The sequence below is a fragment of the Platalea leucorodia genome (genome assembly GCF_965183815.1).
Source record: "Platalea leucorodia genome assembly, chromosome: Z".
NCBI classification, from domain to species: domain Eukaryota; kingdom Metazoa; phylum Chordata; class Aves; order Pelecaniformes; family Threskiornithidae; genus Platalea; species Platalea leucorodia.
The window spans coordinates 49,197,237-49,325,651 of NC_138858.1; the positions used below are offsets into that span (position 1 = coordinate 49,197,237).

Here is a 128,415-nt window from a genome sequence, read left to right on the forward strand (position 1 = left end):
ACAGCAGTGCTCTGACACTCTGAGCTAGTTTCTGCATGTCCCCTGCTCTGTGCTACGAGGGCACCGGGACGTTGCATCTTTCCCCAGCAGAGACCCCAATGCCATGGATGCTGTGCGTGAAGCTCAGACCTGCAGTGAAACCTGCATGTGGCCGTTCCACTGACACAGTATGATGTGTTTGCATTTATTCATCAAAAATATTGACACTCAAGGCAAGATGCTGCTGGAAATAGCTTTGGTTAAAGGTAGGGGCTACCTTTAGCTAAGTCATTTACCAATTTAGAGTCCCACTGTTTCAGCGAAAGGTTTTATTAACAGAACAAACCTGCAGCCATTACTGAAGACAAAAAACAGTTCCCATCCAAGCACTAGAGGCAAATATGTCAACTGCAGTACAGTTACAAGCTCCTATGTATGTATCATAATGTATATTGATGTCTATGTGCAAAACACCTAGCAGAAAAGCTGTGATAATGAAAGCAAAGAGACAGATGGATGTAAGGATGGATGCAAGCCTGAGGCCACCAGAGTTAGGTGAGCTGTTCCCTGGCTCCTCTCGTGCAGCAGGGTACTCACACTTACACAGAAATGTTATGGGAAGTATTGCTATTGGCTTGGATGCACATGGATTTTCATGTCTGACTTACTTCACTGTCACCCAGTTACAAGTTCAGTAAAGCAATGAAGCCAAAGAACTGCATTTTGAAAATAAGCATAAGCAGTGTCGCAAACTAAAACCTCAGAAAACATATCCAGAAAGGATGTGGTAAACATCTGTCAGTCTGCATCCTTTTAAAAAAATACCCAGGGGAAGTACATTTCGTTACTGACTATGCATATTTACCGCAGGCTTAACCATTTCATTGAATAATTGAGTATCCTTCATATTCTGAACCAGATGAATGGTTTGAGAGAGTTGTTAGAGAGATTAGGCTGCTTGTAAATAACCCTGGCATCCATCCATTCTGTCCTCCTCCCTAGAAAAAAAGTCCATCAATGAAGGAAGATCACTCCAGAGGGACCAGTTACAGAGCAGTGGTTTATGTAGCCACAGTTGTTCACGAGATGTTGAATCACTCAAGGAAAAAACTAGTTGCTAACGACTGAGAGATATCTCCTGTATTTATTTCATAAGATTTTGGAACAACCTAGCAGTCTTTTCTCACTTCCAACGTGACTCACACTGCATGTAAAAAGAGGAAAGGTCATTAAAATCAGTAATTAAGCATTATTGCATGAATGCTATTAAGCATACCTACAAGAAAGGATTAAAGTTGTTTGGGTTTCTATTTAACTTAATATTAGCTGAAAACTTCCTGTCTATGCAAAGCATTATCGTTTGACAACTACAACAATCCTATAATATACTTTACCCGAAATGATGTGTGTATATGCTCTCCAGCTTCACACCATTTTAACGTAATTTGTCTTTGAAAATTGAATAAGGCCATATACCAAGGGGACAGAGGTACAGACCCCTGGATGTTTGCAAATCTCAAGAGGGTAGTTGTGTTCCTCCACCCCTATTTGGTCTGCAACCAGCCTATTTGTAAAAATCTTCTGCTCTGCTGTCAGATGAAGTGGTCATTAGTGAGGGGTAAGAGAGGAAGCCATTGCCTAGCACCTAAATTATACTTTGCATTTTGTATAATTCAGTTTAAGGGTTTTCGATACCTTGGGGAAACACATTTTGCATTTTTTAGACCAAAGGAAAAAAGAAGTGGCTTTATAACTCACCTAATTTTTTGGACAGCTAACTGAGGTATCTAAGACAGATGTATCATTACCTGAGATTGTCACACTATGGTTGGTAGAGAGAGAAGACTTATGGGGAGGCTTGTTGACGAGCTTTTGGGACATGTGTGTGTGCATGCACATGCATGTGTGTCTGTGTCCCTCTAACTAAATGGCTGGCCTCCCAAACCAGCCACCTCAGCTGAGTGCCTACAGTGGTGGGGGACAAATTCAGTAGTGAGATATCAGTGGCTTTCCTGCTACAACACGGCTAAGAATCACATGTAGAGAAGTATTGGCTTTATATTTATATAGTTGGTAGCTGCTAAGAGTCTGCAGAAGGATGCAACCATGGTTTACAGCTCTGTATTTATTTCTCTACAAGACTAAAAAGTTAGGATCTCTTTTTATACAAAATGAACCTTCACAGCTCTGATGTATGTTTGCAAATGGCATGAGGTCAATGAGTCTTGAGAGGAGGATTTGCCCAAATGACGGTAGGCATATTGTAAGTAGCCAAAGCCTTTACTTCAGTTTTGCTCTTAGCAGACTGGAGCATGATGAAAGATGAGCGTTGTTTCTCCAGTAAGGCATTCTGGACAAACCTGTTTGGCATTTCTGTGCAGTCATGGCCAGAAGTACAAGATTTCATTCTTTCCAAAATCAGCAGTCAAAATCTGATCATTAGGATGCATTAGTCTGTGTTATTCCCCATAAGCATGTAAAGAAACTAACACAAGATTGCTCGAGAAGAATTGGAAGCGGCTGGATGCTGTACCCAGCCAGTTAGCCACAACATTGCAGGTAGAATTAGGAGCTAGACTAGATATAGTAGAAAGCTTCTAAAACTTTTTGCTTTTGCCGGATACTGCTAGCATGAGCTAGATAACTCTGCTCCATCAGGGGATATATTACTTCCATGTCAAGTGATAGTGGGCAGTTGTTATGCAACAAGACAACTGCTATTTTATTACCTATCCATTATAGTTTCATAAAACACAACCTTCTTGTACTTTCTACATAATAAGTAGGAGGATAATAGATATTGCATGCTACTCATTTCATTCTTGTGTCTTTTGGGTTTTTTTGCGAGAGCAGTATGTCTTAAACCTTTCAAAGTCTCAAAAGCAGCATCACCATGTAGGAGCAAGTGGTTTATTTATACTGCATAACAGAAATGGTTAAGCTCAGATGGACCTGAAACTGGAAGCAATGTAACCACATCAGTGCTGCTGCTCAATGAGCCTGATTAGCTTAGCAAAACAGATGCAGTTTTCCAGAACAAGGCAGTATCCATCCAATGTAGATATTCCAACTTAGACTGATCTTAGAGCCAGTATTTGCATCACTCTCGTATTTAAGTTTGTCCTAAAGCCCAGAGTCATCTCACCTAGCTTCAAGCATCTAACCGAGACATATTTGTTAGGAGCATATTTGCCGAAGCATCACTATGTACTGGATGAAGACAGACAGACATCTTCCATTATCATTTTGATATTTGGTGAATTCTGACACAACTCCTGTTTTACTTAAGTGCTTTGAAATCCTGTCCTTTCCTTCAAGCTTCCCAGGTTTTGAACCTAGACTTAAAATTAAAAGATGGTTATAATTTCTTCCATCTGCCATATTACTCTCCATTTATTTACCAATTTATAATATATTATGTACATTAATACAAGATAGCATGTGAAAGCTTTGGAGCATCTATGTATTCTACATGGTTTGGCACAGAAATTCAAAGGCAGTGCATCAAAACCAGAAAGTGTACTACATATGCATTTACTCCATGGTACTTCCCAGGACCCAGCTTCTATTTGAAACATTTTGTTTGACCATTTTCATTTCAGGAGCAACAAACAAAATACCAGTTGCAGACAGTTTCACATTTCTGAATCCCAAAGGCCAGTGGAAAAAACAGTCACACACAGGAGAGAGGAACAGTGTGTTGGACAGAGATCATACTGAATATTTTATGCTGAAGTAATTTATGTAATTCATTTGGAAAGTGACTCCAGTGCTTGGTGTTTGCATGCTGTGTGAGGGGTGATAGGAGAAGAGGCAGCAGCAGGGTTAATTTCACAGGGCATTGCTGCCATGGGCTGCCTTGACTCTGACCCCAACTCCAGCCCATGGCCATCTCTTCAGGCTGACAGGATTCAAAAGTCCACCCGGCACGTCATCAAAACATAGATCTGAATCTTGAAAAGAGAAAATAAAGGAAAAAAAGAAAATTTGGGAATAAAGGCTGCCGATGGGGACTTCTGTGCAGGATTGGTTAGTTGAAGCTCGGCGCCATGCTAACAGATTTGTGTGGCCCTTGGCCAGCATAGCACGAATATATGATGCAGGCGTCCTGGCAGTGGAGTCTGGACACATTAGATGAGATAGGAGGGATCTGGGAACTGCATGGCCTCATGCTACTGCAAATGTGTCCCAGAGCTAACAGTGCCCAGACACCACATCTCCACCGCGCTTCCAGGGCTGAGAGGCTGCAGTCACATGTGTAGCTGCTTTAGATCACATTAATTGCAACTTTTCCCAGTGGAAATCCCAAAAAAGAAGGAAGGAAGTCTCCTGGGGGCTTCACTTATGTGTGAGCCAGGTCAGCTTACAAAAATACGAAAGGATATTCTTCTTGCCAGGACGCCATGGAAGGAGCCATTGGGGTTTCCTGTTAAATATTTGCTTGCTAGCCATGAAGCACACTCCAGACAGTATTTATGTAACATCAGGGATTTGTATGCCTTTTCCCTACTTCTTCTGCAATCCTCTGTCACTTGAAGACATTTTGAGAGTTACTCCAACCTGCCTGTGTCCAGAGCTAGCTCTAGCACAATGGGTGAGCCTGTAACATCTGTGGTTCATTCCGAAATCAAATTCCTTAAATATTTATTTCAGGCGCATTCCCAGGAAGCAAGAGACTCAGATGTAATTGCATTCTGCCTGAAATTTATTATCAGTTGGCACTTCATATTGTCTTTTTAATGCCTGAGTCCAGAGCTCATTCAAATCATAGTCCGCACACTCATTGTAAAAGCAAGATTTATTTCTCAGAAAAATAACAAAGGTATTTCACAATATGAAAACTTGTATGTCAGAGAAACTTTAGCAAACCTGTTGTACCTTCCCCTTGCAGCCCCATGGCTGCTGATTGTTACCTCTTTCTATGCTTTAAGGTGTTTAAAAATGACAATCAAACAACTCCTGATAACGAAAAATGAATATTTATTCTTCTTCAGACAAGACTTTTTCCTGTGCCAAGGATCACAGTGATGAGCAAAGCGGTATCGTTGCATGCCCATACAGGCCTCCCCACTGTCTTTGGTGTGTGCTAGCTGTACGCAGAAGTAAAGAGAGATTAGTACAAAGAAGAGACCTTGAAAGCAAGCCTTAACACAGATTTGCTTGGCTGATTGCTTTTTGCTTATCACACCCTTTACGCAGGGTTATGCTGTCAGATTTGATACCTGTTGGACTGTATCTGAAGACGCCTCTGGCCCTCCCTGTGTAAGGAGGCACAGAGGGCTGGGCTGGCAGCCCCTTTGGGGCCAGCCCTGGGTATCTCCTCCCAGGGTGGCCAGGTAAGGTGCCTTGGCTGTGCCACTGCTAGGTTATTCCACCCCAAAAACCTCAGGGCTACCCTTTAGCACTTCCCCTCCACAATCCCAGTGGGATGCAATTGACCCAAAAAGCGAAAATCTTCCCTCTCCTGTGGCAGCGTGCAGTGCTTCCTGCACAGGCACTGTGCCAGGCCAGCAATTGTGCTACGCTTAATCCTAGTTATTTTTACAGCACTTCTTGTAATTGTCAAAGACGCATTAGATGTTTACCCTTGATTGTGGTGGTTTGATGTTTTTTGTTCAAAAGCTGTGCTATGAGAGCTAAGGTAAGTCAATTTTTTGCATCACATCGTAATGAAAACTGTCATACCACCTCAGCCAACTTGCATGCTAATACATTGGACGTTTTTTAAAATAAAACTTAAAAGGTTCAGTGGAACTGCCTGTGCTTTTATTTTAGACACAATAGGGACCTAATGGTCATATAGGAAATCACAAAGAGAGAATAAAATATTCCACAAATAGAAAAACCTTGGCACCCTTCAACTGTTCAACACAATTTACAAAATACTTTGAGTGAATAAAACATCAGTTTGTAAAATATCCTCAGCTAACTTTGCCCTCAGATTAACAATTAAACAGGAACCACCCCCGATTGCCTGTAGACAAGCCGTAATTTAAACAAACTTTAGAGTTAAGGCTTATTTACACTTTATTGCCTGGTCAGTTTGAGGTATTCTGCATAAAAATGTGTTGATATACAACTTTTTTGTTTTTTATTTCACATCAGCTAGTGTTTTAATGCTGTTATTAAACCACTTCAGAATAAGATTTATGTGGACGCAAGTGGTAAAATGGTGTGGATACCTGCCTGGTCCTACCACAGGGATGTCTGCTTCATCCCTTTCCTAGCTCTCTGGTTTATCCCACCTGCCTTCCTTCCACTGTCCCTTCCAGTCTCCTCTCCAAACACCCGCTTGCTGCTTGAGTGCCAGCAGGCACCAAGACCTGCTCTGTCCCTTGTATGCCAAAATGTCGGTGAGTTTGGGTACCCAAAGTGATGCCACAGTGGCAGCTTCGGTTTGGCCACCTTTTGCCTTTCTGGGCCCAGGCACCATGCGCCTCTGAGGGGGGCCTGCAAGGCTGTCGTGTTGGCCCTCCTTCTCAAAATACTCTTTTTAAGCCATTCCCCTCCTCATTCCTCAAAATGGCAGTGGTGTCAGAAATTGTAGGAAGTTGGTCTCCTCTTTCTACCTCCAAATACAACCAATTGTAACTCACAGTGAAGGCTGCTACCATGCCAATCTCACCTTCTCCTCTCTGATTAACCTGCCACAAACCAAGATGGGAAGTCCTAAAAAGGAAAGGATTTGAAGGAAAGTGAAATCTAGAAAAGAGAAAGTGTCAAGATTATATTCCTAGCTGACCATTGCTGAGACTTTGGCTTTGAGACAGTGCTGGATACCATATACAGACATGAAGAAACACAACTTGCACCCAAAGTGTCCCAGAAACCGACAGCAGACTCATCTGCTCAGCCTGTCTATGCAGCACAGGATTCACTTTCACTTCTGCAGCTTTCTGCTGTACAAAACCATGACACATTTGCCTGCTATGCCACATTTCCAACAAAATTTTCCCTGTCATTTGGCTACATTCTTCATGGCACTATTTTCCAAGCAAAGCATTTCTTCTCCTTTATTATTAATAACATTTAGTTTGATGTAATCGTCATTGTCTACTTCAAAATCTTTGAAGCTATCTTTACATCCGTAGCTTTGCATCCTGAGCAATTCATTGTCTCCCACTTTGAACAGCATAAACTGTGAACATGCTTTACATAAATAACCCACATGCAATATACTGAAATTCCTCCCCTCCCCCCCCGAAAAGTTATGTTCTTACACAGGACATGATATTTGCAGTAATCATCACCAAAGCCTGTCAGAGAAGCATATACCTTGTTCCCAGCTGTCGTTTTTATAGGAGGAAGGGCACAGAGCATCGATGACTTGGTTTGCAGGAGCTGTTACAGCATTTTCCAGGGCAGTTCAATGTGACTGATGGAATGGCTCAGCAGCCAGCCCACCTCTTCCTGCAATGCAGTTTCCCCTGCTTTTGAAAAAAGTTTTGCAAACTATAGCAAGCAGCACTTATAGTATGCAGATATTTCTGAACAGCACAGAACCCTAGCAAGAACATCTGTCCATCTTCGAAAAGCGCATTTCTTTGTGCAGCTACTCAGGTGTGAATTACCAGCTCCTTTCTTCCACCCATGTGTACAGCAAAAAGATTCATAAGCTGCAGAAATAAAATATGTCTGCTGCCCCAGAATGAATGGAAGAATCTCAATGCCATAGGTGTTTCTGAGCAGAAATCTTCCACTTGCAATCACAAAAAGCAGTTCAGACCTTTTAGAGTTCCTGGTACCATAGACCTTTCAGGATGTCCTACATAAACATTGGGACATCTTCCACAGCAATCGAATGGACTTTAAAATAGGGAGGGGTAGTAACCTTTTCTGTACATAAATAGATGTTTCTCAGCAAAGAATAGCCATATGCTTTTTATCAATAGTCCCAGTATTACTCAGTAATTCTCACCATGAAAAATCTGTTAAGGCCCCGGGGCGAAAAGCTAGTCCTATTATACAGGACAACAGCAATGGATACATCTAGCCCCACAGAACCACAGTATTGACTACTCACACCAAACCAGTTAGCAACTAATTAATTATAACCAGAGATGGTAAATCTCCAGATGATGATTACACTTTCCTTCACACCAAGCAGGGCTCCTGTGAAGGTGTTCACTGGGGCAGTGCTGGGAGCAGCTCTGCACATCACTAATAAAGTGGCCTTTGACATCCAGAAATCAGCCTGCTCCTGCTCACTGTGCCTTCGGCTTCACTTCACTTCGGCTTCATCCTGCCCCAGATACCATTTATTTTCAGCCAAGCACAGAAGCATTTCTTCCGAAAGTGCAGCCACTCCAGGAAAGACCTGAGAGAATTCTCCCTCTGGTTTCAAGCTCCTCTTCCATGTCACTCACATCACACTGGTCCTGAAGGATCCTGAAAGGATCCATTTGTTTTTCCACTGCTTTCTTAATGAAAGCCATGAAGGACTAACGAATGACTGTGATGAAGAAGATACTCATTCCACAGACAGTGGAAAAGATGAGCAACACAAAACTCAAGGAAGAGCAGAACACAAGCGTTAACAGTGTATGTTATAGAAAAGGGGAAAAAAACGCAACACCCTTCAAGAGACCTTTCCTACAAACAAATCTTTCTGGCTTTGTCTCTAAGAGAGAGAGAACATGCTCATGAAAACTCCTGTTGCTTTGCCACTCACGCACTCACACATATCTCCCTCCTGCAATTCTGCCACAGTTCATCCATTAAAGCAGCCACTCTTACCCGAGTCATCCACCCCCTGTATATTTATAGCACTTCTGTTATTATTTCACTCTTTTTGTGGGTGATCTCTTGAGATATGCTTCCCCCTGCATCCTGTGATTATTCATGAGAGCTATAAATACACAGCTGAGTGGGTCAGCACATCCCTTCCCCCTCTCTGAAACAGATCTAATCTATCCAGATACTCTGGTCCTCATTTTCAGAGTGGGGACCTCTTCACTGCTACAAAAAGACACTTGCAGAGGATATTGCTGAGACTACGGTATCTGATGAAATAAAATTAGTGAGGTGCATTTCTCCAGCTCTCCTGGGAAACAAGGAGAGGAGGAACAGAGGCTTGTACAAGAAGTATGGTCAAATACTTTATCTTTGCTGCCTCACATGACCCACAGCACAGCATCCATGGATCCAAAGCTTCTCAACATCATTATCTCTAACCAGTGGCCACATGGTTATACCTGGAATCATGCCACATTCAACAGCAACTTCTAAGACACTCTGTCATTTCTTCTTCTGTGCTAGGGAATCATGCCTGATTCTCCACTCTTGTAACAGGAAGAATTCATATCAAACAAACTATTTTAAGCCACACTATTTTAAGCTGGCCATACATTAGAGGATGTTAACTGATAGGACAAGAAACAAGGTTCAACAGAAAACTCACCAAACAAGCCTGTAAAAATATCAACCACCGTCAGCACGACCATTAGTTAGTGCAGGACAGCAAATGTGGATGACAGGAATCGTCCAAAATAAAATCATGAGGCTCTTCAGAGCTTACAGTGGTAGGTAGCTGCCTCATCTCATACACTTCCGGTATCTGTTATTATAGTCCACCTTCTTATCATAGGCACATCTCTTGAGGACTGCAGGAATATGATGAACTTCTTCTGAGAGCAAGAGGCACAAGGTCCATCCGGTTCAACTCCAAAACAAGCAGTATAGTTTTTCTTTTCTTCTCTTTAAATGGCTGGGGAAAAAAAAATCATGTCAATCCTTTCAGATGAACAAATTTATGCAGAGATCCAGCTGAAGCTCTGTCTGGAACTTTAAAAAAAAAAAATATAAAATTGAACACATAAAAAAACTTCTGCTTATGGTGATCTTAAGAAACTGCTCTTAAGTGACACACAAACTACTTTTTAGTGCCACGACACTTGGTGCTTTCAGACTCTTCTGAAGAGAATCCACTGACTAACCACAGGAAATGGAAACCAAGAGAAGAATGCAAAAGGTATGAGATGCACACACAGAAATTCAACAATGCGGCTATTTTCACTGAGACTACAAAACCAACACTTGTAAAAATATGGCCACAAAGCAGATTTTGAAATTGCCAAACAGCAGTCAAAATAACACAGATTTTTGTTTCCAAACCTCACCTATAAACTGTTGCATGCATACATTATGGATGAGATTTCTTAGGAGGAAATACTCTTTCAACAGTATTTCTCCTTGCCCAGAGCCCTTGGAAATCTTCTATGTGTTAAAGAAAGGTGTTACAAAGAGCAATAGACCTTTATTTCAGTCTTTCCCATATCTTGTCCTGCCCTTCAAAACTCACGATTCACAGGATACGCAGGGTGATGCCACTGACAAGATTTCATTTTTTTATGTGTAGGTAGGCTTCAAAGAGTTAGGTGCTGAAGCCAAAGAATGTGGACCCCAGCAGAGGAAAACGTCTGTCAGTTTCAGTATCTTCAGGCTGAAGTTTTGACCAGCTGTAAATCAGTTCAGAGTAGGAATGCATGGCCCATCATTTCTGGACCATAATCAAATTAATAGTTGAGAATAAGAACACTTCATTTTCTGTTTCTAGAAAGTGAGTGAGGAAATTAAGTGAAAATTGCACATTGATTCAAATGTGCAAAACTGACAGGATTCATTTCTTAAACAAATATCCAAAGTTTGCAAATAAAAAGGAATGCTGTAAATTATTTTTCACCACAGCCAATATCATGTGTTATTCCTTTGTCTTCCAGAACAAGGACAACTGTGTCTGCAGGCAGCACAAGACAATGACCTACAAGAAAAGGCATGGCCATAAACCAGCATTTACAGAGAAAGGGTGACTGGTATAGACACAGCTATATCTGTATACAAGGGTTAGCCACATGGCTATTGTCCCCACATACAGTTGCCGTTAGAATTAATAGTGGCGAGGTGCTTTAACTGAGAATAGAATACAATTACTGATTCTACTGCTCTTTCTCTTTGTGTCTAGTACAGGTAGTCTGTGCCTTTGTAGCCCGAAAGACTATGTCGCTGTTTGACAAAACATCACAACGCAGATCTCCTGATCTGCTATTAGCAGCACAACATTTTTGATATGTACTCAACCTCAATGCCATCTACATGTGCTGACATCCATTCCTAGACATACTGGTCTTCTACTACTACCTTGTGCTGGTCCAGGTCCCACAGTTCTTGGGAGTACTATAACATCAAACCCCTCCATATTTTTGTAATGACAGCTTATCCATTAGCCATTGAAAATAAATACTAACATATAAAGATACACAGAAAAGTGATATAGTAGTAAAAAAACTAATGCAGTAACTGATTTTTGTCAATGAAACAGAACAATGACAGATGCCTGTAAAAATATGTCTGGGCTTCCTAAAAAATAAATACCACAAACATCAACCAGCTCTCAGAATAAGATATAAACAGCTTATTACATCTTTATCACATCATGTAAAATGTTCTCCTACATATAACTTAGGTGATTTTCTTTAGGAGACTTTCCTTTTGAGGAAATGCCAGCATCAGCAAGATTCACCAGCCTTTACACAACTTCAGGGAAAGTTGAAAGAGCATCGAAGATAAATACAGAGAAATACGACAGATTTTAAACTTAATCTCATGCGGAGCTATGGATTCTGCTTTCTGGACTTCCCTGATGGCTAACCTGAGCTCCTGATCCTTTCAGCTGCTTGGGCCTGAGGTCTAAATGTGAGAGACACCCTCAGCGAGGGGTCCTCTGCCTTGGGGCTCATTCTCTTCCCTATGCCAGCATGGTGGGTGGAGAGCGTGTCTAAACTCAGCAAGATCTGAAATTGTGTGCAGCAGAAATTCATGGATGCTGAGACATGTATGTGTATCTTTTACAGTAATGCATTACAGCAACTTACAGTGTAATAACAATGATGGTCCTGATGCCAGTGAGGCTGTTTACCTCCCCTTTTCACAACCCTCCCCAGTGCATGCACAGTTATCCAGTAAAGACTGGAAGGATGCCACCGGTAACGATTCTGTGCCCACACGCTCTACATGACCATCAGCAGAGATGTAAATGAAGGATTTGCTGTTCCAGAACCACAGAGCTCTGTATTTAAGCTAAATAAGGCTTTGATTATGCCTTTTATTCCCAGGCTTGCCAATGGGTGGGGCATAAATAACACTATTCCAAAAGTATCCCAGAAAATAATGTGCCCTGGAGACATACATTCCTACTTTCCTCTGGGGGTGGGAGAAATTATTATGAGTAATAATTCTCCTCAGGTGATATGTGTCCACCACTTCACACATCAGCTGACCCATGAGCTACATCTAGTTCTTCATCCATTTACCTTCAGTGCTGCCAGAGACCCCGGAGACAGGGTTTGATTAGACACCACCACAATTAAGCAAGTTGTTACTGCTCCAGCAGACAGCTGGGAGCTTATGAGCTATAGCGCTAAAACTGACAAGATGTTAACTTTTGATGCTTTAAACTAATGCTTTAAATATTGCTGTCCCAGTGATTCTTAGAAGACTTTTAAAAGGGAAACAATGAACAGCTAAGAGAAATGAAAGGAGTAGGCAGAAGATGTGGACAGTTTGAATATTGGCAAGAGAAGATCCATGTTAGAGGTTTCAAGCCTAAGAGAAGGAAGTAGAGTTATAGGAATATGTAGGAATATAAGAAAAATTAATATAGGAAATTGAATAGGAAAAGAAGATTCAGTAGCTGGAGAACCTGAGTTACTGAGCAAGGTAAGGTACATGAAAAGCTGAAGTGTAAGAGAGAATAGAAAGGAGAAGCTGTGGATAGAGAGGAGCCTTAAGAAACAGGAATAATACAAGGGCCATTAATATCAATGGGGATCTTTCTGTTGGCTAAAAAAAGGCCAATATTTCACTCTACTTGCATTAATTGGTAGGTGATATATGAAAGAAAATGAGATGGCCAACAGACCTAACCACAGGTTAGCGACAAAGATCTCTGCTAACAGAGCACAGCCAGTGAATTTACTGAGGTTCTCCTGGCAAAAAGGATGGAAAACTCTTATGGCATATGCCGACTGCTAGTGTGGGTCAACTGATACAGCAGCAACAGAAAAGAGCTTCACAAACAAAACAAAACAAAAACTTAAGTGTATATGTAGTAAGGACATGACCCTGAGTTATGACCCCGAGAATGTGACAGACAGGACAGAAAAGGTGGTAGGATGTCACTAAGAATATGCATTGTTTAACAGAGCTAGTCTCCTAGGAGTGTCCCATGCCAGAGCAGCAGTAAGGCTGCCAATATCTGATTGAGCCAGTGTGGGTGTTGCCACGCAGCACTGCTTCACACCACACAGACAGACCTAAGAGGAACAGTGAAAAACACGTTCAAAACAACTTACCACTGCTTTATGTGCAGGTATGGCATCATGTGGATATGTGTGAAGGCGTTGGGCAGCCTCGCTCACCTTCAGGTCTTCCACCAGCAGTCCCACTCCATCCAGTGACGCTATCTGGGACAAGTGATCTTCAGTCTGGCCTGCAGGCTGTATTGTAAGCTGGGAACGATTTACACAGACCCTTACTGTGACACTTCAACCGTCATGTTCCATGAAATAGCAACAAACATGCCATCCATTAGCTCCTAAGAAGCTCTTAAAGCCTGATTCACAAAAGGGGCACATAGTGCTTCTGGGGCACTTCTTTCAGTGAGTAATAACAGTTCTTAAGAATGCTATGTGGTATGGGAGGAATTTATCTCCTGTATAAAGGGAAACAGATGTCGAAGGGAGCAGGACATGAGATCATTAAGGGGCTGCTGTGAAGGGTCAAGGGTTCTTTTCTGAACAGTGCTTGTTTTATACTTTTCTAAATAATAATATTGAGTCATTATTATAAAGTCAATACATATGCCTGATTTTTAACATTTCTGAGCACTCTCAACCCCTATTAGCCCTGGTAAGAGTCAGAATTTCTTAACGGCTTTGAAAACCAGGTCTCTTATCTCTTTTAAAATATGTTATTTCTTCTCCTCCCCTCTTTCACTTCTCTTTTCCTTCCTTATAATCATTCTCAGCACATAAATTACTCATGGCGGAGACAGCTAGCATTTCAGTGCCTAGACTGGCCTTACAGCCAGCCTGTTTAGATGTAAGCCTAGGTACAGATTTTAGCCAGCCTGCTACTAATACAAATAGTGGCCTCTGTTTGAAGTGCTTTCCCCCTACAGCCATGTCCCATGGCCACTGTGGAACAGGGACACCGGCTTATGAGGGAACATGTTTCCTAGGACGTCCTGATCTTCCCAAGCAGGTCTTAGGAGGGGTGCAGGTAGCCTTAATCCAGGCTGCCCACAGTTTCAGGTATGCTACAATGCTCTGCAGACATGGAGAACCTTAACAGCCTCTTTCTTTCTAACCCACTGTTACCTGGACAGCTTAGGTTGAGCCAAGGTGTCTGTTTATTTGTGCTGTTAACGGAATAGGTGTTAGGTTTCCACAGCTGAGTTCCAGATGTCCTGCTACAAATTTCCTTCTTAGCTCCTGACATGCCTTGTCAGCAGTGACTTGTCCCAGCTGGTGGTAGCTGAGATGTAACTGGCCATACAGTCCGTGCACACTGCTGGTGCGCCTCAAAACACAACTTGGATTGCATTTTCAAGAATAAACTTTGAGAGAATTTGGAGACAATTAGAGGGAACTGAATTAGCAGGAAGGTCACTTGTTAACCAAATAAACCTGATGTGGGACACAACCACGTTGTTTTAAAGCATGGCATACCACAGAGCTCTGACTCACGACCCCTCATGGGCTCAGCAGAGGTGCTTCAATGTCAGGGACCTGGGGGCACTAATCATTGCAGAGGCTCATCTCCAGCCTCATCTCCTGCTGTCCCCTGGCCATCCCCAGGGTGGCCATGACCCCACGACCAGCCCCTGCTCTGCCCCCAGCTCAGACCCATGGGCAAGGGCCTGGCTGCATGGGGTGACCCCCAGCAGGGCAGCCCCTCTCCAGGCTCCCAGACATTGAAGACATTCAAGCTTGACCATACCTGCTTGAACAGCTCTTGCAGCCCCTTGCAAAGGAGACAGCAGGGTTGATGCTAAACCCACCCTAACTCACAGCACTCTGCAGCCCAGGGTACAACATGGTCACTGATGGTTTAAAGCAAGAGAGCAAGCTGTAGACTGCCTTTATGGAGGAGGTAACCACTTCCAGAAAAATGGTTGATAAGACAACTGTGAGAAGCAATAGCTTCAGCAGGGCTAGAAAGTTGGTGACCCCATGTTATGACAGTTAATACTGCACATCAAGCATCACAGTGAAATGAGGTCCATTCTTCCAGCATTGCAAAAATATTATTAACAGCGTATCAGTATGAACTCAGGGGAAAACTTTAGCTTCTTGCTTTGTGCTTCTTTGCTGTCCCAAAAGAGGTCCATTTTCAGCAAGACATCCCAAGAACCCAACCATGCCAAATTCATCTTTTTCTTTTTTTTTTTTTTGCTTGCCCCAGGCCTTGAAGAGTCCTAATCTAAACAGTTGCATCCTTCCCTGATGCAAAGCAGTGATGCTTCAGTGAATAAAGCCTGCCACGGTACATGATGGCAGATGGCAGCTAGGGAACTAGCTCTGTGTTTTGCTTCAACGGAAAGAAACTTTCATGAACTGTGCTTCAAATGCACTGAATCACAGGGGGATCCAATTGCCTCTGAAATTAAAACTGCCCCATTTACTCTGAAGACTTTTTACCACTACTATCAGGGTCTTGGTGGACACTTTGTTAGCATTTTTTGAAAGCTTTCAATCTGAAAACCAGAGATTCAAGTTTGCTGCTTTGGCTCAGTTCTTGACCAGATCTCAGATGGAAAGAACTTCTTTTCCACTGGCTAAAATTCTTGCAAAAATAATAAGAAAAAAACATCTCCTGGTGCTTCAGAATGGCACTTTGTTACTCTGCTGTTCTGAATACTGAAGTTATTCAAAGAGTTTGAATGCATTAATTCTGTAGTCTGTGGATGTGCCATTTTCATTTGCAAATGTGGCTGCTACTTGAACCAAGACCCTTGCCCGGCAATGAAACTATCCACATATGCATCTCCATCTTCATTGGAAAACATCTGTTTAGCCTCTGCTTTCTCACATTCCCTATTAATTAAAATCTGTTTTTTTACTGTACAATCCATTAAAAAAACTCAAATATATTTTAATTTTTAATCATACAGTAGTCCTTGGCTAGTTTAGAAGGAGCTCAATCAGATCACCTACAGTTTTATTTATTTTTCTCTTCCAACAAAATCCCTACTTTTTGCTACCTTTGCTGAGAGTTGAGTTTTTCCATTCTTTCAGCCATCTGTATTGGCTTCCACAGAAAAAAATATGTCCCTCTGTAACCATACACACATACTAAAAGACCAACAAAATGAGGCAGTCGGCTCCCATCACGTAACGCTGCATTAGGGAGGCGAGCACTCCTTCAGGGATGGTGTACATGGTGCTATGCACCATGTGGTGGGCACCATGCCTCAGCTGTGCTCTGCCCACCTTTTGGAGGGGGCAGAGATGTACGTGGCTGGGCCAGGGGACTGGGGAGCAGGAGCTCTGCAGGAGCTGTGGGTGACGGGTGATGCTGCAGCGGTGGCATTCATGCAAGCTGCCCAGGTCACACCAGGGGTACCCCCACAGTGCCCTGAGGCTCAGGGCACAGGAGAGGACCACAGCTACTGCGGAAGGGTGGGAGCAATGTGCAGAAAAGTAAGGAGGGACAAGCCTTCAGACAGTGATGTAGGCACACAGTCTTCTGTCTGGAGTGTTGAGCCGCAGGATGCAGATGGGGAAACCCAAGGAGCTGTTTCACTGAACTCATTTCCCCTTCTCCTTTCTCTGCATTTCACTTTTTACATCATGTCTGGCTGGAAGCGCTGTGATAACAACTGTCTTTCTTTTAACATGTGCAATCTGCACAGTGCTGTATGTTGAGCTGAGTCTGTCTTAACGTAATGCTAACAATAAATATCTGGCCGTGCTCTGAGCATCTGCCCCGTTATCCTTAGAGGAAGGTGTCACTTGCAGAAGCAGACAGAGTTCAGCTTAGCTAAGCACACAATCTCAGTATTTAATATACAACATGCAGCTGAAATACGTCCTACAGGCATATATTGTATTTCTACATGATAGGTACAAGACTGTAACTCTCAAAAATGCCATTACAGTTATAGAAAACAAGATGAAGAAAAAAGGACATCCAAAGCTACAGCCCTCATACAAGCTTGTATTCAGCTTGTAAAAAGTCAAATTCTTTCCATTTTCATCATCCCAAATAATGATCTGAGGGAGCAGAAAGCAGATGTGAGTGTAAGAGGTATACGTGTTTGGTCCAAAATGGTGTATTAAAGCAATGTCAGTATTTTAAGGTGCTTTGAATATGACTACTATTTTCCAAAGATCCCCAATTTAAATATATTAATTCAAATACATTATGAGATGCTATGATTCAAACAACTGATAAAATGTTAGAAATGTTGAGGTAACAGGATTTGCAAGATCTTGGCCTCAATCATTCATGTGCTGGATTTATAGTTAGTGTGTCAACTTTCCTGCTGCTAAAGAAAGGAGAATGTATATCTTTAAAACAAATAGAAAAAGTCAAAAGAATTCAGCAAATACATAGGCATGACATACAAGTGCATGAACATGTGAAAAACGTCATAATTTTTGAAGTTTCCGAAATCTCCTCTGCTTATACTTCACAGTGATTAACAGATGACTTCTTTGGTGTAGTAATCAAATTTATTTTGATCACTGCAGATTATGGTTCAACAGCTATCCAAAGAAATGTTTTCTTTTTTTGTTGTTGTTTTATTTTATATTAAATCAAAATATTAATTGAATTTATTTCTTGTCTTTTAATAATTTCTAAATTTAAAAATATTGCATTCAATATTGGCTTAAAACTGAGTTAGAGACACAGAAATAAGCACAGAAATGGTGTTACAAACAAAAATATTTTGCAGCACTTCATCACCTAGACATAACAATGCATAATACATCTTGTTAATATAAAAAAAGATAGCTCAGCAGCAGTAGAAAAGTAGAGAGCTAAAATATGTCATAATATAAGATAAATATCATACTGTTTTGAATTGTAATTTTAAAATTGCCCTGCTGCTGTTTTGTTTACATACCAAGACAGCCAAAAATAAATGACTGATTTTCCAAATGATGGAGCATTCCTTCAGGAACTCAAAGAAAGTAAATCAATGACAGACCTGTAAAGCATTGGATGAATGTCAGTATGAGGAAATTATAACTAAGGCATTAATAAAACATTGCATGAATGACTTTTTAATCTTGCTAGACAGAAATTACCAAAATTTTATCATGCCCTAAACAGTTAACAGAAAAAGGAGATTCTTCAAGTACTTAATTGTAACTACTACATGAGAAGGATAATATTAATCTTGAAATATGATCTGTTTTGTCTGTACGGAAACCACAATATCTTTCATCTGAGGATAACTTCAGCTTTTATCGCATATTTATACATTTTATCTATCTGTAAATAGAAATAACTTTAACCACTTTTTTAACTTCGAAGCATGTGCTGAAAACCCATTTATATCAATGGCATCCATCTCTCATGGCATTCATTGGATCAAATGGCACATATGGAAGTAAAAACACTTTTTTTTAATCAGTTATACTCTGTGTAACACACAAGACAGAAAATCAAAGTCATGGGCTGTTGCAGTGTGCTGTGAGGCCCAGGACCATTCGGACAACTTCACCAGGTCATTTTCCGAGTCCATTGCTTTAGCTGAGCCACCTCTCTCTGAGTCACTCTGCTGACTCTTCCTCTGCCATACCCAGCGTAAATCCCCTACAGAAACCTCTCCTTTTTTTCAATACCTCCAGAAGTGGGCAATAGTCATGCTGTTACCTGTGCCACGGCTTGTCCTCTTAGCCAAGACCATGCCTTCTTGCAACACAGGAGAAAAGACCCCGGACAGGATTCAGCCCATGCTAACTTTGGAGCTGGAAGCATTCAGGGCACCTACTGCCCCTGCTGGGGTCCCCCAGCCTTTGCGACGTGCCCTGCCTTCTCAACAGCCATTGACGGGCCTTTACGCCATGTGGTTTGTTTAACCACTTTTTCCTTTTCTCTCCTCCAGCAACATGTTCCACAATCCAGCAGTGCACTGACAGAAATTTCTTTCCCTTTGTTTTAAACTATTTTGTCTTGGTTCATTGTGTTTTTTGCCTTTCCTCAGACCATTGATTAGACCTAGCCAACTTGCGTTTTCCCTGCAGGGTCAGCTTTTATAGCTATTCCATTGCCTTTTGTGCCTTTTTGTGTTTTATTGCATTCACGAGGAAATGAAGCAACCAGAGGCACTCATGGTACTCAAGGTGCAGTGCTCACAGAAGAGCTTAACCATGTTTTCCATTTTGTTCTTCATTCCTTTCTTAATCATTCCTCGCATTCAGTTTCCCTTTGACAGTTAATGAATATGGGATGTTTTTGAAGAACTATCCACAAAGACCACTCTTCTGAGAGATAACGCTCTGCGTATATTTGTGCGTGTACCATTACAATTGTTTTTTACGTGTTTCACTTAGCAGCATGGAAATGAAGACACCATTTTATCCGCAGGTCACTCAGGACCTTCAGGTCTCAGCAGCTTCTTATCCTCAGTTTTAGTTTCACTGTCAAGTACCCCCAATAACATCAGCAACTGCTGCTCTCCCATTATTCATCCTGTTTGCCCACTCACTGGTGAATTTCCAGGGCATAACAGACTCCTTATCCCCAGGAAATTCATCTGTTAACCTCCTGTTGCTATAACAATTGATCATTGTTTCCGTCCTTTACTTTCTATCTCTTGATTATTAATCTTTTTACCCCACAAAAATATAATTTCTTTTAAGAGTACTACAACAAGGTTGAGAGCTTTGTGGAAAGCTGAGGCCGGTATGCATGTCTCACAGGCTGTTGCATGATGTTCAGAAATGAACCGGCGGGTTGTATCAGCTGTTGGTGAACAGGCTGAGCTGCCCGAAGGTTATTGCCAACAGCTGCTTTGGTCTGAGATGCCACCCCAGGCAAATCCCTGGCAGCCTCTGTGCAGGAACTCTCTACCACACTTTGCTCCTGGGTGGCTTCTCCAGCTTGCACTGCCGTGCCCTGCCACCTGCTTCCTCCCATGGCATCAGTAGCCACTGCAACCACAGAGGCGGAGGGGCAGCTGCAAGAAGCCGCTGCCCACTGACGAGCCAGACACCCCTCTGCCACAGCCATGTCTGAGGTCTGTTTCCCAAGATGGAGAGGAGAACTGGGGCATGAGATCCCCACGGTCACTGGTGGGACTGCATTGCTCAAGGTGCTTTGCAGCAGCAGCAGCAGCAGGGCTTTCAGACACCACCATGTCAGACACCACTATTAAAGGTCTCAGTCAGAGATAACATCTGGTCTGTACCATGAATACACCACTTCCTGCGCGTACTCCTCTGCAGAGGAAAGTAATTTTCTTGTACTATAGTGAGGCCTTGCTGTGGGCTGCTCCTACCGACTGGTGGCAAGCGCAGCTGAGGAAGGCAAATCAAATCCATCACAGGCAGCAGGACACAGTTTGCCACCTCCTGGCACCATTGCCAAAAAATCTTTCTAGTTGCAGTATCTTGTCCCCTCGCCTACTGATAGTCTGATCAGAATGACTATTTCTTCTGGCTTCCATCTCCAAGTACCCAAAAGGTAGTAAAGAAAAAACAAGGATATAGGGAAAAGAACAAGGAATAATAGCAGACCACAGAGCAAGACCAGACACTGCTTACTAAAACATCTGCTCTGCAAGAACTGGGCCTTGACAACAAGTGGCAAGCAGCTGCCAGGAGGACTACAGAGCTTCCTGGAGTGGTTTGCAGGGAAACGGCTGGACAAGGCTTTCCTGTGCAATGGGAGAGCACCGATTCACAGAGCCGAGCTCCCCTTTGCCAAAAAGCGATGTGTGCTTTTATGTGGTGTGGAAGTTTTCCACTCCACTTCCACAGAAGAGAGCAGCTTTCACACAGCACATGTGATGGGAAGACAAGGAGATAAGGCCGGGACCACCACATGTTGCAGTATAACCCTATCCATAGCTAAGCAGGGCCATATCCATTGGGTCCATCAGCTTCAACGTGATTTTACCAGCATTTTGCCCTGCGTAGTCCTCATTTCCTATCACAGTCCTAAACCAGAAGACTTTTATTACTCATCTTGAGCAGATGAAAAGCAATCACAGACACACTGTTCTGCTACATCAGCTTGAATTTCTGTCTATAAAAAGCCTAGTTCTGCTTTGTTTCAGGACTTTTCTTCCCTACCAAGTATCAGTGCAGGCAACCTGACAGCCGAGCCCATGGCATGAGTCCCAGTCTGACGATGCTTAGCTCCAGACAGGAGGCTCCCAAGAAAAACACTGATTGCAGCGAGACAACTAGGCAACCCTACACGCCTGCCTGCACTTAGCAAGGCTGTTGTAGTGTTCCTCCTTGCCAGCTCATTATATCCGTTTCTGACAGAAAGCTTTGCTGTACCCACAGGCATCTTACAAGTACGTTTAAGTTAGACAGTTGTAGGATCCAGGTTTCAACTCCTTTTCCAAAGTGCTGCTCCCATCACTGGGGCAATCTGCGCGCCTGTCGCTATCCTTGAGTTGCTATTACTCAGTCAATAACTCTGTCAAGAGGTACCTTACTAAGAACACGTTGTAATTGGCAGGTCAGGGTCAAACCGGCCATATTTTTGCTTGGAGTTTCTGAACGCTTCACCCTGTGTCATCCTTCTAAAGCTCTCTGAAGATCACGTTATTAGACACGGAAAAAGAGAGGGGCAGATGCAGGAGAGGTAAACCTCACTCAAGCATGCTAATAGCTCCAGCTGAGTAAGGACTACCCAGAATTTCCTCCCTCCCCCTCGCATTTTTATGGACCTTACAAATACTCGGCGGCGGGCTCCGCCGCCTCACATTTCACCCCTGGCTTCCCGCAGCGCCTGGTGCTTCACCCGCGGCCGTGCCCCGACGGCGGCAGCCGGCCCCGCAGGGGTGCCCCCTCGGCCACGGGGCACGCGTGGGTGGCGAGGGGCGAAGGGGCGGGGGTGAAGCGGGGCGGGCCGGGGGCAGGCAAGCACCGCCGGAGCGGGAAGCCAAGCCTGACCGGGGACGACGGCGGCGTGGGAGCGGCGTGCCGGAGGCAGGAGCCGGGGGCCGGACGCGGGGCGGGGGTGGGGGCAGAGAAAAGCCCGGAGGGGCGGGCGAGCGGGCGGGGGTCCCCGGGCGGGGCGGCTCCGGCGGCCAGCGCGGAGCCGCGGGGAGCGGCGGCGGGGCAGGGCCGGGGCGATCCCAGCCCCGCCCGGCCTGGCCCGGCCCGACCCGGCCCAGCGCAGCCGCGGGGGCCGAGCGGCGCCGTGCAGCCGGCGCGGTCGGATGCGGCGGCCGCAGAGCGCCGGGGGGACGCGGCGGGGACGCAGCAGGTACTTCGCCGCTCCTCCGGGACAGCCCTGCCCGCACCCTGCCTGCCCCCTCGCCCCGCTGCCTGGGCGGCGGGCCGCGCCCTGCCGCTGCCCGCCCGCCCCGCAGCCCGCCCGTCGGGGCCGTCGGCGCGGCCGCGCTGCCGCCCTTCGGCGGGCGATGGGCGAGGTGTCCCCGGCCCGCCGGGCTGGGAGAGCGGAGCCGCTCCGCCGGCCTTGCCGGTTGTGGTGGGAGCGAGAAAGCCGCCGTGCAGGCGGTTCCTGCAGGGTGTCACGTAAAGGCGCGGCGGCAGGCAGGCAGGGAGCGGCGGCGGGCTGGGTTGAGCCCCAGACTGTGAGTAGAGCCCCAGACTGTGAGTAGAGCCCCAGACTGTGAGTAGAGCCGTGTTTCCCGTGTGGGACGGTCACGCCGCGGACACGTCGGGGGTATTCTTGGGTAGCTTAGGCAGAATGTTTGTCGCCCCAAAGAGTTCAGGTCGCTGCAGTATCGCAAATTTGCGAATGGAAAATACTGGAGTTTGGAGTGGGGGGAATAGGTCGGGAGCCCTGGGAGCCGGTGAGGGGGAAGAAGTACATGTTCCTTCCTTCGACGTCCAAGAATTAAACCAGCCGGGAGCCCCTGTGTGAGATAGGCGTGTGTGCTACTCGGAATTACAAAATACAAACTGATGTCTGAAATCCAGAAGCCAAGAAAAATAACCATTTACTAAAGGCTTTTCTGAGGCTGTAAGCTGCCAGCACGTTCACTTCAAAAAAAAAAATCTTTTTAAAGTTTATTTGAGTTGTCCAAGACATTGTTCTGCAGCAGATGTTTGTTGTCCAAACTTCATTTGCAACTAGCACAGCTTAATTTCAGAGTGGAAATGTGTATTGAAATGTGCTGCTGTTCTCAAACCCCTTTTCTGTTCTTAAACTTAACACTACCAGGGTGCGCCTGATAAATTTCATGTGTTTCCCTTTCATCTAGAAAGGCTTTAAAAATAAATAGAATATACAAAAGTTTGGCTTCAGAGACGCATTCTTAGCTTTCCCTTTGCCTTTCTTAAAATTGTCATTGGTGGCCAAAGCATGTGGCTGAGTGTGGAAGAGAAGGGAGAACTGCAGGTATGTGGTGGTTGTGAAGGGGGATCTGGTCTCTTTGGTCAAGTCTGTTTGTGGATATTTGGAATGCAGGAAAATAAGATTCCCGCTGAATTACAGTGAGTGTACTGAACGCATAACATTGTATGTTCTTGTGTAGGCAAAAGTAGGTAGCGGAAAGTTAAGTCCTATTTTCGCTCTTATTCTCACTTGTTGCTTTGACTTCAGGATATCATGAAAATTGAGAGCAGTTTGGCTCTCTGTTTTGAAAACAGAAATTTCTTATTCTTCCAGCTGTAAAGTACTCAGTGAGTCATGAGATGGTAAAAGCCCTCAGCTCCCCTTGGGACTCTTACCGGAATGCCCGCTGGGAGCAGAGAGTGGAGATGTACTAGGGATGGTTGCTGAAGGGCTTCGGCATCCCCATTATCACCAGTTCCCTGTTGCCTCCTGGCACTGGGAATCACACGTTCCCAGAGGAGAATTGCAGGCTGACTCCAGCTGCCTTACCCAGGGCGTTATTTGTGGGGAGCTGGTGAGAGGTACAGCCCTGAGTGTCTGCCTGTGCCACTGTGTGGTGGGGCTGGAGAGGGCAGTGGAGGTGTGCCTTGCCGTGGGGCAGATGGAGGGGTCGTGGCCTACCACACAGCATTGCCCTTGTCATGGCACCGTGACCACAGAGACCCTGGTAGACCCTAGGGACGTGAGCCACGGTGGAGAGCCCCTGCTCCAGCCTGGAAGGGTGCTCGACCCTACTAGGATCCTTGACCTCTGCAGGAGAGCACACTAACCGCTGTGGAAACCCCACAGCATGGTGGCGGGCAGGGAGATTTCCCAGGAGGGGCAAATGATGGTGCTCGCTGCTGACCCCAACTGCTCTCTCTGTCCTTGGAGCAAGGAGGACAAAGGTCAGCCAAATAGCTGAAGGAGGCATCTGAATTGCGCTCTGCATGACTGTGGACATAGTACCACTGCCTTTATTTGAGTAATTTAGCAAACAGTGTTTTGGCCATCAAACGGGTGAGGAAGTATAGCCAGATTGCCCCTGCACTGCCGATAGGTTTACCTTTCTAGTGGTACCTGGTGGTGCAGCAGTAGGGATCCTCCAGTTTGCTTTAGAAGGAGTAAAACTGATTTCCAGCTGTATCAAGAGCTCAGGGTATTGAGGTACCTAACCAAGGCAATGCTTAACACACAACATGCCACAGACAGGCTCTTCAGGTCCTTTTTTTAATATTTCGAGCTGACATCTGTACTTCGCAACTAGTGGCTAGCCCTCTGTATGTGACTGGGACAAAGATGTTTTGAGGAGTGAGTTGTAGAGCTGTCAGGAAGCAGTGACACAGATATCCTGGACCTGGCTGCTGCTGTCTTGTTATTATAATATACAACCAACTTTAATTTTTCTAACTGTTAAAAAATAAATGCGCTTTCTGAGTTACTGGCTACAAAGCAGGAGAAAAACAAAAAAGTAGTATAGCTGAAAGATATTACCGGGAAATGTTGCTGCCAGAAAAGAATAAATTTTAATTTATTACATTATTATTTGTATTAACTTCCAAGTGGCTTGTGAGTGAAATTCATTTCCTGAGAGTCCTGGCAAATAATAATGTTACAGCCTCCACCGCCTTGCCTCTAGCCTGTCAGAGGCAAAGATTTACTTTTGTGATACTAAGTTTGCTGTAACAATTTTAAGAGAAGAAGTAATTACGAACAATGGGAGAGACAGTGTACGATTTCTGCTGATTGAGTGTATCGTCCATACCTTCAGCCAGGGGAACTGGTATAGCACCATTGCCTTTAGTAGAGTCATGACAGTTTACAGCTGCTGAGTTGTGGCTGATAAAGTCCTAAGTCTGGCATGTAATTTTCTTCACAGAAAGAAATATATTTGTCCTTTGATAGACCAGTATGGTAACTCTGTTTGGAAAAGACTGACAGAAACATTTATTTTGTTGCATGTGGTGCTCTTAAATGATATGAATAAGATCCTCTCAGGCAGCCACCAGCCAGTCTGGTGACTATTGCTAGTTGAGCTATCATTAACAAATACTTTTCTAGTCAAATGTAATTGTTGATTTTACAGTGGAAAGCACTTGCAATTCATATGAAGACAGTGGCGTTTTGTTCCAAGCCAATACAATGAAAGACTGTGATAGTTTCTATGATAACAGTGTGCAGATTGTAACTGAATTACAATTAGATTGAACCTTAGCTGAGGTGAAGTTGTTCTGTTGAAGAGCTTCACTGTTACCGTGCTTCAGGAAAGAGGTCAGCAACTTGAGAGCCCAGTTCTGCTCCTGGGAAATGAATGAGATGGTTGCTGTCATCTTCAGAGTAAAAAAGACCAAGGACACCAAGCAACAACTGTGTTTCTTGGATAAGATGTCTCTCCCAGCGGGTCTCTTCACCAAAGTAGTTAGGACCTAAGAACTAGAATGGGGAAATAATAACAGGCTAAATAGTAAATTATTTTCTCAGAAAATAGTTTTAAAACTTCCTGAATGTACTAAAGAATTCAAGTCAATTCACTGTAGGCTTTTGTCAGATTACTTCTTTTGTGAAGGACGGAACCCACGAAAAGGGAGGGTGTGGGTTGTCCTTTAAATCCCTTTACATTCATCTGGGATGTGGTTTGCTCCTCCCCGCTTCCAGAAGGCACTTGAAAATGCGTCTCCCATTTTTTAAGTGCCCAAAGCAAGAGTGCTGGAAGAGCACTGGCTGACGTGTTTTTGTGATCTTAAGAAACCTCTCTATAGAATCACAGAATGGTTTGGGTTGGAAGGGACCTTAAAGATAATCTAGTTCCAGCCCCCCTGCCATGGGCAGGGCCACCTTCCGCTAGACCAGGTTGCTCAAAGCCCCATCCAACCTGGCCTTGAACATTTCCAGGGAGGGGGCATCCACAACTTCTCTGGGCAACCTGTGCCAGTGCCTCACCACCTTCACCGTAAAGAATTTCTTCCATATATCTAATCTAAATCTACCCTCTTTCAGTTTAAAACCATTACCCCTAGTCCTATCACTACACTCCCTGATAAAGAGTCCCTCCCCATCTTTCCTGTAGGCACCCTTTAAGTACTGGAAGGCTGCTATTTTCCAATGAAAGTACAGGCACTTCTATATTAAACCTAAGCCTGTTGACAGTAAGCCTACTCTTATTATCCAGAGTAAATCAGATATTGCTTGGGATGTACAGGATGCAGGTTGAAAACTGTTGGTGTGCTGGTCTCTAGCAGAGGTTGAGATCTCAAAGTCTTCCCTTGATACCCATCCTTTGAAAGTGTCTTTCATGTGTTTGGGAAATGCTCATGACCCTTGAGTAAATAAATGGTAAGGCCAGGAGCTCTAGCTCATAACAAGTTCCCTAAACTAAGCTATTTCATTTTGGGCTAATGGAAAGCGTCCTCCCATCCAGCACAACTTTTTACTTTCTTACCTTTCCCAGGAAAAAATTAAATCTTTACAAATTTGGTTCAGATGGAACCAGTTCTCCCCTCATCCCCATCCTGGTTTGGTTACCAATCTGAAAAATTGGCTGTCTGTTCATCTTCAATACATACGTTTGGGGCCTGAACACTGATTCTCATTGGAGTCTGCAGCAACTAAACCATAACATTTCTGGTAAAACAGTAAGTGCTTCTGACATCTTTTGATATTTTTACACAGTTGTGCAGATCTCTTCCAATATTTATGTATGGCAATGGAAAAAAGACAGCCAGGAGGATCTGCTGTGAAAATTCAACCTATCAAAGTCTGTGGGAAAATGTTTCAGTTAATCTAAGTCATAACTTAAAGAAAAACAGATGTAAATTGAGAAGGACAATTAAACTTCATGTAACTATTTTTCATTTAAAAAGACCCAACAACATTAAATATGTCTTGTGTACAAATGCAAAGGAAAAAAAAGTGAACCATAAAGAAGAGCCATCCTTACAAAGATGTGACTTGCTGTATTTATTTTGAAAAGGGTAGCAGAAGTCCAACTAATTTGAATGGGAAGTAGGATTGCTTTTATACTGACTGTCTTTCAGAGCATGTCCTTAATTGTAAATAGCATCATTTTGTACCGTTAAGGGTGGGAAGTTATTTTAGGCATTGGCAGCATGCACACTGGCATCAAGACTTGACACCAACTTTTTCAGGCTCTTTGCTACCTTAGGTCTGCATGGGGAACAGCGGCAAGCTTAGAAAGCAGTGAGTTTGCCCTGCTGATGCTCAGGCAGTGGTGGTTGGGTGGTGTTTTGGTAGTGCCACGTACACTTAGGTCTATCTGAGAAAGAATGAACCAGTTGCTGTGCACACTGGGGCTTGCTGGGACCACTCGCTAATCCTTCTAACTACTCCTCTGCATTTTTTTCAGCATGAAAATTTTGTAGGGGGAAACACCTATGAGCAGTGTGAGCCCTTGTATTTCCCCAGCAGAGCTGCATCTGTGCAGAGCACGACCGACGGCTTACCCACAGCTACCTTGATAAGCGTGCAGCAATGCTAGACCTTGGTGCCCCATTGTAGTCAGCGTCCCTCTTGGCTCCTGGGTGTATGTTGCAGCTTGAGCACCCGCACGGGCCATGGGTGACAGGGAAAGACAGGGAGATTTATGTTGCATTTGTTGTTTTTATTTTCAGAGCCTGGTTTGCGAGCCACTCTCCCGAATTAATATGCGAGGCTTGCTGAAGCTGGGGATACCCACCGGTTGCCCAGAGGAGTGCTTGGAGGAACGTGGCTTGATCTCCCTCTTGTGGAAAATTATTGGAACTCAGTTCTCGTGATACTAAAGAAGAAAAGTCCATCATTAGCAAACAAGTGATGGCAGCAGTTACCGTGCCACCTGATGCTCTTGTCGGCCCTCAAGGAAATGAAGAGATGGACTCTCTGATCGTACTGCATTATAATTACACAGGAAAGCTTATTTTAAGGGAAAAGGCAACTGATAACATAGACCTGTCCACTATTGCATTTCTGATCCTATGTAGTTTCATAGTCCTGGAAAACTTGATGGTGTTGATTGCCATATGGAAAAACAACAAATTTCACAACCGCATGTACTTTTTTATTGGCAATCTAGCTCTCTGTGATCTTTTAGCTGGGATTGTTTACAAAGTAAACATACTTATGTCTGGAAAGAAAACTCTGAGCTTGTCCTCCACAATCTGGTTCATTAGGGAAGGCAGTATGTTTGTTGCCCTGGGAGCCTCCACTTTCAGCTTACTAGCAATAGCTATTGAGCGGCATTTGACCATGATTAAAATGAGGCCTTACGATGCGAATAAAAAATACAGGGTGTTCCTTCTCATTGGTACATGCTGGCTTATTTCAATTTCCTTGGGTGCCTTACCCATCCTCGGCTGGAACTGTATAAACAACTTACCAGATTGCTCAACAATTTTGCCTCTGTACTCCAAGAAGTATGTTGTGTTCTGCATTAGTATCTTCATAGCCATTTTGGTTGCCATTGTCATCCTTTATGCCCGTATCTACATCCTGGTAAAGTCCAGCAGTCGTAATGTCACTAACCACAATAACTCGGAGCGGTCCATGGCACTCCTTAGGACTGTTGTGATCGTTGTTAGTGTCTTCATTGCCTGCTGGTCTCCACTGTTCATCCTGTTCCTCATTGATGTGGCCTGCAGAGTCAAGGAGTGGTCTATCTTGTACAAAGCTGACTGGTTTATTGCTCTGGCAGTCATCAATTCTGCAATGAACCCCATCATCTATACTCTGGCCAGTAAGGAAATGCGTCGGGCTTTCTTTCGCCTTGTTTGTGGCTGCCTGGTGAAATCCAAGGTGGCCAGATCTTTGCCTATTCAGCCCACGCCAGACCACAGTCGAAGTAAATCCAGCAGCAGCAATACCCAGAAGCCAAAGGAAGATTTCCCACCAATGAATGTTCCATCGTGTATCGCTGAGAAAAATGAATCTTCATTTCACAATGGAAACTTCTGTAAGTAAAGGACTCCTTGAGACAAGTACCTTTCTGTGGCTTTTAGATTTAAAGTACAAGTGTACTTTAAGCATTCATGCACTTAAGTCACAGGGGAAAACACTAACCACTTATTTAACTTTGAGGACTTATTTATCAACAATCATTTGCTTTGGGTGTTCATTCAGTAACACACCTGATTCAGAAAAGAACGTTTCATGCTACCCAACAGCCAGGACAGAGTCCATGCACATCTAATGGCATTGTGCACCACAATGGCATTGCATGATGAGGCTGCATTTGGCACTGCCTGATCTTGCAAGACATCAAGAAAACCTGTTAGAAACTTCAGCATTCACTAAACACTGCTGATGATTGGAAAATGAGCCCGATTATTGCTGACTGGGAGAAAAGCTCGTTACGTATGTTGGTGATTATCGTTCTCTATATGTATCTTGCTGTTATGTTAATGGCCTTATATGTATGTGGTATAAATAGCTGTATATTTGTACAATTCCTTATTAAAAAGTCATTGTTTGGTAAAAGTTTACAATATGCTAAACATTGTATGGCAGTATACAGTGTAAGGTGACAAATTATACAAATAGATAGATGTGTTTCAATGGGGATATTTGAAAATATATGAAGTAGTATCTTTTAACTGACAGGAACTTTACCATGTCATATCAATGCAGTATTTTTTTTTTTCCACTGTTATTCAGACTTTTCATGTTTAGTGAATGACAACATGATAGTTGTCACTGTGACATTTCACAACTTATTTTAAACAAGCAGTAGTAAATAACCATTGAGAGAGGCTATATATGTTCACTATTTAAAGTAGCTAAAATGTGACCCAACAATACACATATATCAAGTGTATGTACTGTTTCAATGCATATATTTTTACTTACTATTTGCAATGTATTTAAAAATGTATGTCAAACCTATGTAAACCTGTGTACATTGTGAATGCACTACCTAAACTGAGATTCTTCAGTTCTGAAACAGAGACATATCATTTCAGAAAGCAATGAACCACAAGCGGGTCCCTGTGGAGTTCCTTCTTTTCTCTCCAGGCACTACTACAGCATGGGATTGTGTTAGAAATTCTCCCTGGGAAGAAGTCCAGCCAGTGGGACAAGATCCCATTTTCTGGCAATGGGACCCTACGCTCCTACCGTCTCTGGGCACTTTTGCAGATACAAGAGGGAAGATGTGGTACAACAGAATCATGCTGAAGGGTCTATCTCCATTTATGCCTGACCCTGCCGTGGATCTGGAATGAAAGCCTGTTGAGTTTGGAAGACCTTCCAACTTTCCTGGAGCCCCAGACGTACTCTTTTGAGAGGCTGTTCCAGAGAAACCTGTATGAAAACAACTTTATGGTTCATCACTGCCTTACCAGCCTCAGTACAGGATGGTGTTCAGCATCAGAGGGATTCCCTGAAACCTACAGCAGTTAAGACTTTATAAACATTTGGTTTCAAGTCCCCATGGAAGTGGCCTGTGGTACTTCCATCAATAGTACTTTATGGCTGGAGGCTTCAGTGGAGGTTGATGGGAAATTCTGAGATTAGTTCCCGTTGTCTTTCAGTAAGAATGTAAGCATCTAACTTTATTGGGCTCTTTCAAAGATCTGTGTTTAATGTCTCAAACCACACCTTGCCTTATGCACAATCAGAAGTAGTTGAGGCTTTTTCAATACACGGCCTGAAAGAGCTCATCCTTAGCTTACTCTGGTCTTAACCATTTAAAGCAGCAGCATTAGACACTTCCCAAGTATGTACAGTGTATAAGTTGTGTAATATGTGTAGCAAAAGCCTTTAAAAGGTAGAGGTTTGCATTGTGATTATGTTTTGCAAGTTAACAGTCTGCTTGTAAATGTTTTATGCTGTTAGACAAGTGTAAGAACAAAGAAAAACTGTGTTTGAATGAAATAACTGTGAAAGAGAGTAGTAAATATGAAATAATTTTTACCAAAAATGTGGAAAAGCAGTGCACTTAGAGAAGAAGAAAAAGCTAAACTAAGCTAAGCATGATATAACTGTATGAACAGCAAATACAGGCTGGGTCATCAGCTCTGTGGCTTTGTGAGAAATAGAACTGGTGACATTGCATTGCCATGGCTTGCTTAGGTTTTTAGATCTTACAGTGCTATTTGGCTGTATTATCAGTGTGGAAGTTCTCCCCTGAAGGTGTGTCTTTGAAAACTGCCAGCTAAAATATTTGTGTACTTCTAAATGTTAGTTCATGAGGTGGTGGCACATGGCAGCATTCCTTGCTATTGTAGAGCAGAAAGGCCTTTGCAACACAGTGGTTTCAGAAGACATTGTGGCTGACCTCACACCAACTCTCATGTCAAGGACGTTACATGATTCCTGCTATTTAGGTGAAAAAAATGAGTATTTTTAATAGCCAAAGTCCAAAAAGATGCACATAAAAGTGAGTTTTAACATCTGGATTTTAGCCTTAGCTGTTGTCAGAGTTGAGGCAAGGTACAAGTAATGCAAGCAACTCCACTGTTGGAGGCCATGTGATTGCGTGTCAGTACAAAAACTTTTCACTCTACTTTTATTTCCTTCTCTTATTTTGGAGCTGTGGGGATATTTTGTTTGTTCACTACCCTGCTGTACTTGAAGCAGGCTCCTAAGATTCATGGGTTCACATGTAACACTGGTAATATAATTTACAAAGTACTTATGACTGAAGAGAAAAAAACTGTGGTGGATACAGTCTTCAGTGGGTACATCCCACTGGGATGTATTAGATAAAGCATAGATTCTGGAAGATTTCAGAGCAAGATTTTAAAGTAGGACAAGTCAAGGGCTTACCAGCAGTGGACCATAAACAACCAGGAAGATGTCCTATCCTTGAAGCTGGAAAAAGATGGAGAATAGCTTCTTTCACCCTAAACTATTAGAAAATTCCTTAAAATACAGAATCCCAGCTTTCTGTCATCTAGGCTGATTTGAATAAACAAGAAACTGAATCAGGTCTCCCTTTCCCAATTGGTTTTACATGGAGCAAAAGCTACAAAGGAGAGTAACATTTCGTGCATATTATTTCATGAATTGGAATATTTATTTTGGTTCTGGATTACAAAAGAAATGCAAATCAAACCACCTAAGGAGAAAAAAAAGCTTTCACAAGATGCTTTCCAAGAGTCTTTTATTGCCAACAGTCTTACAGAGTATTTTCAACTCATTAGGTACCACAAACATTTTGAAAACTTCTAATTAAATCTCAGACCTTTGAACCGAAGTTGTTGTGTGGCAGTCATTTTTGAAAGAATTGTAAAAAAGGTTTTGGCCTTCTGTGGAAAACATGCATTTAAACTCTGGGTGTCGTGCCTGCAAGCAGTACCTGTGGGAACGCTCTGCAGCCGAAGGCAGTAGGCTCTGCCTCTGCCGCTCCCAGAGTTGGAGGGAGGCTTTTCCCCTGCTTTCCTGGGAGCAGACTCGGTCCCTTGGCTCCCCTGCTCAGAGGGCTGTCTGCTCCGGCGGCACCATGGGCGGCTGCTGCCCTGGAAGGGCGCATTTTACAAGGAGCGACTGTAATTAGGGTGTCACACTGCCTACAAGGTTTCTCATTTCCAACTGCTCTAGTAAAGAAATGGAAAACACACCTGTGCATAAAGTGGCAGGTGCCAAAAAGCTGGGGGCCCGATAGCAGCCGATCTGCCTCTGCTGAGCGGAGCTGTGCTGGCATCTGCGCCGGGTACTGACATTTAACCCAGCAGCACAACCAAGGCACAGCTCGGCCCCTTGACTTTGGGGCTGTGGACCCCATGGCTGCCCCAGGCCTGGGCATGATCCCTTCTCATGGCAAAACTCATGGGGAGCAGGCACGGCAGCTGTGATCAGGGGTTTCTGCTGGGCCACCACTGAGCCATGAGGCTTGCTGCAGCCCTGAGGCCTCCTGACACCTGAAGTGCTCTGGAGGCACCGTGCAGAGGCATGCAGAGGCGTACTGGTGCCCGTGCTGCCTTCAGTGCTCTGGAGGCACCATGCAGAGGCATGCACAGGCGTGCTGGTGCCTGTGCTGGCTTTGGAGCGGCATTTCATCTCCCCAAGAGCAACATAACTTCCCAGGGCATCTCCAGGCTCAGCTTTTCTCCAAGTGGGTAAGAGGGAAGGGCCTTTGCATGGAGACACTTGGGCGCTGGAGGAAGAGGATTTGGGGAACATCAGCCCAGCTAAGCTTCCTTCTGATGTGGATCCTTTCTCCTCTCCATGGTACACTAAATAGCTGCTCTTGCACGGACCTTGTCCTTCCAGTGTCTCTCACAGAAAGACCATGGAGTTGGCTACCCTTGGCTACCCTCACCTGTTCAGTGTGCCAAGCAGCAAAGCTACCGTTTCAGGAGAGAGCATCATCTGGCCCAGAAAGAAGGCCTGTACGAGCAATTACTTACATTGTGAAAATGGTATTTGTTGAAAATGGACTCGTGGAAATCAATGTTGCCTCTGACAAAGTAAACGGAGCTCCTCTGGTGTAAAGTCAGTGTAACTAAGGTCAGATTCTTCATGTGCCATTTGGTCCTCTGACATTTTTCATCCCTGTTTCTACTGAGATGAATAGTTCATTGACTTATTAATATTTAATATCCAGGTAAACCCTGTAGAATTTCATTTATTCTGCTACAAAACGGGCATCCCTTCAGGTAAATAAGAAAAAACCTGAAAAACAAATTAGGCCATTAGGGAACCTGGGCATAGGAGAACAGACTCAAGCCCACTTTACATGCATTTCGATTTGATAGTAGTGCTCATTATTTTATTACTTTGGTTAATCATATACAAACTGAATAGTCAGAAAACAGTTGCATGACACTTATATTCCAAATTCTGTTGCTCAAGGACTTCCTCAGAGACAAAATTTGCCTCTATAACCAGAATACCACAATCAACGGACAGGCAAAAACTTGAGATTCACAAAAGTCGTTGGGAATATAAATGATCACAATATCTCCACATACATTATTTTTCCTGCAATTCTCAGTTAAAAATATTTCTAAAAGTAATAAATATTAATAAATAACAAATGTACAGTCAAACTCCCTTTTACAGCAAAATAGTCACTTTTTGTTTTTTTGTTGCGGCCCACACAATGCAAAGAAAAACATTTACCTCAAAAGAAGAAACCTGGCTTCTTTTGAGGTTTAACTCTGCAGGACTTTACTGAGAAGCAATTATCACACCAATCCAGCCACAGAGGACACAAATATATACCAATTATAATCTTTACATTCTTCATTTAATAAAAAAATTTCATTTATTTTGAATGAATAATTGCCTGGGTGTGTTTGGTGGATTTTGCCTCACAGAAGAAAAAGGAGGACTGCTGGAAAAAGCTGTCATTTGACCTGTATGTTATTTGACCTTCATGATAGCTACAAAAAATGTACATCTGCATCTTCATCTCACAATCTGCGGTTACCTTTCTTTTCTGAGGCATCCGTGCTGTCTCTTACTAAGTGGGTTAGCAGAATGAGTCACCCAGCTTTAGCTTCTTTGTTCCTTCATTTGGTTCCCACAGCCTGTTCTGTTGTCAAACAAGGTTTAAACACTCTTTATTTAGCTTTTCCCCTATATGGTGCTTTTGCTAGAGATGTGTAGCTCTGAAATCTTATGCCCCTTACCGAGACAAAAAAAAAAAGAGCCCTGCTTTTTCCCAGTGGAAGCCATACAAGATGCTTATGTTGGAGGATGCAGAGGAATAGATCAGGGCTTATGAACATAAATGTCTCAAAAAGAGACGAGACGTAGGCATTGCCCAAGTATTTTGCGCTTCCCCTCCCCAGAGGTTCTGTTTTAACCCTATCAACCAATTAGCATGTTTATAATTTGGTGACAGCTCTCTATTCTCAATTAGTGGCTTATATGCCTATTGGCTTGTGTTTCCAGGCTTCACATTTCTTACCCCTGGGGTTTTCTCTCCCAAGACAGCTTTTCATTCCCTATCCAAGCCTCTGGTTAACTGCAGGCAAATTGTATGTTCATGTTACCTTTTCCACAGGCCTGCCCTCATTCCAGCTGCATCCAATGCAGATGCAAGCAAGGTCCACAGACACTGTGTGCGAGTGAGTAGAGTAAGTACAGCTGAGCACAGAGCTTTTAGTGGGAATTTGCCCATATCTTGACAGCTTTGAGCAAACATAGATTCGTGAAGAGTGCAACCCTAGGTTTGGGCAAAAAGACCATGAAATCAACATGTTTCTGACAGTATACTAAGGTAAATCTGAATTTGGATTTTATGCAGACATATTTTGAAAATGTCTGGAAGAAAAAAAGGGAAGTGCGTCTGTTACTTCAGCTTAGACTTTTTTTATGCAAATGTGTTTTGCTTAATATAAATTCTTGGTTCTGACACGTCAGATAGACATGTGGTTTACTTTTAACATAAATTCTTGGTTCTGACACTTAGTTCAAATAGACATTAGATGCTAAGAACAAAGGTTTGAAAGCAGGATTTGTAAACTGTTGTCAGAACATTCGTAAGTTCTAAAGTTCCCCTTCAGAGCTGTAAATTTCCTGGAGGCTGCAAAACTCTGCTAGTTTTCAAATGGATCCTTTACTACTTACAAATATCTAAATATGGATCAATTCTATTACAAAAACATTGTAGCTGGCATCTGGCACTTGATATGCCAGAAACAATTGCATTGTAATACAAATTTTATAAATTCGCTTCATCTTACTGCACAGCATGATGCCTAGAGACCATGAAGATAAGAAATGTGAGCATATTATTCCACAGAGGAGAAAAAGAATGAACCCAGGATATAGAAAACTTCGTGCTGGCAGGTGACATCTACCATACCGTTAGTAAATGTTTTCTTCCTATGACAGTACACATTTTGCACTCAAATCCTGGTCCCAGGACTACGTCCTTTGTTCAAGCTTGTATTGTACTTGTGCGGCAGAGAGGTTTCTGGCAGAACCAGCGTTATCTCCCATTGTGAACCCTGTAGGATGTGAAGTGGAAGGAAGCTACTGTGTTACCTTCTATCCTCACCCTGTGTGCAAAGCCCTGGGCAGGGAAGCAGGCAGTAAGCTGTGGAAATTGCATCACCTCCCACGGGCTTCCACCCAGGCACGGCCAATGTGAACGCCCTCTTCTTGCGTTAGGGAAGGGAACCTGGGAGTCCTCACACTGAGCAAACTCCCGCTGAAGTCAGGAGGTAATTCCGTTTTCAAATCACATTTTCTACCTGCAAGGTTTCATTGCTTCTGAAGCATCTGAAATAACTGAAAGTTTGGGCACATGACTGCACCTCAATGTCCAGTCTATCACTGCCAGCCCCACTGGAAGATTTTATTATCCTAATAATTACTCTAGATCTGCAATAGAATGAATCAGAAGCATTTGGTTCACTTTTGAAAGTTCTTTGTTAAAGGAATCGAATGCCTTTCCATTGCCTATAGTTCATATAGTTGCAACACAACTGGAATCAAAACTGATAATCCGATAGGACTGAAAATCAGTGTAGACAGTCTTGCAGGATATTTTGAGTTTCAGTTCTGACTTCTCAGCTATCCCCTGGGAAAATATCAGAGGATACCATAATATTGTCTAATCTCAGTGATTTCTATTGAGTCTAGTAAATTTGTTTTTTCAGTAAAATTCCAGTTCTTGAACTCATGGTACTGAATTATCACCAGCAAGTGCCTAGCCCTTGGGATTGCATAAAAGAGAATAAAAACAAAAGGTGAGGGGACTCAAAACCAAAGGCAAATATTAAAAGGCTCAAATTATTGTGCTGCCAGCTGTCTGGTTTTCAGCCAGTCCCACAGCTTTTGAGCCCATCTCATAACTTCCACATCTCTTAAATTGCTGCCAGTGTTGGCTCCTCACAGAAATGAGCTCTGCCTCTCTAGCAGGTTCAGTTTGCCCTTGTTGAGCTCAGTGTAAAATGGTCTTTGACTCTAACGACAACAGGTTTGGAACTGCTATCCAAATGGCTATACAGTTTTTATACCATGTTCATACAGGGGAAAGCCAAATCTACCAGAGTGACAGTGACAAAAAGCAATGGCAGGATCCACAAAAGGAGCATTGATTGGTCCACATGCCCTTCCTTCTGGACAGCTTTGAGATCATTGGGTTCCCAGTCACTTAGAAAAGCCTCTGGATCATCACACCTAGTCAGACAGGATCTCCTGGCCCATTGCGGCAGCAGGGCACTGTTGCAGCCCAAAGGCACTACTACTACCTATGACCAAACTGCATCTGATCAAGCTATGTGTAACCTTTGCATCATCAGTGGGCATGCTGAGCTGGGGAAATTGGCTGTGCTGACAGAGCAGCTTAAAATAGCCACATCTTCCTGGAGACAGAGTTTATGAAATATAGTCTGGGGAATTTAATGTTTCTGTAAAGCAGTTTCATTTTGTGTCTCCTTGCCACCTGCTTTAATTTCCAAAACATGCAGCTAAGTGGCTGCTAAGTGATTAAAGCTACAGCTAGGACAATGGTAAAAAATTTTAGATGCTTATTTCACTGTATGTTTAGTGCCTTCGTTCATACACGCATATCTTGTCACATTTTTCCAGGCATACACTGACAGCATATTTAGGAATCTAAAACAGACATAGGGAGCAGGTGGGATTTTGGAAGGCACCTAAGGGAGTTAGGCACCTGACTTTTACTGAAGTGATATACAACATTCGAGGTACAAAAGAGGCCTTCTTTTATAGTTAGTGATAGCACACTAAAAACTTTCCAAGACACGGCTGTAGGGAGGTGGGAGCATGGAATGACAAGTGTTATATATGACAAAAAAGGTTGCAACTGAGATACTTCAAACTGGAATATGGTGAGACATGGATGCTCTTAAATAAAGTCATTGTGATGGCTACTGCTTTGGGTGTAAGATCTCCTCACCTTCTCTTGCAATTTCCAACCTGGTAAAAAGACAACTCAAATTTTAAGAATTCCACTGACCTCAGTGCCATACTAATTTTGGTTGCATTGCAGCATTTAATTTCTTTTCTTTGCTCTCAGCTCCCACCCAGACCTAGAAATATCAACTAATGATTATCTATATCTGCAACAAAATTAATCAGAAGCATTTGGTTCACTAATGTCTTAGTCTGGCTTCTGAATGTCTTGATGACAGAATCAAGTGTCTTTTATTGCATGGATCACATCATTAGTCTCAGGTGCCTCAATCATTTTTGTTCTTGAGATCAACCAAAATGAAACTTCCCAGGTTGCAACTTCACCATATTTCAAAGTAGAAGGTACAAGAAAATTATTTCAGAATTTTAATATAATAATCCTACCTGAATGGATTCTAAGTGAATCCTTCAGTCAGTTTGGTTGTAATTTGACAAATTTTTAAACTTAGCAAATTCTTAAAAACAAATCTAATTTTAAGTAGATTTAAGTATTGACTACTTCAGGTTAGGCAGGTGCTTAACCTAGACTTATCCTGCTGAGTCTTGGCCTTTATGAATCAAGTCTGAAGATCTGATTTGAGATACTGGTCCTAGAGAAGACCTTGCAATGCTGAAGGCTAAATCCTGGCACGAACTTTGCCTTTACAGGAACTGTGTCTATTGAATTTGGCTCTTGATAAGCTTCATAAAATAGGAAAATAACTTCATATACTGCTTGCATTTGAATAGTACAAACCTTCCTTAAAACATTTCCCAGTATCAAAAGCAAAGGACATTTCTGCCAGAAATGCATCTTTAGTGTATGTGTTATTTTTCAACTTTATATTGAGAGAAAAGCAGTATATTTGCAATACCTAGCACTTGCTGAAGGCCAAGGTCAAGTTATGCTTTGGTAGGTAAATGCAAATGATATCATTTGCAAAACTGACCACTGAGTCGTGATAGTTTTCACTGTTTATAAGAAGATAAGATTTTTCAGATATGTCTTTGACCAACCATGTACATCTTGCATTAAACGTACTAAACACAAGTTATTTGAACTTGCCTAATCGGTATGTAACACCTCATTGGAGACTGGTGGTCAAGGACACCTAGATCTTCACCATAAGCAGAGAACTACTTATAAATAACCCTAACACTCAAATTAATAAATTAAAGTTACAGAATATTGTTATTGTTAGAAAAATCAAATGCACACACCTCATACACAGAGAGATCACACTAAATCATTGTTAAAGCAAGATACAAATGTTTTGAGTAGCATCATATAAGAATTCAAACTTGACATCAGAAAGATAAAATACTTTTGATATCAGTGACACTAAATAACACTTTTAAAAATCATTTTATGCTAAATTTCCGAGTTGGAATACTAGTTGCTGAATTCAGGCTCCTTCCATGGTTAACTAGCGTAACCCACCTGTAATCCCCATAGTTGTGCTTCTTAGGTAAAATCAGAAATAAGATTCCTAATATTAATTTTCTCAAGAAATTGAGACTGCTGAATTCTATTTTTATCTGAACAATCACAATTGGCATTTTTCTTCTGGTAAAAACACATGGCACAGAAGATGGTTCTATACCATCAACAGACTAACTTGAAAAATATAAATATATACTGTATTTTTATATATAATGTGTATATATACACTATCAGTATTCACATTAGAGAATCTGAACAATTTTATTGAAATTACTTTTTAAGAAAGCCTTCTGCTGTGACTTCATGTCTACATAAAGCATTCAGAATTTTCAAGTGTACTGTTTGAAATGGGGGTTCTTAAACCTAAAGAAAACATACTGGTGAAATATATATGAATATGCTTTTTTTTTTTTTAATGTACACATTTTTTTCAGATCTGCAATTTCCACCAGTTATAGCTTGCAAATTACAAAAACTAAAATAGTTATCTGGAGTCAGTGTTTCCTCTCAGCAGGCTGCTGCAGGCAGAGTTCACTCCCAGAAGAAACTATTGGCAAATTATTCTCGAGATGATGATTGATGAGATGACTTATGCTGTCAAAGACACGATCTTTTGTACGAACCTTCAAAAAAAGGATGCAAGAAGATAGATTAAAGAGCAAAATACTTATTCCTTTAACTTCATGCTAAAATTCTTGAAGACTAAAATGACACAGTTAATCACGTTTTAGCGACCGATCCCTCTCCCATGAAAATCCGTGGAAATTTGGCATTTCTGGAGTTTTGCTTCTGTTTTGTTTCTTACTCCCTTTGTCCTCTCCAAACAGATATTTTGCACGCTACCTATGGGCCAGTCTACTACTATTATTCTTTCTGAATAGGTCTGCTTGAAAACTTTATGTACAACATTTTGTTTCACTGTAAGTTGGATTTTTAGATTAAATTTTCTTCTTCAAGAGAGCACCTGCTTCTTTTAAGTGCTTTCACCTTTTTCATTAGAAAGAGCTGTCCCTCCAGAGACACCAGAATCCAACCCTTCTCCCTGCGCCTCAGCATCTTTGTGCTTCCCTTAACAAAGACCACCTTCTTCAGGTACTGGAAAATTCTCTTCCCCGAAAGCGATCCAGCCACCATGTGCGCTTGGCTTGGGTTTGCTCCATGCTGCATGGTACACACCTGTGCCTTTGAAACTTCAGGGCAGGGAACATCATTTTTCTAGCCCATTTACCAGCCCTCTGCACGGGCATCCTGCTAAGTAAATTATTCCACCCATGATAAGAGGAAACTGATATTGCAAGGTAAAACAGTCAAACCTCAGGACAGGTCAAAAACTAATCTATATTACAAAACAATCTTTAATTACTTAACCATATTGTGACAAAGCATTTCCTTCCTATGTTTAAAATGAGCTAGGCATACAGCTTCCAAAGGCAGAGCAGAGGTCCTCTCATGCGAATATCATGCTGCAGTAAGGCTTTGTATTGGGATGGCTCTGCACTGCCTCAAGCAAAAGCCTGTGAACACTGCTCTGAAATGAGGCATGTCATCTATACTCCATGAACTTTTCTCAGAAAGAGAGAACAACTTTTGTTAAAACTTTCCAAAGCCAGCTTATGCTGTGGTGGGCACCTCACTTGAAATATTTCAGTCTTCATCACTAAGTTCTGGCAAAACTGCTAGAAACGTAGCACAGGATGTCACAGGGTAAAAAAAGAAACAAACAGCTTTGGTATAGAATTATGCTATCTGCTCTGTCCGCATGTAGCTGCGTCACGGAAGAAAACCAACAAGCGTTCCCGATTTCTGAAACATATTGCTTTGAAACATCACTTTCTGTAATTATTCAAAGCTATATTTTCAAAATGAAAAGATGTTTTTAAAACAGCAGTTACTTTCCTTATCTATGTTCAGACTAACACATTTTCAGTCCATTCAACTCAGCTGAGAGTTTTCTCACCATAAGTGATATGTTCTGCCATCATTAGAGTTCAAGCCCTAACTCTGCATCCAGCAAAAATCCTGCAGTCCTCCATTTTAAGCACCCCTTACCTGAACTAGATTTTTTTTTTTTTTTGTCAGCTGGATGAGAGCAGAAACAACTGGACAGTTAACTCTGCTCTGAAAACACACCCTTAAGAGCTGTAATGTGTCACTGGGTAATTTGTGTGTGAAATGAATTTTCAGGCAGCCTTTGTGTGAATCGGTTTTTACAAATATAATCACGCCAAGGCCACGCAGAAGAAATGCAAACCACTGGCACGCTGCTGCAGCTGGCCACACGCTGGCATTTTATTGACAATTCTCGGCTCCGTCACGTCACAAATCGAGCTGCTCAGGAGCTGTGCCAGGATCTCACCAATCGTACAGACGGCACCGCTAACGTAAATACAGCCCCAGAAAAGCTGTTGTTACCAAGCGGTGCCTCCTGAGCGAGGAGCTTCAGAGCCATTCGGGCCATGATGGCGCAGCGCCAGTAGGCTGAGGGAGGGGATGGGGCAGAGAACAAGCGGGTCCCCAGGCAAGGAGGTCAGCAAATCAGTGCTGCTCTCAGAGGCAGTGCGGAAAAGATGGGGGGCGGGGGGGGCTTCCGTCCTTTGCCTACAGGAGGAAAACGGCCTGGGAGCCATCACAGGGCCTGCGTACTCCATGCCGGTCAGCAGAGAGGCAGATCTCACACAGCAGCGTTTTCCTTGCAGCAGCCTGTAACAGCTGTTTTGTGGGTTTACGTTGGAGGGAGAATTAGGGGGCCCTGCTGCAGGAGCCACAGAGCTGCCGGCTAACGTGTGGCGCAGGGCCAGTTCCCCGGCCTGGTGTCCTGGCCCAGCCCACGGCTGGGCCGGTGGCCCCTAAAACGTGCAAAACCATTCTTTGACTGCCCTCCTGTGGCCACTATAATTACAACAAGCACCATGGGCATTCCTCCCTGCCGCGTTACGGACTGCAGGACCGGCACAACCCGGCTGGGCTGCGGCAGGCTTCTCAGCTGAAGCAGGTGTCAACAGGCCAGCTCCTGGGAAGCAGTTTCCCATTTACTTTGGTGCTCGTCATCTAAAGTTGTCCCTTGCAGAGGAAGAGGAGATGCCCACTCTCAGCTACCAGGAGCCAAGAATAAAGCGCGTGGCAATGCTTTCATTCTCTCGGACGAGACTTAGCCTCCCCAGAAGGACAGGACAGCTGCAGACAACGGGAGGTCCCTCGCCCTCCCCATCCTGCTGCTGGGAGGGTCCCTTTGTCGGCCAAGGGAGCCCCTCTGCGGCAAAGAGATGGAGCCGGTTTACTGTCTCCTGGGCTTACATGCAGAAAACCACAGAGGGCCTGGTCCCTACCCTGGCTGACAGAGATGTCACGTGGAAATTGCCAGCACGCAGGCTGGCCAAACCTGCACAGCCACCAGCAGCTTCTCAGCAGCAAGGCTAAAGAAGTGGCTTAGCTGCACTTTTGACTGAGGCTGTACTGCAGCGGCCAAAGCTTCACCTTGCTGGGGAATCAGGTCCCTAAGACTCCCTGCAACGGGTCAATCGTGCAGTTGGTCTTCTGCTAGGCATCAGGGGGAGAATTAGAGATGCGATGGCATGTTAGACATATGAGGCTGTACTTACGATCAGTTGTGAATAAGCTGTAAACAAGATTGAACACATTTAGAGAAAATGTGTAGAGTCAGAAACCTCCCTGTATTACTGAGAAGTCAGCACTTACAGTTCCTTCTGGGTCCACCAGAAGCAGATGCTTGGCTTGTCCGTTGTGCATGCCTGTCAGCACATAGGAGCCGGGATTCGTGGTACTCTTCCTCACGAGGAAGTCTCCACATTTCTTTAAGAGCTGTTCTGCTTCTTTCCTGCTCATCTCTCCTTGATACCATGGCTCTGTGCTCAGCTCTTCGGCTACAGTCCAGTCAGCTGCTCTGGATAAAAGAGGACTGGTGCATCCAGTGGAAGTGGATTTACTCAACACAGCCTCAGACGTTTGGTTCTTGAGGGCGTCCTCAAACGGTTCTGGTTATGGAAATAGAAACAAGGGCAAGACCATTCAGAGGTAAATCATGTTACAAAATTGTGATATTCCTGTCATTTTTAACTGGATTTATTTTGTGTTATAGCCACTTCCCTTTATCAAAAAACTGAGGGAAGATGTACTGCTAGGCCTACTGATTTATGGATTATATTAAGACCAAGGAGTGTAATATGTTAAAAATGTATGTTATATGCAGAAAACTGCTGATAAAAATCAGAGTGAACCCTGGCAGGAGCTTTTGAAAGGTAGTGATTTTATTTCAGTAATGGCTATTGTCGACAGTTGCATTTATATGCCCTGGTACTGGGCAGAGCTCTCCTTTTCTTTTGCCAGGTACATCAGACAGTTTAATTTCAAATAAATTGCATCATATGGGTACCCAATGTTATTATACTCATATCTGGTCTCTCTTCAAGCAACATATTCATTTAAAAATTATCCATTCATGAGTCTCCAGCCCAAGCGTATGTCTAGAAGGGATCAGTCGCCCTTACTACTCAGCCGACCCCTTGCCTCCAGCTAGGAAGAGGATTTTGCAACCCAGACACAGGCTAACACCTTTACTGTGATTTACCTAGCTGAAATTAGCCTCGGGAAAGCATCTTTTAAAGCTCAGCTAAATCCTGAACTCAGTGTTACTTTCTGTAGAGTGGAACGGAAAGATGTGTCATTACAGATCCCAACAGTCTTACAGAAATAGTAAATAGGTCAGTGCATGCTTCATTATATGCTGTACTGACCTATTGGAAGCTCTTTTCCCTTGCCAAGACCTTCACCTGGCCAACTAGTGCGTATTAAAAAGAGATATTGTTCTATGCTCACTAGACTTACTAAAGGACGTCTGAAGAGCAGTACCGTGAAGCAATACACCAGCTCTAAATAGACTGCTCAGATGCAAGGAGTACATAGCCATGTTTGCATGGGGCCACAGAGAGGTTAATTTAGCTCAGACAAATAGGTTAAATGCTGTGCTGTCACAGCTTGTTAATACCTCAGCTAATTCTTAAAACCAGCTTATATATGTCTTCACTACATTGCAGTGTGCACAAAGCCCAACACATGTTTAGCTGACAAACCACTAACTTAGGGCTGGTTGACACATTTTCTTATACTGTTTTTCCCCGATGATCCAATGGTTAATAAAGATTAATGAAGGCTGGAAGATGAGAAATCTGTTTTCCCTATTTTTAGGAAAAGAATGCATATAAAATAGAGGTAAGCATGTGCATGTTTTAAGGACACGGAATGTTAGAAATCAAGGTTAACATCCTTGATTTCAGACAGCAGAATTTTCTCATTTCAGAGCTATATTCACAGATAGATAGTCCCTCAACCTTCTTCCCTCTCCCTTTCTTTCAGTCCAAAATCTCCCTAAGCTGGGGAAATAGAGCCATATCTCAGCACAAACATGCCAAGAAGACAGTTTTATGTATACTGAGATAACAGAAATTTAGATATGTTATTTTACGAATAACATATAGGCACCAACTGCTTTGTCTCACTGCCTCTTAATTATGTGAACAGAATTAAATAAATCAAGTGTCAGCAATTGATTGGAGGTAGGAAGAGTAGAAACACAAAGAAAATTTTCTGTGCATCAAACTGCTTTCCCTGTATTTCCTGTTAAGTATCTCTTCAAGGCTGAAAACAATGCGTATCGGTAGCACCAACATCAAATTATGACTGCTGCTTAAACCATTGTTTTACAGCTTTGAGTCTTGTTTTGGAAAAGCTGACTTCAAAGTTGGAACAGATCACTAGCTAGGATACTAGGCCTATCCAGAGCAAGGGATAACTCAGCCTTTTAATTTCCTGCCCAGCTTCCTTGTTGCACAAGGTTTTTGTAGTATGCATAGACTTCCTAGTAACATATTCACAGGACAAGCTGGAGCTACTTCTCCAGCCATTCACTCTTTCACTCTCCTGCATGACAAGCCTCCTTATTTATTTTCCTCCTGATGTAGTTGCCTGTGATGCTAAGGATAACATAGACTGCAACTCAACTTAACTCAGATACAATACAAACTAGCTTCAAATCTTTGTCCACCCTTATTTTAACTCAATCAGATACAAAACCACTATGAATTCTAAAATTCACCATAACTCCAACAGGAATACTAAAATTTGAAGAATTTTAAAATTATTTTTATACAGAACTAATGCATAAACATATTGGGTCACTTGTTAGAAACGGAGTGAATAGGAAGGCAACTCACTCATGTCAAACAGATCCTTTCCTGGGCTGCTCTCTTTGGTATCATCTGCTGTTCCACTGAAGGTACTTTCAGCATCTGCCTGAAGTGCTGATAGAGCTTCTATATTTATATGCTGTGTGTTTACGTATGTTGGCATCTCTGCTGTTGGGGTTACTTGTGATTTCCCTTCCGGCATACTACAAATATCCAGAGATCCTAGAAAATTCAACACTTTTTTTCTTCTTTTTTGTATTTAACAGAACAGTGTTGTTATAATGACAAATAACGTCACACCCTATAACCACAGGATTAAAATTCCCTGGAATGGGAGATGTAAAGTCAATAACTGCAGGATCTAGTAGAAAAAATGTTGATGAACAGATTCAGAACTGCGTTTCACTGAGGGTTTGGGGGGGGCATTATTCATGAGGAAAGGAAAATTTTGTAAATAAAGGCTGTCAGTTTCAAAACTGATATTCAGTTGGGGAGTCATGAGAGGAGGAAATGGAAGAAAATCCTCACATCTGTGCAGATTAACAACAGAAAATATATTCTGGCATTTGAAAAGAAACTGTCCCCAGAAACACAGTAAAGCTGTCACATAAAGGTGGAAGGGGTGAAATTTCACACGTATGTTTTGATGTGATTTGCTTAAAATTCATGGACATGAACAAAAAGAATAATATGCATCATTTGTTATTCGTGGAGCAGAGGTCATGTGCAAACACATGCATTGCTCCACATTTTAAAAAAACTTCTGACTTTAGGCTCTTCCTTTGGAAACTCCATCTTGCATGCCCCAGTGGGTCAGATTTTCAGAACAGACCATGCAGCCTGTCTTTAAATACCATGGGGTTTTAAGACATGGCAAGCTAGATAGCTGAAGGTTGGGGGCAACTCTATTTATGAACTGCTCTGCAAAAGATAAGATTTTATGAAGGTGTGCATTTAATAATTTATCCAGAGGTAATTACCAAATGCTTTTCACTGATATCAACACTAAAATTCAGACAAAGGAAATCTATCAACAAAGAGCAGTTCATTGCCTTAAGACTTTGAGGCATCAGACTTTCACATGCTTTGCCCACCCAAGACCTTCAGCAGTATTACAGCTAAAACTAGCAGAACTCACCTTGCTTAACAGGCCCATGATGCCAGTCTTCACTGAATTTGTCTACTAAGTGACGACTCTGGTAATAGGTTTGCTCTCCTCCCACTCCTGCTGCAGACTAGAATGGACACATGTGCAAAGAAATTTTCAATTACCTTTAAAATGCTCAGATATATTATGAGTGGCTCTGACAATTTCCTTGGCTGTATTCTGTGTACTCCCACTCTTCATTTCCAATTCATCATGGTGTCAGAATATATATCTCACAAATGCGTTTGTGTAGGAGTAAGATATTACCGGTGACCTTCATGTAAACTTCCCTGCTTCCTGCTTTTATTAACCCCCGCAATCCCAAACGATGCATCATCTCCTCCAGTACATTTGTCTTCACATAGCGAGCCCTGACAAACCATGCCTGGGAAAAGCGTTCTGCAAAAACACACCTGGGACCAGAAGGCACCCCCAACACCCTCCAAAGCATGAGCTGAAAGACTCACATTGGTACCAGGGGACGCACTCGGGTACTGAAGGGAGGATGTTGTCTACAGACAAGGTCCCTCTGGATTTAAGCAGAGTTGTGCTGGATCTGAAAACTCATCTTAGGTGGCTACGTTTATACTGCAGTCAAACTTCCAACAGCAATGCTGGTAGAAGTATCCAAGCTGACCTCAGTTCAACATGAGGTGGAAAACCTACCTAGGAACCTGGCTGAATACTGATTGCTGTTGAGTTATTAACATAATGAACTGTTAGTAATGACTGCACTAGATTGTTGTAATGGTTCTGCATCAAATTTTACCAGTTAGCGTGCACTATTTGATACTCTCTGAAGCAGACATGGTTTCTACAAATGTAGTAACCCTCAGTGGATTTGTCTTCCTTGACCGTGTGTAATCTTTTAACACCACGAGGAGCTCACCACCTTTTGTTTGTTCTGAACCTGCCTAATTTGTTGCCCCCTAGATCTTCAGTGCCCATTCAGAAGGAAACTGGCCACACATGAAGGGCTGTGAGCTGTAAAGGGTCCCAATGTATCCATCTTAAAATACACATTTTTTAAAAATTTTTATTCCATCAGCAGGAGGGCAGAGAAACAATTGCACTGACCTGAGCTGTATCTGCAGCAGTGGGAAGTCTTGCTTTGAGCCTGGCATCAACGAAGCCGCCGGGGGGGGGCATTTTATTTGGGATGTTGTTGTAATAGGGATGTTCTGTTGCCTCATTATCTTCCTCCATCCATGGCTCATCAAAACTCTGCATCCTATAAGAAAGTGAGTGCCTTGTTTTGCCCCTTGCTTGCAAAGCACTTACAGATACTTGCAGCGTGTTAAGACTGCCTATCAGGGGGTCACTACTGCATATTGTTCTGACAATTCAGCTACCATTCTAAGTCAGGAAGCAATGCTGGATCATGCAGCAGACCCTCTCTGTTTAGACAAATTTGATATAAAACTCCTTTGCAATGGATTAAATTCATTACGCTGAGTAAAGCATAGCTTTAAAAAACACTGTAAACTTCATTACCAAACAATTTAATTTAACCTTACCATAGCATTTGTAATATTACTACTTGATTGATTGACTAAGCTCTAAAACTTTGTCTTTAATTATGGCTTCTCTATCACCAGTATAAATCTGGAAGAACTTCACAAAGTCAAGAGATCAGATCTGTCGCTTCACTCTACATTTACCAGTCATTTACGCAAGTCTAAAGTGAGTACACAATGCTTCCAGATTAGGATAGTAGCATTTTATATTCACCATACACTCATTTTACTCTGATATAAGAGATTGCACAGGGTACCAGCTCACTGGGATTTATACTAATGTTAGCAAGCATATAGCAATCCATGTCAAAAACATAGCTCACCAAAGAAAACAGAATGCTATATCCCAGCCTTTTAAACATATACAAGCAGACAGATTTTGTATCCTCCAGAGAACAATGCAGTCAAAGCCTCTGTACAATACATCACATTCCTAAAAACTTCACCCTGGCTAATATCAAAAATAGTGAAACACCACTAGTCATTTTGGAAGCTCAGCAACTCTAGCTTACTTCATCTAAATCGAAAGAGCTGCTGTAACAGTAACAACAATGAGGAAATGCCACCAATAACATCCATTCTTGGCCATCCAGCTCTGCCTACTAACTACAATGGAAACCACATGATCATTTCACTAAGTTCCCTGTGAAATCCATATTTAGCCCATTCTTTTAAAATGACTGTGCTCCTTTCATAGCCATTAGGCAAACCCTGCTTTGCTAATTCAGCAGAAATCTCTTTTAAAAGTATTTAAATCCTGTCCCTCTCCAGCAACTTTGTCCACAGCACATTTTGTTATACAAAGCTAAATAAGATCCAGTCTTCTGCAGTCGTACTCACCTGTCATGGAAAGTAGGTATCTTAGAGGGGCATCGCAAGTATTGCTTAAATCGAAGCTCAAACGCTTGCCCTATGGTGCTGATGACATCCTGGGCCAGGCCATCACAGCATTCCAGTATATGACAAGCTAAATGAAAAAGATTTGACACATGCACATACAAATCATTGTTTATGTTATGGTGGCATGCACTGACCTATGACAAAACACCTACATGTCAGACATAGTTGCCCTATTCATGGTGTGCACATTTCAATAAAACCCAATTCTGGCACAGTGAATTTCAGGCAATGGGGTCTTTCTAAAGGTTAAATAAAATTGCTCTGGTGTGTAACTGCAATAGGCAAAATGACAAATCAGTTCTGCAATTTTAACAAGTCCATGAAGACAGGAAATCTCATAAAATTTCACTTGTTATTACCTGACTGCAAGAGATTATATGAGAATTCTGATCTTTAAGTTGAGACTATAAAAATATTAGTAGATGGTAACAACAAAAAAAGCTTTCTTTGCTTTCTCAATTTTATCCCAAATTCAGTTTTATGTCTAGTCACCCTAAGTTTGCAAGCTGTTCACTGCCTTTGAGTTTCCAGAATTTCACAAATTGCAGGCTGAGGGAAGAGCAGTAACTAGGATCCCGGGCCCTGTTCTGATTCCAGTAGTACAGAAGGCTGGTACTGTTTCCTGCTTGCCTGTATGGAGACACTCCCAGCAAACTGCGGGATCACTGGGGAACACAGAGCCAGGACCCCATTTAACTCCAGCACTCCCCCATGTGCCACCTCTCTGAACCCAGTGCGACAGAGGCAGTAAGGGAGGGCTGACAACACAAGCTCTCTTTCTATGGGAGACCAAAAAACTTTTATCAGCTGTCTGAGCAGTCAAATCCATTCCGGTTTTAAATCAGAGACTGGCTTGGAGGTATCATCTTATGTGACAACATAAACAGGCGAACTTGTGAAGATTTCACCTAACACTGCAGCAACGTAGATGGGTCTTAAGAGCTGGAAGCTAAAGATCTGAATGAACCCCTCGGTGATATTCAAAAAAGCCCAGGCAAGTTCATTTTCCATATTCACTGCTGGACAAGCACATGTTCTACTGACTGGAGCCTGGATTGGATTTGAAACTCTGGTTCTTTTCCAAGCCCTGCTGCAGTACATTGGGACCTTGCTCAAAGTTACTAATTTCTATCACCCCTGACTGCTTTAATAACCCAAATATAAATTCTTCAGCTGAAAAACTGCATTTTAGTATATGCCGAGTGTCCAGCTCAGTGGAATCAAGTGCTTTGGATGCCAGTGTCCTGCAAATAAGGGTTGGTTATGACATTTGTGTGACATAATTTTAGTTAAAGCAATATAGGGAGACTAAGGAGGTTTAGCAATGACTTCTCAGAGGCTGATCTGCTGGACAGACTCTGAAGAAGCCAGAATAAAGAGCCAAGAAACCCGCAGTTGTGCAGGTATGGAATGACCACGGCACCAAGCTGTCTCTCCCTCAGCAGCAGCAGCACCTCACACAGCATGAGATGGCACCAGTCACAGCACTGCCTGCTAAACAGATCCAGTGATGCTCTCATCTCACCTTATAGCATCTGCTGTGCCGACCAGCATGCTGAGGCAATGCCTGATTCAGGGGAAATGTCCTTAGCTGCATGTTGAAAGTGGATTCAGCAGCCAAAAACAGGACCTCCATGTGTTCAAAGACAGAGGCAGACGTCCCTGGCTACCAGCAGGATATTTGCTGTTTACCCCCTCTGCACCACTGCTGGCAGCAGTGAACAATCAGCCCCCAGGTAAGGTGCAGACTTATCTCCATGAATGTGGACCGAAAGTAGTTAGGCCAAACAAAGCTGTAATTTTTGCACTCTATAACTAGAGTGGGGATTTAAAGAGGCTACATTGCTCACTGCTAAACCTGTCTGGAGCTGAAATGAAGCATGAGTCATTAAGTAGTTTCAGTAGGTGACATAATGAGTAACCTGTTTCCTTGGATACGTGAATGGACTTTCAGCAGGTAGGAGATGTGCTTCTTGTAAAAGGATGAGAGGGTTTGGCTCACAGAGATGATTTCTTGTGAATGTTACAGCAGAATACAGACAGTCTTTAGCTTGCTAGATCCAGAATATAAACCATGAAGAGAGCTTTTCCATCCTTGGGAAGAAATGAGCCAAATATGCAAGTGAAAGCTGTACTACAGCATCGGTGCTAGTGTCAGTAACAGCAGCAGTAACATTTTCACTAGATACACAAGTAAATTCGAGCTCACTTCTGAAGTAATTTGCAGGTAACACAAAGACTGACAGAATAGCCAGAGATGGTGAAAGAGGGCAATCCAGATCCCTTGGTAAACTAGATCTTTTAAAAAAATGTGTTTTAATACTCGTCACATACAAAGCCACAGATCTGCAAACCACAGATGTACACACAGATCAGTGTGTACTGATGTACACACACAATTGGAGAAAGCTCCCATGGAAAGCTGTAACGCAGAGGGCTTAAAGATCACAGCGTGAAAGAACTTCACATGAGATAACAGTGCTTCACAGCAGCAAAAAGGGCTTATGAGAAACCGGCTAATGATGAGGATGAGCAAGTAAGAATATGAAGGTGTGGCCTCTGTTATAGATTGCTGACATTAATACTAGATTACTCCAAAGAGTAACAGGCATCATCTACCTTCTTAAACAATGCAGAAAAATGAAAGGAGGAGGAACAGAAATTATCTGAAGGATGGAGGATGTGCACTGCAGCTGGAGACCTACAGAGTTCACTCTGTCAAACTTTTCCTAAAGAAAAGTGAGAAATGACTTGAACTAAATACACCACAGGAAGACAATACCAGGTGCTTAGATGACTCTTTGATCTAGGATAGACTAGCTCGACAAGGAACAGTGACAGGAAGCTAAGGATAAACACATTCAAATTAGATATAAGGAACAGAGTCCATGAAACAGGTTTTATATAAAATCCACTCACACAGGAACAGACAACAGAGCACAAGGCTCCTCCAGACCCTACAATGCTAACATCTGGTTTGCAATGCTGGTCCTCTGCATTGCCACTGAGATCTCTTAGTACAACTAAATCAGTCTCTGGTTTAGCAGAAGGGTACTGCAAAAGCAGGTGGGGTGGAGAGCAGCTCTGCACCATACAGCCTACAGTCTGATGCTGGAGCCTTTCTAATGGGGGACACATGATGTTGGAACATAACAAGCATGGCAAAGAACTGGACTATATCCCAACCTCCTACTCCCCATAAGTTTTATAGGTGTTTCACTAATATTCAGCATATTAGTATGTTTAGCACAGGTGTTATTTATGAGCTAACGCTCTCAAGTCTGGACATCTCTGCACATGGACACAGCAGATTGATGAGGTATCTAAAATGATTAAAGGTGACAAAATATGGAAGCTATTGAATTGGTTGTGCCCATGGTAAGGTGGCAGCTCAGGGTTTGCAGGGTTGGCATTTTGGAGTTAAAGTGTCTGAATTCTGCAGAAATCCTGTTGGAAGTGCTTGAGTCTTTTTTTGGAGCTAGTCTTTTTTTTTCTCTATGAATCTATGAATAATAAATAGATTCTCAGGTACATTATACAATACTTTGTATCTAGCATTAAGACCTAGTGATGCTTTCTGCATTACAAGCAGGAATGTTTTCTGTACCTATTATTTCAGACTGTGATTTACAGTTTTTATATTTTATTTTTATTTTTAAGAATCTGAACTGGTTCTTAGTCTTTGAAGATAATTAAGAAGAGGGTCCCTGTTCCTGACTGATTGCTCATAAAGCAATACAACCTTGAATAAAACTTCACTGAGAAAGAGGATTACAGCCTCTAGCAAGCTGGCTCGAAAGCTTACTATTTGGTAAAGAATCTGATTCTGCCAGGAAGAATTGGGCATATATTGAGAAGACCTAACAGATTCAGCCACCTCATCGGAGGACTTAATCGGAGGACTTAATCAGAGGACTGATTAGCTCTTACATAGTGATTGGGCGTAGGTAAGAGTTAGCTGTTGCCTAGAAGCTCATGCAGCCAAGTAAGGCAAGCGTTTGATCTAAGAGATGAAGAGAATCCAAGTGATATTTGGAGATGAACTACAGGCAAGATCCATTCCAAGTTTGAGAATCAACTTGCGCATGGCTGTTCCTTATTGGTACACAATCTTTCCATGACTCTGTCAAAGGCAATGTTTTTATTGGGTGGCATTTATTTTTTTCTGGGGGAGAAAAAGTCGATGGAATTATACCATGAATAATTCATGTTTCTCAAAGGAAAAAAGGTGCCAAATAGATATTTTTAACTTACCTCTCCGATTAACAGGATCCTTAGCTACATATGCAACATAGTCAGTTGTATCCTGTCAAAAAATTAAGATACCTACAATGAATGCAAAAAAATTTTTGCACTGATCATAGCAAAAGATCACAGTCCAGAGTGTGCATATTCCTGTGGGTAGAGCCTCAAATGACACATTTTGCTCTACAGTTGTATACTACTTAAACCCCATAAAAACCTTTACGGGTTTTGGTACTTATCCCACCACTTTGCTTTCTCCAGAGTGTGATCTATTCCAGCAGAACTTAAAAATCTCTTCCAAGGCCTTTGAAAATCAATTAAACAAATTTAATAGGGTTTGGATCAGGCCTCATTTAGAAGGGAGTAGATTTACAAGTCCTCATCTTCAAACTACCCAGAGATTTTGGTTCAGAACATGAATAATCAACTGGTTCTGTGGCAGAAAGAGTGGGAGTAACAGCCCTGCTCCCCAGAAATACTGAGCAGTGGCGTTTACTCATGTGTGACAAGCAGGTGTGTTTACTTTGCTGACTACAACACCATATGGCACAGAGGTGCTCAGCCACTGCTTGGCTGTGACAGGCAGTCTCCCAGGACGCTCTCCCCCAGCCCATGGGCTACTCCCAGCCATCCCTGTTGCCACATGCCAGGTGGATTTTCTGGCAAGAGCAGGACGATATCGTCTTTGGGGATTTTTTCCTTGTTCTCCTGCCACCCTCACAGTCCTGTGCACAAGCAGCACAGACTTTTATCATTGCACAGATGAAACAGAAAGGCCAGTGCTTCTAGGAAACGTGAGGCATGCTGGCATATCTGGAAAATGCTATATATCCTTGATGAGATCAGGAAGTCCTGGTTAGATCTGATATTTCCTGACATGCCTGCCTAGGCAGGTATAGCTAAACCTAACTGAGGTACATACAGAATACACTACAGCTGGCTGTGTAAATCTACCCAAAGCCTTTTCAGGGGACTGATTCAAGACCATTGACAATTATGTCAAGATCTAATGTCATAACAAACATCAATCTTCAGTTAAAAGATGGACTTCTTTAGCTTAGCTTTCTCTAGTGCAAGCACACACCACCACCTCCCACCCAAAACAAATCACTGTGCTGTATGTATATACAATTTCCTTCCTAAGGAAAGGGCAAAGGAAATGATGAAGCACGTTCATGGTTCTGGTGACAAATGTGTAGCCATATCACTTAATGCACTATTGGAAGACACTCAGAAACAGCAGTAATGAGGTTGGTCTGTAAAAAAAGCAGAGCGGAGAAGAATAGCCCTAGCATTTTGTCCCGTAATTTCTTAAGCAACCAGTGACATAGTGTCTGGGCAATGACTTGAGTGGAAGTAATGATGCATATCAACAAGTAAGCAGACAAGAAAAGTGGTGATGTCTATAGTAGCAAATAAAACAGAGCCAAGGCAAAGGCCTGTGAGTTGTCCCACAGTTGCCCATACTGTTTAACTGTTGCTGCTCTCCCTTGCCTGGCTGTGCTGGTTTCTCATGCTGTGCTCTGAAATTCTCCAAGGGACCAGCACATGCTGGGCATCGATCCCAAGAGACCACTGGGAGGGAAGACAGTGAATATGTGGATGCAAATTGCACTGTGCTGTTCAGTTTCGGGGCCAGAAAATAGGCCACAGATCATTTTATTTACTAGTACAGACATAGCTAATGGATACATTTATGCCTGAGCAAATCATAGATCTATCTCATAGCTAGCGTGGGTGTGAGAGACTGGAACCACCTACTCTTTATTTCATCTAAAGTTCTCAGATTCAAGCTGACTATGACAAACCATTAAGGACCTAAGGTGGGCACATTTCACAGTGGCTAAATTAGAAGACTCCCATCAAAAGGCTATACAGGGCTGGGCTGATGCAGCAAAGTGGTCCCTGACATTCAAGGACTGAAGACAAGTATGAATGAGCTATAATTTTCACCTCAAAGAAATTGCACTGCGGTGTTAAAATTTGGAGGCAGGGCTGAAACTGAAAAACTACTGCCTTCAGGGACCTCTGAGAGACCTGCCTTATTATACCTTATGAGATCCGCCTCTTTGAAATTTCAGCAGGCATCTCCAAAAACAGATGTCTTGTCTAGCAGCCTGGAAACAGCCACCTGAAATCACTATGGATGAAAAATGTTTAGTGTATCATAAGGAGGGGCTGAAGAGACCCAAAGCAGATCCAGAACACAGTCTTGGAAGTGAACTAAAGATGATTCTGAAATGGTGTGTAAAAGGATTTGGTGGAGAGATTTTTAAGTTCCCATGTACTGACACAGCCAGAAACTGTCTGACTCATTGCAAAGGGGAATATTGCAAAAATATATATGGTACTCAAGCTGTTCTCCAAGACTTTGGAACACTTCTCCAGTGGATGGATATATTTTGAATGATGAAGGTAATTAATGCTTAGGGAGTGGGAGGAAAGTTGCAAAGCTAATTGCTGGCACGAATGTGTGGCAGATATCCAGAGCAGAAAAGTGGATGGGGTGAGAAGTGGGGGCAGTCTCACTTCTAAATAAACCAAACTTCAAAATTAGGGAAGTATTTCCTGAAGAAACATGGGCACAGATCTGGGTTCCTAGTTCAGTATGGCCTTTCTCCATCCATTTCAAATCTCATATGAGAAGACGAGCTTACAGGCTGGAGCCCAACTGTGTTTGAGGGATACAGTTTGGTGGGGGCAGTCCTCCACCAAGTGGAAATCATTAAGGGCTGATGAAAGTTATGGATGGATGACCCTCAGATGTCTTAATAAAGCTGTGATTTAAATCACATCCTTGCATCTTGTCTTCTTCCATGGGCACACAGGACAAAGGAACCACCTGCTTTATGAGCAAGCTTTTGATTTAAGGTTGTGCCAGATACTAGCCCACTGAGACAAGCCTGTAGAGCGTCATTAGATACTCATACCTACCCTCTCCACCTCCAGAATGAGATCACCATGCAGTGGTCTTACTGGGAATGCAACTTTACAATTTCACTGTCTCCTGTAGGCTCCCTTACACCATGCAATTTGATTTCTCTGGTAGCTTACTGACTCAGTAGCATGATTTTTATCTCTCTAAAACATTTGGAATAGCTTGTTTACTCCAAATCCAATCTCTACTGCTGCTCCTCTCCTCTTTCCTGGTAAATCCCTCTATCAGTGGGCAGTGTGCAATGGTGTTTCCAGGACTTAGCATTTGGGATGGCAGATGGGGAGCGAAGAATCTTCTTACGGAGGCAGGGAACTGTGCTAATCACTCCTCTGCCTACTTCAGGAATTGTTCATTTACAGCATCCATTGCAATCTGTTGTATTTCAAAGCTGCTGTTGATCCATTTTTTATTCCCCAGATTATTATGATATGGTGTCCTTTTCCCTTCTGGAACTGAAGTGAGCTCAGCACAGCTATACTAAGACTGAAGTTGCCCTTATGTTTTCTGAGGATAGTGAAATGAACAGAGGTAGTGACAAGGATCTTCAGCTTAACAGAGTTGAACTGAGAGAATTAACTCATAAAGCAGGCTAGAAATTGCCTTACCTGTAGTACATGACTGACAAATGACAGATAATCATATGATGGAGGAAAAGGCAGACTCATTCAATTAATCTAGGTTTAAAAGCTCTCAAACCTCTAAGGTAAGAGGTGAGCAATGTCCCTGTTTTATAATTCTCCCATTGCTTCCTAGGTGACAAATAATTTTTAAGCACATTTAATATGCCTTTGGATGGACCGCTTATAAAACCAGGGAAAAGCACAACACACAGGAGTCTGCCCTTTGATCTAAATGAAACAAATATGTAGGTGTATCTAAAAGCTTTGCAAAACTAGAAAGAAAGATCTGGGCTTTTCCTGAAAGCCTGTCTTCAAGCTGCATGAGCATAGTGAATATACCTGAAGGCAGTATTTAGCACAGTCTTCTCAATGTACACTTAAAGACTAGAAGAAAAAAAAATAAATGCATACATTGCTATAAATATAACTGCAACATAGTCTATTACTGTAAAAAGTACAAGATAAAAATCAGTCAGGACAAAAATTCACACAATACACATATGACTCTAGTACATTACTCTGAAAAACAGAGCCCTGCTTATCAGATATTATATGAATGCTCACAGCCCGTTGATACTTTTTGTTTCAGTCATTCAAAGAGAAGGATTTATGACTGCTTGTCAGTTGTTTCTCTCGGAAAGAATTTGATGGCAACAATCAAGAAGAATTTATGAAACAAGAAACAGGAGCTATTGTGGTTATATTTTTCTTTCAGTAAGCTATGCAATAAATTTTGTCACACAGTCCTCATAAAGCAATATCTATCTGGGGCAAAGCTTTAAAGAAATGCTTACCGGATCACCTCCAGATGCAAAGGAAATAGATTGCATATGGTGATTTGCTATGATCTGTATGGATCAGAAAGAATAAGTGTGAGTCAGTAGGTTTTCTTACAGTTTACCCTTTTGATTTCTTTTTTGGTTCATATGGGGAGTGAAAATCCAAAACTAAGATGAAAATGACCTCTGCATTTCACCTACAAGGAGTGCAAAGTGTAGCATGATAATATAAACAAACTTCAGGATGAATGTATCTATTCCGGTGTTTTTTAAAACCTAGCAGGACATGGCAAAATTGCTAAATGTGCACAGAACTCCAGTAAATCATATAGATCTGTCATACAGTATCTTTGGAGAAATTTTAATCTGCTAAAGCTCACTTTCTTCATTACAGATAGTGATGAATGGAGCAAAGGGTCCTATTCATCAAAATACTTTTCTGCTGATGCCACTCTGGTGAAATCAATGAAATCATGCCAATCTGCACACCAGCTACGGATCTTAACGTTGCTTCCAATACCTACTGTGTCATTTTATGTTTCAAACATCAACATGTTTGCAATATGCAAACAGAATTTTGAATCTAGCTGCAACGTAGCATTGTGGACAAAATCTCAGGCATACTCCAGGGCATTTGAAATTCAATTTGCTTATGTACAATTTGAACTAATATGATATTTCTCTGGGAAGAGACAAATTGTCATGAACCTCTAATACAAGGAGAACAGCTCTGCTCCATTGCTATTCTGAGATTTAACTTATGAAATCTTTTAATAATGAAATCATGTAACAACCAAGAAAGAAAAGGTCATTTGAAAGAAAATGTCAGTTGATCATTTGAGTCATAGAAACCATGCCAAGGAATTCATCTGGTATAGGACAGGCCCCTTATTTAGTGCCTCAGAGCATGTGATAATAATAATTTGGATCTCAATGGGTCACTTTGGAGAGGGTACCACATACTTTAGAAAACCATTATGGAAAAAAATGAGGCTAAAAAGATATTCTCTGGGCTGTTTTCCCATCCTGGATCTTAAAGATCTGAACTAGGAACTCCTTGGGAAGAAAAAAGCCTGACATGAGTTTCTCTGGATCTTGCTGCTTCACCAAGTCAGAGACAGTTGACAACTATTTGTAGTGCTTCTTTCATGTAAAGAGTGCTTCATTTTCAATAATCCTGCTTGTCCCACAGCAGCCTCTGAAGATGTGGTTAATTTTTAAGTGTTCACTCATCACTGAGGATTTCCTTCTCTTTTTCCCATAAAGAAGAAGTGATCCTAACAATAGAGATGAACTCGTGAAGATTTATTACACATTTAATATTGTCATATCTTGAATTGTGCAAATAACCCGATCTTTTAGTTCAGCATCATAGAAAACGAAAGTTATTTCAGATTGCCTCAAAACTTATTTTTCCAAGTTTTAAGAGTACTGAAAAGTGCTTGAAACCATCAGTTCAAATCAGATGCTTTTATTTTTTAGTTCAACAGCTAAACAGTTTAGTTTAGTTTGAGGCAGGGGTATTTCTGCCCCTCCCCCCCTACCAAAATACTGAAACAAGGCATAGCAAATTACCAACGCCTTGCATTGCTTAAAATGAAATGATTCACTAATGCTGGCACATAGTTTAGAAACATTTCAGTCTACCCAAATCTGCATTTTAAACAAATAAACAAAACAAAACAAATCAACTTCCACTCATCCCTGCTTAGCATGTTCACAAAACTCTTGTGCAGGGATACATGCAATTGCTTTCCTGCTACCCCAAGGGCCAACAACACTGTCTTGTCTTTTCTTTCCTTCCAGCTCCTCTGGGAAAAAGAGGTTGTTACAGCCATCTTCCTGGGTGGAGCCTCAAAGGGCAAAGCTGCTGGGCCATGCTTATTTTCAAATCAAATGCTTGGCACAGACAAGAAACAAGGGAGACCACAGCCAGACTGGGGATGTCTGAGAAACCAGACATTTCCCAGGCCTGCAGCACCCAGACCAAGACTATCTCAAAAAGAGTGATGTGAGAGAAAGATAAACGGTTTTGTCAACTCAGGGAAAAGGCAAAACATGTGGGGGAGGATTCTTCCCTGCGATAAATGAGTTTAACTCCAATTTCTACCCTGATGTCAGCTGGAGACAAGGCAACTTTCAGGGTTTGGTACTTTTTTAGTAGCTCTAATTAACATCAAGTTCCTATGCTTCTGACTGGGGGCAACTGTCCTTATGAAAAGCACTGCTGTATATATTCCATAATAAGGCTCCAAACTACTGCAACCAGCCATAACGCGGCTCCCACAGTCTCAGTGCTCACTGCAGAAGATGATGATGTTTTCTAAATAAGGATAAGAATGAAGATAAATCAATGAAAACATAATAATAAACAGCAAGTTTTTTAATAGACAATGTATGTATTCTTTCTTATTCTTTAATCCTGAGGCTCCTAAGGAGAGCAGGATATATTTTTTTTTTTTCTCTCTAGCTGTATCTGGGCAGAAAGTTGCATGCCCTAACGCAGTATGTGGCTCACAGCAAATAGCACAGCCGTGACTACGCATGTCTGTCTGCTTTCTCTTTATATATACCCTGAGCAAGGATTTTTCTCATCTCATACATCATTCAAAATCCACTGCAGTGATTCCCCAAAGTCTGTCTGTACCTTCAGCACAATGAAGAAGAAAAAATGGGCTGTTTGAAAAAGGCTGCCTTGTCTCTCTAAAAGACTGACATTTCACTGCACTGCAAAATCCCTGGGGCTGTATTTTTAGCAGCGCCTCAGGAATAGATTGCCCTTTAAGGCTCTAAATGGGAAGAATGACAACAAAACTGGGGATGCGCATTCAGCCCATTAGTCACTTATTCCAAATGCATCCCTTTTAACACTCTGAAAGTTTGTAATTGTACCCAACAAGAGAAATTTTGTACGTCTTTTAAGAGCAAAACGGAGCTACCTGAAACATGGCAAGAAGAAAATAATTCATCAAAGTGGTGTTGAATACTGGAATAAACTATGAATGCTGCTATGCTTTGTACTCTGTTTTCATTCATTTTATAGACATTATTGAGGAATAATAACTTTGAGCAACTGAGTATTTTGGCAGACAGCAAATAATTGTGCAGTAGGCTGTTCATCAAAAGCCTCACAAATTAACATGGCAGTTACACTCACCTGTTTTGTATCAGGAGTCATTAGGTTTAAGCTGGTGGTGGAGATATTCAGCATTATGCTCATTCCTGCAAACTGAAGATTGCTCTTTCCCAAGATGCTAGAAAGAACTTTGCTTGGTGGCTGTGAGGGGGGGGGAAAAAAGCACATTTTTGTTCTCTGTTTATGTGGGATGACCTTCATTGTATGCAGGGTTAGCAGTAATCTTAAAGGTTTCTAAAAAGTTGCTGACTTTCTAAGGATCATTTCATTGCAACAGCTGTTTTCCTCTAGAGATAATTTCTCTAGTATATATATGTATATATACTAGTACTAGTATAAATGAGAAATTGTCTCTAGATAGTACTAGTACTACTACTACTAATAATAATAATAGCTAGGCAGGTATTAGTCCACTCTTGACCCAACAAAAGAGGGGTTTTGTGAGACAGCAAAGTCTCTTCTTCACCAAGGGACCAAGTGAGCAGACTAAGATGAACGCCTTAAGTCAATATCTTAAAATGGCATGTTCTTATTCTGTAAAAACAGCTTCAACTCCTGAAAAGAAATCTGTTGTTTGCTCTGCATCTACTGACTGCTTTATTCCCTTCCCACATGGAAAGTGGGACTCCAGTGATACTGATGGGGTGCTCACAAAAAGGGATACACAGTGACCTTATGCTTGTAGATTTCTTAGCAGTAGGTAAAAGCCCAGCCATAGGCTAAAACCTCTGGATGCTGGGCTACAACACGCAGCTAAAGATTACTCCTAACTCAGAGAATAAGTACAAAGTGTGGGAATGTAATAAAGGGGATGTAATAATATTGATAACTTTTGTAGGCCTTTCACTAGATCTTAGGAGGTTTTCTAGCAATATAAGTTATGCTGCCAAAGCAAAATTTACAGACTTCTCACCTTTGAGAGCCACAGGGAACCACACAGCTGCATGATGGCAGCCTCATTCAGGTAACCACAGCCTGTATAAAATCAGGCTGCCCAGCAATAACAGACCAAGTCCTTCCACTTGCTGTACTTGCATTGGTGAATATTTATGCTGATCATTAGGATATAAAAGCAAAGCTGTGACTGGAGGCAGTGTTCTTCTGCTACTGTATGTGCATCTGTTGTAAGCTGCCTGCAAGCTTGGAAAGTTTTGCCCCTAGCAGGATGGACACACTTGTGCTTCTTTACTCCTTAAAGCTCACATATATTCAGTTTTAGCTTCTTTTCCTTCTGTTTAATTGATTAAAAATACACTACCTACACACTGTTTGTATGTAACATTTGTGCTGCACTATTTGAACTTTGTCATGCTACAGAGCTAGTATTTCATTAACTTCTCTTTAAAGCAAGCCCTTTTGAATAGTTTTGTTTCTCTTCTTTCATTAAACACTCATGATTCCCAGCTCATGCCTAAGGATCACCTGCCCACAGTGTGGGTAAAGTGTGAAAACTTGGCCTCAAGAAGTACATGTCACTTTAACCAAATTCATAAGCCACTAGTGGCAAAAACATGATGAAAGTACAAACTGGCAAAAGATTTCTGTCTTTAACATTGATCTAAAATTCTGTTGCTGGGCAAATTTCTTCTCAGCCAGTAGACTTTCCTGAAAAACATTATTTCTTTTCAATAACTGATAAGCAACATTGCTTCTAAAACCAGTAATACAGCAAGGTGTCTCACTAGGCACTTGGGACCCTGCTTAACCTACTTTTCCAGTGATATTTTGCATCATGTTGCTTTCCAAGGAAAAAGATATTTTCCTCTTTTCTTTCAGGTTTGGAAACAAAAGCCAGAGAATCTAGAAATGCCAATGAGATAAATTTGGGGTTTGTGTGGGGAACCACAACCTTAATTTCTGAGACAATTTCCAATTACGCTGTGACATATGTTGTCACATATGCCTTATTTTACCAGGGGAAGATTCTCCAGTGCAAACAAGTGGCATCTCATCCCATCCCTTTCTGCTGGGATTCTGCCTAGATGGTGGAGCAGCTGGGGAAGCAGGCAGACTTTTTCCTTCACCTGCCCATTCTCCTCCTGCACCCAACACTACACACAAGGGCTACAATTAATTGCTTTCTATGCTCCTCCCCTTACAGTTAACATTAAATCCCAGCTTTGCTAGCAGGCCCCTGGAAGTGCAAGACTATTGAGAGCCATCAGTGCAGGAGCCGAGCCGAGGCTTCCTCCACTCCTTGCCTGCAGACCCTAACTCCTACCACACAAATAAGACTAAAAGCATGGCAATAACCATGTCAGGCCAATGCCCACTGGACCTGCCATCAGTGCTGGCCAGTGAGCATCGGCCACAGGTGTTTATGGAAAGGGCATAGGGAAGAGAGGATCACCTGGTATGTTCTCTCCATTTCCAGAAATCAGTTATTTCCAAACTCATTAATTGTCACTGGTAGAGCTATGCTCCAAGAACAGATCTAATCCCTTTCAAAACTATGTATATTTTTGGCCTCTGCAATAGCTTCCAGCACCTGTTTCCACAATTTACTCGTGCATTTTATGAAAAGGCATCCCTTTTTGTTTCTTTTAAGCCTTCCACCTGCAATCTACCAAAGAAAGAAAAGAAAAAGGAGGGGGGTTCTACAGTAGAAACATAAAGTCAAGCCACAATCTTTTTCCTAGATGTACTCATACTTCTAGATGCCTATAAAAGCAGATCCTGACCAAAAGGGCAAGAAGCAACATACAGCGGGTGAAAACAGCCAATACTTTAAATGATTAATGATCTGCAATTCTCAAAGCTGCTTTAAAGTCACCTGCCTGCTGTGCCTTGTCTCCTCTGTGTTGAACTAAGAAAACAGTCAACTGCACTACAAGAAAAGAAAAATACCTTTCGTTTCTTGAAGGCTCCTTTGGCACCAGGCACGGCTTCACAAACACGACTGATTGCTTCCCTGAAGAGACAGAAAAAAGCTTTATGGCAAATGAATGTGTGGGTTTCTTCATTATACTTGAAATGCACTGGGAGAGAACAGCTTCAGACTCTATTTCTGTTCACAAGTGAGGATAGTTAGTGGGTCAGTTCTCTCTCTTCAAGGCTAAAACAGGTGCCATTCAAATTTAGATTACTTCAGTATGAAACAGAAGACACTAAATAGTCAATGTTAGTGTAAGGAAGAGTATCCTGAGAACTACAAAGGATAAAACTGTTTTCTTGAACTATTAAAAAGACCTTTTCTCACCATAAATTAGAATATTTGTCTTAATACCTCCTTCCAAGTCTCATTTTCATACCTTATTAAGCCACGAGGAATCTGATCATAAGACATGTCTTTAATCAACATTGCTTTACGCTTTTTTTAAACTTTTCTTGTAATGCAAGTCGTAGTAACTATCATTTTGCTCACTACTATACTATGCAGTTTTCCAGTCACAGCAAAATCACCTGGCTTTAGATAATATCAGAACCCTAAAATATTCCTGGTAATATGCATGTTGTATACAATACATGCAATGTTCAAAATTTTAATTTATATTTGTTCAACATGACCCGAATAATTTATTTGTGGCCCTATTTTTACATTGTAAGCAAACAATGACATTAACATTTTGCTTCAGTTTGCTAATATTGCTTCATTCTTCCCATCACACTCAGGCTGAATGAAAGAAATGCATCTTGAAAATGAATTTGAATTCATACTCTCATAGGAGAGTAACTGTATACTACAAAACCTCTTGAAATCATACTGCTACAAAAAAGTCTTATAGATCCTTTCAGTATTTAACAGCTTATTATCTGAACAGTCAGCCTGGTCAGTATTTAGAATTTACTCCTGTGCATGCAGAGACCTTCCTGTGACCATTAGCTACAATGCTGTAGCTGACCTGTCCAATTGATACTGTAAAGGTAACTCCAAACCTTGTTTAACTGCTTTAAATATGGATTGAGACCACCAGCACATTATATTTATACCTAAAAACATGCAAATAACATGTATTTTATGCAAAAAAAAAAAAATACAGAATGGGAGACAATGAACCACAAGCTAAAGAACAGTCAAAATAATCAAAACCTTGAAACACCACCTTGATAAAAACGTAAATTATTTTTATTTTATGCCATGTGCAGGATGATATTTCAACTACACATTAGGTGAATGCACAGGATCAACAAGTGAGACAGGAGGGAAATGTCATATACATATTCAGCATTCAACATATAATGGCTCAGCAGATGTCACAGATCTATCTGGTTGCAATCAGTAATCACTATACAGTTATGCCTTGGGTGCTTTAACCTAGGGCCCAATCCAAAGTTTGAATCACCTTAAAGAATTGCATGAATTTATTATTTTTTGGGGGTGGGTACTTTTGGGGGTGGAACAGGCCTTGCAGCAGGTTTAAAGTCCTGTCATTCTGAAGACGCATGAGATTTATAGCAAGAGATAGTCAAAAAAGCTTTCAGGCACACAATCTTTTCTTCAGGTCTAGAGGAGAGCTTCTTTGTTCCACAGCTTGTCTTTTTCTTTTTTTTTCCCAACTACATCTGCTCATCTAATAAAATTGCCTCTCACTACAAACCCTGCCTTGCATGTGCCCTCAGACCATCACAGCTACAACTGCACTCCATTTCACAGTTCAGCACTTGTATTTAGTTCCCACATTTACCACAATGCTTCTTTGACTCCAAACAAGTGTTTTAGTTAAAGTAGCTCCTAACTTTTCTTACAGAGCAAGTGAAAATCATTTGGTTTAAAAGAGCAGCCCTGATGCATCTTAGAAATACAACACAGCTAGCATCACACATGATCATCATGATATTGAGACATAGGTTACTCCTGAAAATGTAATCAGGAAAAAGAAATATTCTTCTTCACCAAAAATGCTTTTCTTTGAATCAGGAAAAGCAAACAGACATTATGTTATACAGATCCATTCCCTCAGCCTTGCTACTGAGCTAACACTTGTGATTTCCGATCTCTTTCTTGCACCGAACCAATCCCTTGGAGGCAATGAGGTGGGAAGTCCAGGCCTGTGGCAGTCCCCAGCCCACTGCTGTCTTTCAGACGCATGTCTCTTGCTTCCCTAGGTATGTCTGAGCTTCCCAGGTGTTTTGGCTCCAAGTTGTTTACACAGAGGCATCACCAGCACTTCATCCTCTTTGTCTCCTCCAGTGATCTGATCAGCACACTGAGATCCCTCATAGGTTTTGCCTCTCACAAAAATGATTTGTATTTCAGAGATATGAACTGTGCTTGGGGGATAAATTTGCCTGTAACTTCCTTTGTCTTCCTATTTGCCTCCACCATCTTCTCTCTCTAGCAGCAACATGGAGTAGGTAGGAAGAAAATGGAATTTTCAGGCCACCACACCTGACAAAAGACGTTTACAAGCTTGTTATTTTTCTGGTGAAGGGCTGGGATTTGTAGTGGTTTTGCTACTACCTCTTCTACCCGCCAGCTCCTGATAATCAGACATAAAGCATATTACTCAAAAGACCCATCTAACTCAAGGACCTTGTTGATCAAAACTGCCACTTGAGTCTAGGAGAGGAAATGCACCAGCTGAAGAGGCTGAAGCCCAGGGCTGAGGGTTGGCAAGGCAGCTTTAGTTACTGTTTGTACGCCCTGACTTGGCAGAGCTGGGAAAGCACTAAGCGGCTGAAAAGTTAGGATATACATCCTCTCACTCAGTAACAAAGCACTACAGATTTTCCAACTACTTGTCTTCCTTTCAGTAAAATATCTCAGTTTTACCAAACTTGGTGTTCCCAAAGTGTGCAGGAAGACTGGAAGTGGGGGAAAGAACCTGAGAAAGGGGACAGCTTGTTAAGATACACGTCAGATGAGGCAGGGCGTCTGAACTTGAATTTAATAATTCTTTTAACTTCGGTTTTTGAAACTCTGTGAATACTAAATGTGCTCAAGAAACTGCAGGGTTTAAGTTAACAATGCTTTTGGTGAAAATGCTGGGAACTTCAGAAAATATATTCACAGAGCAATTCTGCTTAGGCAAGGTCAGAGCGGCCTGGCAGCAACTCTTTGTGTACCTGCAACAAAAGGCACCGTATTTTTCCCACCTGGGAGTTAAGCAGTCTTAAAGAAGTATCTGATGAAAACAGGAAGCAAAAGGATGGCTGAATATCTGCCACTGCGCTGATATGCACTTTTTCCAGGGGAAGGTTCCTGGATCTCTCTGTTCAGAATATTCTACGTCCTTTTTCGGGGGGTCTTTACCTAGATAGCCTGGTGATGTGGAAAAGACATCCTAAAGACTTCTTTCTAGCTTGTATTGCCAGGCAGCACAGGGCAGACGTAAGCTGCATTTGCAGCAAATAAAATTTGCAAATGCCTCTGCAGCACAAACACCTGAGCCACAAATCAAGCCCAGAAATAGATATCGCTGCTAGGTTGAGAGTGCCGTCACCTGACTTGTGCATGCAAATGCTTGTCTAAGGAAGGCAAAAGCAGAAGTTCTGGACGTACCTGCATGGCTAAACAGTTGCACAGAGTTTGCAAAAGCTGGATGTGACTACATTTGCTTTCTTTCCAGTAAGACAGTTATTTGACATAGACACACGTTACTCCTTTCTAAGCCACATGCTGTTTCATTAGCGAGGCTCAGATAAATACCAGTGTAGAGTTATCTTGATCTCTTGTAAAATTAGCTGCTGCACTGTCTGCAGTAGGGACCACATGCTGAGTTCCAAATCTGTCCAAGAGTATTTTCTGCTTTGCAGATGGTCATACTGTGGAGTCATTTTCTTGGCACAAAACATGTTGTGTATTTTGAATATAATTTCAACATGCAAATGTATCCAGTGAAAAATTACCAATATGCGTTTTCCGAGGCTGACCTATTCTGCTTTAAAGTGACTTGACATCTCTCTGAGACAGAAAAAAAGACATTTTACATTGCCATTTTGTTCCATTTAAAAGGCTGATGCCCTGATATTTTTCATAGCTTTAGTCATATTTTACTCTGACTGTTATATAAAGTAGCCCACTCAGGAAGCTCAAATCTGTTCCTCTATGAAACACCATCACATGAAAATACCCTCCCTTCTTGTGGTTTCAATGATTTTTTTGGCTGTGATGCTAGGTTTTGTTGTTGCTGTTTTTAATTAATAGGATTTAATTGATTAAAACCCAGAATTCTGGAACACATATTTCAAGGAAATGACAAGCACATACAAATTGCACAGATTTTCTCAACATACTTGGAAAAAGTATAGCCATCTCAAATATTGAGATGAGAAACTGTGACGAGTTTTTAGTCTGAAATGTTTTGTATGACCAGACTTAAAAAACACCAATATTCTTGTTAATATGATCTAGTATCCTATAGTTCCCCTAGTTCTTCGCCACCTCCAAAGCATAGGGCTTCATAGATTAAAAAAACAGACATCAAAAGATGGACTTTTTAAATGAAGGCATGACATGTCTAGAAGAATTGTACAGAAGGCTCCCAGTTATTTCTTCACAGTATTATATTCCTGACAATTTTTTAAAATAATTTAGAAATCATTACCAAGTGTTGTACCAGCATTTGCTGAAGAGAAACAAAGTCTATACCAAATATAAAAATAACTTGCTTCTGAAAAAGAAAAAAACAGAGACCAAAAATACATTTTTAGAAATCCGTTTAATAATTGAAATATTATTTGTTCATTTGCAAAACAGGCAAAATGAGCGTGTGCTGTCTGAAGTAGCATAGGGGACATTCACAAGCTCTGAAGACTAAACCAGTATACTACTGTTTACAGAACTTTAAATGCCAGCTGGCAAATTGACCATGTCTAGAAGACGTAAGGCTGGAGAAGTAGCTAAGGAAAACAGAACAGAGAGTATGGATAGGAAGGGGAGACTAACTGTGTGGTGTGGATGCACGTACTGACACAAATTCAGAGTACCACGCCGGGACTACCCCTGTGGGGGAACCCTCCCAGAAAGTGGCGCAGAGACCAAGCAATGCCATTTGTCACACCAGCCTGACCAAAGTGAAGCCTTTCCTGACCGCCCAAGTGACAGAAAGCCTGGAAGAAAAGGTTTGTGGAATAAGGTGACATCGGCAGACATGGTACGCAAGCTGTTGTCACTTGTAGAGCAAGGAGGCGACGACGACTCCTTTTCTTCCCCTCAGCTCCTCATTTTGTTTCTTGAAACGGAGTTTTTTCACATGTAGAAAATCTACAAGCAGAAAATGAAAGGAAGCTGGCCAACTTCATTTTTGGTTTATTGAATAAACTTTATACAGTTAAAGGGCTGGCTTTGGCAACTGTTAGACATAGAGTACCACACACTATTAGGTATGTAGTATGCAATCTATCCAATGATTGTTATTCTTATGCTCCTGCATTTGCAGTGTGAGGCTTACATCAGTCTGCTAACAGAAGTCAATGCACTTGAGAGGGCTCTTTTGCTTTTACTGCTGAAGAAACTTTTTATCCATTGGTACGCTCAATGACAGCTCTGTGCTCAGTATTTATAGATGATCTAACTTTAAGAAATATTTGAGGCAATTTCAGTACAATCTGTACCTTCTTTTATAACATGCAAGTAAGTTTCAGAACCTCTGTTTCATTCATCAGTAACAAAGAAGTCTACCTGATCTTGATGACTTCTTCTAATACAGTAGTTATGAACAATGGTCTTATTTTTAGAAATGTAGAGTGAAACTGTTTATCCAGTAGCATACTTTATTTAGATATATCTCTTCACTCTGCATGTACACACAGTCAAATTTGTGCTTAGCAAAACTGGAGCAAACATACCCATTTTTTCTTTATAGCTATGGCAAATATATGCCAACAAGGCATATAGCTGCTCCTCCACTTCTGAGAACCCAGTCATATATATCTGCAATTAACCATTATTTAGACTCTGACAATCTTGGTCAAAAATTTGGGGTAGCTTTCAAAGAGGAAACCTCTTAAAATATTGGTTGCAGCTTTTATGAACATAAAGTGGGGTTATACAAAACCTTGATGTTGAATGCACACCTACAAAAGCTTTCCTTCTGCACAACCCTCCATTGTCAAGAATAAGGTCAATGATAGAAAAAAACTAAAGAAAAATGTACTTGGACATTTAGATCTGTTAGGTAGCTCGAATCCTTTCACTTCTTTTGTGACCTTCAGGCTTTTTTCCACTCAGCCTGGTCTCTAGCTGTTTATTCTAGTAGTGGTCAGGGAGATGGAGAGAGGGAAATTAACACAGTCTTCTGTTGCTAAATCAGGATCATAGTAACCTCCAAACTGGGTCCAGCCTCAGGTCATTTACTATAGTATCTTCTCTCTCAAAAAGTAGCTCATAGCAAGTATTTCAAAGGAAGACATAGGAAACCTTACAAAAGTAAAATGAAAAAAATTAGTCTAATGAATATTTTTCTCTAACCTCTAATTGGCTTCATGTCCAGAGCAGGACTTTGGTGATAGATATCTTCCAAAACTTTTTTACTAGAGGATTAAAGTTCTAACGCTGCCCTTTTGAATAACCCCATAAGACATATGACATTTTACAAATATTTGCCAAAAAGGACCGTGGTGATGAACTGTCTGGTGTGACGGGACATGTCATATGAAAGACACTCAAATTCCTTATGCCTTCGTTTCTCTGTGTAATGAAGCTGCTAGGTGCTATTAGCAGAACTGGAGAGTGTCTCTTTCCAAGGTGCTAGGCAGTTGTTAACTTTGCATTGTGATTTGCATTTTCAACATGTTAAGACCACTCTGCCTCAGGCTTTCTGCTTCTGCAGAACCACATGGAGCCACCAGCTTTCTGAAAAACCAGGGTACAGCTATTCCCATAACTGCTTCCCTGACCATTTGGCTTTCAACTCTCCACCTTCTCTATCCCCTGAGAGGCTCTTTGATTTCTCACAAAGGCAAGTGGAATGGGGGAGCTCAATTAATTACTCTCACTCAGGCTTTGCATTACCATATATTAGTCAAATTAATCCAAATACTAGCTAACACTTTCCCCACTAATGCTACATTGAAAGATTTCAATGTTCAGCATACAAAACCCTATTTATTCTAACCCATTTCTGTGCTAATGACAGCTAAACTAGCAAATGTAAATTATTCTCTGACAGTATCAGGCACTATAGCTGTCATTGCCCCACTTAGAGGTGTGCTGTATGAATTATAACGATGTCCCTATCCACTTTTGGGAATCCTGCTTCCTGATGAACTGAGCAGTAGTCAGCACCCTGTGCTTCCCAGAGCTTTGGCCCTGAAGTAACTGTGCACAAGGAAAGTGGATTCTCATTCACACCCCTTCCTGCACACAGCTATGTATCCAGACTGTGGTATGGGTATGCGTGTTCTGCCATCCCCTAAGCACCACCCCCTAAGCACTACCCCACATCCAGAGTTCATGTAGCAGAAAGCAGGGGTGAACCACACTCACCTTCCAAGCAAGAAAGCATGTTAAGGAGGAGACCGAATACAGAATTCAGTGCAGATAACACGTTACCTATCCACCTTCAAAAATCACAGGGGAAACATTTTTTCTTTTCAATGTCTTCCATCCTTTTTTCAGTGATGCTTGCTGATAGTGAATTTCTGCAAAGGATACAGAGACGGTTGAAAGAAACACTACATCAACAGAACTTCATTCATATTGTTTAGCACTGGACTCAAACCCAGCTCTAAAATCTGGATTTCCATCATCTCCCCTCCAGAAGCTTGGGATATTGGCATAAATGGGTTTGGGTTTCAGAATTAATAAAGTTCAGGCCCCAAATTTGGAGACGAATCTCTTTCAAATTGTTCAGCCCAACAGAGTTCATGGAGAGGACTGGGATCAGAGTTTGGATTTGGGTCCATTGCTGATACGAAGTATTTTAGTCCTCTGATCTACTTGCTATTAACCCAACATGCAATATAATGTTTTACTCAGCACAGGGCATGTGACTTCTTGAAGCTGCATGCAGTAAAGTGATTGCATTCAATTAGATACCAATGAACATGCGGCCTTGTAGTCCAGATACTGCTGTATGACAAAGAGTGCATGCAACATTATTCTAATTCTAATTCTAATTCTTCTAATTCAATCCAGTGCATAACTTCACTCATGCATACAACACAGTAGTAAAGACTCATTACACTATAACAGATTTAACAATAAGCATACAAACATATTATATGAACTGCAAACACTGCACATGTTGCAAAAGAATTTTACCTGATTTTTTTTTTTTTAATAGACAGCCTGAGGGCTCAAAGGGCCTGGCCACACAAGCTTAAGAGTGGCCCCTTTCTGTGACGATGACGGTAGGTTTCAGATGAACTTAGGACCACTTGCCACCTGCGGTTAGCTCAGTAGTCTTGCCTGCTAGTCCCCCTGTTCCTCCACTATGTTGAAAATGAAATGCTTCTGTTCATCTTGCTGCCCAAGAAAGTCATCTTGATCTCACATGTGTTACAAGAATTATCACTGGATAATTAATGATGCAACATGCAGATTGAGCTGGCTTTTATTCATCATTATGCATAACTGCTGATCCTTGGCTTGCGTACCCATTTATTTGCTCAAGAATTCACATGGCATTACATTCATTACACAAAAGAATAAATACAACTGATTAATGCTACTCTCGTTCTCCTATTTCTCCTGGAGTGAAAGAATCTTGAGACTTCAAATGTGTAATGATAAAGGGAAAAATCTGTTATAAATTGTGCATAGCTGTTCATTTTTCCTCAAATCAGATCCAAAATTAGGATAACAATACTTTTTGTCAGGCACCAGCAAGGTTGTTAAGATCTGATGAAGACTATGACAAGTGAAAGTGCTTGCTCACTGCTTTCACACACAGATAAATGTATTGCCGCTAGTTTTTAACATTTTAATTTACAAAAAGTGAAAAAGGAAAACAAAACCAAGTCACAGGCCAGGTACAACAGCATTAGATAGCACAGGTTGATTTTTCACATGACTGTGACAAGCAAAGACTGCTGCCCAAACTGTTTACACTGGGACTTCAATCCAGTTCCTGGAGTTGAAGTCACAGTTCTTCGTTCGTCAGACTGATGCATGCATACACACTGATGTATATGCTTTCCTAATGTATTAATTGTAGCAGCTGGGATTTTCAAAGCCATTCAAAATATCTGGACAACCTTTTCCAATTAACTTCTTATCTAAAATGGGTGTCTAATTCACTAGATAACTGGAATTCTTAGTCCAGTTTTTAAGTAATTTCTAAATGTTCACCCAACAACTTACGTGCCCTTTACAACCACTAATTCATTTAATCACACAGTTGTATGTGACTGGGGCTAATGGTTTCTGCAAAATAACACCCAATGTTTGCAGCAGAGCCAGAGACTACACATCTCACCCTCCCGTGACTAAGCCACAGAGGGTTTTTTCTTCTAGGATTTGGTGCTGCTCATCCTGCTTTGGGGTTTTGTTCCTCCTCAAGCCTAGCAGAAAGATAAAGTGACATACACAATAACCACAAGACAGAAAAAAAGGCACATGTAGGATTCCTAATGGCTGATTTCCTGTGTTTGAGCTCTGCAACGTGGAGGAAAAGCAAGCGTAAGAAAGCAGGCAGGAACAGGGATGTGAAGCAGTGCCAGTAAGGGAGTAAGTGCTTTGTATGTGTCAAGCACGATGTGTGCTTATTACGAAGAGATGCATGCAGACTTCCACACTGAATCAGGTAACTTGGCGCATCTTTTCTAACTGTTTTTTAACTGTACTTAGTAAATACTGCATAATACCAGAAGTCATACTGGCCCAAGACGGATCACTTTCTTTTATGACTGGTTTTGCAAGATCTTGGGAAAAATAACAGATTAAACAGGTGTGACACATGCAGTAGGATCAATTTATAAAGTTATGGGTCAGAAAGGGATCAGAGCTGCCTTGACATCTGTTTCTCCAGTTATGGGAAACAGCACAGAGAAGTTTACACAGCCCCATACACAGAAAAGCTTTTACTGCAGCTATGGATCCAGGTTCCTCAACTGAAGCAATCACAGCTAACATTACTAGATCTACAGACCCAAGCCGCAGTCACACTCCATCACGAGCCATCAGGTTACAAGGACAGTTTTCAGCAATGGACATACCTAAATGTAAATGTATGACATAGCAGACGTAAATGTAACTTTCAGGTACTTTTATTTTATTTGTAATCAAAGGGCTGCACAGACCATTTGGTGCCAGATGTCTTAAGAGGGAATTGGTACCTGCAATATCAGAACATCAGCCTTATTAATTCAGTCCATACCTTGAGGCCTATGTTATGTTTCTTAATGCACATGAGCAAGTTAATCAGCAAATGTGAATTTTAATAATTCCTTAATAATATTTTCTTAATAAAGAAAAGGCTTGTATGTGAAATGCTACATGACAAAGCATGGCACAGACTGCTTCCTATGGGTACTTAAAACATGGCATGGGGATTTCTAGAGCAGATGAATTAATTAAATGCACATTAAGATGCTAGAGCCTGATTCAAAAGTCACCTAAAAACTCCTACTTTCAAAAAAGTTTTAGATCAGGAACGTCATGATCAGAATGATGAGTTAATGAGTCTTCATTGTTTTATGATAAACAGAAAATTGCAAATGCAAAATAACAAGCAAAACAGGAAGATATGGCTTCCTGCTTGAAAAAATATCCTGTGCTCTAGATGTGGTCAGAGGAAAATGAACCAAGAAAATGCCCACCATGTAGTCAAATATGCTATAACTTCCACAGAAAAAAAATGTAATTCCTAGTCTGTTTCACAGTAAAAGCCAAGAATCATTTTTGTATTGAAAGAACTATAAGACAAAGATACTTTGTTTGTGCAGAACTTATTGATTTAGATCAGCAAATATGCTTCAGTGTTAATGGCAGAGTTGTGCCTTTAAGCTAGAAAATAAGAAAAGTGCAACACTATTCCAGTGAAGACATACAGTGAAAGAGACTGTGCAGAAAAATAAAGCCTAATTTGGTTCACCTTCAGGTATAGAATACAAAACCAGTAACTATCACAACTGTTTCATAAGCCAATATCATTTAACTTCCAAGTGGTAAACACAAATGTGCCACCTGCATTGGAACTACAAGTCTGCTTAGACATGAAATCATTTTAAAAGGTCACTGCTGCAAATACCACAGAAATGTACATGATGAGTTTAAAAAAGTACAGTAGTAAAATTTTCAAATGGCTCTATAGTCTACATTGCCTGAAAACCAGAATTCTGTCATTTACCTGTCCTTGTGCTTTTACACCCCTCATCAACACAGTATCTTGACAATTTAATGATTAACATTTTGTGAGGACTCACAGGGTCCAATTCAAAGCTGCTGTATGCAAGTGTAACTCAAAGTCAATGCATATAGACCATATGATTGGCAACCAAGCCTAAAATAAGTAATTTTTCTCATTTAATAAAATAAATACTTAGCTGTCTATGGTACGACAAATGGTTTATGAATGACTATCAGCAACTGTAAGATGCCTCAAAGAGGTGAAATTCAAGCACTGTATCCAGTCATATCACTTTATATGTGTTCCTTTGGAAAAGATTACTTCCTTATTTCGATGCCAGAATTTGAAAACGTGGTCTCCAGTTGCTAGAAGGTGTCAGTGCTACAGTCCTCTGAGATCAATGAGCTGAGCTTTTCAAGTGAAAATGCCTGAAAAATACTATTTCCTATAGTTCTCAGAAAATAGTTTCCTAGAAAAAAAATTATTCATGGACAGTTCTTAAGACAGTGCTGTACTTATGTACCCCTCTTACAAAAATACCATGACAGGTTTAAAAGAGTTGTAATAAGAATCTAATACAAGATTATTGTTTCTTACATACAGTCTGGAAAAGACAACATTTTTTCATTTGTCTCTGGTATCATTGTGGTGATATATTTTCATTTATATCCTTTGTACAGCCAGTTTATAATCTGACCTCTTTTCATAAGAAATTACTATAAAAACCTATAAACATACGGCTCCAAACCAGCTCCCTTGACTAATTTGGACAAACACATTGTAAATTTTAAGCATATTCTAACTCTCACTGGCTTAAATGTCATTAAATTGGTACCCAGATAAGTGCCTTATTGGGCATAACAAACAGGCAAAAATTTTCTAAAGCAGTTCCTGGCATATCAAAAGACCACAAAGAAAATATCCTTTAAGCCCCATTGGAGCTATATTAATAGCAGGTGAGAGATTTACCTGTAAAAGCAAAATTAAAAAAGTGGACTTACAGTATCCAAGAATTATTTACTATGTGTTTTGCCATCTTTCTGGCCTTTCCACTTTGGGGACACAATTCAGAAGTTACTTTAAAAAACATACTTGTACAAAGTCTTACCTTGCAATCTGCGTTCTAGTATTGAAGTCAAGAGATCTCATTGAGCGTAAGACTTCTATACACCCCAAGTACTGTAAGGAAAAAGAAACAGTTGGAAAACATTATAATTATTCTTGAGTTCTGGGAGGAAATGCAGCTAATAATTCAAAGGCATTGTACAATTCTTAATTTTACATTTGATTTATCCTATGTGTCATGTAGGTTTTTATGATTATGTTCTTGTATGTCACAGATTTGTTCCATAAACATTTTATTTCATTTAAGTCTTAAGTTTGGTTCAAGATATCTTTTTATGTTTAATCTAATCACTGTAATACACCTAGTTCATAATATGTTGATATGCTTTTTAATTTTCCTTTATCTAAATTGTTCCATTTTAGATATAAAGCTAATGAAAGTGAAAAATAATATTAATAAAAAAGGAAGTGTGGTAAAGCAAATTCATCTAGCACTGGTTAGTAGGAAAATCTTATTTAAGAGGGAGAGAACTAAGCCTCATTAGTACAGAAAAGGTATAATATAGCAGGGAAAGCTGAAAAGAGCACCAGCAACCCAAAGAGGATTCCCTAGTAACCAGCTCAGGGATAGATCCGGGGAACTACAGGCCTGTCAGCCTGACCTTGGTGGCGGGAAAGGTCATGGAACAGATCATCCTGAGTGCTATTATGTGGCACGTGCGGGACAACCGGGGGATCAGGCTCAGCCAGCACGGGTTTATGAAAGGGAGGTCCTGCTTGACTAACCTGGTCTCCTTCTATGACAAGGTGACCCACTTAGTGGATGTGGGGAAGGCTGTGGATGTTGTCTACTTGGACTTCAGTAAGGCCTTTGACACTGTCTCCCAAAGCATTCTCCTGGAGAAGCTGGCTGCTCTTGGCTTGGATGGGTGCACTCTGCGCTGGGTTAAAAACTGGCTGGACGGCCGAGCCCAGAGAGTGGTGGTGAATGGACTCAAATCCAGGTGGCGGCCGGTCACGAGTGGGGTTCCCCAGGGCTCAGTGTTGGGGCCAGTCCTCTTCAATATCTTCATTGATGATCTGGATGAGGGGATTGAGTGCACCCTTAGTAAGTTTGCAGATGACACCAAGTTGGGTGGAAGTGTTGATCTGCTGGAGGGTAGGAAGGCCCTGCAGAGGGACCTGGACAGGCTGTTTCGTTGGGCCAGGGCCAACTGCACAAGATTCAACAAGGCTAAGTGCCGGGTCCTGCACTTGGGTCACAACAACCCCATGCAACGCTACAGGCTTGGGGAGGAGTGGCTGGAGAGCTGCCTGGTAGAAAAGGACCTGGGGGGGTTGGTTGACAGTCGCCTGAACATGAGCCAGCAGTCTGCTCAGGTGGCCAAGAGGGCCAATGGCATCCTGGCTTGTATCAGGAATAGTGTGGCCAGCAGGACCAGGGAGGTGATAGTGCCCCTGTACTCGGCACTGGTGAGGCCGCACCTTGAGTACTGTGTTCAGTTTTGGGCACCTCACTACAAGAAGGACATTGAGGGGCTGGAGCATGTCCAAAGAAGGTCAATTAAGTTGGTGAAGGGTCTAGAGCACAAGTCTTATGAGGAGCGGCTGAGGGAGCTGGGTTTGTTTAGTTTGGAGAAGAGGAGGCTGAGGGGAGACCTTATTGCTCTCTACAACTCCCTGAAAGGAGGTTGTAGCGAGGTGGGTGTTGGTCTCTTCTCCCTAGTAACAAGTGATAGGATGAGAGGAAACGGCCTCAAGTTGCACCAGGGGAGGTTTAGATTGGATATTAGGAAAAACTTCTTCACTGAAAGGGCAGTCAGGCACTGGAACAGGCTGCCCAGGGAAGTGGTTGAGTCCCCATCTCTGGAGGTATTTAAAAGACGGGTAGATGTGGTGCTTAGGGACATGGTTTAGTGGTGGACTTGGCAGCACTAGGTTAACGGTTGGACTCGATGATCTTAAGGGTCTTTTCCAACCTTAATGATTCTATGATTCTATATGCTATGATTCTATGATTTTAGATGGGATTTAATATTTTCATTAATGACACTAGTATAAAGATATAGGAAAATGCTAACAAAATCTACTAACAGCCCATGCTGGGAGATGGCTTCAACAGGGTCATTCAAGAGAGGAATGACATGAAGGTTAGCCAATATTAGGAAAAGACCAGACTTATTGACCTAGATTTCTGCCCTGCATCTCTATGAAAAAGAGGGAGTACCATTAGAAAATATATTAAAATACAACAGTATCTATCACAGGAGTGAGAAAAACTCAGGTGAATCTTCTAGCCTTGCTTCCAAAAGTGGGCATAATTTACATATGCTAAAGTCTACATGCAGCTACAGCTCTTGTCAGATATTTGGAAAGTGGCTTTGTAGAAACCAACTCATGACTGGCACATCCCATGGCAGTGTCTTTGCATGTAGGTTTAGTACTCAGCCACACACCTGACTTTTGAAAGTCTGGGGAAACAGAGATCAGTCTTTACATAATAAGCCTGATAATCCTATTCTAGTACGGTGTTTTTATATCAGCTTTTATATCAGTTTTATATCCATTTTTATATCTATTTGTAGCGTAATGCAATCTGTTTGGGTATGAAACTGGTGCAAAAAATCAATCATTTTGTGTCTGTTTGGGAATTTTATTTATACTGAAGAAATCTTTTAATTAGAGAATTACTACAGCACATTACTACATACACTATACTATCTAGAATTTCAGCAATGCTTTTCCTCTAGAAACAATGTCACATTTGTATGTCACATTTGTATGTCACAAACTGTTTACAAGCCAAGGCAGCATCTAGTTTGTTTTCACATGTCCATTATTATTTAAGTTATTGTTATCAAATGTTATGAAGTCATTACAACACTGAAGAAAATAAACTAGAATATCAAATCACTCCTATTCATTAAATTGCTCGAACTTGGATTATAATAGCCCACTGTTTCTGGGAAGGGTTGTTTCAAGATCCATTTCCTAGAATTTTTTTAGAAATCTCCTGCAATCTTATCTTATGTTTTTTGAAAAGCTTGTAGAATCTTCATGGAAAATGTCTTGTCTATAGAGATCCTGGTACATGGATCTTTCAAACTAAGGATCATACTCTCAAGCTGTTTAGATTATCATCACTCCCCTATCAGTGCAAATTTAGGTAACCCTTTTATCTTCTTACAAGTAGATTCCTTTTTTACATATACTGCTGCCTGAGTACTTAAAGCATCCAGAACAACATTTTCATGCTCTGATGCAGGAAGTTAAGCCATTAACTCTATTTTTAAGTATCTCAGAGGGTGATTTGATTTGCTTGGAGATGAAGTTCGTTAAACATCAATTGAGATAATCAGCTGGAGTCAGTTAACTTATGCCAATATACAGCATTGAAAGATGTTTTCCTGTACTCTTTTTGTGTCATTTTGCTTTAGTGCTAGGATGTTTTTATAGACAAATTTTCCCAAATATTTATTTCATATGAGATACTTTTATAATTAAATATGCTGTAAATGGTATAACTATTCAAAGCTATCCCAGTGATTTTTTGTTACTGAAATACTTGGTTTTCATTATTTCATCAACGTGTTCATTTAGACCGCTTGATACTGAAACACTCTTGGATTGCACTTGTTCCTTCACTTATTTATATTTGCCACAAGTCTTTTAAAGCAAAGTAATTGTACAATTTTGAGAACAAGGTCCAACATTTTAGAAGCAAACTCTGGAAGCCAGTTTGACAAGTACATGCAGGCGTGCAAATAAATACACAAACACATGTGCACACAAGTCACTGTCAAAATAAACACACAAATAATTAGACAAATACCCATAAACATACTTAGAAGGCGTGCATTTAGACTCCTTTGAGTCATACCACCTGATCTGCGTTAACAAAAGTAGAGACAAAACCAGACTGAAGGAAGGTCAGATGGAAAAATTACCCTGTGCTTGTTTTATGTATAGCATGGAGACAGCTGAACACAACATATTAAGGCTTGCAGTATTCCTGACTGATCAAGGCAAAGATGGTAACTGATTTTCTGGGATAAAAGATGTGAACACTTAATCACCACGGCATGTTTTCAAGTAACAAAATTACTATAATAACTGACATTCAAAAGGTCCAAAGGCCAACTACAGGGACATATAACTCACCTACTGCTATGCTTCAATTATTCCCCAAGACCAACATTGCTCTCTAAAAATATCCATTTGAAGTACATCCTGACAAGGATCCACAGAAAGGAGACATACAACCAAGATAGCAAGTAAATAAATTATTCATTTATTTCAACAAATAAATATCCTGATTAAAAAGAAATGCTATCTTTTGCTTTAGGCATTCCATGAAACATTTAAAATATAGTTATAAAACAGTCTACTTCTAAAAAAAGCTCCTCTTCACCCAGCACTTAATGTATATTCTAACCCATCAGCTACTGTGCACTGTGATATTTATGAGCTCCCACTAGCATCCTCCCTCTCATTGCTCAGGAAACAAATATATCGAGATGCAGCCCACCTTGAAGTAGGAAGATTTGGGACTACGAGTTCCAAGCTCTCTCAGATAATGTTCTGCCTTCTGTCTACTTTCTGATATTTGAATGAGTTTCCAGCTTGTATACCTTCATTGAATGGTACTATGCCCCAAGGAAAGAGTCTCATATGAATGAATACCATCCCATTCAGAGGTTTGAGATTCATAACTAGCACTTTGCATGCTAAAGAGCACCTTGCAGAAGGTGATGTAAATCTAAAAGCAGAGTGCCACATACACCTGGGACCATACCTCTCTCATTGCATGAAGTTCCATCATCCTTATTAGTTACAATTTTTCCAGGTAAATGTAAGATAAGGCCATATGTCCCAGGTTTCTGGTTTGTCCCATAGGTGAAGATTTTTTCCATATTCCCTAAAGTACCTCTGCCTTCTCTACGATGCAGTCAGAAAATTCTTGTCTAACAACTAAATTTTTTTACTGTACTCTGTGAAAGAAAGGGTATTGAGTTCTCCCAACATTTGTCAGAAACCGACAGTTCAACACAGGACAGCTGAGTGCATTCATGAGCTTGGAGTGAAAAGGCAAACGAGGGTAGTCACTGTCAGAGATGCCTTTTGCCCCATGAACATGAACAACCTTGTTCAGTATTTCCTAACAAGCTCATTCAAAACACCAAGTTACTGGAAGAAATCTTCCACTGTTTGACTCAGAAGCTAGTAGTAACAACAGCAACAAATATTTTGATAAAAACGTAGCAAGATGTAGCCCCATACAGCACTGCAGTAGTCCAACCTAGGAGCGACAAATGCTTGAATGCTTGAACGGCATATGCACGTCTAATAGCAGACGAGTGTCTGCCCAAAACATGGGTAGCATGAAGATCTGCCCATCACCTACCCTCAAAACAAAATAAGGACTCCTAATCTCTGAGTCTGAACTAGTGGAGTATCATTAGCTCACCAAAACTGCATGGGTGTTCTTAGTAAATTAAGATAGACTGGTTTTAATCTGTGTAACCAGATGACCATCATCAAATCTGAGTGGTTCACAACATTGCAGATTGCACCTGCAACACACAGGTCGCACACACTCGTGCAAGTTATGTAAGAGATAACATGGTTACATTAGCAAACAGACATGCACTTGCATTGTTAGCCAAAAATTAGCCAGTGCCTTCAAATATCGACATATCTGAAATTTGCACTGATGTTGCATAGCTGCTGCTAACAGCCTGGGAGCTCAAAAAATAGATTCAGATGGCCAGGGTTCTGGGTGGCATATGGAGGTCTAATTTTTGAAAACAGAAATCTCTGAAACATATTATAAGATACCCTGTAATAAGCCGGTCAATTCACTGCAAATTTCTCACCCACAGGCTTAGGCTGTGCTTTTACTTGGCAAGTATGCAAAAGTGAGTATCTTTTTACTTGCCACATCTGTTCCTTATGTGTATCTCAAGTCATATGCCTACAGTTTCATGATTCCTTTTTGGGGGGAGGTCAGTTGTTTGGTTTTGTGGGTTTTTTTGTTTTGTGTTTTATTCTTGTTAGCCAAAGAGCTAATCCAGAAATAAAGTATGCCGTGAAAGTAAATGAGTAGTTAGTATGAATTGACTACTGCTAGTTAATTCCAGTTAGTTCCAGTTAATTTTAATAGTTAATGCCAGTTTATTCAAAATTACAGTTCCATCTAATTTCAGATATCATTAACAGCCAAAGGGGCTTGTGAAATGAGCACTAAGAGTTCCACAGTGCTCTGCAATACTTAGAACTTACTTTCAAGTTTGCAATCTACCCTAAATCATATTAAGATTCAAGCCTAGACAAAGCCTAACAAGCAGGGCATAATACAAAAATAGTAACAGCCCAGGACTTGATTTCAAGGTAACTTCATCCACATGTAACTGGGGACCCAGTCAGGATTTTTAACATCCATATTGATGCATAAAAAAGAGAAGAAAGAAACATAAAAGCAACCCAAGTCATAGCCAGAGACTACAGGACTGATAATTACAAGTATCTTACAAAATGAGTTTTTCTCTTCAGCAAATTAATAAGAAACAGGAAAGCCGAATCTTTTTGCTATTATATTTGACAAACTTCCCAGCTTAACTGAATTTACAATACCTACTCTCTAAGCCACTGAACTGAAAAAAAAACCAAACCAAACAAAAAAAAAAACCCCAAAACAAACAAGGAACTGTAATCAGAAGGTGTTCCGTCAATAAAATAAACTAAGTAAAAGAAAAGTAATAATAAGTGCCACAATACTTCCTAATTTTTTAATTGTGCTTTAACTGAACATTTATTATCTTGAATACCTTACTAATTTGACTGAGACATGCACCACAAATTACTTAATTCAGCTAATCAGCAGGAAAAGATCACAAAAAAAGAAGATACCTCATCACAACATACATTTGCTTCTTTACTTCATAAGGAGATCATAGTGTAGTTATATGTATTTGATTAAACTACATAGTATCCTCTAGCAGCAAATTTATTAATTTTGTGAAGACAGTGGAACCTTAGAAGCATTATAAATTCATGAAAACACTAAACTTTTATGTTGAGAGAAAAAGTGAGAAAAATACATTTTTCTGAAATACTTCAGGCACATCTGGCAATACAAAATCCTTGCCAATCCACAAAATAACCCTCTGATTGGTGGTTGCCAGTCTGCCGGGTACTTCATAGTATCCATCTGCTAACAGAGGCAGGAAGAAGTCACTGACAAAAATATGTCTGAAGAAATACAGTAACAATACAGTCCTTGCTATTTTTTAAGATAAACTGGGTACAGAATTATACCTTGAATTAGAAATACATAATTATCCTTTCAGTTACCCATAGCAAAATGCCTTACCTATGGTAAAGCACTTCCACAGAAGGCTGTAAAGATACTGGCACGTGGCAGGAGGACCTTTACTTCCACACCTTCAGGAGGAAAGGTAACTGCTTGGCATTTTTGCAGGCAAATCTTCTTTCCTCACGCAGCCTATACAAGTAGGACATAAAGCCTCCACACCAATAGTTTTGCACCCTTTGAATTTGACATAGTGTGCACACCCCTGCCTGTACCAGGCTAGCTCACGGGATTTGTGTGGGAGGCAGAGAAGGTCTGGAGGCATGGCTCTGCATCCAGGTAGGTGTGGGAATCCTCTTTTTAATATGAAACAGTGGCTCCTCATCCCGATCACAACAAATGACCCAGACACAGAAAACCTCCTGAGTTCTCCGTCACCTAGATTCTCCCATTAGCAAAGCAAAATGAAAAGGAAAGAAGGAAAGATGGAGAGTGTGCTGAATAACAGTGGGGATGCATTACATGTTACTCACAAACCTAGCAACCTTCTTCAGGGGCTATACTCTTAAGCACAGTTACCTTTAACTGCAGTCATCTGCCAATAATGCTGTCTTTAACAACAGCTAATACTGACCGTTATTTACAGCACTCACATAAGTTTGCATAAATTTTTTTTCCAAGTCGTAATGATTTAAAATATGATGTGCTTATACAGCAGCTTGAAAAGCATAAATCCTCTCGCCAGTTACCAGGAAGACTTTCAAACCTTTTTGAAGCAGGTAAATGGTTCATTTAGTCAGGCTAAATATCAAGGCAACCTATGTTTTTAAATCACGTCGAATAAAAAGATTGCTTTAGAAGGAGGGGTACTCTGAAGACATCTCTACATAGGGAAGACTGAAGCTGTCATGCATATTCCATCAGTACAGCAGACAAGAGGTAGGATATGAGCTGATGTCATGAGCAGTTATGAGGACCGAAGACTGTAGGAAGCTCCTAAGGCTGAATTTACACTTGAAATCTTTAAAATATAGAGTTACTGCATTCATACTGAAAAAGAGTATATATAGAGGGACTTTATACATATGATGCTAGTCATTGAACTAAGGGTGTGGCTCGGCTACCCGGACTGGGACATAGATCTCGGTGGGAACTTCGTAAATCTTTCTGGACTCCAGCTAGCCCGCTGGAGTGCAGGAGCCACTCCTGAAGCCAAACTAGAAAAAAAGGTAGCAGTATAGGAAGGTACTTCTGTCTATCACCAAAAAGTCAACATTTTCTGAAGACCTGCACTATAATGTGCAATACACTTTTTTCTTTTTTTTTTTTTTTTTTTTTTAACCTTAACAGCTGCCCAGTGTTAAGAGGGTGTTTGACAAACCTCAGGCAAACCTTTTCCTGGTAGGTGTAGAACTGCTGTATGTTGTCCTGCCATCACCGTGGCAAACATCCCACCCCAACTCTGGCACCACAGAAGTCTGCAGGACACCCTTTCACTGCAGGTGTTGCTGAAAATGCAAAGCCCTCATCGGGCAGATGAAGCAGCCTTTAGCAAATACTGGCTACCATCAACTGAGCAGATGGCAGTGCAGTGGGAAGAAGGTCTCACATGCACACAACCGTTCAGATTTATGTCAGTGTACCTAGATATTTTAAGCAGAAGGATGGAATGGAAGATTAGTTCTGTGACATTTCTAATGTAGAGTGAGTTACAATATTAGAAAAAGCTGTGGGCAGAAGCAAGACTGGATATTCAGAGAGAAATAAATTTGTATGAGCAGTAGTCACAGAGCTTTAAGTCAGCTGCTACAGATTTCAGTTTCTCTGGTAGTTTGGGATATAAATATTTGCCTTTAAATGCTCTGCTTAGCTATCAAGTAACATGATATTGAGATCTTACCTAACATGATTGTTATTCTCCCAGCCATGCCATAGACTCCTGCCCTTCCCTCCCCTTGGGGCAAGACACATCTTCAGGACTACTTGAAGACACAGATCTCTGAGGGTACCTGATGACTGTGCTCTACCAGCGTATGCTGAGGGATTTGCTCTGTACCTCTGCCCTGTGCTTCCCCGGTACCTGCACAAAGGCATACCTGCTCAGTGGAGCAGCAATCCTGCATGAAAGAAACACTGGCATCCTCACTCTGAATGAGAAAAAGGCCCTATATTTAGACAATGTCAGAATCTAACACCAAAAATGTGTCATAAACATATGCTGTCATGAAAAGCAGAAAGGCACTCTTCTGTGCTTTCATACTTCTGCAGTTGGTAATTTTTATACCAGTAAGTAATCACGTATAGAGCTTTATAGTGAATCAATATTTCCCCCAAAGGGTTTTTTCTCATTAAAGAATGCATGTTCTAATCCAGACAGAAAACTCTAAGTAAGGATTGATTGAATGGAAATGGAACGGAAAAATCTAAAAACAAGTCTTCTTCAGGGTTCAACTACAAATAAGCCTTGACCCTTTGGCTGTAAATTTATCATCACAAATTGCTCCACAAGACAAGTAAACCAACAGAGCTTCTGAACGAGTACAAATGATGATGGATATGACTGTCAATAGGTTTGTGTTTCTTTTGGAAATAGGCAGTTCACTTCTTCAGTAATGGGTGAGAAGGGAACACAGTTCTCCCAAGAATACCTCCAGGTTTGGCCAACACCTAGCTCTCTTCTACTTCCTCTTGTACAATAACTGGTTTCTGTCATATAAAAATATTTTAAATGTCCCTATATATGGAGACTTTAACAATTCTTAACTGGTGAATGTTAGCCTACTCTTTCAATGAACTGCCTTATCTTGTTTGAACACAAGACTCGGGTGTGCACAACTGTGATAATAAAGGGATTTAGGAGGCAAACACATGTATTTTGTGCATCAGATCAGTATCTCCCAGAAATTACTTCTACGATTTATACACTTTGATTTGTTAATTAACACATTATTTTTAGTATAATTCAATGCTATTTGGCAACTTATGATGTTTACAATGTATTGCTTGTCTGTTTTGTTCTTTGAACTGAATGCTTGGATTTTCAGTAACAGGAATGCTGCTAAAATTATGCTATTAAACTATTTTGGTAAAAGAGGTAACCTTCATAAGCTCTTGATTTAATTGTCATAGTAGAGTTATAAAACATTTTCATAAGAGGCTGCAGGGAAATAAGACTTTCTCGGTATGTCTGTGCCTTGATATATTTTGATTCACTGCACCAAAAAGAAACAGTGTTTGTTTAGCATACAGAGTACAAAATAATAAAAAGAAAGGTCACGTTTTAAAATTTTCACTGCATGACTGTGAGTCACTGCATATTTGCTAGACGTCTAGCTTTAATCATGTAAATCCTTTTACAGTGAATTTCCTGAAGATTTTCATAAAGGCTTTCAGTCATAAGTAAAGCGAGACTTCCAGAGGGATTCTGGGATCAACTATGAAACAAAGTGCCTAGCATTGACTAATTAATACTGAAAGGCTGTGAAACTTTTTCATCTAAATAAATTCATCCTAAGTCTAACCCACTGCCAGTAGAAAAATCAGCTTCTAAACAAAGGAAGGCAACTATATTGTTCTATTTCACACGTCTTTCTTGCACTGAGTTACTTAAATGATAAAAAAGAATCAATCCGCCTTAACGTGACAAAAAATAATTTTTATTTATATATACCTACTTTTATTTATATATATTATATATATGCATCTATGTATTTTTTATATATACACAGACCTTGAAATCCTATATGTTGACTTCAAGCATGCACAAATATACAGTGCCACTGTTATTAAGAATGCTTATCAAGAATCCTTAAGTCTAAAAAATTGCTAATTTTTTATTATTTCTGAAATGCAGTATATAAAAACTTATAACTATTTTAAAGTTCTGGTGGGAAGCTATATATAACTATTAATAATCTGACAAACACAATTATGTATAAAAAGATATCAAGATTTGCCAAGACGGAAAAAGCTGGAAATAGGCTATTCCTTTTTCTCCCACAGAGATTAGAAAACCTATCAAGTCCTTTTTCAGTAACTAGGGATTCATATAAACAAAGAGGCCTTGGAGAAGATATGAACACCTGTTGAATGCCTCCAAATCTTGTTGATGATGAGGCACAGAGAGAGCACAGCATTTGCAAAAGAAAATATACTTATGTGCCACCAATATCAGGACAGAAGGATAGAAGATAGAACAATATTAAGCAATACTTTCCATGTCTGCTAACACATCGCTGAAGTTTGATGAAGATTTTACGTGACTATTATCAGTTGCTGGGGAAAAGAGATATCTGAAGAAAAGCTGTGCAACAACGTGGAATATTTTCACCATATTTCAGAGTATAGTTTTCCTCTGTTGATAGACTGTATTTTCACTTGATTTTACTAGAATAAACTGGATTTTTTTCTACTTTTCCTGGATCAGAGTTGCAGACAGGCGTAGTTGCAGAAATCTCCACAAAACATGAGAATATGGGGCACCTTAACAGTAAGAAAACAATTTAAAAGTCTATCCCATAAACCTCCATAAGAAAAGAAGAATCCATTGCATTTGGTATACATCTACAATTCTCACAAGATATTAATAGTGGTTTTATGTTTGTCCCCTGTGAAAGCATTCTGGCAGCATCTCACAATCAAATCATACAGTAATGATTCAGAAACCCTTAAAAAAAAAAAAGGCCAAGGATTCAGCTAGGGGAGGAAGAATATATTTTATCTTATCTTGAAAAGCAATTTCTTAAGTCAACTCTAAGGTCTCATTTCTTGCTAGTAAGGGGAAAGATACCACTGGGAAGAAAATTTTGCTTCCGACAATTTTCTAATCTCCATCTCAAATGGGGTGGAAAACAACGCATCTTCAAAGAAAATACCTTTTTCTTATTTCTTACTTGTATGTGGATGAAATAAGATTGTCAACATCATGCTCAAAAATATTCACACAGTACAGATGCTAAATGGACTGGGCTTTCACAACATTCTACAAAAGTCCCATATCGGTAGCTTTGCACATACAATATTTCTTACGTTCTTATTTTACAGATGTACGTTTTTGCACACAAAACCTCAGAAATGCTAGAACCAGAAGCGCACACACTGGACAATGATTTATTGTATTATTTTAAATGTAAACACATTCTGCATTATGCCTCAATTTTTTGTATGTGCCAGAAGTTTTCTTTAAAAAAGGCTGCATTTGGAAAAAAAACTTTATTTCTATATTTTTCAGGTTTAATTTTAAAAATACATAATACAGGGTGAATGCAATTACTGCAGTGTGATATTAATCAGTGTGAACCATTTAGAGTATGCACTGCAGTATCACAGATGAATTGTTTGATTTTCACAGTTGCGTACTTTAATTCAGTGAACACTTTCCAGACTGTTTTGCTTGCTACCTTGAATATCCACTGATATATTTCCCTTGAAAGCACCATGCAGATTAGTTCTAGCAGCTTATGTTCTGCATCAGAATTCCTTTAACACAGACATGCAAAAACTTCTGCAGCCAAAACCTAATCTTCAATAGTTGAAAATCATAATTAGACATTTGAAACTGTAAATATATCTAGTTATTAAAGAATTTCTATTGGACACTGTAAATATATCTAGTTATGAAAGAAAAATATATATATTCAATATATATATGGACACTGTAAATATATCTAGTTATTAAAGAATTTATACTGGACACTGTAAATATATCTAGTTATTAAAGAATATATATATATTCAATATATATATATATGGACACTGTAAATATACCTAGTTATTAAAGAATTTATACTACCTCAGTCATTAAGCAGGACTGCTTGATGAGGAGTATTATTAAAGCACAGACCCAGAAGATGGAAAAATCTAACAGGTACTTTTCCACTGTGCCGAATATAAACCTATGCTAAGTATCTGAAATGCTATATGGCTATGCTTTCAAAACTGTACATTTGGAGGTGTGATTTAGGAAGGACCTGTCACTGTTAAAGCTGTAAATCCAAAACATAGAGGGAGGAGGAAGGAATCTTTTTTTATATCAATGCTGCATGTACTTCTGGTCTTCATCACAAGAGTCCAGCAATTAAAACACATCTTTTTACTGAAACTTTACCAATCTTTAACTTTCTTATGCTTAAGCTATAGTTACTTGTGTATAGTCACAGTAAGAGGGCCCAAAAGATGGCCTCCAATGTGCAGAACAGAGGAATAAGGCAAAAGACATCCCGGGTTGGATTTAAAGCATGAAAAAATCTCTCAAAGGTTTGCAGCGTAAGGCCAGGAAGAATCCCAGCAGAGCAGCTCCAGGGGGCTGGGGGAACCGTCAGGCCCTAATGGCCCCCACCAGCCTCGCCTGGGACCCCTCCCCAGCACCCCTGCCCAAAAGCCCCAAGGACAGCGTGAGCTCGGGACGGACCCCGCAGCTCCCAGCTTGTGCCCCCTGCACTGAGCAGCCCTGCTCTTCCAGTCCTTGAGGGTTCATATAATGGTTCTATTTACTTAGTGCTTTCTGCTTTTTTTATGGCTATAAAATTAATTTACAAAAGGTTCACAATGACAGAAAGATACATCTTCAACAATCAGTATTTTAAGTTTTCTCTTCCATAGTGGGCCTGCTTCATGTGCAGGCTATTTATCCAGTGTAACTATTGCTGTAACAAATCAATGGTTACAGAACAGTCTCAGATCCAGGGGTAATCTACACTACATAAATAACAGTATTTTAAGTAGTCTCAATCTTGTTTCAACTTGAAAAGTCTGCTGCACCTAACTCTACAGGCTGCGCATCAATTCTACTTCTTCAGATGTCTCTCACATAACTTACTACTCTTTCTGCTTATCGTTGAGCAACCTGAATTGCAATTCACAACGCTGATCTAAAAAATACGTTCATAAATACTGCTCACTTCAAGCTCACAACATATACCAGACTAAATCTCTAATGTAAACAAAACCTATCTTCTGTCTTGCTGTATCCAGGGTATTCTCCACAACTCTGATCCTACAAAACATCCATACATCCTATGAACTTTGAGCTTATAAACAATTTATTGTCTTTTACAAAACATTTTTAGGTATGCATTTCATAGGGAATCTTCTATTCTCCCTGTCTGCTGTGGCATGCACAGTGTGCACAGTGTGCTGGACCTCCTTTGACAACTATTACAAGTGCATGAGAGAAGACCATTACTCAAAGGTAGTGTCTGCTGACCTGGGCAAAGCTGTCCTTCTGTCCCTTCAAAATTTCTACTCCAATTTCTATCATATCTTAGCACACTCTTAGGTGTTGTCTAAGCCTCACCTCCGTCAACAATTTCCTGGACACCCTCAAGCAAATGACTTAAATCTTCTACATCTTTATTTCCTCTTCAGTAAAATCAAAAGCTTGATACTTTGCATTAAATAGTGCCTTGTATTAAAGCTTACAAACAAACATCTCTTTGTAGAACATAAGGATCTATTAACAATGAGTGTTTCACAGGAGCTAGGTATTATTCTAATTATTATTATTATTATTATTATTATTATTATTATTATAAAACCTACAGTAGAGTGAGCCAGACTTCATTGCCTTCTTAACATTGCTGAAGTGCTGTACAAGAAACAGGTTCAATGCATCTGCCAGCGCAGCTTGATTTCATACCAGGCCCTTGTAAAGCTCATTAATTCTGGAGGTTTTTATCATGCCTGAGTGTTGTTAAGGATAACAGTCACCTAGGAACAGGACCATACTGGCGACTGCCTTCATAGTTTCTGTCTCTGACCCAAGAAAAGGCTTTGGGTAGATTCAAAATACTTTGCTGATATGTTCTTAACAGTTTATTGTGGTGTCTGCACTGCAGCTTCACACTTAATTATTTCCTTTCAGAAGAAGACTCTGCACAGTTTATCCGCCTGGCCTTTTATCTTCACTCCTGCTCAGAATTTAGAAAAAAGTAAGTAAAAATGAATGACCCTGTAGCATGTGCACTCAACATGTGGTGACAAAACATGTCCCCTACATTCAGTGGCAAAGGCGGTGTTTCAGAAACATTCTAATTTCTCAGGAAATTAAGGGTATTTTTAAAGTGTCCTGTGGTTAATTAAAGCAGCTTGTCTATAAGAAAAGAGACAATTCTGTCTCTGATAATTACTTCATCAGAGGTAGGCAGTGTCAAATGTCAGTCAGGATGCTGGCATCCAATGAGACATGCACTCCCTTATATAATTCCTATGCTAATAAGAGCCAAAAAATGGGAATAAAGGCATGTTAGTACCACAACATATCCAGAAGGATGGAAATGATGCTGAGCAAGTTAAGATAATATCTTAAGAGAAAATACCTCTCTTTCAGTCTTGTCCTTATTATTTAAGATATTTGGTCTACTTATGTCTCTAATTTCAGGATTTGTTCTGAGATAACAAAAAAAGACAAAAATCCCTGTTATCACAAATATAATGTGACGGTGCTGTGGAAAAAAGGCCTAGACAGCTTTTTCTGTTTATCTGACATTAATTTCTTTGTGTCTCCCTATATCCTCTTTGTTTTTATCTTTTATTTTTTGCTTGCCATTCCTGTGTAATTTCAAAGGGCCTTTTTTAGTGTTTAAAGTTTTAGCTGTGACTTGGATTGTCTGAGTCAACCTTTTAAGACTGAAATCTTTCCTGGCCCTATTTGAAACCCTTATTTGAAAAATCTAGGGGAATATCTATCACTTATTAAACAAACATTCTAGAGTACTGTTACTAAATTGCGCCCAATCCCCCTCCAAAAACAAGTGATGACTAGAAAGGTGGTTGCACTGAGTCCCATCATTATTCCCAGCACAACTCAAATGGACAAGCTCTGCCTCAGACCTGCCTGGAGCAGCCAAAGCTAGAGCTGCATCGCGTTTTATCACAAATATATAGAATCAAATGAAATATGAATATTGCATGACTATGTAGAACTGCAGAGAAGCAATACTGAACCCCTCTCTCTCTCTACAACTATGGAATTTGTTTCAATGCTTAGGGGAGTAAATCACCCTGAAAGAGTGTCAGTAGCTGGGAAGGCTGGCTGTCCCTGGCACCATCCCAGGGCAGATCTGCTTTTTTTCCCATTGCAAACAACAAGAAAATTTAATATTGATACTTTGTGCATTCGCTTCAACTTTCTACTATAAAATGAAGCCAGGCTGCAGCAAAGTAAAGCTGGTGTGTTAATGGAGACAAGGTTCCTCAATGGATTATGTGGGTAGGGGACACAGGAATGCCCTGCCACTGGGACAGAGGAGCGCCTTGTCTCCAGCAGCGAAGAAAGGTATAGGTTTTCCCTGAAGATCTCGGTTCATCTGTGTGTTTTCTTTACGTTTGTAGCGGCAGATACTTACATTGGGCACATGGTATTCTTACTGTAACCATTATTTGAAGACAAGCAAACAAACCAACAATCTAATTTCCAAGGAAAAACAGAGAACAAATTCTGACTGAATGCATTTTTACTTCCTAAACTGACCAGCTAAATTCATTTGTGGATTTTAAAACTGTAAATAACTAGCAGGACTGTATAATTTTTCCTTTAAAAAATACAGTTCTGACTTGAACTATTAAAATCTATATTAACAGTGCCCAAATTGTGTCACTCATGAAATAACCCTAGGTGTGGAAATTATGCCAAAGCTTCCAAGGCATTTTGCAAACACTCCAAATGTACGGCAGACCAGACATTCATGTTGAGAGTTGAATCCTTCAGCACCAAAATCATTACGTACTTTGCTTTCTATGAAAGGTGTGCAAATGTACAGTAATAGTACTTGATTCATGTAATTAGAATAATATTATAATTAAAGACTCTACTGTATGATTTTTGCTTGTAGGATCTGATTTAATTTCTGTAAGAAATGCTCTTTTCAGATCAGTGGGCTGTACAACAGTCCCACAATGTTTCAGATCCATGGAGCTCAAAAAAGAGGTTTCCAACAGAGCAACAGGCATCAGTATTGTTGTTTCACAGCCCAAAAAACAGTGAAAGAAAATGCGAAGGATACTAACTGACTGCAAAGGAATATGGCATACTAGGAGGGATTAATTGCTAAAACCAATGCTGTCTTTGTCACTTACTTCTCTCTCCCCTAACCTGCATTCATGCAGCTTTAAAATCGACGGTGATAAGCCAGTTTTGTAAGCCTTTGAGCTCTGGCTAACACTGTTTGGGTGCATGGGTTGAGGATAACAGACTCTGAACTGAAGGATCAGTATTCAGTCCTATTATTACCATATGGCTGAAACACACAACCCACTTCTTAAACATGTAAACCTCATTACAAACAGGATGCTTTAGGACTGTGTTCCTTATTATTAGAATCACACGCAAGAAATCCTACTGAGTATGTTTTCACTTGGGCCATGTCAAACTATCAGCAATTAACCATTAACACCACCGCAACTTGACTCATAGAAGCAGAATTTAAATCTGATTAAAAAAAAGACCAAACAAAAAAACTTTGCACAAATTTTTCTATAATGAAGGAAGATAAATTTAGCATCAACCAAAAAGAGAAACTAAGAAGTCTTGCTGTAATGTTAATTTTCTTTTTTTTTAACAAGTAGATTGTAAATTTGACTTTATGTCTATTTAAAGGAGTAAAAAGGAAGCAAGAAACCCTCTTCATTTTTTCTTACAAGCTATGCTGGATACCTTTCAAACAGGTGAGCAAAGAGTACCACCACAAAGCCACCAAGCATTGGTATCTTGCTCTCACTTCAAACCAGAAGCAAATCAATTTTTGTCAGAGCAGAAAGAAAAAATGAGAAACATTCTTCCAAAGAGCCCTGAAGTCTTCCAGGGGAAGGCCGCATATGTTGCAGTTTCCACCATGTTAGCTCCACTTAAGGCTGAGCTTCGCAGTCTGGGTTAGCCACTACAGAGAAAAGTAATTGTGTAAATTCTCTGTATACTTGCAGAGATCTGCTAAAATCACAGCTGCCCTGTGTGTATGGTGAAGGGAATACTATAGTACAGAATAAAAGGATGCAATAAGAGCATGCAACACAGCAATTCACTTCATCCTTAAGCACATACTTAACTTGCAGCATATAGGAGTAGCCTCAATTATTTCAATGAGAATATTCCCATAAACAGTGTCATGCGGAAATGTTTGCAAAACTGAAGCCTTTACTTGGTGATGTGTTTGAACAGTTTCACAAAAGATGTGTATTTCACTCATCAGATGTAAATCGCTGTTATCCCCTCCCAAGACATGAAAGTGTTAAAATGCTAAAGAAATAATTGTAGTTAGGATTAAACTATTTAGATACTTTGCTATAATATTAATAATTTAATGTGCTTTTCACTGAAATATTATTTGCCTGGCTTGCAGTGCTTCTTTTAGATGAAGTCCTTTTTCCTTCCTATGTCTCAGATACTATCTTTGTATCTGTTTTTTAACACTAGATTTACCCAGGTCTGTTCTATACCACTGTCTTGGTTTTACAGTTCATAAGCTCTTGTGGATATACTGTATATAGGGTTATAAAATTATGCTATAGTATTGTTGGTTTATTTAGTTTCAAACTGCTAAGAAACAGCATTTTAAGCTCATCACTTGTTACAAAACCCAACTGCGAGTTACCTAAAGACAGATATCCATTTGCCTCTTGACTGTTGATTATGCTCTTAATTAAATGTAACAAAACCCCAAACGTCTATGCCATTACCCAATTAAACTCATCAGTAGACATTTATTATTGGAAACAAACAGATTTCATTGAAACATTTAACTACTGTTACATTATACAGTTTTACACTTTTTTATTATATGTATTTGTTTTTCTGACAACATGAACATTTATAATCACTCCCTATAGTAATCAGTCCCTCTATGGTGAAAACACTGAGTGCTTCAATGACTTCCATCACAGCAAACTATTTCATTTTTTTTTCATTAATCCATAAACTGTTCAGTAGTAATGTTAAGTAAAATATCAGTACCTCACCACTTTATGGCCCCTAATATGGCTATGGTCATTGTCTAATTTGTTACAATTTTTTTTTTTTTTTTGTGAAAATTTTCCCATTAAAATAATATATAAAAATGCAACATGAAATCCACAGGGAGAAAAAAAATATAGAAAGTGTCAGCATTTTTATGGCTGAAGGTAATTCCATCGCAGCAGACCATGAAGATCAGAACACAGCTCCTGTTTACCATAATCCTATACCCATTTTTAAGCGTTAGAGTTATGCTGCCCATTTAAAAAATTGTTAATATGTGAAAATGTGGAGACAGCAGTAAAGTTACAGATTTGTCATACATTGCACATAGGAACTTTGTGTCTCTTACTTCAGAAGATTCCAATGTGAGTTATCAAACTGCCCAATAGTTACGATTTACCCTGTCCCATAGGTCATTTTCATGTTTTGAATGTGGATTAATGAGAAAATGGTAACCCAGTGCACATTTACACACAAAATGATGAAAGCTTTACTGGTTAACAACAAATCTAATTTTGTCTCATTTAACTAATGGCATATGGAATTTTCTGCAAGGCATATGGTACTAATTAAACATGGTATGAGTCCCCCAGATAGTCAATATAGCCATGAGGTATCCAAGGAATGTTTCCCTTCAGTGTACATTATCTATGTATTGATTTGATGGTCTGAATGCATAAAAGCCCTGGGAACTAACAATGTTTAATGATGTGGGAACTGCACTTCTATTCTTATCTGCAGTTGCTGAGGAAAATTCTGAGATACTTAATGAACAGGCAAATTATGAACCAACCAGTTCATTCATTCATTAACCACTGATTTTTATATTTACTTTTAACCTTTGTTTTTACATTTAGAGCACTGTTCTGTGACTCTGTATGCCAGAGAGCACAAAGTTAAAGATATCACCCTATTTTTTTAATAGAAACAATAACCTAGATTCCATACATTTTAATGACATTAACAACCACCTACAATGTAAGTTGTATGGTGCTAATGGTTTATTTTGAAAATTCTAATATACATAATGTGTATAAATACACTTTCATGTATTTGATACCAGCTGCACTAATTAAAAATATTTGTTCTACTGTCAGTGTTAGATATGGGTTAATTATAAACTTTAAATATAAGTCCACTTGTATATAATTTTAATTCTCTTTTCAATTCAAGGATATCAGCTGCTTCTAGCATACAGAAGGTCAACCACTGAAAAAATTAAGAGAATGAATACTGTGTTTGTTCTGCTTCATAATGATCACTTCAGGTAAAACAAACAGCAGCAGTGAATTCTCACAGTCATTATCTGCCTACTTACAATAACCTAAGCAAAATAAGAAATGAAATAGCTGAGTTCCCCGAGCTCACAGGAACATGGTAAATGACCTCCCATTAACCAGAATATTTCCATGCAAAAAAACGATGGGGTCTCAACACCACTGTATCTAGCATCAGTGGGTTATTTTTATCGAGACACTTCTCGAACAGTAACAGAGCAGCAGTTTGTGTTCTGAAAGGTAGCACTGACTCTTTTGTAGATCCAGTAAATCTCAGAGTAGTAAAAAAGACAGTACAATTTCAATAGGTTTCTGAATTGGCCAACTTACTCCATCTACCATCACTTGCAAAATCTACCACCACCACTAACAGAAAGAAACGAAAACTGCTTCCTAGTGCTCCAACTGTTAAATATGCACTCTGCTTTTGATAATGAGACTTGAGAAAAACCGGTGAGAGTTAAGCAACAAGGCTGTCATTCAGTTGTAAAGCATCCTGATATAAAGTCACACTGTGACTTTTATACCCAAAATAAGATGAGATTAAAAACAGACCTGTAATCTTATTAATAGTCTGCTACAAAACAGTTTAACACTTAAGATACAAAAGCCACTCGGCAAATAAAACATGGTGACTGAAGAACGAATTCTGGACAATAATGTTATTTTTACACTTCCTGCACACTGTGCTGGAAGGTGTAACCAGAATCTTACCTGACTACAAAAACATTGCACATACCCTTCTCTCAAAGGCTCTAATTTAACAGGTCATTTCAAAATACTTTTAAAGCATATGGAAATATTACCCTGTAAACTTGGGATTCTCTGCTCTTGACATGCTGTATCAATGAACTGAAAAGAGCAATAACGTTTAAGGTGGCTGAATTCTCATTATGTAAAACAAGCTGCATTTTCCTGCTCTACCCACAACAGTATTTCTATTTGTGGAACATGATAAGAATTGCGCTCTGTGCCTTGCTGCTCTAAGATTTCAAATACAATTTCACTTTAAAAACACACATGTCCTTAGAGGTATTTTCAAACTGAAATATCATGCAAGATTAACAGTTCTTCACACATCAAGGAGTCTTTCTTTCCTCCTGTATATTGCACCAGACATATTGAAAGCCTATGTATCCAAGATATATACAGTATGCTAGGTAACACTGAAAACCTAAATTCAGATGAAGGAAAAAAAAAAAAAAAACAAAAAGTAAGAAACCCAGCTTTTAGCTTAGGAACAGTATTTTTACACAGCTGTAGAACATTATCTGACAAATAACCTATTTGCAGGTTTGCTCTAATTTAACAAATTAACACAGCTTCCCAACCCTGCCTTCCTGCATTTACATACCATGCATTATGCACAAAAAAAGGAATATACAAATAGAGATCCTTTCAGCCTGTCTAGCCTGTCATCAAAACCAGCAGAGAATTTTTCATTGATAAAAACAGAGAAAGGAAGAAATCAGACCAACCTTCACAATGTATGTCACACCAGGTCCCAGGATCTTCTCACTCGAGTGCAGCCATCCTCGAGAGGGTTTATTGACAAAGCTGCTACTTTGATTCCAGTCTTCACCTCCCGGGTGCATTTCCTCTGACCGTGTTTTTTTCCCCATACTCATCTTGCTCACGTCCTGCTGAGAACACGAAGTGGCAGAGACAAGGTTACATGTGTTGTCTGAAGCCCCTGCTGCTGTGCTAGAAGCACTCGAGCTTCCCTGCAACTTGGAGACAGCAAGCTCCTTTACTGCAGAGGAGAGGTTTTTGATACCCAAAAGGCTGCCCGTGTGTGAGAGTTTCAAGTGGGACACTTTATGGATGAGGGTACACAGGGTGGTGGGTCCATCTTCTTGGTCCTTGCGGAGAACCTCTGGCGAGACCAGGTATGAAGGTGCTGTTGAAGTCGTAGCAACTGCTGAGACCTTGCTGTTCATGGACAAATTGTGAATAAGATCATCAACTGATGTCACCGAATCATTCCTGAAGCGGTTATACTTGGTACGTTGAAGCATGCCCTTCTATCTGGTTTCCTGCATATGTTCTGGCAAATCTGATGCCAACGCAGGAGATGCCTGTGCTAACATAGCAGGCGATTCATAACAACACGGACGGATAACAAGATTTTGGGGTAAAAAAGAAAAGAGTATAAGGAAGAGCAAAAAAATATATATTTTAAAGAAATTTCTTATGGTTCCCTGTTAAGGTTGGGTGAAGTAACAGTTTTCTATGACAGAGATCCCAGTCCTGCTTAGAGCTGCCAACTCGCTCACAGCAAAAGCATGACTCACACAAATGAGAAGGACCCTTTTCAACAAAAGGCTCAGTGAACACTGCAAATCACTTCCTGTAGCAAAAAAAAAAAAAAAAAAAAAGAAAAAAAACCATCCACCCACTTACAGCACACTAGCACCAATCAATTCTCAAATTTCCTTTTCCTATCTTCTCAAACAGATATTTCCTTCCAACCTTTAATTCCTCCCCCCCACCACCACCCTTTTGGTACCAAAGGCAATTACCTTTAAAACTGAATTAGCAGCCTTTATGGAACACCACACTTTATTCTTCTGTTTAAATGTTCTTCCACCTCACATATTTGTGAATCTATAAAGAAGCCACAATTAGGTAGCAAATATCTGGATAATATTTACACATATATAGCCCCCCCCCGCAAAACACAGACACCTTAAAGGTTTTCAGAATACCTTTAAGCACACAAGTATTTTGCAACAGACAACAGAACTAAAGAATATACATATTTTCTTCCACAAAAGCAACCTAACAGACTTTACAAGTGCCTTTGTGTCAATGCTATCTCTCATGGAAACTGTTACATCCAATTTTTAATAGAGAAAGAAATCCTTCTCCGCTGTTACTCCACAACAACCTTCTATTTTAATGCAGGAATTAGATAAAGTACCTATGTGTGAAGAAAAGTATTTTTCTGATATCCAACAACAGGCTTAACAGATGTTTTTTCTTTCACCACTGATATTCACTCCGAAGAAAAACATGAAGAGGATCTTCAGTTCACTGGAATATTTGGTTTAATTCTGAAAAACTGAAAAAACCTAAAAGAATATTCTAAAGTCCAGGTAGCAGCAAACTGACATCCTGCAGTTAAAAATAAAAAAATGCACCAGGTCTTATTAAGCATAAATGTCAGCCACAAACACTTGATCTGAGAAGCAGCAAAACATGCAGAAAGCAGATATTTCATTTCTCCTACATTTTTTTGAAAAATACGAAATGTATACAGCATTGTGATACACAATGCCCATCACAAGCCATATGGCTCTTTTCTATAAATTGATCTTTGCAAAACATCTTTTGGATGTAGGACAATACACTGCATTATAAACAAATTCAGACCAGAGAAGCTGCATAGTGCAAAGGTTTTTTTAAAACAAATGACTAACTGCAGCACAATTTAAAGGAAAAATCCTGTGGAATTCCTTCCCTCTCCCATGACTAAAGGCTGCAGTATACAAAGTGCAAATACAGTGAAACAGCCAGCTCAAATACAGGTATTTCATTAGTATATTCATGACACATTAAATTAAGTCAGCACCTTTTATCCCAGCAGTGATGAGTAATGGCAATGTCCTAGTCAGTGTAAAAGCAGGTTTCTAGTGATCTGCGGAATAGCCTTTCATCACCACACTGCGAACCTGCTACAGCATCCACACAGCATTCATTCCTCTCTTCATCCTCCTAGCATAGCAACAGCAAATATACACACCATAGCCTATTTTTACATGTCTCTACTGCCCAGAAAACCCTATTGCTCCCAAATGGCTCTCTTCATTAGAAGCGGCTAGCGAAACTGCAAAATGTGAATGAGATTCTGTGCGTGTGAATGAAAGGGCTGGCTAGCATCCCCACATTTCTGTGAATGAAGCGAGGCCTCGCAGCCTCTGCCAGGCAATCCCTTGGGTGCTCACCAGCCCAGCCAATACCAGCCGGCTTTGATGACTCATTCAGCAAAGCCTTGCTAAATAGTGGAAGATCCCATTTCCAGCACAGGCGGCACCTTTTTTGCCGCGACACCAGAAAATGAAGCCAGCGGCTGAGCGGACGAGGGCGGGTCACAAAGCCCCTGTGGAAGAGAGGGAGTTGCCGGAGAAACGCATGGGGTGTCCACAGGGGTGGCAGGTGAGGAAAACCGGGGAGTCAGGTCTGGGTTTCTCCCCGACACGTTCATTCAGCCGGTTCATTTACATCCAGGATGGGAACATGAATGTGCACATTTTGTCTGATGTTCGATTGCTCTCTGTGTGCACCAGCAGATTCACAGATTTTACAGGTCTGCCTTCAGAGACCCCTGATGCAAAAAAAACCCAAAAAACAAAACCCTGCTTGAAAAAAAAAACGGATATACTTATTTACCCTATTAGCAGAGCAGATATTTAAAAACAGTATGATCATCAGTCCACTGAAAGAGAGGCAGGGGAAAAGCTGGAGGATAAAAGCTTCCCAGAGCACCAGCAAAAGGACTAATTTCTGACAGTGATTCACAGGACACAGAAACGCTACCAAGACATCCAATGGATGTCGAGCTCTCCTGGAAATCTGACACTAGATGTTGCAGAGGAGTAGTAGCCACTGAGTTACCCAGTGCCTGAAATCTGGTGCTCATTTCAGTGTCTGATTGGGAACCGGTCTCCTTTACAAATCTGGCCCTAAATTGGGAGAACCGAACATTTTAAAACCTTTCTTTTTATAGTTCTTGGGACTAGAAAAGGTAGGTAATTTTGCCCTACAGGCAGCTGGTTCAAATCCAACTCCAGGAAATAATGAATGAAATTAGGAGACCTTGTAATAGGCATAAACTGGAATTAAAATTAGGATCTAGTTAATTCTAGCTATTGCCAGAGCTTCATAATGTCTTTGGCATTTCCAACAACATGCCTGTACCTTGCACACTGACTATACCACACTAGCTTTAAATGAGCTTGTTACTACGATTATCGTAGCATAACTAACAGCAAGACATTCAAACCTCCATTTCTCTCTAATCTCTTTATCTGCACCTATGCTAGGTCAGCTAGTAAAGTGGATCCAAGTTGAAAATGAGCCATATTCTTTTCTTTTTGCAGGGATATGAGCCAGACAATGCCACCATGAGTAACAAATGGCTGTGGAACAATGAGTTCATTGTTGACTCAGTAATAAAATGGCAGGTGGACATTCAATGTTGATAAATGCAAAATAATACATAATCATAGCAACACATACACAGCGAGGGGGTGTACACTGCCTCTGACGAAGTACAGCATTTCTTATGAACTACTGGTAATTTTGGCATCTCTGACCATTCCCTGTTTTTCGGATTTTTTTTCTCCATTGTTTTTTCAGTTCTGTTTTCTCACGGATCCTCCTCTCAGCCTGACGCAGTTCATGTCTCATGTGACTGTTCCTCCTTTTCTCCATCCAAGTGGCTCTCAGGGGCTCATCCTTAGCTGTCACCTTTTTTCATTCTGTATCTTAACTACCTCAGAAGCAAGCCAGTTTTATTAGCAGCAAAGGGTAAGGGAAAAAAAAAGATATGAGGGGCAAGATTAGACAGAGGAAAGGGGAGAAACTACATTTTGGTTTCCATTGTTAGGATGAGGTTTAAAAGGATTTAAATTGCTGCAGATGCAAAGGTAGGTGGCATTGTCAATACACAAGCTAAACCAGGTAAGATGGTGTGATCACCATAAAGAGGAAGTGCAGGCACTGCAACTGCTACGTTCCACGACCTGTAGTAAGAAACTCTCCCAAATGCAAAAAAGGTGACTTTCAGTGACACATATTTAGAGAAATATTAATCATATAATCAGAATCAGCAAAAATATTTAGTTCTAGTAACAGCCTGTGGTTAAATAGGTACTCTATAGAAAGAAGTGCTAGCAACTGTTAAAATTCTGCTGAAAGGCTATTTGCATTTCAACAGCTTGTGCCCAGTGGCAGTAAAATTGTTTGTGGACTAAACTGAATTTTAAAAAAATGAGCATTAGAAAGACAATGACTTTGGAAAAAAAAAAAAATCCAAACTGAATTTGGGTTAGCTAAGTTATAAGAAACAGTGAATATGTCAGACAAACTTAAATATAGATGTTGCTATGAGTTTTAATTGCAGCACACAAAAAGTAGCCACAGAGCCATCATAGTTGACATTCCTCTTTACAATAAACCCTAAACAATCATATGTTACTATGATGCAGAATTAAGCCATCAGCAAAGACAATGCTATTCTTCACATTGTAAACTGATGGACACAAGGTTTAATGCTCTGCTTTAGTAAATTGTCTTGCAGAATCTTTAATATCACAAATGGTCAATTCCTCACATAAATAGTGATAGTACACTTACTGAAAGTAGACTTTCAATAGTACAGAAGTTTCTAATATCCTGTTGGGACATTTCTTCTCTTGATTAGTTAATTGAGAAGGGAAAATACCAGCTTTCTTTGCACCCGCTAGATATATACCAGAAATCTCTTATCCATGTATTAATCAGCCTAATCCAGCTTTATTTATGTGAGACAACCTCCAATTATGTAGTTATGGACAAGCAAGATAATATAAAGACAAGCTAAAAAGCATTATGATCTAACCTTTTTAAGAAGGTATGTAGCCTTTAATTAAAAAAATATTTCTAAATAAATTTATCTATTCTGTTTGTACATACTTAATACATCATATTCTGTCTTTCTCTGTGTCTCTGATATACCTGTGCCCAGAGGTCAGTTACCTGCTCCTGTGATTTCAAGGGAGACTCATCACATACCTGTGATTCAAAGGCACTGAAGTTTCTGTCAGTGTCATTAAAAAGAGCCATGACTATGTACCTTTACTTCAAAACAATTTGCAGGAAAAAAACATAGACTGGGCTCAAAACTTATATTTTTTTCCATACTGGGTGTTTAAGTCAGACCTCAGCTTACTGTCCTATGCAAAAATAACCCCAAACACCAACAAAAAACCCCCAAAGGCCTGTAGGCAAAGGCTATGGTTCTGCCCTAGCAACTCCCCCCCCCAAAACCCTATTTTAACAAATTCTAGTTGATTTATTTCAACAAAAAACTGCTGTAAATTGCCCCCATCTCCCTTTCTTTCTCACCCCTTCTCTCTCACCCGATCAGAGTTTTGCTGTTTCCGTGGCAACCTTATTGCTAAGGGTGGGCTGCGCCAGTAAATGGGAGCATTATCTGCAGCTTCTCAAGTTATTTCTCTGGAAAACCACATCGTTGGAACTATTACCGTTCAAAATCAGTGATCACTAATCATTAATGATTTACATCAGTGGAATGTAAAATTAAAGTCTGAAACAGACCCACAAATTTCTGTGCAGATGCTTAGGTTTTGAGCCAGAAGCTGACCCTAAACAAGGAGGATGTTTTTTCTGTTAGTTGAAAATACTGAAACAATTTTGTCTTAAGACACTTTCACCCTGTGAAATACGACGTGAAATATTTGGAAGAAAATGAAACTTGTAACTCCTTCTGCTCCATTAGTGGTTCCTGGGGGCCTATTGTTAAAAGTCAACGTACTATAAAAGTTCAGGGTAAAGATGGATCTGAGCTAATACCTGAATGTGAACATGACACTAAGCTTTTGCCAGGCAGGATGAGACAGGGGAGTGCATTAAAATCTGCAAACGAGCACTAAATCAACTTTGTAACATGGGACCTGCTCTTACAAAAACCCAAATTTTTACAGTAAATTCTTCCTTCCTCTAAGCCAGCCCCTGAGGTGAGAAAGAGAAGTAGCAGCAGTGTAACAAGGCCGTATTTTCCAAGTACAATCTAAAGCTCAGTCAGGTCGGTGTGGCTGCCTGCGCCTGCCGCAAGCCCTTTGTAGGCGCTCTTCCTCTTTCTCCCTGTCCCTTCGCCAGCCTTCTGCCCCAGGAGCCACACTCCAGCTGGAGCCTCACACTGGACAGGGACTCTGCTTCCCAAAGAAATACCCCTCCAGCCACGTTTTCTTCTGTGTCCACAAACTATCACATGGTTGACAAACTGTACTGTATTGTGAATAATGTAATAAGAGGCCCATAACCTTCTGTCTGGCCCTATGAGGCACTCATACTGATGGAAATGGCAGTTCTTCTGGGCATGTATGCATTAACGTCCAAGTGTCTCCAAGTGTTTTTATTTTAAACAATCACAACAATTGGAGGTTCGGAGGAGAAAGTAAGTAGCAACCTAATTCACTGCCAAATTATGCAAGAACTCTTTCTGCTGTCTTCCTTTGATGGGGAGCCAGTCAACTACTTATTTGTTAACCCCATGTCTTTTTGGTTCTCATTCATGAGATGCATTTAATAAGTCAGTTGCTCTCTTTTCTACTTTGTAATAAGGTGTCTATTTCTGTTCTGGTGGGTTTTGGTGGGGTTTTCTGTATACTTTCTTTTTATTCTGTTTATACCCTATTTTTCTAGGAATGGTTTGCAAAGTTGCTTTAAAAAACTGTATATGAAGTTCTGACTTCACGAGTTTCCTATTGATTTCAACAGGAGTGTAATTTTACTGCCGGTTTCCCAATCCAAATGCAAGTCTGGGAATTTTAATTGTCTCTGAATTTTTGTACAAGAGTTCTTAGGTAAAGTGTTTAAAATTTAGAAAAATACCTATGAGGTATAGGTTATTAAAATAAATGATATTTCATTGGTTGTCATTCAAAAAGTATGTTTATTTTTATGAAAATGTAAATTGTTTTATTGATATTCTGCTTTTTAAATACATGAAAAAACAATTTATTACATATACAGTATACATACAAATATGTGTTTTACCACCACAAGAAGATTTATAATCCAGTACCTACTCTTTATTAGGATAGCTAAATACTGACAAGAAGAGCAGCAATGGAAAGGATGATGTGGAGAAATGCACACACAATGCTCTTTTTTGTAGTTTTTGGCATCAGGCAGGGCTAACTGTACCTTGTCTGAGCAGACAGTAGTCCATTAAAAATATCAAACTTTCCCAAATCCGTATATTCCCCCTCCCCTAATTAAAAGGGTATAATCAAAATTATAAGAACCAAAACACAACAGAGAGTATAAATGGCCATTTTTGTCTTATGTTGCGCATCAGACCAAAATTCTGGCAGCATGTGTAGAGATTTGGTGGCAGTAGCGGAGCTGTACAGCCTGCTCTCGCCTTCCTGTCACTGACTGCATCACCTCTGCTGTGTTGCATAAAATGCATGCTGTGGCATCTGGCTGAAGAATAACACAGAAAAAAATGGTTGGTTTTTTCAACCATATCAGTTCTAGATTCTGATTCACCAAACAAATTGAACTGGAGGCAGAGCAATGTTAGGAATAAGCAGTCATGGACTGCGAAGAGGGAAAGGAAATGTATTAATTGCATACGCCAGGACAAATGCCTCATACCCACATGCATCAACTTCACCCTGAAACACAGCCTACTAACCCGTGCCACCAGACCGTACAGGTTTTCTTGGCAAACAAAGAGTTACACGCTGTGCTGTATTTAGAGCAAAGCCATTACCGATCAGGGCTTGTACTGAAAGAGTCCTGGCAATTCTGCAGCAGTGGATAACAGTGCCAGTGGAGGGCTATTCGCAGCAGCGCTCCCCGGTGAATTCAGAATGTGGGGTACTTCTGCATTGTTTGTATGAATTGCTGGTGTGAGTCACTGTACCTGTTTACGCTAATGCTGCTTGTTGTCTGACCTGAAGTGATGGTTAACTTCTTTCTGGATACAGTCATGAGGAAGAGGCATCCACAGACACAGGTATACGGGCGTGTGCACAGGCATGCACACATGCATGCATGTATTAAGGATGTATTCTTTTCTTGCCTTCTTTACATTTGAGTCAGACTATCTAGATACAATAGCAGGTACGGCAAACAAGGTGGCCAATCTGCGAAAGACCCGGTAATGAAGCAGGGATGGGTGGCAGGATTTAAATAGCGGTTTAAATGATCACTTAACTGGATTGAAGTTTACAAATTCCACTGCTACTAATGTGAGGAAAGGCAAGAAGTAAAACAGCTGCAGGTGAGAAGACTGAAAAACTCTGTCTTAAGCTCCATGCATTGAAGCAGACCAGAAGGGAGGCAAGCATCCTTCACTCTAAAGAAGACTCCAAGATTAAAAAATGTTTGGAGTGGCAGAGGAATGGAGACGAAGATGTGTGTACTGCTCTACTGTCATCCACAGCAACTTGTGTATGTCTTTGCTATAACAAAAGCATATAGTGACTTTCTCTAGGTACCCTCAGAAAATCTGATTTGCTTGCTCAAGCAGGACAAGCCCCTGAGAAGCTTTAGTACAATTAAGGTTGAGAAAGGATGGAAGCTACTGGTATTCTGAGGGTCAGCAGTTCTCCAAAGGACTTTGGGCACATGAGCTAGGACCAGATTTTGGTAACAACAAAGACATGTAGAAAGGATGTACAGCAGAGAGGCTGGAGCCAAAACCTTGGCCAAAGCTTGAACAGACAAGCAGAAACTGAAGCCTGCTAGCCAAGCACAGCTATCTGATGGGTATCCAGCTCAAAGGAGCTATCCCAGAATGGGAGAAAATGGTCAACTATGAGGGTCTATTGAGAAATGCGTGCATCAGTAGCCCGAATCCAGAGTTGCATGGTTCTCACTGAGAACTGGGTTTCAACAAAGCACTGGTGCCAGGAGGAAGCAATGGAAGAGAAATGCCACTGGCAGAGACACTGACCCCAGCTCCCAGTTCCAGAAGGGAGAAAGAGAAAAGGGATGTTGAAGTCACCACGCGGCCCGAGAAGTCCTGTTATGGCAATAAGTGAAGCAGAAGGCAAAATCCTACTAAGGAGCACAATCAGCCTTACCACCTGCTGGCAACAGTAGTGCTGTTATCTCCAGGTAGTTCAACAAGTTTAAGCGACAGCACGTCTGCAAGACTAACTGAACACTATCATTACAGTCAACATGTTAGCATCGTATAAATGTTGATTGTCGGTTGTTATGATTCACTTTGACTGGGATAGGAAGGAGTAAGGATCTACACTGTTATGAAATTAGTATGTGCCACTGAAGCAACCTGTTAGACCTCTTCTCTAGCAGCTATTACTGACCACCTTTAACTGCAATTACTCTTAAACTAATATTTTATTTTAATATGACTAGTAGCACTTTATCTCTCTAGGACTTCCAAAACAATGCCACAGCAGTGCTTTGTCCTACTAAAGCCACTAGTCTACCCAAGTGCAAGAAACTATACTAATAAAAACATGATTTTGCACATAACGTTGTGTAAATATGAAGAGTCTGGTTCTGCACAGCACCTGACCAACATATGCCTGACCAGCATATCTAAACTGGCAGAAATCTGTTGTTTAGATACGAGCATTAGGATTGCCATGTGGCTACAACATCCTTAAGTACAACTAAACTAAAAACTCAACACTTAATGCCAAAATAAGTCTACTGCACAAAATTTTGTATCAGAATAAATATACATCCGTCTCCTGTGCAGTGACTCAAATATCAACGTGAATGTTCACAGACCACCACGATGAAAGCCAAATGAGAGAAAAGGAAGATACTAGAAGGTTTCAGCATAGTGATGTGTGGGTAGATGGTAATGTTGCTGGACTGACACCCTTTCTTACCTTGCTAATACCATTTTAATTTTGTTTTAATATTTTTGGCCAAAACAGAAGTTTTTTCAGAAAAAGCAAAATAATATTCTGCTGGAAAAAACTTCCTATATGCACAAAAAAAAAGCATAAATTAACTGCTCTATACTACATCTTTGTAACTCTTTCTAGCACGCAGACACTTTCATCAGGTGTACACACACAGCCATTCCACACAATAAACTTTCAGTCACACAAAACTAACAGCTGCCCTCTGCTGTCCAAGATGCAAAAGAAGCTGGAAGGAGCATTTTCTTTCCACACAGCACATTAACTCTCTCTAGAGCATTAGCACCTACAGGCAGCTAAATCACCAGCCTGAAATTCACATCTGAAAGACAGAATAAAGAGAATGAAAACCTTGTATCTAAGTCCCTGCAAAGCCATGTTATGGCAGCAAAAAGTGAGTGTGGGCCATCAGAAAGTAAGACCACAGGTTAATCCTGTTTAAGAGGGCAGCAATGTCCTGCCTGCCTGTCTCATCTGTTCAGAAGCATACTGCACCGACCAGCAACCCTATTTCAGTTGCTGCTTCAGCTGTTCGTGTTTTTGAAAGAAAGCAGTCTATAAAATGTCACCAATAGATAAACCATCTTCCTCAGCCTTGAGGGGGTCCTTTGCAGCAGAAATGATGTTTCCATCACTTAAGGAAAAGGATGGATATGTACTGCCAGGAGAGGTGATGCACAGTGAACAGAAGCATGAGGCATGAGCTGCGTAGGGAGGATCATATGGTTCATCCTTCTGTAATTTTTAATTATGTCCACAAAATTATCTTGTAGCTATGAACCAGCAAACAGATCAAAAGGATGACTAAAAGAAAAAGAGGTAAATTCTTCATAACATAGATAGTAACAGTCAAAAATAAAGCTGCATTTTTCTATTTCCCACAACAAATTTCCCCTTTTTTCAATTGAATTTTACTTCAAGATAATAAAATTTGAAACTTCCCTGTACAGCAGAGGCCCAGAATCTTATTAATAAATAAACAGTGGGTTGAAGCAGCAGAATATTTATTTCGCATCACCAGAGATTTTACTGAATTTTACCAATATGAAAATATTCTTTAAGGGCTGTTAGGTGCCTTTTTGAGAAAGCTATTTATTTTCCAAACCATCATTCATTTGTTTGTTTTGAGTAGAACTTTGGCCAAAGTAAATTAAAATTAGTTGCTAGGAAACTACCATAAAAGTGTCCTTTACTTATACACAGTGACTATCAAATTCATGACCCCTTAGCCTGGTTTCCATTCCTTGGTTACCTCTGTAACTGCTCAGTAACTCTGTAACTCTATCTGCGTATCATCGGTCAATCAACAGTTAATGAAACCACTGACCAAATTCAGCCAAAAACTACAAAGGGGAGGTTTGAAAGATGTTAAGTAACAACATATTCATGGAGTAAGCAGGCAGGGAAAAAGGTGAAATTCTACCCATGCCATCAGAGAGGAAGGCACCATAGCGTTAGCCTATATTTCTTAAAATCTAATGCTTTTAATAAACATGCTTTACGTGTTATGGGAGTGTTGGTTGATGAGAAGCAAAACATGAGCCAGCAATGTGCGCCTGCAGCTCAGAAAGCCAACTGTATCCTGGGCTGCATCAAAAGGAGCGTGACCAGCAGGTCAAGGAAGTTCATTCTCACCCTCTACTCAGCTCTCCTGAGACCCCACCTGGAGTAGTTCAGCTCTGGGGTCCCCAACATAAGGACATGGACCTGCTGGAGTGAGTCCAGAGGAGGGCCACGAAGATGATCAGAGGGCTGGAGCACCTCTCCTATGAGGCCAGGCTGAGAGAGTTGGGGTTGTTCAGCCTGGAGAAGAGAAGGCTCCGGGGAGACCTTATAGCAGCCTTCCAGTACCTGAAGAGGCCTACAAGAAAGCTAGAGAGGGACTTTTTACAAGGGCATGTGGTGATAGGACAAGGGGTAATGGCTTTACACTGAAAGAGGGTAGATTTAGATTAGATAAATGGAAGAAATTGTTCACTATGAGGGTGGTGAGGCACTGGCACAGGTTGCCCAGAGAAGCTGTAGATGCCCCGTCCCTGGAAGTGTTCAAGGCCAGGTTGGATGGGGCTTTGAGCAACCTGGTCTAGTGGAAGGTGGCCCTGACCGTGGCAGGGGGGTTGGAACGAGATGATCTTTAAGGTCCCTTTCAACCCAAACCATTCTATAATTCTATGATTCTCAGAGACATTACCAAAACTTCACAGATAATGTTGAAGTCATCGGCAATATAATCAACATGGTCAGCAGGAGCTGTTTTGCTGTGATTGTATTGGAGCGAAAAGACTTTGTATTATGCCATAGAGCAGTGTTTAGATTTAGGAGTAAGAATGATTTTCTGATGTAAGTTTGGAGCTTCTCCTTTCTCCAGAATCCTGAGACTGTTCATATGCCCTTAACCTATCCCACAAAATATGTCAACCTACCTTTCACCCTTATCTTTGTGCAGACTGGGATAAACCTGTCATAAATGCTTAAAAGAATCACTTGACAGTGCCTTAACACATCATTGTACTTCTGTACACTTGTTTTTATTATGGTTATCTTAGTTAATATCTCTCATGCTAGCACTCTAAAATCTGAGTTTGCCAAGCTCCATATACTAAAGCAATTAGAACCAGTTCAGTTCATCCGTCAAAGGTCCATCTCACCGTAATCATGGTTACTCTCACTAACTAGAATACAAAACTCAGGATTCCTCAGTATTTTGACAAGTCTCAACCACTAGTCCAGCTGTTCAGTTGCACATTCATTTCAGTAACACAAAGTATGACACTATGCCATTTGCAGTTTACCAACAGGTCTGAAATAAGCTTAATCCTAATGTTTACAGTTAGTAATTCCTAGAACAAAAGGTAAAAAGGAGCCACTGTTAATATCTCCTCTAATCTTTTGCATAACACAGGGAATATGTCTTCTGTGAATTAATTCTTCACTGGACCACTGTGTTACTTTCAAGGAAAATACCTAGTGTTTATTAAAAATTCAGAGAGGCTGTCACAACTCTGGGTAAATTGCTACTGTAATCAGTCACCCAATTGTTTACTGTTTGTAAGCATAAGCACAAAACAAAACCACCTCACATTACACTTCCAAGTCTGTTCTTAGCATGGGGAGATAAAAAAGGTCTGTACCAGGTGTAGATTTTCTAGGCAACTCTTAAGGCTTAAATCAATCCATTAGTAGCTACCAGTGCTGGGCATACGCCTACATTATGCAGCCTAATGATACAGACAGACTTGTCCCCACCTGCTGTGATTCATGCAGTCCAGTCAGATAATACAGTAACATTATTCAACAGAGCAAGGGTACAATCTACAGGTAAAAACATACACAAATTTCTCTGTGCTATTCTGGATCCTGATTGTGGACCTCAGGAGTAACGATGTTCTGCTGTTACTTCTAATTTTGATATAGAAGTGTGGAAGCCCTCCCTAAATGAAGAATGAAAAGTATTCTGAGCCTGTGCAGGGCACTGTTGCCAGGCAGAGTGGAGGGCAGGAGAGACAACATACTTAGCAAAAATGAGCTGTGGCAATGTAGTCTAATACTGGCTTTTCTAGCGTTGGCTTCTAAAATGCAGCCACATAACAGATATTTTAAATTAAAAAAATGTTCACATGAAAAATAATTTTACTGTTTCTCTGATGATCTTCTTGCACTCAGATCAAGTAGACAAAATGTCTATGTATCGATCTACATATATACACATACACACACACACAGCCTCCCTCCCTGTCTCTCTATATAACCAATATAAAGAAGCAGTTTACTTCTAAGGCTCTTTTCTCTTAATGTATATTGACATCCTGACTCCTATTATGCTTAGAGTTTTGCTGTAATTTTAACATATTTTATAAAGACCAAGTAGCAAAATGAGCAGACATCTTATGTATTTCAATTTTTTTCTCATCACTATGCAATACTGTAGAATGGGCAACTATGCACATATTTGGCTTGTTAACCGATGTTGCTTTTCCCATTCTCTCCTGAAAATGCATTTTCATTGCAGAATGCCAATGTCAGTATTTAAAGCATATCACACTCTTCAAAGACTACCTGTTGAAATTAGCAAGAATATTAGACCAACTTTAATTTCATTAAAGACAGTGTTTGATTTAAAAATATGTAGTATTTAGGGGTGCCAATTTTTTTCTGTTAATTAGGAGTCATATCTCTTCAAAATCAACATGTGATTCCATGAGACATTCGAGTGTACTTGCTATGGAGATCAGTTCTGGTGTTTGTAGGGTTAACCTGCTGAGTCGTGACTACTTGTAACTGTCAAATTCTCTCCAAGGATAAATAATTAAAGCTTCAGGAAGAATAAGCACACAGGAAGTGGTGGAGATTGGATGTACGTAGGTGTTGAGGGCATTCATTTTTATCCAATCGCTGAATAAAAAGCACATTATTCATGCAATCTTGTTCATTCACTGCTACGTGACCTGCACCACAATAGAAGACTGCAGCATCCAGTGCTGAATTGAACTGCATTCAAGGCAATGAGGAGAGGACTCTAATGCTACCAGCACACAGGAGCAAAATGCTACACTGTAGGTGTATATACACAGCCTTTGGTTAATGCTGTAGCTCTTATGACTAATGCTGGAATGACACAAAAATAATGTTTCTCATAGAATTTTTTCTTTGGATGCAATAAAAATAGCAAATATTAGCCTTAAAGTGAAATGACTTTTTCACTTTCTCTTCAGCTTAGATCTCCCACATGTTGTTAACGATCACTTCCAGATGAAAAAAAACAAACCCATAACAAACAACAAAGTATTAATTCATTGGCAAAGCAAAACAAATGCAATGCATTGTAGTATCTGTGGTACAAAACTTTTGAAAGAAAATATTTCAATAAAGTGAATACTGAAGGATGTAAAATCTACAGCAAAGCGAACTTAGCTGTCAGCTCAAAAAAAACCTGTTATGTGTTCCTGAGGGTTTTTAAAGCACAAGAACAACTCCCTGCTCTGAAATAGATTCCTTCGCCTTCACATTCCTATTTCTGTCCTATGTTTACTCACTGCGAATTCTATCTTTGGCCTGATACCTCATATGCCTGTTAACTACTTTGTTAAGTGTAATTGTTTACTTGCTTGAGTATTTGTATACCACATACAAAAGATGAAACTCAAACAAGACTCTAGTGAAAAAAAATCAATCAATAAATGCTAAAACGACAGGTATCTATAATGCCATATTAAGGTCCATGGTTACTGGAAAGCAAGGCACCTGCTAAAAGTGTTCACATCATCTCCCACAACTACCTACTCACTCCGGCATTTTTAAATACCAAATCAGTTACATCATTCTTAGTAGCAGATGTTACAGCTTCATATCTTATACCCAAGCATAGGCAGAACTGATGAAGATTTTAACTCTCATTTATCATGAAAAATAATGATCCTGTAGAAAGGCTTGAAAGCAGAAGAATTCCCTAATGCCAAATTTGGATGTTTGAAATGTTATCAGAATAAAAACTTATTTTATTTTGACATGAAAGACAGAAGTCATTCAAAAAAACTGTCCACAGATTTAAAGCATACAGGAATGAGGGTAATTAATTAGTTTCTTATCACAAACCAAAAAAAGAAACTGACAAATAACCGAAGGAGACTTAAAAACTACAAACCTTGTTATTTAAATATCCTTCCTTGGAAGGGTAATGAAATGATGCATCTGCAGAAAATATGGATGCACGTGAGAAAAAGAATGAAGGTCCTCACTTACAGATTAAGAGTAGGAAAAGAGAATAATCATATACAGGTAGTCAAGAAGATGATAAAAGCAGAAGGAAGAAAAAAAAAAATCAGACCAGAAACATATCTGAAAAATAATTCAACAATCATTTAGCAAGAGACTGCAGAAATCTGGAAATAGATTAATGGTTGTAATAGGACAAGTTTAATTTAGAAATAATTGGTAAACTTAAAAATACTGAAGTCCTCAAAGAAAAGCAGGTGTTTTGCCCTGGGCAGGGCTATTAGGTTTCTTAACATAGACTTGAAAATATTCTCAAAGACTGTTTGCCAAAGAAAAAGAAAAAAGCAGTATATTCCTAGTTAATACTTGTTGCTTAAAAAGGAATAGTTCCCTGCTTGCAAACTGCAACAAAGCATTAAACAATTTATTGGAAAAATTCATAAAACACAACAAAGTAAATATCCTACTGCTGTACTCAGAGAGTGTGAAAAAGCTCTCATAGATGAGAATGGTCTTTTCAACAGCACTGCTATCAGATACAGAATTAGGAATCAGCATGAAAATTTGGGTAACAGGTCACTCCTCCTCCACCTGCATGAAAGCTAAAGAGAACACTGCAAAGAATTTGAAATAGCAAATTGAAAATGGCAAAGTTTGTCCTTTGTGCTCTTCACTGGTCACCCTCTTCACTGAATCCCTAGTACAAAAATATATTGCTGTAATAGGGCAACATGAGATACAATTAATCAAAAGAACATAAAATTGTCTTATGTCCCAGTGATGTAGTACTAATGGTTACCAGTGTTGTAAAACATTTGCATTATATTTTGAAGGACATTAATCAACATAGTGATAAATTTTATTATATAATTAAACATTATTAATGTTGGGATCCAAGATTACCAAGCTTCTAGGTAAGGTCACATTTGTGTGATGTTAACAACTGTGTGACATTGCTCAGGAGAAAACAGTTTTCCTAACATTAATAAAAAATATAATATTAACCTCCCTTTACTCTTTCAAAATTGCAAAATGATTAACTGAAATGGAAGAGTACCACAAGACTAATTCTCCATTCATCATGGCCAGGTCATAAAATGTTAGTCATATCCGTGATAGGTTCACTTCACAGCTTAGCCCAAAAGAGGTTACTGACTTGGGAAAAGGGCACTGCTGACACTGCTCAAAGTCAGATTTTTTGACTGGAGAAGAGGATATTTTCTCAGTGTTAGTGGCATAGATGAAAAAAGGAAGATAAAGATTTTCAATTTTAAAAAGCTGGCTAAGATTAAGTAGCTTTTATAATTCATGATTGCCATTTGTGGCATTTGTGAAAAATTAATTCCTAGATAGTAAGAGGCTGACCAACACAAACAAGTCTTTTCAGAGCAACAAATAAAGGTGATGAATGACATCTATGAATGTTTGCTTGGAAAGTTCAGATATGTCAATGAGAATTCAGTGTGTTTAAAATAGCCACAGAAAGCCATCTCAAGTATAATTATTGCATCTCAGCAGAAATGCAACGTGACCATAAACAGCACAACTGTTTTTATCCCACCCATATATAGCACATGTTTCTGACATGTTAATAGACAGATTGCAGGTGGGAGTTTCCAGGTTCAAAGATAGTTTTGTCATTGAGTGGCATGTCCCTTAAGTCCATTTTCAACACGCCTAATTTTAGGCACTTAGTGGAGGGGCTTAAGTTAGAAACCTAAACTCTCTCTACAGGCTATGGAAAGAGATAGTCAGTGGTAGAGGGCTGATTAGATTTTACTGCAGCTGAATTACATTAGTGAATGCCTGCTCAGTAATTCAGACTGAAGCTATATGCATATTAGCAGTTCAAATGTTTGAATAGCATTCAGAACAAACAAATTCCATCTAATCATTAAATGAGCTGTATACTTCTCTCCCCTAATTCAATCTTCTCATTAGCTGTTTCTGTGAAAAGCAACTCAGTGGCCTTTTAATCATCATTCCTTCCATATTTAGTATCTTTTTAGAGATAATTCTTCCTCCTTTCTCCTCCTGTTTCCTCAGGTGGCAAACAAGTAATAAGCTATTCTGTAGGAGACTAGCACAACAGAGTTGGGTTTTTTTGATACCTACAGGTGGGTGAGCAGCTTGTCAACCTAATGGCTTACCATACTTTAAAAATACCCGTAACTCCTAAATACTTTGAATGGTGTTCAAGAATTTTCTGTTCTCACAGTTGAAACCTCTGCTCTGTCCCACATGCTATTTAGTAAGAGGAAGCCTGGGAGGGTATCATCATTTATCAATTTCACTCCAAAAAGCAAAATCTCTGACAAAGAACTTGTTGACAGTTACAGTTAAACAATTTTACAGGATGATACAGCAAGTCTTGGAAAACAGCAATAGGAAAAATTAAGGCATTTATTGCCTTTTCCATTTCAACCATCTACAATTTATAAATATGAATACAGGAAGCTATCTAGTCAGTGTATATAATGTAATGACACATTTTCTGAGCCAGATATAGTTGATTAAATAAAGGCAAAAACATGGAGTGCAAATGCAAAAATAGAACCAAGCAAATGTGAAAAAACCCAACCAACAAACCCAAACCTAGCTGAATTTTAAACATCTTCAGATATAATTATCTTCTGATTGCTAAGTTACAATACTTATTTTAAAAAAAATTGTTTCAGAAAAAAATCTCTTGGGACAAAAACCATATTCCTACAGCTTCAGGTCTACATGCCATAATAGCTGCTCAGAAAATCTACCTACAGAGCCTTCTTCATCACCAGTTCCTGCATTCTAGGAACATCATACATAAGAGACACCAGGTATTTACTTTGTATATTAAAGAACCTGTCATACATATGATATACTAGCTTTTATTGGGGGGGGAGGGAGGGGGGAACAAGTCATGCAACTTCTCCTTCTTTATTACATCCCGTGAGAATCTGAGAGGCGACTCCACAGTAAGTCTTGCAGGAGACCTTCTTACCTGCACAGGGCCCCACAACATTTATTGGACTTTATTGCAGAGGTATTCAGATACTACATTATAAACATTTCAGAAAAGGTATTGTATTTTCTTACGTGCATTATGAGAAGATAACAAACCTTTTGGAGGTGAAGTAATATATAAATTAATAAATTAATGAACAAAAATATATTTCATGCAAGTATAAAATGGAATGATATTTCAGTTCTCCCATTAAATCTTTTACTACTCATTATCCACTAGGATAGGATTTTCTTTGTAGAATGTCTAAGACAAAGATCAGAAGCAAGCAAATACATGCTTCTCTCATTTATAACATGTTTGAGAAGCCAGTTAAGTCCAGTGAAGCCCATTAACAATGATGTGCAAATAGTGCAAGATTACAGGAATCTGTCTCGTTTGCTTCAGAAGGCTTGTTTTAAACTCAGCAAATCAGAATCTCCAATTCATTTAAAACCAAACTGGGACCCTGCTACCATTATGTTCCTTCTAATTATCATCATCTTCACAATTCATATTGCAGTGACATATGGCATGGACCATAACACCATTATAGAAAACACTGCATGAAAACAGAAAAAAAAAAAAAACAATAGAAACTTTGCAGTCTGAGAAAATCCTATACAGCAGGGCGCTTCACACAGAGCTAAACTATCCTGAAAGGACAGCTGTGATGTATGGAAAGTAGTAAGTGAGTAAATACACATTTTGGCCTATAGACCGAGAAATTAACATATTCTTATTCACTCTTACAATGCATACGTACTCTTTAGTGCACCACTGATAGAAATTCATGGAGAACTATAAGAATGCAAGGAATTCATGCAAATAACCCCCACCTATCCCGCCTCAAATCACGAATCTTCTTTCAACACTAGGGAATATGTGTGCTAGTATGTCATGCATGCAGCAAAGCCAGCTGTTAATACTCAGTACAGGGTATAGCAGGAGCGAGAAGGTGACCAGAGTATCTGCAGGAACAGAACTAAAGCACAGTTTTTCCTCATCATAAATGGAGAAAGAGAATTAAATTCAAGGAACCTATCCTGTTCCTGGCAATTACTTGCACTGGAAAAATACTAGACAGTCTTGAGCATGTGGTTGCATGTATGATTGCACTAGAGCACTCCTGGTTGAATGACTAAAGGGAACTTGACCTCCTCTTCCCTCCTATTTTGGAGCTGCAGAAAGAGGCATCCTCCATAATGCTCAATTATAAATGGGGCAGATTGAGATGCAACAATTGAACGGTAAGGCACAATCAGTCACAGCTATAGATCTCACTCAGAGTGCCATAAATATGACATCAAACCATCTCAAAAAAACTGTGATCGTGCTTACCAGATGCTAACAACTTCCATTTCATTTAGTTTTGCCTTCTGCACAGTGAAAAATATTGTAATTTTGTAGGAATTACTGTCAAACTCACGGCTCTAATTACATTCTGCCATTTTAAAGTGCTTGTATATGCATTTAATGTTTCCAAAGATGTCACCCTGAATACTGAAATTCTCTGTTCATTCACAGAAGAGATACAGTATTAATAGCCAATGCAACAGCACCTTAATGTAAAACAAATCACCAAGTAAAGTAAGGTTCAAGCTATTGTTTTTCCAAGTTAAAATCTGAGGTACATTTATGCAGCTACACTTGTAGTGTGGCAAAATACCCACCTTCTTCCTTTTAATCTGCTTCATGCAGTAGGAAGAATTCTGATGATGGAGCCAAAATACGTGTTGAAGAACTGCTGATTTTAGACTGAGTGTCAGACTCTTCCTTCATGTCTTTATTTTGGTCACCATAAAAGTGAAGCAAACAAAAGGACAAAAATAATTTCATCCTCTTACTGCCTAACTTCTCCTCTTGTTCTTTGAAATGCCAGAGTAGAGTAAGTTCAGCACTTGGTTACTGTATTGTACAATCCATATTGCAATTTATATACTCACATCTAAAAAAATTTTCATCTTGAACAACAGTTGGAGCAAAACACATCCTTATCCTGTGAAAAGATGAAACTGGAACATACAAAGCATTCCATACTGATAAAGCAGGATGTCTTCAACAAGCATGTTGTAACTATAAAAGCTCAATCATATGATTGACTATATTAAAAAAGCAACATATTTAAACATATTTAAAGCCTCACTACATAGCATATCTCCTGGAAATATCATGAAGCCCACACTTAGTATGGTGCTCTGAAACAGGGCAAAGTGATGTATTTTGGCAGTCATGAGGAATATATGCTTTGGAAAATTTGGGTAAACTATGGATTTGTTTCAGCATCTCTGTCAGTCTTCAATGGACTGGTGAGGAGCGTTGCTACCACTTAACATCCTTCGGGAAGATCTTTTCCCTCTTGCACCCCACCCCAATCTCCAGAAAGGAGTTGACTGCACTGACAAACCAACTCTACGAAAATCTTAAATTACCACATTCCTGATTCCCACATTCAGTCTGATGACTCTATTCTAATCTCACCTTTTGAGAAAGTACAATGTTAAACATTCTGAAGGTTAATTTTTTCCACTCCATCAAATATTAGGGTGAAGGCTTAAATAAGGGGATACAGCTTCAACTTTAGTAAAGGCTGTCATTAGTTGTTACTAATTTACAGTAATTGACTTTGGTTATGTACAGATCAGAATAATGAGAGCACATGGTTAACTAACAGATGATACATTACAGGACTGTTTGCTTTAATTTATCATCAATCATATGGAGCATTTTTATAACAAGTTTATTTTAGCATTATTCCATTCCAAAATTCTTCACTCGAATCTTTTTTTCCCCTTGTGGCTCCATCTGCTGATTGGAAAAATGTTACAAGGTACCATGGTAACGCTTGCTATGCTGTAAGACATATTGAAGAAAGTTTTCAGACTTCTTAGGCATAACTAAGACATACAAAAGTGTACAATAATGTCACAGAAACACTCCAGAGATACTATTTTAGGAGATTTCATAGATTTGTTATTTATATATATTTTACATGAAAGAATTATAATACACAGACAGTGGATAAAGTGTCCCTAATAAAAGGCAATTTGGTATTTCACAGCTGCAACACATTTTGCTGTTTAAAATATACTTCAAGTGCTCTCAGAGTGTGAACTGGCAATTTTGAAGTCTAAACTTCACTGCTATGCATCCAACTACTGATGTCAATGATCAATATCATTAAAAGGCAAGTGATACACATCAGGACTAACTTTGAGGGACAACGGGTTAATCTGCTTAGGCCTCCTCTCCAGTCAGTAGAAGATCCTTTTACAGGAAAATTCAGAGCACACACGAATTTTGTCTTTATAACAGTCCATCTCTGTCACCAAAGACAGCTAGATGACCAGCTACACTAAGTTTAGACTGCTTTTGTGCCCTTAAAAATCAAACTAGCCCTATCTTCACTGAGGGCTCCCTTGCAGCAGCACAGATTAGTAGCTGATATCAAGCAGGAGAAAACAGAGCATGATCAGGCGGGAGCATTCATCCCTCATGCAGCCTTTTATCTCACAAGAAACACACATCTAGATCCATACTGTGCCTGTGTATTTCTGCCAACTGGAGCCCACGGAGAAAGAACTCCATCTCCTGCTTTCAGGCTGGATAACGAGTCTGAGTTTACCCTTTACTATTTAATCTTCTTTCTGTTGCAAACCCACCCCACATGCGATAATCATATGTAATAGTAATAATGGACCGGTGTCATCTGATTTTTTCCAAAGGATGGGGACTCATTTCAGATTTGTTTTGCCATTATGCAGACGTACAAAATGCTAGACCTGACAACACAAGGTCTTTGAAATTCATGTCTTCCGACATGAAATGTTTTCTGTCAACACCCAAACTCCAAGTATAACACTGTCGACCCAAAACACAATAATTTTCATACGCAGTTTTTGTAATGCTGAACCAAAAAAACTGTGACTCAATCTCAGGTAACAATTAGTTTACCTGGTATCCTGAAACACACCCTTGTTACTCCCAGTTTTGTTTCTGGTATCTTCCCAAAACAGATTTGTACCTCTAAAACTCAAATACATTCTCAAAGTTTTATGCATTTTATGGCTTTTTTAAACACTACTCTTCCAGATTTATATCCTTACCATACTGCAGTTGCAAACCAAGAGCAGTGACAATATTTATCCCAGTCCTTTCTAAAGACAGATGTAGGATTTGATACTAAAGTTATACTCTATCGGAAAGCTTCACATACCAAAGACTACGCAATGGTCTTAATATACAAATTTGTAGGGGAAGTTATCTAAGCTGAGGAGGCTGAAAGAGGTAACTCTGACCAGGTTTGGATGAGTATAGCAACTGTGTCTTGCAGGTTACAGTTCAGTAAAGACGTGGCTGCAAGCTATTTCCACCACCCATGATAGTTTCCACAGGCAATGAGTTGTGGCACATTTTGGCCAGTCCTTGGTCTGTACAAGGGACAGAGAGCCAAAGATGCGTTCTGGCAGGCACGTCCCATGGCATAGATGTATGTACAGTGCCACAGTGCAGATTCAGTCAAAAATGTGAATCAAGCTTACACATCCCCACTCCTTCCGCCGCCAAATGCTGGCACTGCAGTGGTTATGTTACCAAACACCCCTTTCCAGAACGCATGTAAACAGATGAATTAACAATATTTTTCTGTCTTCACAAAGAATCAAGTTAGTGTTTTCCATAGCCTTTACTGTTTCATTTAAGATTAAAATTAGCATGGCCAGCAGTAAATCTAGGCAATTTCACAAAAAAAAAAAAAAAAAAAAAAAAAAAAAAAAAAAAAAAAAAAGAGAGAGACGATTCATAAAGTCTCAGCTAGCAGCAGTATTTTGAGACACAGTGCATCATACAACCTCTGGCCCGGGGCTGAGGATGGGGAGAGTCACACAGACTCCAGCTCTGTGTTGCACGGCAGGTAGGGTGAGTGGGACCAGCCTGCACTGCAAAGGCAAGCGATGCCAGCATCACAGAGGGGAGGGTGAGTTGGAAAAAGGGTTTGGGGGAGACAGGAAGCTGAAATCCTGCTAGCTGCCTCTGTAAGCTGGCACATAGTATTGGCAGGGTTTGAATTCACAGTAGAAGTCAAAAAGGAGGTATTACAGACATGACAGTGTTAAGACACAGCTGAAAAATGTTAGCGTCGGGGAAAAGCAAGGACCAACAGCTCCCTAAGGGAAGGGCCACTGGCAGCCCAGTGTGACAAGGCATCCAGCAGGCCCAGGGTCCCTGGCCCAGCACAGGCATGCCGGTGACGCAGCGGGCACTGCAGCTCGGCCGGGCCCAGCTGCAAGCAGCTCCTGCAGGCTGGGGTCAACCCTGGCACAGCCTCCCTGCAGCACGGCCTGGGAGCCTCGTCCCACCCCCACCAGTGGGAAGGGGCCACCCTGGGCCGCACTGGCTCTGTGCTGGCCCTGGTCCCCGCAGCCAACTCTACGCAGAGGTGGGGCATGCTCCCACGGCACTTACACTGATCTGTATCAGAAGATACAGCAATAAAAGAGAATGATTTCAAAGTCTGCTGTCAGTCCACATTTTGGACCTCTGATGCAAAGATTATGCCCCAAAATAAAAGTTAAGAAAAAAATCATTTTCCAAAAAGGTAGCCCCAAGACCTAATAGTTTGAGCTTGCATGCCTGTCTTGCAATGATGATGTTACCATGGGAGGAAGAGCAAGATGCAGGAGCAGACTGCACTACCAGACTAAGCCAGCAGAAGCTTGAAGTTTGGTGCATTCCAGAATGAGAAAAAGCTCATAACATGTATCTATTTTTCAACAGTGGAATAAGACATAAAAAATATCTGACAACTATTATGGAACAGAACATTTGCTGGCATTCTACTGTTCACGTTACATTCTAGTCCAAAATCTGCTGAGATGACCAATGACTTTTCACCGATTTCAGTGGACCCTCAATCAAGTCTGTAAGAATGGTTAAGAGATGGGAAAAGAAAATCCCATTTTTAGCACATCTGCAAGCTGGCAAAACAGGACCTGGCTCAGTATCCATGACAACACTGCTGATGTGCTGCTAAAAACAAGAAAAGGCATTAAGTTTTAATACCTGTAAAGCCAGCTAATCAGTTTGCCTGTGTTTCTCTTCTATGAATTTGCTGAACTTTTTCTTTTTTTTTAAAAGGTTAGTCTACATATACGTGTGTGAAATGATGTAAGATTCAAGTATGGCCATGCAAGACTTCAGTCAAGGATATTCTTAGGATAACTGAAAAAAGGCATGTTCTCCTATGTTCTTTTAACCAGAATAGTTTAGGGCAGGGGCAATCCCTTTCATTAGGTGAAGGGATACAGCTGGAAAAAAAGGACAAGATTTCAAACTGAGCACATTTCCAACATATACCAGTTTTAGAAGCTCTTTTGTATTGGATTTGCAACACGGCCCCGTGAACTGCAAGAGTGGGCCAAATGCGTAATTTGGGGGTAATACATACTCACAGGAGCAGAAACGATGATATACCCACACATGACTGGCAAAATCACTCCAGGAACAGTGTACTTTGTTCAGCACAGTTATCCCACAAGAAGAGTGGTAAATAGTGCTGTGAACTCAAGCAAGGTGGCAATACTGAATATAAAGTGTTTAGCTGCACTTATTGTACCAGGGATATGATGATAATCTACATACCCAAGAAAGATTATTAAAAAAAAAGACAAAGGAAAAATTTGGGCTGAGGAAAATAGAAGAAGATTAGAACACATAAGCAGAATTCATTGTTCCCAAAGTTTTTGAAAACTAAGTTCTGTTTAACTGCAATGAAAGAAAGACGATTCAAAGTGCCAGGAGAAACCGACACCAATTAATTGTGTTGCATTTGATCCCAGCTCTGCGAAGTAGTCCAAAAAGCCCACAGCCCTGGGCCTAACTCATTGCTGAGGCTTCGGTATCACCTGCAGAACAGAGAAGGAAGGGGATAATCTTGTCAGATATGTGGGTGGCTCCTCAAAATGGGGAAACCCTGCTGCCTGACAGGGCGACTTTTTCGATTTTTATGGTAAGGGGGTGAGAAATCTGGTCCTTTATGTTTATTGTATGACATTTAGAGCCTCCTACCTTCCAAATCTTTGGAAATGTTCCCACACCGTGACACAGGTATTAATCACAACAGTGTTATTCTTTGAGATGAAAATATAAGTGCTCTTTGCCCATTATCTGCAAAAATTCTGTTATCATCCAGTCTTCTTCAAATGGTTAGTGCACCAAGTAATACCATCTTAGCCAAAAACTGCAAGGACTGGCTTTCAAAGACCAGCTTGTCATTTAATGTGAAATCAGTGAGCCCTCCAGTGGCTATTTTATACCTTACATCGTTACAATAAGCATAAGAAAAACTATTTGTATGTACGTGGTTTATTCAGATTCCATTCAATTTCATTTGAATTCAGTCACCTTCTACTACTTTAAACAACATTTTGTAGCAACATATTAAAAGGCTTTATAATACTTGCAAAGAGCTCTATTTTCAGCTCACATACATTTGCTTTCCCTCCTGTGTATGTACAAAATTTACAAGTGATTCATTTTAAACATTTGAGTACCTTCACAGAAATCAATGACGAATATTTACCCAAGGGGAGGGAAGGAAAAAAAGTCTATGCATTGGGCTCAAATTCAAAATCCTAGCCTATAATCCTCTAGTATATAAATCCTACCTCTGGAAACTACAAACATCTGGGACAATGAATAAATCATTCACAGGCTCTTCCAATACAAAACCCAGGATGTGGCAGATTTAACATAAACAAAGGATGCTTGTTCTCATAAGGAACTTGTCCAGCCGTGGAACTCCTTGCAACAAGATACTATGGAGACAGGATGTTTGGCCCAAAGATGACTGGAAAATTCATGAAACAAAAATCTACCTGGGCCTGTTATTTGCAAAGAAATCCCTCATTGGTAATCCCTAGAGCCTAGAGTAATCTGGGAACATATCATCACATACTTCTACACCTCTTACACTCTTCCATTATGGAAGGCATCCATTATAGAAAGCTGCAGAGATATGTTTGGCTAAAAGGACCTTCTCTCAGGTCTAGCACTGATGTTTTTAAGTTTAAATAAAACCTTTACTGAAACTACTTGACCACTGTGTCAAAAATGTCCAGTAACTGAAGAACTCTGAGATTCCACTGCAGATTTTTGCCACTGGTCCACTTTGAGATACTGCCACATTGCACAGCGTACAGGAAAAATCTGAGCAGGATCGTGCCTCATTTGACAGCATCTTCTTGTGCTCGATTCTCCAGTCATTATACGGTATCATCCTGAATTTGTTATATGAGCATTGGTTGCTATGGAAATCATCATCTGCTAAATTCAGCATTATTGATTTTGTTTAACATGGGAATCCCTCAGTGTGGCTCCATTTCAGATCTGAGCTGTAGTCTTTAGACAAGGTTCTGATCACTCCTTTCACAGGAAAATCCACAGAAAGACAGTTAGAGAGAATGAAATCTCACTGAAAAGACACAGATCAACACCAGCTTCCAAGTTCTGTAAGGATCTGAATGGATCACAGACATTCTGTATCTCTACCCCCACTCTGCAAGCTGGGCTCTTCTATGACTTGGGAGTAATTTATTCAAGAACGCCTTCAAAATGCAGTTCTTGAACCAGCAGAGATACTGGAAGGACCGTGCATCATAATTGGCTCTATTTCTCAAGTCAATTTACCCTCTCTCAGATGGATATCCTCAGTAATTCAGCTAGATTATTTTCAACACTTACACTATCTTATTTGCAGACAGCTAAACCATCAAAACATAGTATCATTCTTCAGTGTCTCTAAGACCTAGTTCACATTTTTGTGTGAAGTGAAAAACAAAACAAAAATAATCCATTTTCTTCATTAACTGAGGGGAGGTTAATTAGCACACAAACTCCATGCTTATGCAAATATGTTTCAAATTGAGTTAGGCAATAAATCCAAATTTAAGTATCTAAACTGAGGTAAAATAATTCTGAAGATCAAGTCTGCAAAGACAAATATTGTTAATATTACACCTACGAGTAGCCTGATTAAGTCTATAGCATCAGTGCTTTGAGGATTAGTGGGGTTGTGAAATACTAGGCAAATACCATATAAAGCCAGAAAATAAAATCACAGTCAAATAAAAAGTTAGTCTCAGAACTAACTGAGATTGATTTTCTACTGACTCATGGTTTGTGAATGATTACTGTCTCAGAAGGTATGCGCACCAAAGGCTGAAGGATATTGACCACAGAGGCATTTACATAAAGTCCTTTTTCCCATGTAGATTCTTTGGTGTCTAGTAAGGTATGAGTTTAACTATAACGTTGTCCCCCATCAGAGTGCTTCTGCTCTATCTGGCCACCTGTTATCATGAAACCTGCAATAATTTATTTATCAACACTTCTAGTAAGTTTGACCAAACCAGCCAATTCAAGTATCAAAAGCGATGGACACTACAATTCCACAGGAAACATTAAAAATATAAAAGCACAGATAATGGTTCATCAATATATGTTATGAATGTAATTCACACTCAAATTATTCACAACTTATTAACTGTGTATATGATCACGACTCATGAAGACAGTACAAATGGCTCCTTGACTGATCTTGCTGTTCTATTCAGGAAAATGCATTCAAGTATCTGACATTAGCGTTTTATAAGGACATGTTTGAAAACAGAACTGCAGTAAAAGCACATGTAACTTAAATTTTTCAAATATCTCATAGAACTGAACTGAAAAAGCTGTGGAGAATTATAATCAGAAATTGCTATGTACACCACAGATGGGAAACTTTGCATCGTCCCCTTCTGTCAAAAAGCATGGAAAATATTTTTATCCGCCCTAACTTACATCCTGGATTCTGTAAATGCAATAATCAGGTGCACATGGGCCCTTCATTATGACAGATTTTTAATTTATCAAAGCCCACACAACTCTGTGGATGACCTTGGTCACAAGCCACAGGTTACACAAAGGATTTAAATCTGCTCCTGTCTGGACATATGAAATAATCCAAAAAACCCATGTTCATCGTCCATCTTTAGTCCTGAAAAGGCTCTGTGCTGACTACAGTCATGCTGTTCTCATACAGAATGCAGATTACTGCTGCTCAAAATTATATGCGCCTGCGTAACAGCTACAGAAGACACAGAGAGAAGCTCAAGAATATTCTCTTCATGCTTTTGCCATTTTATCTTGTGTTTCAGCAGCAAGAGCTAGTCCGACAGAGCTCTGAGCAGCAACACACTTTCCAGCTGAGCAGCTCACGTGTTTCTCCTAACAGACCTACGCCCCTAAGGCTATGCGGAACCCTTTTCAGTCTGTACTACGGCAAACTTCTTTGATATATGCTTCAATATATGCCTTCAACATGCACGAGTGTATGGTAAGAGCTAGTCAGCAGCTTTTCTCTTTAATAAATGTAGGTGTCTGTGGTTTCATTCACTTCTGACCTGGCTGAGAAGCTTCAGAGTCAGGATCTGGATCCACCACCTAACAATCCTAATTCCAGGAACCAGCTTCTTTGAATATGAAAATGTATTGCAGTTCAAATTAAAAGGTTATTCTAGAGCACTGAAAAAAAAAAAAACCAAACAAAAAAATTACTTTTGTTCTACAGCTCAATACCGGCAAAAGTTACAATGGGAAGGCAGAACTGACACAACCACAGAAAGCAGGCCTCAAAGAAATCGCAGCAGAGACAGGATCAGTTGGACCTAAAACATTCCTGCAGGATGGTTTTTTTTTTTTTTTAAATGTTCTAGATAATTAAATTAGGTACTGGTAGGAAATGTTTCCTAAGGTCTAGCCCAAAGCTGCCTTGACAAATTTTACGCATTTTTATTCTCTCCACACTGGATACAGAACAGTTTATTCCCTTCTTTGCAGTGTGACTGTCACAGCCTTTGTGTATAACAATATTCTGAAGAAAATGCCGAAAAGCCCTGTTTCACACAGTATCACACAGCATGGCTGAGGTTGGAAAGGACCTCTGGAGGTCATCTGGTCTGACATCCCTGCTCAAGCAGGGCCACCTAGGGCTTGTTGCCCAGGACCATGTCT

General features: G+C 40.4%; 2 protein-coding genes across 2 annotated transcripts; one reads left to right on the forward strand and one right to left on the reverse strand.

The window, feature by feature from the left end:
* Positions 1–22,364: 22,364 nt before the first annotated feature.
* Positions 22,365–32,554, forward strand: S1PR3 (sphingosine-1-phosphate receptor 3). Its single transcript, XM_082335987.1, has 2 exons — positions 22,365–22,437; positions 28,143–32,554. Exon 2 carries the CDS (start codon positions 28,324–28,326, stop codon positions 29,464–29,466), a length of 1,143 nt encoding a protein of 380 aa, XP_082192113.1. The 5' UTR covers positions 22,365–22,437; positions 28,143–28,323; the 3' UTR covers positions 29,467–32,554.
* Positions 32,555–40,260: 7,706 nt separating this feature from the next.
* Positions 40,261–99,041, reverse strand: SHC3 (SHC adaptor protein 3; the record flags this gene model as incomplete). The annotated part of the gene is made up of 12 exons (XM_082336085.1): positions 40,261–40,389; positions 43,463–43,758; positions 45,994–46,188; positions 47,105–47,201; positions 48,191–48,344; positions 49,471–49,597; positions 53,785–53,836; positions 58,128–58,181; positions 61,270–61,389; positions 64,096–64,159; positions 76,531–76,601; positions 98,502–99,041. The coding sequence occupies 12 exons, from the start codon at positions 99,039–99,041 to the stop codon at positions 40,261–40,263; spliced, it is 1,899 nt and encodes a 632-aa protein (XP_082192211.1).
* Positions 99,042–128,415: the final 29,374 nt, after the last annotated feature.

What these genes read in the sequence shown, in the direction of transcription:
- S1PR3 (XM_082335987.1), top strand. Translation starts at nt 28,324, where the DNA reads ATGGCAGCAGTTACCGTGCCACCTGATGCTCTTGTCGGCCCTCAAGGA.